We start from the raw sequence: 144,179 nt of genomic DNA, 5'->3' as shown, positions 1-144,179 counted from the left end.
CTGGCTATGTACAGCTGTATACAGGCACTACAATAGCACAGCTGGCTATGTACAGCTGCATACAGGCACTACAATAGCACAGCTGGCTATGTACAGCTGTATACAGGCACTACAATAGCACAGCTGGCTATGTACAGCTGTATACAGGCACTACAATAGCACAGCTGGCTATGTACAGCTGTATACAGGCACTACAGTAGCACAGCTGGCTATGTACAGCTGTATACAGGCACTACAGTAGCACAGCTGGCTCTATGTACAGCTGTATACAGGCACTACAATGGCACAGCTGGCTATGTACAGCTGCATACAGGCACTACAATGGCACAGCTGGCTATGTACAGCTGTATACAGGAAAAATAGCAATCCAATTAAGGTTAGGTTATAGAATCAGCATAAAAATTACCTTTATTCCTAAACTTGTAGGAGCAAATATTTCACTCCAATGGCACAAGTTAGGTACTGAAAGCCATCACTGTAAGTGGTGATAAACACCCTAGTCATAAGGGCTAGCCCAAATAGGCAAGCGCATACAGTGAGGCCACTAGAATAACAAACACATGAAAAAAACTAAACATACATAAAGGAAAGAGGTATTGCTTGTAAGCAAAGGACAATGGTCCAATTGGCAAAAAAACGCAATATACAAAATAATACCTAAAAAAGCAATAGCATTACAATGCACTCCATACGCTGACAATGGTCAGTCATATATATAGACGAAATGCAAACAATATTTAGGTATTAAAAAGGAATGGTCTCACCCAATCCTTTTGATGGAGGGACACGCAGTCTCTAGATCCTGAGTAGTGGATATGTCCGCCATACACTGCCCTACTACCTCCTGGATACAAAATAACAAAAGACTGCTGCCCCAGACTTCCGTCCTAACAAGGACGGACCACAACTAGGTCTCAAGCTGGACCCCTATGCTGACCCTGATGACATCCCGGCGTCCCGACGCGTTTCGTCACTAAGACTCCTCAGGGGACATGATCGTCTTCAGTCAGGTCCTTACTGCCAGCCCTCACCAAACCATAGTGTCAAAGGTTCTGGCATGGTCGAAAATGGGGTCATTTAAACCTGTGAGTGATGTCATTGCTCCAATCAGAAGCCACATTCCACCTGATGTTTAATTAATCACAATCAAGTGGATATCCTCATCTGGGTTGGATTAATCAGTGTAAAGCACACCCCTACCTGGGTGTATAGCTGCAACAGGTGTAGACTCAGGGGTCCTCCCCACATCTCCTCCAATCATACGTATATTTACATACTGCCATGAGGCACACCACATGTACGCCGGCATCATGGGGGAGGGGGGGGCCCTTCACAGGGCAGGTGTTACCTCACATCCGGCCAGGGACGCCTATCTAGTATGCATCAGCACCAGAGGGAGGAACTTCCTCTCTGTTCGGATGAGAGTCCACTTCCGGCCGGGAGGCACATGTCGTGTGCACCAGCATCAGAGAGGAACTACCTCTCTCCTCGAATGAAAATACATATTCGACCGGGGATGCACATCTCGTGTGCACCCTTCTCAGGAGGGAGGGACTTCCTATGGGCCGTAGTCACATGATCGGGAGATTCCCGCATCACTTCCGGTCCCCGATGTCAAACATTACAGTCCACTTCCGGCCGGGGATGCACATGTCGTGTGCACCAGCATCAGGGCGGAACTACCTCTCTCCTCGATGAAAATACATATCCGACCGGGGAAGCACATCTCGTGTGCGCCCTTCTCAGGAGGGAGGGACTTCCTGTGAGCAGTAGTCACATGATCGGGAGATTCCCGCATCACTTCCGGTCCCCGATGCCAATCATTACACCACACGGGGCAGCTCCGTATGCAAAGATAATAGGGGAGGTGCTTCATTATGCGTGAACACGTCATCAGTGAGGAGCGTAGGACTATATCACATATTCACACCCACTCTAAGGTCCGATATGGAGGTGAGAGGACCGCCCCCTCTCCATGGGGATACAGTCCAGTCGGCGTGTATGTGCCAAAACATGCAATACCTCCCACCCCCATACGGAACAACAACAGGGGGCAGGAATTGCACAGAGACATACAGCCAATAAGCTCATCAGACAAATCACCACACTTCATATAGGTATGTTTAGGGAGTTTCTCCGAAACCTGAAGCTCTTCACCATAACATTACACTAATAAAATCCATTCCATTAGGAAATCCGAATCCACAAGGTGTTGTTACATTATCACAAATACATGCAGCTGGTTTAACAGATACATATACAATACTTGTGATAATTTAAGATGAAAATTAAGGAAGGCAAGAATGGATTTCCTGCCCTAATTCCAATGTGAAGGTAAGAAAGAAATAGGTGGCAGCGAAAAACTCTCCATATGAAACTAAATAAAGCTGTTGAAAAGTAGCTGCTCATTTAGGCCTTTGGGGGAGAGGGTTTCTAGTTGGAAGATCCATTTTGTCTCCCTTTGCAGGATGAATCTATCCCAGTCCCCCCCTCTCTTAGGTCTCAGGATTTTGTCAATTCCAGTGAATCTCAGGACACTGGCATCTCCGCCGTGTTTTTCGATGACGTGTCTAGCCACCGCCGTGTCCCTACGATGTTCAACATCACCAAGGTGCTCGCCAATCCTACGTCTGAATTCACGGATGGTTTTTCCGATATATTCAAGACCACAGGTGCAATCAATCTTATAGACAACCCCCTGTGTACGGCAGTTGATAAAGTGCCGAATAACAAACTCTCTCTGGTTTACATTACTTCTGAATGTTTTGGTGGTCTGTATCACCGGGCATGCAATACAGCCCGAGCACTTAAAACATCCCTTAACTCCTCTTGTCAACCAATTCTCCTCGACTGATCGGGAAAAATGACTATGGACCAGCCGGTCCGAGAGGGATTTACCCCTCTTGTATGTAATTTGTGGTCTAGTCGGGAGAATTGGACACAGATCCTTGTCCATTTGTAAGATGGCCCAGTGTTTACCCAATATTCGGCGTACATTATCCGCCCCGTTGTTAAAGGTAGTTATAAATCTGGTGATGCCAAACTGAGACTCCTCCCTTTTTTTAGGGACCAGAAGTTCAGTTCTAGGCCTTTCCCTAGCAACATTATAGGCTCTTTTAATGATGGTATTAGGGTATCCCCTCTCCTGGAATTTAACTCCCAGGTCATTCGCCTGTGTGTGGAAATCACCGTCTCTGGAGCAGTTTCTTCTAACACGAAGAAACTGTCCCTTCGGTATACCCCTTTTTAAATGTTGTGGGTGGCTACTGTCCCATCGAAGAAGGGAGTTAGAGGCTGTTGGTTTGTAATAAGTGCATGTCTGCAGATTCCCCATTAGATCTTTCTGAATGAGAACATCCAAAAAGGGGAGGGAACCTCCCTCCTCAAAAGCTGATGTAAACCTTAGACCAATAGTGTTCCTATCCAGACCCGCCACATAGTCAGACAATTCATCCCTGGCGCCATTCCAGACCACCAGGATGTCGTCTATGTAGCGGGCCCAGATCTCAAAACATGATGTTACCTCCTCCGTTTCAGATGTAAAAATCATAGTCTCCTCCCACCAGCCCAGGAGCAAGTTGGCATAGGATAGGGCACAGGGGCTCCCCATCGCGGTGCCCCTGAGCTGGTGGTAGAAACGGCCATCAAAAAGGAAAACATTCTTGGTCAAGCAAAAGTCAAGGAGTCTCAACACAAAGTCATTATGTTGCTGATACTGAGTCCCCCTAGTCGAGAGAAAGTATCTCACTGCCTCCATCCCTTTATCATGTGGGATGGAGGAGTAGAGAGCCTCGACATCAATGCTGGCAAGAGTAGCACAAGGTCGAACACTGATACCCTCCAGTTTACGTAGAAGGTCAGGTGTATCCTGGACATGAGATTGCAGGGCCAGGACAAAAGGTCTCAGGATTTTGTCAAGATATATTCCACAGTTCTGTGTGAGACTGTTAATCCCCGAGACAATTGGTCTCCCTTTCAGGGGATTCAATCCCTTGTGGATTTTGGGGAGACAGTAGAAGGTAGCCACCACAGGATTTTTTTGGAGCAAGAATTCGTATTCCGTTCTGTCAATAACTCCTACCGACAGACCCTCATCCAAAATCCTTCTCAGCTCTTCCATATAAGTCCTAGTGGGGTTCCCTGGTAGAGTCTCGTACGTATCCTTGTCGCTCAACAACCCCAAGCAGAGATCAACATATTTGTCCTTATCCATGACGACCACATTGCCACCCTTGTCTGAGGGTTTGATGACAATGTGGTCGTCGCTCTCCAAACTTTTCAAAGCCTGAATCTCCAAGCTATCAAGATTGTACCTGGAGTAGGAGCCTGTCACTGAAAGACTCTTAAGCTCATCCGTTACCAACCGTTCAAATATATCAATTGCTGATAAATCCCCAGCAGTAGGCGGCATCTTTGAGCTCTTATTTTTGAGATTTGTGAAGGGGCCAAGGCCCCTCAAATTGGGGTCTTCTTCCCCCAGACTACTCAGGAGTCTTACATCTGGAAGCAAATCAGAGGGGATGTCAAGATCTTGGCAGACCCTGGCATCCTGCCTGAGAAAATGCTTCCTCCACCTTAATTTTCTCAGAAATAGGCTGAGATCTTTGATGGATTCAAAGTGATCAAAATTGGAGGTTGGTACAAATGATAATCCCTTTTTTAATAAACCTATTTCAATTGGGCTGAGTATTTTCTGGGACAAATTGATGATCTCAATGCTTGGTGTCATTTCCCTCTGTGGAACTGCCGGTTCCTCAGAAAATGGGGCTCAAAGGATTGGGTGGGGGAGGTGAAGTCCACCCTTTCCCCAGGTACAAATCCACCCCTGCCTCTCCCTCTGCCCTTGTTTTTATTTTTCCTGGATTTCCTGAAGTTTTCAGTATCAGAGGTTTCAGTGTCCGTAGAAGATGGCACTGTGTGTGGGATCTCTGGGCCTGGTTGATTATTCAGGACCTGATATGCTCGATTGTCCTTAAAGTCCAGAATATCCCTATTATACTGTTTGTGTTTTCGTTCCTTGAGATGGTACTGGAACCTTTCCAGACTATCCTGTAATTTCTTTTCTTTATTAATGAAATCCGGTTCACCAGAATATTTCTTAGTGACTTCAATAGATTCCCTAAGTTTGGCGTTCAGCTGTGAGAGAGTGGCCCTCTCCTCCTCCAGCATAATCTGCATCAATCTCAGAGAGCTATTAGTAGCCTCTTTTTCCCAATTGGCCACAAAAGGAGCACTCTTATATCGTGGCCCAACTGATAGATGAATTCTCAGTCCTCTTGGGACTATTCCAGCCTTAATGTAACTCTCCAGGGACTGGACTTCCCACCAAGAGGCGATCTGGTCCCTGTATACCTGAGTTAATTCATTAAAGGCCGCCCCATAAGATGGTACATATTTTTTCTGTGTGAACTCTTTATCAGAAAAGACGTTTCTGGCCTCAGCCAACCATTCCTCAGTATTTAGACCAGTGGAGAGAAATCCTGCCATCACCATGTAGTAAAAATAGCAATCCAATTAAGGTTAGGTTATAGAATCAGCATAAAAATTACCTTTATTCCTAAACTTGTAGGAGCAAATATTTCACTCCAATGGCACAAGTTAGGTACTGAAAGCCATCACTGTAAGTGGTGATAAACACCCTAGTCATAAGGGCTAGCCCAAATAGGCAAGCGCATACAGTGAGGCCACTAGAATAACAAACACATGAAAAAAACTAAACATACATAAAGGAAAGAGGTATTGCTTGTAAGCAAAGGACAATGGTCCAATTGGCAAAAAAACGCAATATACAAAATAATACCTAAAAAAGCAATAGCATTACAATGCACTCCATACGCTGACAATGGTCAGTCATATATATAGACGAAATGCAAACAATATTTAGGTATTAAAAAAGGAATGGTCTCACCCAATCCCTTTTGATGGAGGGACACGCAGTCTCTAGATCCTGAGTAGTGGATATGTCCGCCATACACTGGCCCTACTACCTCCTGGATACAAAATAACAAAAGACTGCTGCCCCAGACTTCCGTCCTAACAAGGACGGACCACAACTAGGTCTCAAGCTGGACCCCTATGCTGACCCTGATGACATCCCGGCGTCCCGACGCGTTTCGTCACTAAGACTCCTCAGGGGACATGATCGTCTTCAGTCAGGTCCTTACTGCCAGCCCTCACCAAACCATAGTGTCAAAGGTTCTGGCATGGTCGAAAATGGGGTCATTTAAACCTGTGAGTGATGTCATTGCTCCAATCAGAAGCCACATTCCACCTGATGTTTAATTAATCACAATCAAGTGGATATCCTCATCTGGGTTTGGATTAATCAGTGTAAAGCACACCCCTACCTGGGTGTATAGCTGCAACAGGTGTAGACTCAGGGGTCCTCCCCACATCTCCTCCAATCATACGTATATTTACATACTGCCATGAGGTACACCACATGTACGCCGGCATCATGGGGGAGGGGGGGGGCCCCTTCACAGGGCAGGTGTTACCTCACATCCGGCCAGGGACGCCTATCTAGTATGCATCAGCACCAGAGGGGAGGAACTTCCTCTCTGTTCGGATGAGAGTCCACTTCCGGCCGGGGAGGCACATGTCGTGTGCACCAGCATCAGAGAGGAACTACCTCTCTCCTCGAATGAAAATACATATTCGACCGGGGATGCACATCTCGTGTGCACCCTTCTCAGGAGGGAGGGACTTCCTATGGGCCGTAGTCACATGATCGGGAGATTCCCGCATCACTTCCGGTCCCCGATGTCAAACATTACAGTCCACTTCCGGCCGGGGATGCACATGTCGTGTGCACCAGCATCAGGGCGGAACTACCTCTCTCCTCGGATGAAAATACATATCCGACCGGGGAAGCACATCTCGTGTGCGCCCTTCTCAGGAGGGAGGGACTTCCTGTGAGCAGTAGTCACATGATCGGGAGATTCCCGCATCACTTCCGGTCCCCGATGCCAATCATTACACCACACGGGGCAGCTCCCGTATGCAAAGATAATAGGGGAGGTGCTTCATTATGCGTGAACACGTCATCAGTGAGGAGCGTAGGACTATATCACATATTCACACCCACTCTAAGGTCCGATATGGAGGTGAGAGGACCGCCCCCTCTCCATGGGGATACAGTCCAGTCGGCGTGTATGTGCCAAAACATGCAATACCTCCCACCCCCATACGGAACAACAACAGGGGGCAGGAAATTGCACAGAGACATACAGCCAATAAGCCTCATCAGACAAATCACCACACTTCATATAGGTATGTTTAGGGAGTTTCTCCGAAACCTGAAGCTCTTCACCATAACATTACACTAATAAAATCCATTCCATTAGGAAATCCGAATCCACAAGGTGTTGTTACATTATCACAAATACATGCAGCTGGTTTAACAGATATACAGGCACTACAATAGCACAGCTGGCTATGTACAGCTGTATACAGGCACTACAGTAGCACAGCTGGCTATGTACAGCTGTATACAGGCACTACAATAGCACAGCTGGCTATGTACAGCTGCATACAGGCACTACAATGGCACAGCTGGCTATGTACAGCTGCATACAGGCACTACAATGGCACAGCTGGCTATGTACAGCTGTATACAGGCACTACAATAACACAGCTGGCCATGTACAGCTGTATACAGGAACTACAACGGCACAGCTGGCCATGTACAGCTGTATACAGCCGGTTGTGCTGCTGTAACACACACACATACATACATACATACATACATACATACATACATACATACATACATACATACATACACACACACACACACACACACACACACACACACACACACACACACACATACACACATACACACATACACACACACACTACATCAGCACAGCCGGCTATGTACAGCTATAACCATGCCTCAGCTGTGAGCAGTATCGGTTTGGTATTCATCCTCTACCTTTCTTTCCTTACACAGCCTGAATGACAAGGTGAAGAAGAAGACTGTGACCTCATTTGAGCGGGACAGCATCATGAGTAACCTGACCGGGCAGCTGGATTACACAGGGTTTGGGGGCGCTGACATGGTGATAGAGGCCGTGTTCGAGGACTTGAAGATTAAACACAAAGTTCTGCAGGAGGTGGAAGCCGTGAGTGTCTTCTCCAATATCTGCCCTCACACTGCACATAATACTGCCACCGCCCTGACATGTGTAATACTGCCACGGCCCTGACATGTATAATACTGCCACAGCTCTGCTCCTCCTGTAATATGTATAATACTGACACAGCTCTTCTCCTCTAGGTCGTCCCCCCGCACTGTATATTCGCCAGTAACACGTCCGCACTCCCAATCTCTCAGATTGCTGCTGTCAGTAAGAGGCCAGACAAGGTAAGAGATTTATTTTACATATGTTCATGGTCATATTGAGCTGCTCTAAATTCCATCTACACTCCTCCATTTGTCAGCTATAATTGAAAGCCGGCTATGTGCAGGAGTTATACAGACTGCACAGCATCGCAGCCGGCTATGTGCAGGAGTTATACAGACTGCATAGCATCGCAGCTGGCTATGTGCAGGAGTTAAACAGACTGCACAGCATCGCAGCTGGCTATGTGCAGGAGTTATACAGACTGTACAGCATCGCAGCCGGCTATGTGCAGGAGTTATACAGACTGCACAGCATCGCAGCTGGCTATGTGCAGGAGTTATACAGACTGCACAGCATCGCAGCTGGCTATGTGCAGGAGCTATACAGACTGTACAGCATCGCAGCCGGCTATGTGCGGGAGCTATACAGACTGTACAGCATCGCAGCTGGCTATGTGCAGGAGCTATACAGACTGTACAGCATCGCAGCCGGCTATGTGCAGGAGCTATACAGCCTGTACAGCATCGCAGCCGGCTATGTGCAGGAGTTATCTAGACTGTACAGCATCGCAGCCAGCTATGTGCAGGAGTTATATAGACTGTACAGCATCGCAGCCGGCTATGTGCAGGAGTTATATAGACTGTACAGCATCGCAGCCAGCTATGTGCAGGAGTTATATAGACTGTACAGCATCGCAGCTGGCTATGTGCAGGAGTTATCTAGACTGTACAGCATCGCAGCCAGCTATGTGCAGGAGTTATATAGACTGTACAGCATCGCAGCCGGCTATGTGCAGGAGTTATATAGACTGTACAGCATCGCAGCCAGCTATGTGCAGGAGTTATACGTCAAGCAGTGTTTTGCCCATTTCTAGAGCTAGTATATAAATCCTATCCTCTCCTCCCAGGTGGTAGGAATGCACTACTTCTCTCCTGTGGATAAGATGCAGCTGCTGGAAATCATCACCACAGATAAGACGTCTCAGGACACTGCGGCCTCGGCTGTGGCGGTCGGGCTCAAGCAGGGGAAGGTCATTATTGTGGTCAAGGTAAATCTCCCTGAGGATGGATGTGAGCTGGGCCGTCTAGAGGTGACGGTGGCCGTGGAGTAGCCCGCTCCCTCACAATCATGTGGGCTCATCGGTCTCTCCTCTTACAGGACGGGCCGGGATTTTACACCACCCGCTGCTTGGCTCCGATGATGGCAGAGGTGGTGCGTGTCCTGCAGGTAAGTGACATCACTGTACCTTCTAGAATATCGCCTGTCTGGTGTGACCCGTGTCAGTGGGATCTCTGCTCTGTCTTCTAGGAAGGTGTAGCCCCCAAGAAGCTGGACGCCCTCACCACTGGCTTTGGGTTCCCTGTTGGCGCCTCCACGCTGGCTGATGAGGTGGGCATTGATGTGGCTGCCCATGTGGCAGAGGACCTGGGCAAGGCTTTCGGGGAGAGGTTCGGAGGAGGCAACGTGGACTTGCTGAAGGCCATGGTGCAGAAGGGATTTCTGGGTGAGTGACGGGTCCGGAAACCAGAGTCCATGTAGTGGCACTCGATTGTCCCTCCATAGCCATTTCTCTTTATGGAGCCCCTGTTCAGCTGCACAAATGGTGGATCTGCGCCAAATTTCCTCTGTTTTCTTCTCCTTTCAGGACGTAAATCTGGGAAGGGTTTCTACGTGTACCAGCAGGGGCAGAAGGAAAGATCTGTCAACTCTGGAACCGAGGAGATCCTGGAGAAATACAAGCTGCAGGCCAGACCTGACGTGTAAGTGCTCCAGATCGGACCTGGTGGAGCCAGGGCCGTCTGTCACATGTCCGTGGAGAGCCGCCACCGGGACTGCCCGTCACGTGTCTGTGATTAGCTGGGGCAGCCCATCCGTCCGTTACGTGTCCGTGGAGAGCCGCCACTGGGACTGTCCGTCGGGTGTCTGCCGAGAGCCGGCGCCCTCGTGCTTTAATTGTCACATTGCTGGGCGTTATGAAAGTTTCTATTGTCCAGATTTAGGAATATGTGGTCAGGGCCATAAATGCTGCAAACGGTGACCGACTCGTACACCATTGTTTGCATTCAATCCTCCAAACAGCGCCCCCAAGTGGACGTTCAGGGCGATGCCCATTAGAAGCTTATAACCGCAGTTCATTTTTGTCTGTGGCGGGTTTTAGTCCCGTGTTACATTACGTGGTGTAATTTTCCCGTTTCTGGTACGCAGCTCCTCCGATGAAGACGTCCAGATGCGTCTGATCACCCGCTTTGTGAATGAAGCCGTCCTGTGCCTGCAGGAGGGGATCCTCAGTAACCCGGTGGAGGGCGACATCGGAGCCGTGTTCGGGCTCGGCTTCCCGCCGTGTCTTGGAGGTGAGCGGATCACACGATGATAGGAGCGATTAATGGAGATTAGGTGCGAACTGCAGCACAATGGACTGCGTATCCTTGTAGAAACTGCAGCATAATGGGACGCGTATCCTTGTAGAAACTGCAGCACGATGGGACGCGTATCCTTGTAGAAACTGCAGCACGATGGGACGCGTATCCTTGTAGAAACTGCAGCATAATGGGACGCGTATCCTTGTAGAAACTGCAGCACAATGGGACGCGTATCCTTGTAGAAACTGCAGCACAATGGGCGCGTATCCTTGTAGAAACTGCAGCACGATGGGACGCGTATCCTTGTAGAAACTGCAGCATAATGGGACGCGTATCCTTGTAGATACTGCAGCACAATGGGACGCGTATCCTTGTAGAAACTGCAGCACAATGGGACGCGTATCCTTGTAGAAACTGCAGCACGATGGGACGCGTATCCTTGTAGAAACTGCAGCATAATGGGACGCGTATCCTTGTAGAAACTGCAGCATAATGGGACGCGTATCCTTGTAGAAACTGCAGCATAATGGGACGCGTATCCTTGTAGAAACTGCAGCACAATGGGACGCGTATCCTTGTAGAAACTGCAGCACAATGGACCGCGTATCCTTGTAGAAACAGCAGCATAATGGGCCGCGTATCCTTGTAGAAACTGCAGCACGATGGGCGCGTATCCTTGTAGAAACTGCAGCACAATGGGCGCGTATCCTTGTAGAAACTGCAGCACAATGGGCGCGTATCCTTGTAGAAACTGCAGCACAATGGGCGCGTATCCTTGTAGAAACTGCAGCATAATGGGACGCGTATCCTTGTAGAAACTGCAGCACAATGGGACGCGTATCCTTGTAGAAACTGCAGCACAATGGACCGCGTATCCTTGTAGAAACTGCAGCACAATGGGCGCGTATCCTTGTAGAAACTGCAGCACGATGGGACGCGTATCCTTGTAGAAACTGCAGCACAATGGGACGCGTATCCTTGTAGAAACTGCAGCACGATGGGCCGCGTATCCTTGTAGAAACTGCAGCACGATGGGACGCGTATCCTTGTAGAAACTGCAGCACGATGGGACGCGTATCCTTGTAGAAACTGCAGCACGATGGGACGCGTATCCTTGTAGAAACTGCAGCACGATGGGACGCGTATCCTTGTAGAAACTGCAGCACGATGGGACGCGTATCCTTGTAGAAACTGCAGCACGATGGGACGCGTATCCTTGTAGAAACTGCAGCACAATGGGACGCGTATCCTTGCAGAAACTGCAGCACGATGGGACGCGTATCCTTGTAGAAACTGCAGCACGATGGGGCGCGTATCCTTGTAGAAACTGCAGCACGATGGGGCGCGTATCCTTGTAGAAACTGCAGCGCTTCTTTATACCGGAGATTAGAGGACTCCTACGTTGCGTCTCGAGGTTTCTTGCTCGCTAACATCGCTCTCCTCGTTTCGCAGGTCCCTTCAGATACACCGACGCCTTCGGGGCAAATCGCATTGTGGAGAGGATGAGGAAGTACGAGAGCGTGTACGGGAGCCACTTCACCCCGTGCCAGCTGCTGCTGGACCACGCCAAGGACCCCAGCAAGAAGTTCCACCACTAGTCCCCGCCGCCGCCGCCCCCCGGCATGTTAGCCCCTAGGAGACCGGAGAATGTACGGAGGATGCAGCGGAGGTCTGTACAGCCTCGCGTGCCTTAGCTCTATGTTGGCACTCAGTTCCCGTCCTGTCGACGCTTTTTTGAAGGGTTAATTTTTTTCTTTTTTGCACTTAACATTCAGAGACTTTTTAACTCTTTAATATCCCCTGTGGGTGAGCAGACGACGCTGCAGCAGCGCATCCGTTCCATGTCACGTGGATGTCATCAGTAAACCGTTTTCAGAGATCCGCGTGGCCTCCTCTGAGTCTTTATTATCGCACGTGGGTTGTGATTGAGGCTTTATCTGGTTTAGGGGGGGGTCGGGGGTCACAGGAACGTTCCTCAACTAATGAGCATACAATCGCTGAAGCCTCCCCCCTCACAGCAGAGGCGGCCATGTCCCCCTTCACTTCATAATGAAGAAGCCTCATCTCCTCCGGGATCCTCTGCACATGCTGCATCCTCCTGATGGCGCTGCTTTCCCGGGGAAGTGCTCTGTCCAGCTTAACACTTTGCAAACTGGAATTTCCGGCAGAGCCCCAGACCCTTTAGTTATTCCTTCCGTGTACTGACCTTCTTCTTCTTTTTTTTTTTTTTTTTTTCTCCTGCCTGTGCTTTGTTTGCCTTGAACTCTTTCTTTCGTTGCTCCAGAGCTGTGCGTGCACTGACCCCTTACAGTCCGGGCTCCAGAGTTGTGCGCGCACTGACCCCTTACAGTCCGGGCTCCAGAGCTGTGCGTGCACTGACCCCTTACAGTCCGGGCTCTAGAGCTGTGCGTGCACTGACCCCTTACAGTCCGGGCTCTAGAGCTGTGCGTGCACTGACCCCTTACAGTCCGGGCTCCAGAGCTGTGCGCGCACTGACCCCTTACAGTCCGGGCTCCAGAGCTGTGCGCGCACTGACCCCTTACAGTCCGGGCTCCAGAGCTGTGCGCGCACTGACCCCTTACAGTCCGGGCTCCAGAGCTGTGCGCGCACTGACCCCTTACAGTCCGGGCTCCAGAGCTGTGCGCGCACTGACCCCTTACAGTCCGGGCTCCAGAGCTGTGCGCGCACTGACCCCTTACAGTCCGGGCTCCAGAGCTGTGCGCGCACTGACCCCTTACAGTCCGGGCTCCAGAGCTGTGCGCGCACTGACCCCTTACAGTCCGGGCTCCAGAGCTGTGCGCGCACTGACCCCTTACAGTCCGGGCTCCAGAGCTGTGCGCGCAGACATTCCCAAACTGGGGAGGTCTATGGTTATGAAGACTCCCAGCCTAGTAATAGCGGCCTCCAGGTCTGTCGAAATCCACACGAGGTTCCATTGCAATTCAGCCCTGCTATATCTCAGCCATGGTGTGCAGCCAGAGAGCATGACTGCCCCGTTGTGACTGCAGAGAATGTGCAGCACTGACACTGGAGGCTCCCACCTGTGCCCGCAAATAACCTGAGTGATGCCATCACGGTTCATTCGTTATCTGCACGCACAGGGGTAGTCATACTCTATGGCTATGCGCTGTGACTCGGATGGTGCAGAGTTGAATTGTTGCGGGACCTTGTGTGGATTACGTTGGACCTGCAGGAGTTAATAAGGTGGTGAAAGGGTGTTGTTTTTTTTGGTTTTTTTTGTAGTTTTATATCAAATAAAGGATTTTTAGCAATCACCATCATGGCACTATCATGAGTGGGGCTCTGCCCATCCTGAACAGGAGATTCACTTGAAAATAAAAGGGGTGGTACCTCTCCCCAGCTCCAGTTTAGGTTTCCTGTTCAGGAGAGGAGACCTTGGAAAAGGAGTTCCCCAGGTCCAAGGATGAAAGCAGGCTTACCGGTGCGAGCTGGGAGCTTCTGAGACCTGGCAGCGCTTTCCCTGGGGCTTCGGGCCTAGCATTGGCAGGGCCTGGAGGTCGGATGTGATTTCGGCCCTGCGGCGCTTGGTCAGGGAACATTGTAGGTCTGTGCGCACAAGCGAAGGAGGATGTGTTTGCCGGTGCGCGCATCACTTCCAGTTGCGGCGCCAATGACCTGGAAGTGACTGCCGGCGCACGGGCCCCATCCAAGATGGCGGCGCCCTGTCAAAGGAGCACTGGAGGAGATTTGCTTCCGGACCTGAGGAGGTAAGTGGCGGAGCTTTAAGAGCCACAGTGTGTGTCGCTTCCGCTGCCTGTTACTCTGCAGTTACGGATGTGGAGGATGAGGAGCAGCCCCAAAAAGCAGTGGCAGTGCCTGTCGTCAGAGAAGCAACAGCAGAGGCATGGGGACCATCGGCCACTTCAGCAGAGGCAAAAGGAGGATAGGCCTTCCACGAGTGAGTCCCGGGGGAAGGGGTCCCGGGAGATCATGCCAATCAGCCTCCAGATTTGGTATTTTCAATTTTGCATCACTGGGTGAGTGATCATCGTTGTGTATGTGGCTAAGGGGTTCGCTCTTGCTTCTATATTTTAGGTCCGTAGAAAGAAACTAGCCAAGCACAATGCACATTCCTTACGTAAAGAACCCTTGCCCGACCCTTATGAGACAGCTCTGTGTGGCTCATCTATCCAAAAACCATTTTGGAGGAGGCTCCTTCCTTTTCAGCCGGCATCAAGTCGCTAGTCCAATAGGAGATTGAACAGTTCCTCAAATCCCTTAAACCCCTAAAAGAAGAAAGCTAGGAGATCCTCTTCGCAGTCCAGTGTTTCCAAAGAGGCAGGCCAGGTTCGCTCAAGTTCGTCCAGTGCTTCTGATTCAGAGACCTCTTTGGGGGATGACCCTGTTTTCCGGTGTCGGACGCCTGGTACAGGCAGTCAGAGCGACCATGGGGCTTGTGGAAGACTAATCCACAGTCCTTAGAGGATCTGGAACAGAAGGAAAAAAAGTATTTCCACCAAGTGACAGAGTTGTTACCTTGATTAAAGGTCAATGGGAAAAACCTGAAAGGAGAGTGCCCCTGTCTTCGGCTCTTAAGAGAAAGTACCCCTTTTCGGAGGAGATTGTGGCTACTTGGGACAAGTGTCCTAAAATTGATGTCGCGGTTGACTGCCCTTTTGAGGATCTAGGGAGCCTACGTGACCAGCTAGACAGGCAGGCGCATAGCTTTCTGAGGGCTTCCTGGGAATCTGCTGCAGGAGCTTTCAGGCCTGCAGTGGTAGGGACCTATGTGGCTCGATCCTCAATCTCATCTGGCTCCAACGTCTGAGACCAGATTGGCCAAGATACCCCAAGTTAGGAGGTAGTGGCATCTCTGCCGTTGTTACAAGGGGCAGCGGCCTTTCTTGCTGATGCCTTGGAAGACTATTCGGCTAATGGCCAAATCAGCTGCTCAGTCAAATTCTGCCAGACGGGCCCTACAGTTAAAGGACTGGCCGAGAGATGGTCAGTCGAAATCAAAGTTGTGCTCTGTTCCCTGTGAAGGGGAATTCCTCTTTGGTAAGACGTTAGATGACAACCTGGAGAAGGCAGGGGACAAAAAGAAGGGGTTCCCTGCAATTCCTACTACTTCCTTTTGTTCTCGTCCCTTCCGTAGGAAGAGATTAGATCGAAGGAGAACCTGGGAAAACCAGGATGCATGGAAGGACAAGAAGAAAAAGTTGGGATTCTTCTTTCAACAACCCTCCTTTTGATAAGCGCAAGCCCCTCCAATAACTGTATATCCCAGGTAGGGGGGAGATTCTCCTCCTTCCTTCCAGCCTGGGAAAAGATAACCTCCAGTCTATGGATAAAGAGTATCATTGGAGAAGGCCTAAAGCTGGAATTCATCACGACCCCAAAGGGGTCCCTAAAGATAACATCAGTTGGGTTGCGGCAGAGGCAGCAGGCCTTGGAGGAAGAGGTACTGTCCCTGGTCGAGAAAGCTGGAAGTCCCCGAGGAGGAGCGGGTCATGATTCTATTCCACTCTTTTCCTCATAAAAACCCTGAAGGTTCATTCAGGACAATCATAAATCTGAAGGGACTGAACTAATTTTGTGTACTGTCGATTCAAGATGGAACCCATGGTATCCACAGTTAAGCTCCTCTTTCCCCGATGTTTCATGGCTGTCGTGGACTTAAAGGATGCTTATTACCATGTACTGATACATTGCCAATTACAGCAATATCTGAGGGTGGCAGTGTATATCAGGGGCCATCTCAGGAATTATCCGTTTTGGACCCTCCCCTTCGGTCTCTCTATGGCCCCAAGAGTTTTTACAAAAATAGTGTCAGAGATGAAGTCATGTGCGGATACAAAACACCCTCATCATTCCGTATCTGGACAACTTTCTCATTGTGGCCAAAACCCGGGAACAATGCAGACGGCACGTAGCGAGAGTGTTAACTATCCTCTTGGAGTTAGGGTGGATGGTGAACTTAACAAAATCAAGGCTGGTCCCTTCTCAGAGACAAAGATTTTTAGGTCTCACGATGGACTCCCTCTCGCAGAACTGTCTTCTGAATAAAATTCCTAGTGTCCAAAACCCTACACAATCCTCGTCTTTCACTAAGGGGCTCAATGTCCTTACTAGGCACCTTGACTTCAAGTATGCCTGCTGTTCTCTGAGCCAAGTTCCATTCCAGAACCTTACAGTGGGAGGTATTTCAAACCCAAAGGTGGTTAGGGCCCTATTTAGAGGGAACATTCAACCTATTCGTGGCCACTCTTCACTCTCTGGAGTGGTGGGGTCAGAGGTCACACCTGTCGAAAGGGGTTCCTTGGGTCCTTCCTTTCACAGACGTCATAGTCACAGATGCCAGTGGTACGGGTTGGGGAGCACATTTGAGGGACCATGTGGTTCAGGGGGTCTGGGATCCTCAGGAGATAGTATGTTCCTTGAACTACAGTGAGCTCCGGGCCATACAGAAGGCTTTGGGGAAGCTGCTTCCCTTTTTAGAGGGGTGGCATGTCAGGATCCTGTCAGACAATTGGGTAGTGGTCTCCTATGTCAACTGTCAGTGTGGAACAAGGTCTTCCCTGCAGATGTCCCCCTCCTCAGAGATTTCCCACCTAGCAGAGCTACATCTTCTGTCACTCACAGCGCTTCATTTGAAAGGGGAAGAGAATGTGGAGGCAGATTCTTTAAGCAGACACCAGTTCACGGAGGGGGAATGGTCTCTATGGCCCGAGGTTTTTGGGCAAATTGTAAGGAATTGGGGGGTCCCGGTTATGGACCTGTTCGCTACAAGAAAAAACAGGAAGGTGAGCAGGTTTTGGTCTTTGAGTTCACACGACAACCCTTACACAGTGGATGCCCTCCACATTCCTTGGGACCACGGTCTCCTGTATGCTTCTCCCCCCCCCTCCCTTGTGTTGCTCCCGTCTGTCCTCAGGAAAATACGGCAGGATCAGGCTCGAGATCTCCTTATAGCCCCATTTTGGCCCAGAATGGCTTGGTTATATTGGCTAAAGCAGATGTCGGTCTCAGATCCCTGGGTGTTGCCGGAGACTCCCGAGCTCCTGTTACAGGGCTCAATTCTCCACCCTAAAGTTCCAGGCCTGCACTTGATGGCCTGGAATTTGAGAGGAGCTTGCTGAGTGATAGAGGTTTCTCTAGTGGTATAATGTCTACGTCTACTTTATTAGCCAGTAGGAAACCGGTCACTACGAGAATTTATGGTAGGGAGTGGGATAAGTTTTTAGCCGCTTCGGGGGAAAGTCCAGGAGGGAAACCTCCGATCGCGCAATTTTGGAATTTCTTCAGCGCTCTATTGGGAGACCCAGACGATTGGGTATAGCTACTGCCCTCCGGAGGCCACACAAAGCACTACACTAAAAAGTGCAAGGCCCCTCCCCTTCTGGCTATACCCCCCCCGTGGTATCACGGGTTCTCCAGTTTTCAAGCTTTGTGCGAAGGAGGTCAGACATCCACGCATAGCTCCACAGATTTTAGTCAGCAGTAGCTGCTGACTATTTCGGATGGAAGAAAAGAGGGCCCATATAGGGCCCCCAGCATGCTCCCTTCTCACCCGTGGATGGTGTTGTAAGGTTGAGGTACCTATTGCTGGTACAGGGGCTGGAGCCCCACATGCTGTTTTCCTTCCACATCCCCTTGTAGGGCTCTGTGGAAGTGGGATCCTGCCGGCCTCTAAGCTCTGACGCCGGGCTCCATCCACAGACCCAGTTGAACCTGATGGATACGGAGCAGGAGTACAATCAGGGACATGGCCCTGCATCATACAGGTACTCTGTGTCCCCGGCAGGCACAGACACACTCCGGGCTGGCTGGGTGTTGTAGTGCGCCGGGGACCGTAACGTTGGAGTTAGTGTTCCTACAGTTTACTGGGGGACTTTGTGTTGTGGGAACGCAGCGCCGACCCCCACTGGACCGGGCGGCGCTGCTGTGACTTGTGGTGCGCCGGGGACACGCCGACCGCGCTTTTACGGCGGCGGCGTTTATAAATCCAGTCCCCGGCTTTTGCGGCCTAGCTCCGCTTCGTTCCCCGCCCCCACCCTGTCAATCAGGGTAGGGGAGAGACGCTGTTTCGCAGCAGCGACGAGGGCTGGAGCCTGATTTACATGCTCCAGCCCTCTCACTAGGCACAGAGGGAAGCAGGCTTCCCGCTCTTAGTCAGGAACGCCCAGGGCCCGCCCCCCCTCCTCTCCCAGGACGCCGGCAGCCATTACATGCAGTCTGGCTGGAGGAAGGACGCAAGGCTCTGGGAGACCTGGACTAGGGGGCTTTTGGAGAACACACACCCGCTCTTAAGCGGGCGGTAAGCGGCTTTTCAGCGGGCCCCTCTAGTGCCTCAGTGTGTATTGGTGTACTGTGTCACCAGATATATATATATTTAGCTATTTCTTGCACTGTGAGGTCGCTTCCTGGCTAGACCCCAGATCGCTCTGAGGAGGCAGCAACATGTCATCCACAAAACGCAAGGCTGCCAAGGCTAGGGCTGTGTACACTGCGTGTGCTGCATGTGGGGCTGCTCTACCAGCAGGTTCCAAAGACCCCCATTGTGTGCAATGCTCAGATCCGGTGCTGCTTCGCCAGCCGGAGTCCGGAGGGGTAGTGACCCAGGCTGAGACGCTTGTAAGTCCTGCCCCGGTGTCAGGGACAGACTTTGCAGTTTTTGCTGATGGAATGTCTGTGACTATGGCAAAAATCCTTGAAACTTTGCAATCCATGTCTGGGGCTCAGTCTATGGACACGGCGAGGTCTCTGTCCTCTAATCCCCCTCAGTTGGAATTAGTCCAGACTGCAAGGGGGTCCCCGGCTTCCCAGGCTGAGTATTATGACTCAGATGATAGCCCCAGCCACCCTAAGCGAGCTCGCTGGGAAAGACCCTCAACGTCATCACACTGCTCAGGGTCTCAGCGCAATCAGTCGCCCTGTGATGCGTCTGAAGAGAGTGATCAGGAGTCTTATCCTGGAACCCCTCTCAATCTGGATACCCCGGATGGGGACGCCATGGTAAACGAGCTTATCTCAGCCATCAATAGACTGTTGGATATTTCTCCCCCAGCTCCTTCTGCAGAGGAGGCAGCTGCAGAGCAGGAGAAGTTTCGTTTCCTCTATCCCAAGCGTAAATTGAGTGCTTTCTTGGATCACTCTGACTTCAGAGAATCAATCCAGAAACACGACGCTCATCCAGAAAGGCGTTTCGCTAAACGTTCTAAGGATACACGTTTTCCTTTCCCCCCTGATGTGGTCAAGCGCTGGACCCAGTGTCCAAAAGTAGACCCCCCGATTTCCAAACTTGCAGCTAGATCCATAGTTGCAGTGGAGGATGGCGCTTCACTTAAGGATGCCAATGACAGACAGATGGACCTTTGGTTAAAATCTGTCTATGAAGCTATCGGCGCGTCGTTTGCTCCAGCATTCGCAGCCGTATGGGCACTCCAAGCTATTTCAGCTGGTTTAGCAAAAGTGGATGCTATCATACATCCAGCGGCGCCGCAAGTGGCGTCCCTTACCTCGCAGATGTCTGCGTTTGCGTCTTACGCTATCAATGCGGTCCTAGAATCTACCAGCCGCACCTCAATGGCGTCCGCCAATTCGGTAGTTTTGCGCAGAGCCTTGTGGTTAAAGGACTGGAAAGCAGATGCTGGTTCCAAAAAATGTTTAACCAGCTTGCCTTTATCTAGAGATAGACTGTTTGGCGAGCCATTGGCTGACATCATTAAACAGTCCAAGGGTAAAGACTCTTCCTTACCCCAGCCCAGATCAAGCAAACCTCAGCAGAAAAAATGGCAGCAGAGGTTTCAGTCCTTTCGAGGTTCGGGCAAGACACAATTCTCCTCGTCCAAAGGGACTCAGAGGACGCAAAGAGTCTCAGATTCCTGGCGGGCTCACGCACGCCCCAAGAAAGCAAATGGAGGAACCGCTTCCAAAGCGGCTACCTCATGACTTCCAGCCCCCCCCCTCCGCATCTCCGGTTGGGGGCAGGCTCTCCCGCTTTTCCGACATTTGGACGTCACAGGTCAAAGACCGGTGGGTGACAAACATTTTGTCTCGCGGGTACAGAATCGAGTTCAGTTCTCGTCCTCCAGCTCGGTTCTTCAGAACCTCCCCACATCCAGACCGAGCAGATGCCCTGCTGCAGGCGGTGGACTCCCTAAGAGCGGAAGGAGTAGTGGTTCCTGTACCGCCTCAGGAACAAGGGCGAGGGTTTTACTCCAATCTCTTTGTGGTTCCAAAAAAGGACGGCTCGTTCCGTCCTGTTCTGGATCTAAAGCTGCTCAACAAACCTGTGCACGCCAGACGGTTCCGGATGGAAACCCTCCGCTCTGTCGTTGCCTCAATGTCTCAAGGAGACTTCCTTGCCTCAATAGACATCAAAGATGCTTATCTCCACGTGCCAATTGCTACAGAACATCAACGTTTTCTACGTTTTGTGATAGGAAACGACCATCTTCAGTTCGTAGCTCTGCCATTCGGTCTGGCGACAGCCCCCCGGGTCTTCACCAAGGTCATGGCGGCGGTGGTAGCAGTCTTGCACTCTCAGGGACACTCGGTGATCCCTTACCTAGACGATCTACTTGTCAAGGCACCCTCTCAAGAGGCATGCCAACTCAGTCTACATGCTACGCTGGAGACTCTACAGACGTTCGGATGGATCATCAACTTTCCAAAGTCGAATCTGTCACCGTCACAGTCGCTAACGTATCTTGGCATGGAGTTTCATACTCGAGCAGCGAGAGTGAAGCTTCCGCTGAACAAGCAGCGGTCCCTACAGACAGGGGTGCAATCCCTCCTTCAAGGCCAGTCGCACCCCTTACGGCGCCTCATGCACTTCCTCGGGAAGATGGTGGCAGCCATGGAAGCAGTTCCCTTTGCGCAGTTTCATCTGCGCCCACTTCAATGGGACATTCTCCGCCAATGGGACGGGAAGTCAACGTCCCTGGACAGGAAAGTCTCTCTTTCCCAGACGGCCAAGGACTCTCTACAATGGTGGCTCCTTCCCACCTCATTGTCTCAGGGAAGATCCTTCCTGCCTCCATCCTGGGCAGTGGTCACGACAGATGCGAGTCTGTCAGGGTGGGGAGCAGTGTTTCTCCACCACAGGGCCCAGGGGACGTGGACTCCGCAGGAGTCCACCCTTCAGATCAATGTTCTGGAAATCAGGGCAGTGTATCTTGCCCTACTGGCCTTCCAACAGTGGCTGGAAGGAAAGCAGATCCGAATCCAGTCGGACAACTCCACAGCGGTGGCATACATCAACCACCAAGGAGGGACGCGCAGTCGGCAAGCATTCCAAGAAGTCCGGCGCATTCTAATGTGGGTGGAGGACACAGCCTCCACCATATCCGCGGTTCACATCCCAGGCGTAGAAAATTGGGAAGCAGACTTCCTCAGTCGCCAGGGCATGGACGCAGGGGAGTGGTCCCTTCACCCGGACGTGTTTCAGGAAATCTGTCGCCGATGGGGAGTGCCGGACGTCGACCTAATGGCGTCCCGGCACAACAACAAGGTCCCGGCATTCATGGCGAGGTCGCGCGATCAAAGAGCTCTGGCGGCAGACGCATTAGTTCAAGATTGGTCGCAGTTCCGGCTCCCATACGTCTTCCCACCTCTGGCACTCTTGCCCAGAGTGTTACGCAAGATCAGATCCGATTGCAGCCGCGTCATACTCGTCGCCCCAGACTGGCCGAGGAGATCGTGGTATCCGGATCTGTGGCATCTCACGGTCGGTCGACCGTGGTCACTGCCAGACCGACCAGACTTACTGTCCCAAGGGCCGTTTTTCCATCAGAATTCTGCGGCCCTGAACCTGACTGTGTGGCCATTGAGTCCTGGATCCTAGCGTCCGCAGGATTATCTCAAGGAGTCGTAGCCACAATGAGACAAGCTAGGAAGTCAACGTCTGCTAAGATCTACCACAGAACGTGGAAGATTTTCTTATCCTGGTGCTCTGCACAGAGAGTATCCCCTTGGCCATTTGCATTGCCCACCTTTCTTTCCTTCCTGCAATCGGGGTTGGAAAAGGGCTTGTCGCTCAGCTCCCTTAAAGGGCAAGTCTCGGCACTATCCGTGTTTTTTCAGAAGCGTCTAGCACGTCTTCCTAAGGTGCGCACGTTTCTGCAGGGGGTCTGTCATATTGTGCCCCCGTACAGGCGGCCGTTAGATCCATGGGATCTGAACAGGGTACTAGTTGCTCTCCAGAAGCCGCCTTTCGAGCCTTTGAAGGAAGTTTCTTTTTCTCGCCTGTCACAGAAAGTGGCGTTTCTTGTTGCGATCACATCGCTTCGGCGAGTGTCGGAGCTGGCAGCTCTGTCATCCAAGGCTCCCTTCCTGGTGTTCCACCAGGACAAGGTGGTGCTGCGCCCCATTCCGGAGTTTCTCCCTAAGGTCGTATCCTCGTTTCATCTTAATCAGGATATATCCTTGCCTTCCTTTTGTCCTCATCCGGTTCACCGGTATGAAAAGGACTTACGTTTGCTAGATCTGGTGAGAGCACTCAGAATCTACATTTCCCGCACGGCGCCCATGCGTCGTTCCGATGCACTTTTTGTCCTTGTCGCTGGTCCGCGCAAGGGGTTGCAGGCTTCTAAAGCCACCCTGGCTCGATGGATCAAAGAACCAATTCTAGAGGCCTACCGTTCTGCGGGGCTTCCGGTTCCTTCAGGGCTAAAAGCCCACTCAACCAGAGCCGTGGGTGCGTCCTGGGCATTACGACACCAGGCTTCGGCTCAACAAGTGTGCCAGGCAGCTACCTGGTCGAGTCTGCACACTTTCACCAAGCATTATCAGGTGCATACCTATGCTTCGGCGGATGCCAGCTTAGGTAGAAGAGTCCTGCAGGCGGCAGTGACACCCCCGTAGGGGAGGGCTGTTTTGCAGCTCTAACATGAGGTATCTCTTTACCCACCCAGGGACAGCTTTTGGACGTCCCAATCGTCTGGGTCTCCCAATAGAGCGCTGAAGAAGAAGGGAATTTTGTTACTTACCGTAAATTCCTTTTCTTCTAGCTCTTATTGGGAGACCCAGCACCCGCCCTGTTGTCCTTCGGGATTTTTTTGTTGTTTGCGGGTACACATGTTGTTCATGTTGAACGGTTTTTCAGTTCTCCGACGTTATTCGGAGTTAATTTGTTTAAACCAGTTATTGGCTTCCTCCTTCTTGCTTTGGCACTAAAACTGGAGAACCCGTGATACCACGGGGGGGTATAGCCAGAAGGGGAGGGGCCTTGCACTTTTTAGTGTAGTGCTTTGTGTGGCCTCCGGAGGGCAGTAGCTATACCCAATCGTCTGGGTCTCCCAATAAGAGCTAGAAGAAAAGGAATTTACGGTAAGTAACAAAATTCCCTTCTTCTCCAAAGGGGCTGGGAGATGGGTCTGGCTGTCAGCACCCTTAAGGTGCATGTCTCCGCGCTTAGGGCATTATATCATTATAGTCTCACAGCTAACCCCTGGGTAGTCAGGTTTATAAAATTCTCTCACAGAGCCACACCAGTCCCCACTTCCAGGCTGCCACCTTGGGATTTGAATTTGGTCTTGGATGCTTTAACGAGGAGTCCTTCTGAACCCTTAGATTAGGCCTCAGTAAAGGTCGTCACCATGAAGGTTGTCCTGTTAGTGGCCCTCACCTCGGCTAGGAGAGTTGGTGATCTCCAGGCACTGTCTCTAGATGACCCTTACATGCAAATTTTTGATGATGGGGTCATCTTTCGTCTAGACCCAGCCTACCTGTCGAAGGTCGTAAAACTCTTACAGGGGTCTCAGGAGATAGTACTTCCTTCCTTTTAGGACTCCCCAGTGTCTCTGGAGGAGCGTTGTCTTCACACATTAGATGTCAGGAGGGCACTTTTACACTATATCCGTATCACGCAGGACTGGAGGAATTCTAGGTTTCTTTGTATCATACCAGGGGGTTAGCAAGGGCTGTCAGGTAAGTAAGCGTACGATGGCTAGATGGATTAGGGAGGCTATTTCTCTAGCATACTCCTCTAGCGGAGTTCCTGTTCCTGTGGGTTTCAAGGCACATTCTACCAGGGCGATGGCAGCGGTCCCGATTGACCTGATCTGTAAGGCGGCAACATGGTCTTCTCCATCTACTTTACAGGTTTGATCTCTCTTCCAATTTGGAGTTGTCTTTTGGAAGGCGTGTGCTTGACGCTGTGGCCCCCTGATTCTTCTATCTCTCTAATCTCTCACAGTGATTCTGTCATGTTGATGGGTAAAAATCTGTATTACTTACTGGTAATGGTTTTATGCAGAGCCCATGACAGCACCACTAGATACCCTCCCAATTCTTATTTGTTTATCCTTTCCTACACTTGAAATGTATTTGGTGGTGTGTACTAATCATGTCTGGAGGTCCTCTCATGCTCGATAACCAACTGGAGCTGGGGAGAGGTATCGCCCCTATTATTTTCAAGTGGGTTTCCAGTTCAGGATGGGTGGAGCCTCTCTCTCATGGGTGGTGCTGTTATGGGCTCCGGAAAAAAACATTACCGGTAAGTAATACGGATTTTTTCGATGTTTGTGCTTATTTGCTTTCACTTACAGATTAGTGATGGGGAAGGGGGTCTCAGAGATGCCTGCTATTACTAATCTAGGACTTAGTGGCTGCAATAACTTTGGCCCTCCCCAGTCTGAGAATAGAATACCAGCCCCAGCTGTCGGGCTTGATCTTGGCTAGGTATCAAAATAGGAGGGGGAGGGAAATGGGCGGCACACCGGTTTTTAAAAAATATTTAATTTACATAAAAAAAAAAGCCGCATGCAGTTTCTCTAAGGCTAGAAACACACATATGTGTGTAAAATCGGTCCGAGTTGCATGATAAAAACTCGTCCGATTTTAGTTCACGTTAGATCAGTGTGCAATGCAACTGCACTGTGATCCTGAGATTTTTCTCATGATTGCAGTGCGTGTGCAATGCGTGTGTGATCCTTTTTTTTTTTTCTTTCTTAGCAGCTGTCATCTGCCATTCAGCTCTGCTACTTGGCCACTGACAGCAGACAGACAGAGCCATGTAGCAGAGCTGAATGGCTGCTGACAGCAGACACAGCCGGAGCGATGTAGCAGAGCTGAATAGTCGCTGACAGCAGACACAGCCAGAGCGATGTAGCAGAGCTGAATAGTCGATGACAGCAGACACAGCGATGTAGCAGAGCTGAATAGCCGCTGACAGCAGACACAGACAGAGCCATGTAGCAGAGCTGAATAGTCGATGACAGCAGACACAGCCAGAGCCGCGCGATCAGAATGAAGTCTGATGCACGTCACCCGACTTCATTGTCATCCCGTGGCTCTGTCTGTGTGGCATGGCCTGATTTTCGGTCACCGGTGAAGGTCTCACCGGTGACCGCAAATCGCGAGTGAGCTGCGATATCAGCGGTGCCGTCACTGAGGTTACCCGTGGCCACAGCAGAAGTCCTCCTGCTAAGATCTGTGGCCTCGGGTAACCTGAGTGATGTCATCGCTGATAGCGCGACTCACTTCAGTCGCTGCCGGGAGCTCACAGAGAGCGGTCGTGGTCTGTGACTGCTCTCTGTCAGCTTCCGATGTAGCAGAGCTGACAGCGTCGAGGGACCTCTGTGGATTACGTCGGACATGGAAGGGTAGTTGGGGACTTTATTAAAGTGGTGAAAGAGGGTGTTTTTTTTTTGTTATTTATTTCAAATAAAGGATTTTTTTGGTGTATGTCTTCATTTTCTTACCTTCCATGATTAACCTGTAAGATTATCCCGGGAAGACGCCTGCCATGATTAATCTAGGACTTAGTGGCAGCTATGGGCTGCTGCCATTAACTCTTTATTACCTTGATTGTCACCGCACCAGGGCAATTCGGGATGGCCGGGTACAGTCCAGGGACAGTCTCATCTAATGGATGCGGCTATTCCGAGTGGCTGCTGGCTGATATTGTTAGGGTGTGGGGCTCCCCATCCTGAGAATACCAGCCTTCAGCCGTGTGGCTTTACCCTGGCTGGTATCAAAATTGGGGGGGACCGCACGCCGTTTTTTTTAAATTATTTATTTCTTTATTTTACTGCATGATATAGACCCGCCCACCGGCAGCTGTGATTGGTTGCAGTGAGACATCTGTCACTCATCGTGGGGGCGTGTCTGACTGAAACCAATCATAGGCGCCGGTGGGTGGGGAAAGCAGGGAATACGAGATTGAATGAGCTGCCGGCTTTTTCAAAAGAGGAGAAGCCACCGGAGCAGTGTGAATGCCGTGCAGCGCCACATCGGGGATCGGTGAGTATCAGAGAGGGGGGGGGGAGAGGGATAGACCGACATGGACAGAGAGAGAGACCGACCGACAGAGAGAGAATAGCGACCGAGAGTGAGAGACCGACTGACAGAGACAGATTGACCGACATTATGAGACTTCACTCATTTCCAGTGTTTTGAGAGACATGCGATTAATGTATTTAGAAAAACGAATGTCACTAGGATGGTGAGTGCCGGTCCGTGTGACATGTGGTTCCCCCCCCCCACCCCCCACGCTCCCATAGAGTTGCATTGGAGAGACTCGCGTGAGAAACTCTCCAAAATGCAGCATGCTCCGATTTTTTTTTTTCCCTCAGTCCGATTTGGAGTGAGAAAAAAATCGCAGATGAGAGCTGAATCATTCACTAACATGTGTCCGATTCCAATGCGAGATTTTCTCACATTGCTCTACTGCGAGAAACTCGTAAAAGGGAAGCCGGCCTTGGTTTGATATACAGCTAAGATACGTGCAGGACTGGGGGCTGCAGCCTGTAGTTGTATGCTTTATCTGGGCTGGTATCTTAATATAGGTGGGGGAGGTGGCAACGACAATTTTTTACGGGTGCAGTCACACTGACGTATGACTTGCATGAGTGCAGTGAGAAAATCTGGCATCGCAGGATCGGATCAGTCACGTGACACTCGCAGCAGAGTCGGAGCCAAGGGTCATACGCCAGTGTGAACCCAGACTATGATATAGATGGGCATAGTGCCTGTGAGTGGAAGCAGCCAGCTGCCACTCAGTGTGGGGGTGCGGTTGACTGCAACCAATCACAGGTGCCGGTGGGTGGGGAAAGCAGTGCATATGCAATGAAGGTTAATTAGCTGCACGACCTACAAGCAGCGTACCACCATGATATAGAATGGGTGAGTACAGCATACACTCTAAGTCCCCTATCCCTTACCATAGATTGTGAAGACCCTGCTGTTGTGGACGCTGTGCCCCAGCTCCCCCAGCCATCACTGTCTGGCCCTTGTCAGCAGCTCAGATGCTCACATTTTCTCATTTTTTCTGCTTCTAATGTCCTGTCTACACTGGCGACCTGTCTGCGCCCACCATCCCGGATCTAGGCATGTGTTCTTGTCTGAAGGTACCACTGCTCGAGGATAGCGCTGCCCGGCAGATATTCCTCCAACGCCCTCATATCAGAGGGATGGATGGAGGTGATAAATTGCAGAGGTAGGTCGGCCGGGGCCCCATGGGAGCTCGGAGCTGCTGCGGGGATCAGCCGTGACCATACAGAAGTGTAACGACACAAATCCTTAATAACAACAAGAAGAACGTTGACTCTACAATGTGAGTTTTTGCATTTATTACTCGGCTTCCGTATTAAACTTTGCAGCGGCTCACGTCACCTTTGTTCTATTTTTGTGCAAATTGTGCTATGTGAAGTGTGGACAGAAACTATTCACAGAGTCCAAAAAAAATGAGTTTACAGATTGATAAAAAATAACCCTGAAGTCTCCGGCCCGGGCTCCTGTTACTGGACCTCATAGTCACTAGATCTTCGGCCTCCAGCCTTTTATGAATTGCATAATCTTCTTGACTTGGAGCTTTGTCAGCTTGAAGTCGTCCGAAAGGATCTCCTCCGTCAACTGGACGAAGATGCTGCCGTCTATACGTTCCCTTACAAAGAAAGTCACTACGTCTTCTGAAAGGCCGATAAACCTGAGGCACCTTGAGACTTCTTCTACAGATAGAGCCGATAGATCGGGTGGGGGGTGCCATGCACTGGGGTCTCCTGTCAGCCCCCTGGGCCCTCCTGGTGTGTGAGGAGAAGAGGCATCTATGGTACTTCTGGATGAGATTGGTGGCACCTCAATGACCCCTTGCGTCAGGTACACTCTTGTGATGCCACCTTCTGCCCCCCGCACTATGGTGGGTGATAATGGCGTTGTGCTTCTAATGACAATATTCTCAGTCTCAAACCCTTTGGCCTGCCGGGGCGGAGGCGCAGGACCCGTTCCTGTTCCTCCTCCACTCTTGAATATGGACTCTGGCATGAACCGCAATTCAGACCCAATGGAGGAGGAATCTGGAGATGTACCTTGACTATTACAGACATCAAAAGGGTCAAGAACATCAGAGACGGAAGAAGATGAAGATTTTAGATGCTCCAGTGGGTCTAACCAATCCCCGGAGGATGAAGGAGTGGACGCAAAGGCCGGGTTGGCAAATGGATTCAAGGCTCCAAATGGGGCAAAACGTTTTTGGGTATGCGGAGGCTTCAACCTGGGACAACTGTAATAAGTCTTAATGGTGGTGTCTGTGCTTAGCAGAGGAGTGGAGCGTCCGCTGGCCACGCTTGGCCCCGTGTCTGCGTAGGCCCAAGAATCTGACCAAGAAGTCTGGGTGGGTTGAGCGGTGGAGGCCATGCTGTTAGACAACTGTCGATTTGATGCATCTCCAGACTTGCAGTCTCCCCACGTACAAGGATAGCAATATAAGGAGTAGGAGTCCGGGGAGGGGGAGCAGCTGCCACTGCGGGTCCCTGATCTGTAAGGAAGAGAAGAAGGTCAGAGTTGATTCGGAGTGATAGGTGGCGTCATGTCCAGTGGGTGCTGACCCATAGGAATTTCATATCGTGTTATTACTGGCCTCATCAAATGGGTGAACTTGATATTTAAGTTGTGATTCAACAACATGCACAATGAGCATTTTAGACCGCTCATCCAGCAGGACATCACCGCAAGAAGGTCTACAGCTTTCTGATGGCTGCTACGAAATGACACCCATTACTTACATGTCATGGAGTCCCGATGAGTAGTAGGACAAGCCTGGGCTCGGAGTGTGGGTCTGCGGGAGCTGGGACTTCGGAAGACGTGGTGGGACTGGTGGGCTGGAAGATGAAGAGAAGTATCTGCCCCCACGCGGAGGAACAGGAGGAGCATTGAGGAGACGACATTCCTCCCGCACCTGCAAAACATGAGCGCTTCCATTATCCAGATTGTTAGTCATGTAGACATTGACTTTATAGAGACCTGTTATTCCATGTTTCCAGCACTCCCAGGTCACATCAACGTTTCCCCCATGAAACAACACCCTCCGAGCACCCGGTCAGACTGGAATACCCAGGCTCTACAAATAGTATCATGGGCCCTGCTGTCCAGGAGGATTTGCTGGTAATGGATGAGCTCATCTACTTTTCAGAACTCTACTTCCTAACAATATGGACCTAAGATTGTAAGACATTTAATCTCCAACCCAACTCCACAAGGGAATGTCCACCAAGAAATACCAAATTTTCATCATCTGCACCCTCCTCTGAGGTCTCAAGTCATTTCAACGAACTTTGTGAAGACGTTTACTTTCATTCTCTAGAAGTTTCCAGACATTAACCAACCCTTGGAGCTAAAAAGTATCCACCCATCTCAAACATTTGGGGACTCCTGTACCCAAGCACCTGCGAGACCTCTGGACTGGATTGTCCTCTAGGAATGGAAGTTATAAGGACCAGCAGCTACAAATCCAGGTGAAGGTATAGACTTACCGCTTCTGACTTGGGCGGCACCGGTGGTGGTGTATCAGTCTTTTCTTCTTCAATAGTTAAGGCCGGAGGAGAAGGAGGAGAACATGACTTCCCCTCTAAGGGAGAAGGAGAGGAGGCGAAGCAGATAAGGTCTTGCTGAGTCTTGTTGCCGCTTTCTAAGCTGACGGGCTTACTGCTGGGCTCTGAATAGTTTTCAACATTCTGATTCGTCCAAAGCTCTTCATACGGTATCTCTAATTGTTCCTGAGTCCTAAAATCATGGTCCACCCAATCTGGGGTCATGTACTCTCTGTCTAAGTCTGAGGTATCTGAAGAGGATCCCAAGACTTGACTTGGAAGCTCATGAGGGCTCGTATCCCCCGAGATGGTTCCACTGTAAACACACAAGGAGAGGCACTGTAGACCTTGGCTCAGCTCCTCCCGGGTGTAGTTGATGGAGCCAGATGAGAAGCCTTGCAAGCAAACACGAATTTTCCGTGGACTGGCACATTCCTCTGCAAAATCTGTCTTGGTCTCCCGGACGGCCTTGGAGTAATCATCCGGGTTGAACCTTTGCTCTTGGCAATAATGGGCACAGTCTCTCACCAGTTTGTCAAAATGAGGGTCTCCACAGAGAAGACCCTCGGGGAGAGAGAATCGAGGCATGTCCGTCAACAGCAGGAAGTGGAAGGGGTTCACCTCCTCCTTACGTAGTAGACAACATAGAACCACAGTCTTTGAAATGATACTGACCAGCTTGTACCGATGTCCTTCACGAATAACATGGAGGTCATAGTGGTTGCGAGGAGGACGGGTGGGGACCACAACATTGACGGGCAGGCGCACCTTCTCAATGATGCTTCGAATGGTGTGTTCCCCCTCATGCATCTGTAGCTCCAGGGGGCTGCGGGTACTAAAGTTGCCCTTACACTGGAAAGGGAGGCTGAGGCTCTCGTTGGTGCGGTGGTTCATGCAGATGAGGCAGGGCATCTTACCCTTCACCTGTTTGCCCAAGGTGCCAGTTTTACCCAACTTTCTCAGGATGGTGTTAAATCGCGATTTCTCTTTGACTGTCTTCGCGCAGAGGATCTCTGCCTGTCCCATAAGGGTCAGTTCATCTCCCGTATGAAGGTTGAAGTTATAAACCTCGCTGTCCTCACTGAACTCCCCCGAGACCACCTAGAATGAAGAAAAGACAAGAAATATCAAACAGCTGTCATTAGTATAAAATAACATAAGATCCTATCTGCAGCCACCACTAGGGGGAGCTCCCTGTATACAGAGATACATGATAAGATCCTGTCTACAGTCACCACTAGGGGAAGATCCCTGTATACAGAGATACATGATAAGATCCTGTTTGCAGCCACCACTAGGGGGAGCGCCCTGTATACAGAGATACATGATAAGATCCTGTCTGCAGCCACCACTAGGGGGAGCTCCCTGTATACAGAAATACATGATAAGATTCTGTCTGCAGTCACCACTAGGGGAAGCTCCCTGTATACAGATATACATGATAAGATCCTGACTGCTGCCACCACTAGGGGGAACTCCCTGTATAGAGAGATACATGATAAGATCCTGTCTGCAGCCACCACTAGGGGGAGCTCCCTGTATACAGAGATACATGATAAGATCCTGTCTCCAGCAACCACTAGGGGGAGCTCCCTGTATACAGAGATACATGATAAGATCCTGTCTGCAGCCACCACTAGGGGGAGCTCCCTGTATACAGAGATACATGATAAGATTCTGTCTGCAGTCACCACTAGGGGGAGCTCCCTGTATACAGAGATACATGATAAGATCCTGTCTGCTGCCACCACTAGGGGGAGCTCCCTGTATACAGAGATACATGATAAGATCCTGTCTGCAGCCACCACTAGGAGGAGCTCCCTGTATACAGAGATACATGATAAGATCCTGTCTGCAGCCACCACTAGGGGGAGCTCCCTGTATACAGAGATACATGATAAGATCCTGTCTGCAGTCACCACTAGGGGGAGCTCCCTGTATACAGAGATACATGATAAGATCCTGTCTGCAGCCTCCACTAGGAGGAGCTCCCTGTATACAGAGATACATGATAAGATCCTGTCTGCAGCCACCACTAGGGGGAGCTCCCTGTATATAGAGATACATGATAAGATCCTGTCTGCAGCCACCACTAGGGGGAGCTCCCTGTATATAGAGATACATGATAAGATCCTGTCTGCAGCCACCATTAGGGGGAGCTCCCTGTATACAGAGATACATGATAAGATCCTGTCTGCAGTCACCACTAGGGGGAGCTCCCTGTATACAGAGATACATTATAAGATCCTGTCTGCAGCCACCACTAGGGGGAGCTCCCTGTATACAGAGATACATGATAAGATCCTGTCTGCAGCCACCACTAGGGGGAGCTCCCTGTATACAGAGATACATGATAAGATCCTGTCTGCAGTCACCACTAGGGGGAGCTCCCTGTATACAGAGATACATGATAAGATCCTGTCTGCAGACACCACTAGGGGGAGCTCCCTGTATACAGAGATACATGATAAGATCCTGTCTGCAGACACCACTAGGAGGAGATCCCTGTATACAGAGATACATGATAAGATCCTGCCTGCAGCCACCACTAGGGGGAGCTCCCTGTATACAGAGATATATGATAAGATTCTGTCTGCAGTCACCACTAAGGGGAGCTCCCTGTATACAGAGATACATGATAAGATCCTGTCTGCAGCAACCACTAGGGGGAGCTCCCTGTATACAGAGATACGTGATAAGATCCTGTCTGCAGCCACCACTAGGGGGAGCTCCCTGTATACAGAGATACATGATAAGAGCCTGTCTGCAGCCACCACTAGGGGGAGCTCCCTGTATACAGAGATACATGATAAGATCCTGTCTGCAGACACCACTAGGGGGAGCTCCTTGTATACAGAGATACATGATAAGATCCTGTCTGCAGTCACCACTAGAGGGAGCACCCTGTATACAGAGATACATGATAAGATTCTGTCTGCAGTCACGACTAGAGGGAGCTCCCTGTATACAGAGATACATGATAAGATTCTGTCTGCAGTCACCACTAGAGGGAGCTCCCTGTATACAGAGATACATGATAAGATTCTGTCTGCAGTCACGACTAGAGGGAGCTCCCTGTATACAGAGATACATGATAAGATTCTGTCTGCAGCCACCACTAGGGGGAGCTCCCTGTATACAGAGATACATGATAAGATTCTGTCTGCAGTCACCGCTAGAGGGAGCTCCCTGTATACAGAGATACATGATAAGATCCTGTCTGCAGCCACCACTGGGGGGAGCTCGTTGTATACAGAGATACATGATAAGATCCTGTCTGCAGTCACCACTAGGGGGAGCTCCCTGTATACAGAGATACATGATAAGATTCTGTCTGCAGTCACCGCTAGAGGGAGGTCCCTGTATACAGAGATACATGATAAGATCCTGTCTGCAGACACCACTAGAGGGAGCTCCCTGTATACAGAGATACATGATAAGGTCCTGTCTGCAGTCACCACTAGGGGGAGCTCCCTGTATACAGAGATACATGATAAGATTCTGTCTGCAGTCACCACTAGGGGGAGCTCCCTGTATACAGAGATACATGATAAGATCCTGTCTGCAGACACCACTAGGGGGAGCTCCCTGTATACAGAGATACATGATAAGGTCCTGTCTGCAGTCACCACTAGAGGGAGCCCCCTGTATACAGAGATACATGATAAGATCCTGTCTGCAGTCACCACTAGGGGGAGCTCCCTGTATACAGAGATACATGATGACATCCTGTCTGCAGTCACCACTAGGGGGAGCTCCCTGTATACAGAGATACATGATAAGATCCTGTCTGCAGTCACCACTAGGGGGAGCTCCCTGTATACAGAGATACATGATAAGATCCTGTCTGCAGCCACCACTAGGGGGAGCTCCCTGTATACAGAGATACATGATAAGCTCCTGTCTGCAGTCACCACTAGGGGGAGCTCCCTGTATACAGAGACACATTATAAGATCCTGTCTGCAGTCACCACTAGGGGGAGCTCCCTGTATACAGAGATACATGATAAGATCCTGTCTGCAGTCACCACTAGGGGGAGCTCCCTCTATACAGAGACACATTATAAGATCCTGTCTGCAGTCACCACTAGAGGGAGCTCCCTGTATAGAGAGATACATGATAAGATCCTGTCTGCAGCCACCACTAGGGGGAGCTCCCTGTATAGAGAGATACATGATAAGATCCTGTCTGCAGCCACCACTAGAGGGAGCTCCCTGTATAGAGAGATACATGATAAGATCCTGTCTGCAGCCACCACTAGGGGGAGCTCCCTGTATAGAGAGATACATGATAAGATTCTGTCTGCAGTCACCACTAGGGGGAGCTCCCTGTATACAGAGATACATGATAAGATCCTGTCTGCAGTCACCACTAGGAGGAGCTCCCTGTATACAGAGATACATGATAAGATCCTGTCTGCAGCCACCACTAGGGGGAGCTCCCTGTATACAGAGATACATGATAAGATCCTGTCTGCAGCCACCACTAGGGGGAGCTCCCTGTATACAGAGATACATGATAAGATCCTGTCTGCAGCCACCACTAGGAGGAGCTCCCTGTATACAGAGATACATGATAAGATCCTGTCTGCAGCCACCACTAGGGGGAGCTCCCTGTATACAGAGATACATGATAAGATCCTGTCTGCAGCCACCACTAGGGGGAGCTCCCTGTATACAGAGATACATGATAAGATCCTGTCTGCAGTCACCACTAGGGGGAGCTCCCTGTATACAGAGATACATGATAAGATCCGGTCTACAGCCACCACTAGGAGGAGCTCCCTGTATACAGAGATACATGATAAGATTCTGTCTGCAGCCACCACTAGGGGGAGTTCCCTGTATACAGAGATACATGATAAGACCCTGTCTGCAGCCACCACTAGGGGGAGCTCCCTGTATACAGAGATACATGATAAGATCCTGTCTGCAGCCACCACTAGGGGGAGCTCCCTGTATACAGAGATACATGATAAGATCCTGTCTGCAGCCACCACTAGGGGGAGCTCCCTGTATACAGAGATACATGATAAGATCCTGTCTGCAGTCACCACTAGGGGGAGCTCCCTGTATACAGAGATACATGATAAGATCCGGTCTGCAGCCACCACTAGGAGGAGCTCCCTGTATACAGAGATACATGATAAGATTCTGTCTGCAGCCACCACTAGGGGGAGCTCCCTGTATACAGAGATACATGATAAGATCCTGCCTGCAGCCACCACTAGGGGGAGCTCCCTGTATACAGAGATACATGATAAGATCCTGTCTGCAGTCACCACTAGGGGGAGCTCCCTGTATACAGAGATACATGATAAGATTCTGTCTGCAGCCACCACTAGGGGGAGCTCCCTGTATACAGAGATACATGATAAGATCCTGTCTGCAGTCACCACTAGGGGGAGCTCCCTGTATACAGAGATACATGATAAGATCCTGTCTGCAGCCACCACTAGGGGGAGCTCCCTGTATACAGAGATACATGATAATATCCTGTCTGCAGCCACCACTAGGGGGAGCTCCCTGTATACAGAGATACATGATAAGATTCTGTCTGCAGCCACCACTAGGGGGAGCTCCCTGTATACAGAGATACATGATAAGATTCTGTCTGCAGTCACCACTAGAGGGAGCTCCCTGGAAACAGAGATACATGATAAGATCCTGTCTGCAGTCACCACTAGGGGGAGCTCCCTGTATACAGAGATACATGATAAGATTCTGTCTGCAGCCACCACTAGGGGGAGCTCCCTGTATACAGAGATCCATGATAAGATCCTGTCTGCAGTCACCACTAGGGGGAGCTCCCTGTATACAGAGATACATGATAAGATTCTGTCTGCAGCCACCACTAGGGGGAGCTCCCTGTATACAGAGATACATGATAAGATTCTGTCTGCAGCCACTACTAGGGGGAGCTCCCTGTATACAGAGATACATGATAAGATTCTGTCTGCAGTCACCACTAGAGGGAGCTCCCTGGAAACAGAGATACATGATAAGATCCTGTCTGCAGTCACCACTAGGGGGAGCTCCCTGTATACAGAGATACATGATAAGATTCTGTCTGCAGCCACCACTAGGGGGAGCTCCCTGTATACAGAGATCCATGATAAGATCCTGTCTGCAGTCACCACTAGGGGGAGCTCCCTGTATACAGAGATACATGATAAGATTCTGTCTGCAGCCACCACTAGGGGGAGCTCCCTGTATACAGAGATACATGATAAGATTCTGTCTGCAGCCACCACTAGAGGGAGCTCCCTGTATACAGATACATGATAAGATCCTGTCTGCAGTCACCACTAGGGGGATCTCCCTATATACAGAGATCCATGATAAGATCCTGTCTGCAGCCACCACTAGGGGGAGCTCCCTGTATACAGAGATACATGATAAGATTCTGTCTGCAGCCACCACTAGGGGGAGCTCCCTGTATACAGAGATACATGATAAGATCCTGACTGCTGCCACCACTAGGGGGAACTCCCTGTATACAGAGATACATGATAAGATTCTGTCTGCAGTCACCACTAGGGGGAGCTCCCTGTATACAGAGATACATGATAAGATCCTGACTGCTGCCACCACTAGGGGGAACTCCCTGTATACAGAGATACATGATAAGATCCTGTCTGCAGTCACCACTAGGGGGAGCTCCCTGTATACAGAGATACATGATAAGATCCTGACTGCTGCCACCACTAGGGGGAACTCCCTGTATACAGAGATACATGATAAGATCCTGTCTGCAGTCACCACTAGGGGGAGCTCCCTGTATACAGAGATACATGATAAGATCCTGTCTGCAGTCACCACTAGAGGGAGCTCCCTGTATACAGAGATACATGATAAGATCCTGTCTGCAGTCACCACTAGGGGGAGCTCCCTGTATACAGAGATACATGATAAGGTCCTGTCTGCAGTCACCACTAGGGGGGCTCCCTGTATACAGAGATACATGATAAGGTCCTGTCTGCAGTCACCACTAGGGGGAGCTCCCTGTATACAGAGATACATGATAAGATTCTGTCTGCAGCCACCACTAGGGGGAGCTCCCTGTATACAGAGATCCATGATAAGATCCTGTCTGCAGTCACCACTAGGGGGAGCTCCCTGTATACAGAGATACATGATAAGATTCTGTCTGCAGCCACCACTAGGGGGAGCTCCCTGTATACAGAGATACATGATAAGATTCTGTCTGCAGCCACCACTAGAGGGAGCTCCCTGTATACAGATACATGATAAGATCCTGTCTGCAGTCACCACTAGGGGGATCTCCCTGTATACAGAGATCCATGATAAGATCCTGTCTGCAGCCACCACTAGGGGGAGCTCCCTGTATACAGAGATACATGATAAGATTCTGTCTGCAGCCACCACTAGGGGGAGCTCCCTGTATACAGAGATACATGATAAGATCCTGACTGCTGCCACCACTAGGGGGAACTCCCTGTATACAGAGATACATGATAAGATTCTGTCTGCAGTCACCACTAGGGGGAGCTCCCTGTATACAGAGATACATGATAAGATCCTGACTGCTGCCACCACTAGGGGGAACTCCCTGTATACAGAGATACATGATAAGATCCTGTCTGCAGTCACCACTAGGGGGAGCTCCCTGTATACAGAGATACATGATAAGATCCTGACTGCTGCCACCACTAGGGGGAACTCCCTGTATACAGAGATACATGATAAGATCCTGTCTGCAGTCACCACTAGGGGGAGCTCCCTGTATACAGAGATACATGATAAGATCCTGTCTGCAGTCACCACTAGAGGGAGCTCCCTGTATACAGAGATACATGATAAGATCCTGTCTGCAGTCACCACTAGGGGGAGCTCCCTGTATACAGAGATACATGATAAGATCCTGTCTGCAGTCACCACTAGAGGGAGCTCCCTGTATACAGAGATACATGATAAGATCCTGTCTGCAGTCACCACTAGGGGGAGCTCCCTGTATACAGAGATACATGATAAGATCCTGTCTGCAGTCACCACTAGAGGGAGCTCCCTGTATACAGAGATACATGATAAGACCCTGTCTGCAGTCACCACTAGGGGGATCTCCCTGTATACAGAGATACATGATAAGATCCTGTCTGCAGCCACCACTAGGGGGAACTCCCTGTATACAGAGATACATGATAAGATCCTGTCTGCAGTCACCACTAGGGGGAGCTCCCTGTATACAGAGATACATAATAAGGTCCTGTCTGCAGTCACCACTAGGGGGAGCTCCCTGTATACAGAGATACATGATAAGGTCCTGTCTGCAGTCACCACTAGGGGGGCTCCCTGTATACAGAGATACATGATAAGGTCCTGTCTGCAGTCACCACTAGGGGGAGCTCCCTGTATACAGAGATACATGATAAGATTCTGTCTGCAGCCACCACTAGGGGGAGCTCCCTGTATACAGAGATCCATGATAAGATCCTGTCTGCAGTCACCACTAGGGGGAGCTCCCTGTATACAGAGATACATGATAAGATTCTGTCTGCAGCCACCACTAGGGGGAGCTCCCTGTATACAGAGATACATGATAAGATTCTGTCTGCAGCCACCACTAGAGGGAGCTCCCTGTATACAGATACATGATAAGATCCTGTCTGCAGTCACCACTAGGGGGATCTCCCTGTATACAGAGATCCATGATAAGATCCTGTCTGCAGCCACCACTAGGGGGAGCTCCCTGTATACAGAGATACATGATAAGATTCTGTCTGCAGCCACCACTAGGGGGAGCTCCCTGTATACAGAGATACATGATAAGATCCTGACTGCTGCCACCACTAGGGGGAACTCCCTGTATACAGAGATACATGATAAGATTCTGTCTGCAGTCACCACTAGGGGGAGCTCCCTGTATACAGAGATACATGATAAGATCCTGACTGCTGCCACCACTAGGGGGAACTCCCTGTATACAGAGATACATGATAAGATCCTGTCTGCAGTCACCACTAGGGGGAGCTCCCTGTATACAGAGATACATGATAAGATCCTGACTGCTGCCACCACTAGGGGGAACTCCCTGTATACAGAGATACATGATAAGATCCTGTCTGCAGTCACCACTAGGGGGAGCTCCCTGTATACAGAGATACATGATAAGATCCTGTCTGCAGTCACCACTAGAGGGAGCTCCCTGTATACAGAGATACATGATAAGATCCTGTCTGCAGTCACCACTAGGGGGAGCTCCCTGTATACAGAGATACATGATAAGATCCTGTCTGCAGTCACCACTAGAGGGAGCTCCCTGTATACAGAGATACATGATAAGACCCTGTCTGCAGTCACCACTAGGGGGATCTCCCTGTATACAGAGATACATGATAAGATCCTGTCTGCAGCCACCACTAGGGGGAACTCCCTGTATACAGAGATACATGATAAGATCCTGTCTGCAGTCACCACTAGGGGGAGCTCCCTGTATACAGAGATACATGATAAGGTCCTGTCTGCAGTCACCACTAGGTGGAGCTCCCTGTATACAGAGATACATGATAAGATCCTGTCTGCAGCCACCACTAGGGGGAGCTCCCTGCATACAGAGATACATGATAAGATCCTGTCTGCAGCCACCACTAGGGGGAGCTCCCTGTATACAGAGATACATGATAAGGTCCTGTCTGCAGTCACCACTAGGGGGAGCTCCCTGTATACAGAGATACATGATAAGGTCCTGTCTGCAGTCACCACTAGGGGGGCTCCCTGTATACAGAGATACATGACAAATACGGTTTCCTAGACCTCATGTAACCGTCCCCCATTACAAACCCCATTTCTGACCTTGACGCTGAATGTGATGGATTCCATAACGAAGACCCGGTCCGGGAAGACGCTCGCCACCTCCTCAACGCTGCTGAAATACTGCACCGGCTCCCGCACGTCCCGGTCCTGATCCAGAAGCTTAAACTTCCCTGGAGAGAAGAGGAAAATAATGTCACTGACCATTGGGTCACACGGAGCCCGGTATACATCACCACTGAGCCCGGACCACCGCCAGTGATGAGAAGAAATGCAACTATTGCTCGTCCTTTACAAGATCACTGCCAGCTGTCAGCAGAGACATGCAAACTGTCCAAAGAAAAGCAGCCCTGCCCTCACAGCTGAGGGTTTGCTACAATGCATCAGGTAAGGAGTCGTAATGCCCATCCCCCACCACAGCGAGATTTTTCATACAGCAGAAACTATTGCGCACATGTTAGTAGTTGCACATGACTTTACTTCTTCAGGTCACTTTTAGGTCTACAGAAGGGGCGAAAAAGATGATATACAAAGAAAAAAATAGCATTTTTTATTTTGCACAATGAATCAGTGTCCATGTGAAGAATTTAGCAAATGCAATAGAGGACGGGATAATGCAGGGAATTCCCACACTGCAGCTGGAATTGCCAGTTCAGCACTGAACAGGGTAAGGATCTGTCTCGTCATACAGGGTCACGACGTGTAAGAGCGTTTGGACTGAAAGCCGACTCTGCAGTGACCAAACCTCTCATTAGCAAAAAGCATCACAAGGCTAGATCTTTGGTGAGGAGCATGTTGTGTGGACAGAGGAGAAGCCTCCACAGCTCATTTTAGTGATGAAAGCAAGTGTAATTTATTTGGGTCTGACCGGAAACATTATGTTCATCGACAAACTGGGGAAAGATTGAACCTAAAGTGTGTTAAGAAGTCGTGGAAAGGCGGTGGAGGAAGGGGCACGGTTTAGGGAATGTTTTCTGCAGGAGTTGGACGTCACATACAGCTACATGGCAGAGTGATACAAGTGTGGACCAGAACCTTCTCCACAACATGCGGCTCCTTACTTGTGTCTATTACTCAATCAGCAGCAATTATCATTCAGGACAAAGCCCCCTGTCACACAGCAAAATGGGGAAAGCAGCTCCTGGAAACAATGAAATGGCCACAGCCCAGAGTCCTGACCTTAACCCAATAGAAAACCTCTGGAAAATCCTTGGTGACAAAGTTATGGCCAAGAAACCCACAACAGTCACAGAACTGTGTTAGATACTGGAAGAAGAGTGGGCCAAAATCCCCCCAGAGCAGTGTGAGAGACCAGTGATGTCCTGTGGCCGCAGATGTGCTGACGTCATTCCCAGCAACGGCCGGTGCACGTCCTACTGATTGTGACTGTTGTTACCCGCAGAACATTTTCTAGTGGCATGGTGCACCCCTTACCCTGCTCTAGTGGCATGGTGCACCCCTTACCCTGCTCTAGTGGCATGGTGCACCTCCTACCCTGCTCTGATGGCATGGTGCCCCCCTTACCCTGCTCTGGTGGCATGGTGCGCCCCTTACCCTGCTCTAGTGGCATGGTGCACCCCCTACCCTGCTCTGGTGGCATGGTGCCCCCCTTACCCTGCTCTGGTGGCATGGTGCCCCCCTTACCCTGCTCTGGTGGCATGGTGCCCCCCTTACCCTGCTCTGGTGGCATGGTGCGCCCCCTACCCTGCTCTGGTGGCATGGTGCGCCCCTTACCCTGCTCTAGTGGCACGGTGCCCCCCTTACCCTGCTCTAGTGGCATGGTGCCCCCCTTACCCTGTTCTAGTGGTAGGTGCACCCCTTACCCTGCTCTAGTGGCATGGTGCGCCCCTTACCCTGCTCTAGTGGCACGGTGCGCCCCTTACCCTGCTCTAGTGGCATGGTGCACCCCCTACCCTGCTCTAGTGGCATGGTGCGCCCCTTACCCTGCTCTAGTGGCATGGTGCGACCCTTACCCTGTTCTAGTGGCATGGTGCACCCCTTACCCTGCTCTAGTGGCATGGTGCACCCCTTACCCTGCTCTAGTGGCATGGTGCCCCCTTACCCTGCTCTAGTGGCATTGTGCGCCCCTTACCCTGCTCTAGTGGCACGGTGCACCCCTTACCCTGCTCTAGTGGCATGGTGCACCCCTTACCCCGCTCTAGTGACATGGTGCACCCCTTACCCTGCTCTAGTGGCATGGTGCACCCCTTACCCTACTCTAGTGGCACGGTGCACCCCTTACCCTGCTTTAGTGGCACGGTGCGCCCCTTACCCTGCTCTAGTGGCATGGTGCGCCTCTTACCCTGCTCTAGTGGCATGGTGCGCCCCTTACCCTGCTCTAGTGGCATGGTGCGCCCCTTACCCTGCTCTAGTGGCATGGTGCGCCTCTTACCCTGCTCTAGTGGCATGGTGCGCCCCTTACCCTGCTCTAGTGGCATGGTGCACGCCTTACCCTGCTCTAGTGGCACGGTGCTCCCCTTACCCTGCTCTAGTGGCACGGTGCACCCCTTACCCTGCTCTAGTGGCACGGTGCCCCCCTTACCCTGCTCTAGTGGCATGGTGCCCCCCTTACCCTGCTCTAGTGGCATGGTGCGCCCCTTACCCTGCTCTAGTGGCATGGTGCCCCCCTTACCCTGCTCTAGTGGCATGGTGCACCCCTTACCCTGCTCTAGTGGCATGGTGCGCCCCTTACCCTGCTCTAGTGGCATGGTGCACCCCTTACCCTGCTCTAGTGGCACGGTGCACCTCTTACCCTGTTCTAGTGGCACGGTGCCCTCCTTACCCTGCTCTAGTGGCATGGTGCCCCCCTTACCCTGCTCCTTACACAACACCGGAGCGTGGTCATCAGTGGAGATTACATTATTTCTGAAATAGGATGTGATCGGACATTGCGTGTTAATTGGAAGCTGCAAAACTTCTCTATTCTCCTGTCACAAAACCTGGAGGAGCTGCAATCCCGGATATGACCACCTGAGGGCGCAGCGGTCCCAGAGCTCAGGTCGGAGCTGTCCTTCAGCACCAGTCACTGATATAGAGGGCTGAGTTTGGGGGAGAGGGGCGAATGTCTCTGGGGTGGAGGGGGGGCGATTGTCTCTGGGGTGGAAGGGGGGCGACCGTCTCTGGGGTGGAGGGGGGGCGATTGTCTCTGGGGTGGAGGGGGGGGCGACCGTCTCTGGGGTGGAGGGGGGGGCGACCGTCTCTGGGGTGGAGGGGGGGGCGACCGTCTCTGGGGTGGAGGGGGGGGCGACCGTCTCTGGGGTGGAGGGGGGGGCGACCGTCTCTGGGGTGGAGGGGGCGACCGTCTCTGGGGCGGAGGGGGGCGACCGTCTCTGGGGCGGAGGGGGGCGACCGTCTCTGGGGCGGAGGGGGGCGACCGTCTCTGGGGCGGAGGGGGGCGACCGTCTCTGGGGCGGAGGGGGGCGACCGTCTCTGGGGCGGAGGGGGGCGTCCGTCTCTGGGGCGGAGGGGGGCGACGGTCTCTGGGGTGGAGGGGTCTGACACATCCATCTTCCGAGAAGCCATTCAGCGCAGGACAAGGGGCCTCATTGTCGTTGCCCCTTTCTCGGACGCCCCTCTCCCCCCGCTGTCGCTGCGATGCTCTTGGAGCAGGTATTGAGCAAATCCCCCATTATATAATGGCTACAAAGCCCCCCTTCCCTCCACCACTGGAGACCACCACAGTCAGCACCGCTCATCCTGATCCTCCTGGTTCACCAGTGCAATGTGAGAATCAATAAAGACTGGCAGCCAGTAATTCCACAATCTCCTTCCAAGTGACGCACCACAAGTCCCAGCAGGAGACCGCGATCTCTCCAGAGGCGGGGGGTGATTACAGACCCCGGGAGTGTCTGGCAATATGTCCGGATGAGCCGGCAGCCTCCGGTCACTGCCGCCCTATAGTGCACAGATCTCACAGCCCCATTATCCCCCTTTCAGAATCTCTCCGTGAAGCAGGAGGCTCAGGATGAGCAGCGCTGGATGGGACGGACACAGGCTTCTCTCGGTCAGTCGCCCCTGTGTCCCCATATAACCATTATATCCCAGTATATAATCTGCACTGGGCACAGCGCTGCCCCCCTCAGCCCCAGGGAAGATAATTCCTCACCCTCAGGGGTCTCCGTGTGGTGGGGGCCGCGTCCCCTCATTCATGGGGGATAATTAGTCTCCGGTGACTTCTTCCTGAACTCAGGACCATAGAAATCAGCGCTGGCAAATAAAGGGCAGAAACCAATCTATGGCCCCTGTCTCCGCTCTGGCACACTCCAATCTATGGCCCCTGTCCCCGCTCTGGCACACACCAATCTATGGCCCCTGTCCCCGCTCTGGCATACCCCAATCTATGGCCCCTGTCCCCGCTCTGGCACACACCAATCTATGGCCCCTGTCCCCGCTCTAGGCACACACCAATCTATGGCCCCTGTCTCCGCTCTGGCACACACCAATCTATGGCCCCTGTCTCCGCTCTGGCACACACCAATCTATGGCCCCTGTCTCCGCTCTGGCACACACCAATCTATGACCCCTGTCCCCGCTCTGGCACACACCAATCTATGGCCCCTGTCCCCGCTCTGGCACACACCAATCTATGGCCCCTGTCCCCGCTCTGGCACACACCAATCTATGGCCCCTGTCCCCGCTCTGGCACACACCAATCTATGGCCCCTGTCTCCGCTCTGGCACACACCAATCTATGGCCCCTGTCTCCGCTCTGGCACACACCAATCTATGGCCCCTGTCCCCGCTCTGGCACACACCAATCTATGGCCCCTGTCCCCGCTCTGGCACACACCAATCTATGGCCCCTGTCTCCGCTCTGGCACACACCAATCTATGGCCCCTGTCTCCGCTCTGGCACACACCAATCTATGGCCCCTGTCCCCGCTCTGGCACACACCAATCTATGGCCCCTGTCTCCGCTCTGGCACACACCAATCTATGGCCCCTGTCCCCGCTCTGGCACACACCAATCTATGGCCCCTGTCCCCGCTCTGGCACACACCAATCTATGGCCCCTGTCTCCGCTCTGGCACACACCAATCTATGGCCCCTGTCTCCGCTCTGGCACACACCAATCTATGGCCCCTGTCCCCGCTCTGGCACACACCAATCTATGGCCCCTGTCCCCGCTCTGGCACACACCAATCTATGGCCCCTGTCTCCGCTCTGGCACACACCAATCTATGGCCCCTGTCTCCGCTCTGGCACACACCAATCTATGACCCCTGTCTCCGCTCTGGCACACACCAATCTATGGCCCATGTCCCCGCTCTGGCACACACCAATCTATGGCCCCTGTCTCCGCTCTGGCACACACCAATCTATGGCCCCTGTCCTCGCTCTGGCACACACCAATCTATGGCCCCTGTCCCCGCTCTGGAACACACCAATCTATGGCCCCTGTCCCCGCTCTGGAACACACCAATCTATGGCCCCTGTCTCCGCTCTGGCACACACCAATCTATGGCCCCTGTCCCCGCTCTGGCACACACCAATCTATGGCCCCTGTCTCCGCTCTGGCACACACCAATCTATGGCCCCTGTCTCCGCTCTGGCACACACCAATCTATGGCCCCTGTCCCCGCTCTGGCACACACCAATCTATGGCCCCTGTCCCCGCTCTGGCACACACCAATCTATGGCCCCTGTCTCCGCTCTGGCACACACCAATCTATGGCCCCTGTCTCCGCTCTGGCACACACCAATCTATGGCCCCTGTCCCCGCTCTGGCACACACCAATCTATGGCCCCTGTCTCCGCTCTGGCACACACCAATCTATGGCCCCTGTCTCCACTCTGGCACACACCAATCTATGGCCCCTGTCCCCGCTCTGGCACACACCAATCTATGGCCCCTGTCTCTGCTCTGGCACACACCAATCTATGGCCCCTGTCCCCGCTCTGGCACACACCAATCTATGGCCCCTGTCCCCGCTCTGGCACACACCAATCTATGGCCCCTGTCTCCGCTCTGGCACACACCAATCTATGGCCCCTGTCTCCGCTCTGGCACACACCAATCTATGGCCCCTGTCCCCGCTCTGGCACACACCAATCTATGGCCCCTGTCCCCGCTCTGGCACACACCAATCTATGGCCCCTGTCTCCGCTCTGGCACACACCAATCTATGGCCCCTGTCCCCGCTCTGGAACACACCAATCTATGGCCCCTGTCCCCGCTCTGGCACACACCAATCTATGACCCCTGTCTCCGCTCTGGCACACACCAATCTATGGCCCATGTCCCCGCTCTGGCACACACCAATCTATGGCCCCTGTCTCCGCTCTGGCACACACCAATCTATGGCCCCTGTCCTCGCTCTGGCACACACCAATCTATGGCCCCTGTCCCCGCTCTGGAACACACCAATCTATGGCCCCTATCCCCGCTCTGGAACACACCAATCTATGGCCCCTGTCTCCGCTCTGGCACACACCAATCTATGGCCCCTGTCCCCGCTCTGGCACACACCAATCTATGGCCCCTGTCCTCGCTCTGGAACACACCAATCTATGGCCCCTGTCTCCGCTCTGGCACACACCAATCTATGGCCCCTGTCCCCGCTCTGGCACACACCAATCTATGGCCCCTGTCCCCGCTCTGGCACACACCAATCTATGGCCCCTGTCCTCGCTCTGGAACACACCAATCTATGGCCCCTGTCCCCGCTCTGGCACACACCAATCTATGGCCCCTGTCTCCGCTCTGGCACACACCAATCTATGGCCCCTGTCCCCGCTCTGGCACACACCAATCTATGGCCCCTGTCTCCGCTCTGGCACACACCAATCTATGGCCCCTGTCTCCGCTCTGGCACACACCAATCTATGGCCCCTGTCCCCGCTCTGGCACACACCAATCTATGGCCCCTGTCCCCGCTCTGGCACACACCAATCTATGGCCCCTGTCCCCGCTCTGGCACACACCAATCTATGGCCCCTGTCCCCGCTCTGGCACACACCAATCTATGGCCCCTGTCTCCGCTCTGGCACACACCAATCTATGGCCCATGTCCCCGCTCTGGCACACACCAATCTATGGCCCCTGTCCCCGCTCTGGCACACACCAATCTATGGCCCCTGTCCCCGCTCTGCAAGAAACCAATCTATGGCCCCTGTCCCCGCTCTGGCACACACAAATCTATGGCCCCTGTCTCCGCTCTGGCACACACCAATCTATGGCCCCTGTCCCCGCTCTGCTAGAAACCAATCTATGGCCCCTGTCCCCGTTCTGGCACACACAAATCTATGGCCCCTGTCTCCGCTCTGGCACACACCAATCTATGGCCCCTGTCCCCGCTCTGGCACACACCAATCTATGGCCCCTGTCCCCGCTACGGCACACACCAATCTATGGCCCCTGTCCCCGCTCTAGCACACACCAATCTATGGCCCCTGTCCCCGCTCTGCAAGAAACCAATCTATGGCCCTTGTCCCCGCTCTGGCACACACCAATCTATGGCCCTTGTCCCCGCTCTGGCACACACCAATCTATGACCCCTGTCCCCGCTCTGGCACACACCAATCTATGACCCCTGTCTCCGCTCTGGCACACACCAATCTATGGCCCCTGTCTCCGCTCTGGCACACACCAATCTATGGCCCCTGTCTCCGCTCTGGCACACACCAATCTATGGCCCCTGTCCCCGCTCTGGCACACACCAATCTATGGCCCCTGTCCCCGCTCTGGCACACACCAATCTATGGCCCCTGTCTCCGCTCTGGCACACACCAATCTATGACCCCTGTCCCCGCTCTGGCACACACCAATCTATGGCCCCTGTCCCCGCTCTGGCACACACCAATCTATGGCCCCTGTCCCCGCTCTGGCACACACCAATCTATGGCCCCTGTCTCCGCTCTGGCACACACCAATCTATGGCCCCTGTCTCCGCTCTGGCACACACCAATCTATGGCCCCTGTCTCCGCTCTGGCACACACCAATCTATGACCCCTGTCCCCGCTCTGGCACACACCAATCTATGGCCCCTGTCCCCGCTCTGGCACACACCAATCTATGGCCCCTGTCTCCGCTCTGGTACAAACCAATCTATGGCTCCTGTCTCCGGTCTGGCACACACCAATCTATGGCCCCTGTCCCCGCTCTGGCACACACCAATCTATGGCCCCTGTCCCCGCTCTGGCACACACCAATCTATGGCCCCTGTCCCCGCTCTGGCACACATTAATCTATGGCCCCTGTCCCCGCTCTGGCACACACCAATCTATGGCCCCTGTCCCCGCTCTGGCACACACCAATCTATGACCCCTGTCTCCGCTCTGGCACACACCAATCTATGACCCCTGTCTCCGCTCTGGCACACACCAATCTATGGCCCATGTCCCCGCTCTGGCACACACCAATCTATGGCCCCTGTCCCCGCTCTGGCACACACCAATCTATGTCCCCTGTCCCCGCTCTGGCACACACCTATCTATGATCTCTGTGCCCGCTCTGGCACACTCCAATCTATGGCCCCTGTCCCCGCTCTGGCACACACCAATCTATGACCCCTGTCTCCGCTCTGGCACACACCAATCTATGGCCCCTGTCCCTGCTCTGGAACACACAAATCTATGGCCCCTGTCTCCGCTCTGGCACACACCAATCTATGGCCCCTGTCCCCGCTCTGGCACACACCAATCTATGGCCCCTGTCCTCGCTCTGGCACACACCAATCTATGGCCCCTGTCCCCGCTCTGGAACACACCAATCTATGGCCCCTATCCCCGCTCTGGAACACACCAATCTATGGCCCCTGTCTCCGCTCTGGTACAAACCAATCTATGGCTCCTGTCTCCGCTCTGGCACACACCAATCTATGGCCCCTGTCTCCGCTCTGGCACACACCAATCTATGGCCCCTGTCCCCGCTCTGGAACACACCAATCTATGGCCCCTGTCTCCGCTCTGGCACACACCAATCTATGGCTCCTGTCTCCGCTCTGGCACACACCAATCTATGGCCCCTGTCTCCGCTCTGGTACAAACCAATCTATGGCTCCTGTCTCCGCTCTGGCACACACCAATCTATGGCCCCTGTCTCCGCTCTGGCACACACCAATCTATGGCCCCTGTCTCCGCTCTGGCACACACCAATCTATGGCCCCTGTCTCCGCTCTGGCACACACCAATCTATGACCCCTGTCCCCGCTCTGGCACACACCAATCTATGGCCCCTGTCTCCGCTCTGGCACACACCAATCTATGGCCCCTGTCCCCGCTCTGGCACACACCAATCTATGGCCCCTGTCCCCGCTCTGGCACACACCAATTTATGGCCCCTGTCTCCGCTCTGGCACACACCAATCTATGGCCCCTGTCTCCGCTCTGGCACACGCCAATCTATGGCCCCTGTCTCCGCTCTGGCACACACCAATCTATGACCCCTGTCCCCGCTCTGGCACACACCAATCTATGGCCCCTGTCTCCGCTCTGGCACACACCAATCTATGGCCCCTGTCCCCGCTCTGGCACACACCAATCTATGGCCCCTGTCTCCGCTCTGGCACACACCAATCTATGGCCCCTGTCCCCGCTCTGGCACACACTAATCTATGGCCCCTGTCTCCGCTCTGGCACACACCAATTTATGGCCCCTGTCCCCGCTCTGGCGCACACCAATCTATGGCCCCTGTCCCCGCTCTGGCACACACCAATCTATGGCCCCTGTCCCCGCTCTGGCACACACCAATCTATGGCCCCTGTCTCCGCTCTGGCACACACCAATCTATGGCCCCTGTCTCCGCTCTGGCACACACCAATCTATGGCCCCTGTCCCCGCTCTGGCACACACCAATCTATGGCCCCTGTCTCCGCTCTGGCACACACCAATCTATGGCCCCTGTCCTCGCTCTGGCACACACCAATCTATGGCCCCTGTCCTCGCTCTGGCACACACCAATCTATGGCCCCTGTCCTCGCTCTGGCACACACCAATCTATGGCCCCTGTCCCCGCTCTGGCACACACCAATCTATGGCCCCTGTCCCCGCTCTGGCACACACCAATCTATGGCCCCTGTCCCCGCTCTGGCACACACCAATCTATGGCCCCTGTCCCCGCTCTGGCACACACCAATCTATGGCCCCTGTCCCCGCTCTGGCACACACCAATCTATGGCCCCTGTCTCCGCTCTGGCACACACAAATCTATGGCCCCTGTCCCCGCTCTGGCACACACCAATTTATGGCCCCTGTCCCCGCTCTGGCACACACCAATCTATGGCCCCTGTCCCCGCTCTGGCACACACCAATCTATGGCCCCTGTCTCCGCTCTGGCACACACCAATCTATGGCCCCTGTCCACGCTCTGGCACACACCAATCTATGGCCCCTGTCCCCGCTCTGGAACACACAAATCTATGGCCCCTGTCTCCGTTCTGGCACACACCAATCTATGGCCCCTGTCCCCGCTCTGGCACACACCAATCTATGGCCCCTGTCCACGCTCTGGCACACACCAATCTATGGCCCCTGTCCCCGCTCTGGAACACACAAATCTATGGCCCCTGTCTCCGTTCTGGCACACACCAATCTATGGCCCCTGTCCCCGCTCTGGAACACACACCAATCTATGGCCCCTGTCTCCGCTCTGGCACACACCAATCTATGGCCCCTGTCTCCGCTCTGGCACACACCAATCTATGGCCCCTGTCCCCGCTCTGGCACACACCAATCTATGGCCCCTGACCCCGCTCTGGCACACACCAATCTATGGCCCCTGTCTCCGCTCTGGCACACACCAATCTATGGCCCCTGTCCACGCTCTGGCACACACCAATCTATGGCCCCTGTCCCCGCTCTGGAACACACAAATCTATGGCCCTTGTCCCCGCTCTGGCACACACCAATCTATGGCCCCTGTCCCCGCTCTGGCACACACCAATCTATGGCCCCTGTCCCCGCTCTGGCACACTCCAATCTATGGCCCCTGTCCCCGCTCTGGCACACACCAATCTATGGCCCCTGTCCCTGCTCTGGCACACACCAATCTATGGCCCCTGTCCCCGCTCTGGCACACACCAATCTATGGCCCCTGTCCCTGCTCTGGCACACACCAATCTATGGCCCCTGTCCCCGCTCTGGCACACTCCAATCTATGGCCCCTGTCCCCGCTCTGGCACACACCAATCTATGGCCCCTGTCTCCGCTCTGGCACACACCAATCTATGGCCCCTGTCCCCGCTCTGGCACACACCAATCTATGGCCCCTGTCCTCGCTCTGGCACACACCAATCTATGGCCCCTGTCTCCGCTCTGGCACACACCAATCTATGGCCCCTGTCCCCGCTCTGGCACACACCAATCTATGGCCCCTGTCTCCGCTCTGGCACACACCAATCTATGGCCCCTGTCCCCGCTCTGGCACACACCAATCTATGGCCCCTGTCCCCGCTCTGGCACACACCAATCTATGGCCCCTGTCTCCGCTCTGGCACACACCAATCTATGGCCCCTGTCCCTGCTCTGGCACACACCAATCTATGGCCCCTGTCCCCGCTCTGGCACACACCAATCTATGGCCCCTGTCCCTGCTCTGGCACACACCAATCTATGGCCCCTGTCCCTGCTCTGGCACACACCAATCTATGGCCCCTGTCCCCGCTCTGGCACACACCAATCTATGGCCCCTGTCCCCGCTCTGGAACACACACCAATCTATGGCCCCTGTCTCCGCTCTGGCACACACCAATCTATGGCCCCTGTCCCCGCTCTGGCACACACCAATCTATGGCCCCTGTCTCCGCTCTGGCACACACCAATCTATGGCCCCTGTCTCCGCTCTGGCACACACCAATCTATGGCCCCTGTCCCTGCTCTGGCACACACCAATCTATGGCCCCTGTCCCTGCTCTGGCACACACCAATCTATGGCCCCTGTCCCCGCTCTGGCACACACCAATCTATGGCCCCTGTCCCCGCTCTGGAACACACCAATCTATGGCCCCTGTCTCCGCTCTGGCACACACCAATCTATGGCCCCTGTCCCCGCTCTGGCACACACCAATTTATGGCCCCTGTCTCCGCTCAGGCACACACCAATCTATGGCCCCTGTCTCTGCTCTGGCACACACCAATCTATGGCCCCTGTCCCCGCTCTGGCACACACCAATCTATGGCCCCTGTCTCCGCTCTGGTACAAACCAATCTATGGCTCCTGTCTCCGCTCTGGCACACACCAATCTATGGCCCCTGTCCCTGCTCTGGCACACACCAATCTATGGCCCCTGTCTCCGCTCTGGCACACACCAATCTATGGCCCCTGTCTCCGCTCTGGCACACACCAATCTATGGCCCCTGTCCCCGCTCTGGCACACACCAATCTATGGCCCCTGTCCCCTCTCTGGCCTTGTGCTCAGGAGAAATAACTAGAAATCTCCTGACACCCCCTGTATCCCCAGCGTGGGAAGAGAGTTTTCAGGTTTCCAATGAGTGGGGGCTACAATGTGGGGACCATCCCGTACTTCTTGAGAATTCTGTGGGGTCTCAGAGTGCATGAACCCTACAGTGAGTGACGGGGGGCACGCACAATGACGCCTCCGCAATATGGGGTCCCGGGGGGCCACTTACAGCCAGACAGCCGATGCCAGGAATTATCCCCCTCCCCCGCCGGGTGAATGAACACGAAGTGTCACAGACAATCCCAGCCGCTCAATCTGATTCCGATCAGCCGCGGGCTGGACCCCCGGGAGACCCTCGAGGCCAATGATAATGGAGTCTCCCGGCCTCAGCTCCATCAGGGAGCAGGAAGGAGAATCTCCAGAAACATTAATCCTGCGCCGATAGAAATGCATGATATTAACCCCATGTACACTGGGACGGCCGCCCAGCAACATTAGGGTTAATACACTGCTGGGACCGCCGCCATTCACCGGTCATTGCTGGAGACGGGAGATCTATAGGGGAAAATAGGGGTCCATCTACCACCCCAAAGTGATCCAACAGGGCAGAAGAGGAAAGGATGGTCCAAAAACATCACTCCATCAATAACACCCTACATCTGCACTGTCTACTGGAGGTGGCCTAAAAGCTCATCCCCATGCTTTACACTGCAGCTCCGCTCCCCCAGGACGCCGCCATCATCACTGACTACAGCTCAGCTGCATTGTCCATTGGAGGCTTTGGTTGTCAGAAATGTACAGACTGTTTGAGGCTGCCGTTCAGCTCGTCCTCCATGCTTTACACTGCAGCTCCGCTCCCCCAGGACGCCGCCATCATCACTGACTACAGCTCAGATGCATTGTCCATTGGAGACTTTGGTTGTCAGAAATGTACAGACTGTCTGAGGCTGCCGTTCAGCTCAGCCTCCATGCTTTACACTGCAGCTCCGCTCCCCCAGGACGCCGCCATCATCACTGTTTGTCTAAACTGGAGAATAAACACCAAAAGTCGCAACATATTAGTAAATTTGATTTATCCAAAAATACTGAAGGCGTTTTACTAAAATCTGGTAAGTGCGCCTCCATGTCTCAGGCCCGGGCCCCTCCCGGCAGACCTGTACCCCGACATCTCATAGACTGACACACTGTCACAAACTTCAGCTGTGGGAGGAAAACACAGGGCAGGCCAAAGCCACCAAATGTGTCCATCACATGACAGCAAGCACAGGTACTGAAAATGGTAAATATGGAAGAAGATAACGGATAAGACCCCGATACACAGAAAAAAAAGGCAGAAGCCGCTTCACCCCATCCCCCGCAGAGATCTATCAGGATTAACCCCCGAAACCCCGCAGTATCTAATCCTGAGAAAACGAATACTGGAGAATCCACCTCCTCCACCATCACCAATACCCACTAAATATCCGCACAGACCTATATATATCCCCAGCCCAGAATGCACAAGCGCTGGAGGACCGGCAGTCCCATGTAACACCACAGATAACACAGTGATATCTCTCTGAGTACAGATAATGTAGTAGAGGTCACCTGCAGTCCCATGTAACACCACAGATAACACAGTGATATCTCTGAGTACAGATAATGTAGTAGATGTCACCTGCAGTCCTATGTAACACCACAGATAACACAGTGATATCTCTGAGTACAGATAATGTAGTAGATGTCACCTGCAGTCCTATGTAACACCACAGATAACACAGTGATATCTCTCTGAGTACAGATAATGTAGTAGATGTCACCTGCAGTCCTATGTAACACCACAGATAACACAGTGATATCTCTGAGTACAGATAATGTAGTAGATGTCACCGGCAGTCCCATGTAACACCACAGATAACACAGTGATATCTCTCTGAGTACAGATAATGTAGTAGAGGTCACCTGCAGTCCCATGTAACACCACAGATAACACAGTGATATCTCTGAGTACAGATAATGTAGTAGATGTCACCTGCAGTCCTATGTAACACCACAGATAACACAGTGATATCTCTGAGTACAGATAATGTAGTAGATGTCACCTGCAGTCCTATGTAACACCACAGATAACACAGGGATATCTCTGAGTACAGATAATGTAGTAGATGTCACCTGCAGTCCTATGTAACACCACAGATAACACAGTGATATCTCTGAGTACAGATAATGTAGTAGATGTCACCTGCAGTCCTATGTAACACCACAGATAACACAGTGATATCTCTGAGTACAGATAATGTAGTAGATGTCACCTGCAGTCCTATGTAACACCACAGATAACACAGTGATATCTCTGAGTGCAGATAATGGAGTAGATGTCACCTGCAGTCCCATGTAACACCACAGATAACACAGTGATATCTCTCTGAGTACAGATAATGTAGTAGATGTCACCTGCAGTCCTATGTAACACCACAGATAACACAGTGATATCTCTGAGTACAGATAATGTAGTAGATGTCACCTGCAGTCCTATGTAACACCACAGATAACACAGTGATATCTCTGAGTACAGATAATGTAGTAGATGTCACCTGCAGTCCTATGTAACACCCCAGATGACACAGTGATATCTCTGAGTACAGATAATGTAGTAGATGTTACCTGCAGTCCTATGTAACACCACAGATAACACAGTGATATCTCTGAGTACAGATAATGTAGTAGATGTCACCTGCAGTCCTATGTAACACCACAGATAACACAGTGATATCTCTGAGTACAGATAATGTAGTAGATGTCACCTGCAGTCCTATGTAACACCACAGATAACACAGTGATATCTCTCTGAGTACAGATAATGTAGTAGATGTCACCTGCAGTCCTATGTAACACCACAGATAACACAGTGATATCTCTGAGTACAGATAATGTAGTAGATGTCACCTGCAGTCCTATGTAACACCACAGATAACACAGTGATATCTCTGAGTACAGATAATGTAGTAGATGTCACCTGCAGTCCTATGTAACACCACAGATAACACAGTGATATCTCTGAGTACAGATAATGTAGTAGATGTCACCTGCAGTCCTATGTAACACCACAGATAACACAGTGATATCTCTGAGTACAGATAATGTAACAGCTGTCACCTGCAGTCCTATGTAACACCACAGATAACACAGTGATATCTCTGAGTACAGATAATGTAGTAGATGTCACCTGCAGTCCTATGTAACACCACAGATAACACAGTGATATCTCTGAGTACAGATAATGTAGTAGATGTCACCTGCAGTCCTATGTAACACCACAGATAACACAGTGATATCTCTGAGTACAGATAATGCAGTAGATGTCACCTGCAGTCCTATGTAACACCACAGATAACACAGTGATATCTCTGAGTACAGAAAATGTAGTAGATGTCACCTGCAGTCCTATGTAACACCACAGATAACACAGTGATATCTCTGAGTACAGATAATGTAGTAGATGTCACCTGCAGTCCTATGTAACACCACAGATAACACAGTGATATCTCTCTGAGTACAGATAATGTAGTAGATGTCACCTGCAGTCCTATGTAACACCACAGATCACACAGTGATATCTCTCTGAGTACAGATAATGTAGTAGATGTCACCTGCAGTCCTATGTAACACCACACATAACACAGTGATATCTCTGAGTACAGATAATGTAGTAGATGTCACCTGCAGTCCTATGTAACACCACAGATAACACAGTGATATCTCTGAGTACAGATAATGTAGTAGATGTCACCTGCAGTCCTATGTAACACCACAGATCACACAGTGATATCTCTGAGTACAGATAATGTAGTAGATGTCACCTGCAGTCCTATGTAACACCACAGATCACACAGTGATATCTCTGAGTACAGATAATGTAGTAGATGTCACCTGCAGTCCTATGTAACACCACAGATAACACTATAGTTTAGGCCGGAGTCACACTTGTGAGTGACTTGCACGGCTGCTTGTACATTTGACACCAGAAGTCTCCTCCAGGTCATTAGTATTTGGTGGCGTTGCCCTTACACTGTGTGATTTGGGGGGGACACGTTTTGGATCCTTCCAGAAGCTTTTCACAATAGTTGGTGGAATTTGGGCCGATTCCTCCTGACAGATCTGGTGGAGCTGAGCCATGTTTGGAGGTCGCCGCTCGCTCCGGCCTTTTCAGCTCTGCCCTTAAATTTTCTATAGGATTGAGATCAGGGTTTTGTGATGGCCACTCCAAAACATTGATTATGTTCTCCTTATGCCACTTTGTCGCCAGTTTGGCAGTAGCTTCAGGTCATTGTCCATTTGTAAGATCCATTAACCCCAAGCTGTAAGTTCCTGGCTGATGTCTTGAGATGTTCTTCAGTATGGCCACATAATCTTCTCTCCTCATACCGCCATCTATTGTGTGAAGTCACCGGTCCCTCCTGCAGCAAAACAACCCCACAACATGATGCTGCCGCCCCCGTGTGTCACAGTTGGGATGGTGTTCTGAGGCTTCAAAGCTTCTCCCTTTTTCCTCCAAACGTAACGATGGTCATTATGCCCAAACTGTTGATTTTTAGTTTGGTCAGACCACAGGACGTCTCCAGAAATTAAGCTCTGTGTTCCTATTGCATTTCTAAACATTAATCTGGCTTTTTTCTGTTTCTTTTGGAGTGATGGCTTCTTCCTGGCAGAGTCACCTTTCACCCCATGTTGATACAGTGTTTGTGTCACTGTGGATAATGACACAATGTTACCAGCTTCCTCCAGCATCTTCACAAGGTCTTTTGCTTTTGTTCTTGGGTTGATCTGCACATGTCTGACCAAAGCACGTCCATCTCTGGTGCACAGAACCCGGCTCTTCCTGAGCGGTATGATGGCCGGACATTCCCATCTTGTGTGTACTTGTGTATAATTGTTTGTACAGATGAATGAGGCACCTTCAGGAATCTTGAAATTGCACCCAAGGTGGAACCAGACTTCATGGCTTGATCTTGGCTGATTTATTTTCACTTTCCCATGATGCTACACAAAGAAGCCGTGTGTTTCAGGTGTGCATTACACTACATCCACAGGTGTGTCTCTAACTCAGATGTTGCCAATAAACCTATCAGAAGCTTCCAAAGACATGACATCATCATATGGGCGGTCCCATATTGTTTAAAGGCACAGTGCTCTTAGTGTATAGAAACATTTGACTTTGCAGAAAGAAATAAAAAGCCTGAAAACATTCTCTCTCTCTCTCATTATTCTGGCATTTGCAAATAGAAATAATGTTGGTTCCTAATTGGCCTAAAAAGAGAAAGGTTTATTCTGATTTCATGTCAGATAGTGAGAAAACCTGCAGATGTGTCTTTATAGAGAGTGGAGGGAAAAACCTGCAGATCTGTCTTTACAGAGAGTGGAGGGAAAAACCTGCAGATGTGTCTTTATAGAGAGTGGAGGGAAAAACCTGCAGATGTGTCTTTATAGAAAGCGGAGGGAAAAACCTGCAGATGTGTCTGTACAGAGAGCGGAGGGAAAAACCTGCAGATGTGTCATTATAGAGCGCAGAGGGAAAAACCTGCAGAGGTGTCTGTATAGAGAGCGGAGTGAAAAACCTGCAGATGTGTCTGTATAGAGAGCGGAGTGAAAAACCTGCAGATGTGTCTGTATAGAGAGGAGGGAAAAACCTGCAGATGTGTCGGTATAGAGAGCGGAGGGAAAAACCTGCAGATGTGTATGTATAGAGAGCGGAGGGAAAAACCTGCAGATGTGTATGTATAGAGAGAGAAGGGAAAAACCTGCAGATGTGTCTGTATAGAGAGCAGAGGGAAAAACCTGCAGATGTGTCTGTATAGAGAGCGGAGGGAAAAACCTGCAGATGTGTCTGTATAGAGAGCGAAGGGAAAAACCTGCAGATGTGTCTGTATAGAGAGCGGAGGGGGAAAACGTGCAGATGTGTCTGTATAGAGAGCAGAGGGAAAAATCTGCAGATGTGTCTGTATAGAGAGCGGAGAGAAACTAAGGGTTTACTTGTGCATGCAGCTGAGACGCTCATGTGCAGAGAGCAGCAGGCTTTGCCGGGTGATGCAATGCAAGTCACTTGCAAGTGTGACTATGGCCTTATATTGTGTCCAGTGCATCTGCCATCACTTATTTGGGCCTTCATGCTAAAGACAACCGTCTGTCTAGAATGTTTGTGCAGAGCTGACACATCATCAGAGCGATTACAGCTGAATAGTGGTGTCAATCTAGAAAACATCAAAAAATGTTCACATGAAAAACATGACTTTTTGGCATTTTCACTCGTCTTTTTTTGTACATAGAAGGCAGTATTATAGCAGTTATATTCCTGTACATAGGAGGCAGTATTATAGCAGTTATATTCCTGTACATAGGAGGCAGTATTATAGCAGTTATATTCCTGTACATAGGAGGCAGTATTATAGCAGTTATATTCCTGTACATAGGAGGCAGTATTATAGCAGTTATATTCCTGTACATAGGAGGCAGTATTATAGCAGTTATATTCCTGTACATAGGAGGCAGTATTATAGCAGTTATATTCCTGTACATAGGAGGCAGTATTATAGTAGTTATATTCTTGTATATAGGAGCAGTATTATAGTAGTTATATTCTTGTACATAGGGGCAGTATTATAGTAGTTATATTCTTGTATGTAGGGGCAGTATTATAGCAGTTATATTCTTGTATATAGGGTCAGTATTATAGTAGTTATATTCTTGTACATAGGGGCAGTATTATAGTAGTTATATTCTTGTACATAGGGGCAGTATTATAGTAGTTATATTCTTGTATATAGGGGGCAGTATTATAGTAGTTCTATTCTTGTACATAGGAGCAGTGTTATAGTAATTATATTCTTGTACATAGGGGCAGTATTATAGTAGTTATATTCTTGTATGTAGGGGCAGTATTATAGTAGTTATATTCTTGTACATAGGGGCAGTATTATAGTAGTTATATTCTTGTACATAGGGGCAGTATTATAGTAGTTATATTCTTGTATGTAGGGGCAGTATTATAGTAGTTATATTCTTGTACATAGGAGCAGTATTATAGTAGTTATATTCTTGTACATAGGGGCAGTATTATAGTAGTTATATTCATGTATATAGGGGCAGTATTATAGTAGTTATATTCTTGTACATAGGAGGCAGTATTATAGTAGTTTTAGTCTTGTACATAGGAGCAGTATTATAGTAGTTATATTCTTGTACATAGGAGCAGTATTATAGTAGTTATATTCTTGTACATAGGAGCAGTATTATAGTAGTTATATTCTTGTACATAGAGGCAGTATTATAGTAGTTATATTCTTGTACATAGGAGCAGTATTATAGTAGTTATATTCTTGTACATAGAGGCAGTATTATAGCAGTTATATTCTTGTACATAGGGGCAGTATTGCAGTAGTTATTCTTGTACATAGGGGGCAGTATTATAGTAGTTATATTCTTGTTCATAGAGGGCAGTATTATAGTAGTTATATTCTTGTACATAGGGGCAGTATTATAGTACTTATATTCTTGTACATAGGGGCAGTATTATAGTAGTTATATTCTTGTATGTAGGGGCAGTATTATAGCAGTTATATTCTTGTATATAGGGTCAGTATTATAGTAGTTATATTCTTGTACATAGGGGCAGTATTATAGTAGTTATATTCTTGTACATAGGGGCAGTATTATAGTAGTTATATTCTTGTATGTAGGGGCAGTATTATAGTAGTTATATTCTTGTACATAGGGGCAGTATTATAGTAGTTATATTCTTGTACATAGGGGCAGTATTATAGTAGTTATATTCTTGTATGTAGGGGCAGTATTATAGTAGTTATATTCTTGTACATAGGAGCAGTATTATAGTAGTTATATTCTTGTACATAGGAGCAGTATTATAGTAGTTATATTCTTGTACATAGGAGCAGTATTATAGTAGTTATATTCTTGTACATAGAGGCAGTATTATAGTAGTTATATTCTTGTACATAGGAGCAGTATTATAGTAGTTATATTCTTGTACATAGAGGCAGTATTATAGCAGTTATATTCTTGTACATAGGGGCAGTATTGCAGTAGTTATTCTTGTACATAGGGGGCATTATTATAGTAGTTATATTCTTGTTCATAGGGGGCAGTATTATAGTAGTTATATTCTTGTACATAGGGGCAGTATTATAGTACTTATATTCTTGTACATAGGGGACAGTATTATAGTAGTTATATTCTTGTATATAGGGGCAGTACTATAGTAGTTATATTCTTGTACATAGGTGGCAGTATTATAGTAGTTATATTCTTGTACATAGGGGCAGTATTATAGTAGTTCTATTCTTGAACATAGGAGCAGTATTATAGTAGTTATATTCTTGTACATAGGGGCAGTATTATAGTAGTTATATTCTTGTATATAGGGGTAGTATTATAGTAGTTATATTCTTGTACATAGGAGCAGTATTATAGTAATTATATTCTTGTACATAGGACGCAGTATTATATTAGTTATATTCTTGTACATAGGGAGCAGTATTATAGTAGTTCTATTCTTGTACATAGGAGCAGTATTATAGTAGTTATATTCTTGTACATAGGAGGCAGTATTATAGTAATTATAGTCTTGTACATAGGGGGCAGTATTATAGTAGTTATATTCTTGTACATAGGAGCAGTGTTATAGTAGTTATATTCTTGTACATAGGGGGCAGTATTATAGTAGTTCTATTCTTGTACATAGGAGCAGTGTTATAGTAGTTATAGTCTTGTACATAGGGGGCAGTATTATAGTAGTTATATTCTTGTACATAGGAGCAGTGTTATAGTAGTTATATTCTTGTACATAGGGGGCAGTATTATAGTAGTTCTATTCTTGTACATAGGAGCAGTATTATAGTAGTTATAGTCTTGTACATAGGGGCAGTATTATAGTAGTTATATTCTTGTACATAGGAGCAGTGTTATAGTAGTTATATTCTTGTACATAGGGGGCAGTATTATAGTAGTTCTATTCTTGTACATAGGAGCAGTGTTATAGTAGTTATATTCTTGTATATAGGGAGCAGTGTTATAGTAGTTTTATTCTTGTACATAGGAGCAGTATTATAGTAGTTATATTCTTGTACATACGAGCAGTGTTATAGTAGTTATATTCTTGTATATAGGGGGCAGTATTATAGTAGTTATATTCTTGTACATAGGAGGCAGAATTATAGTAGTTATATTCTTATATACAGGGGCAGTATTATAGTAGTTATATTCTTGTACATAGGAGCTGTATTATATTAGTTATATTCTTGTACATAGGGAGCAGTATTATAGTAGTTCTATTCTTGTACATAGGAGCAGTATTATAGTACTTATATTCTTGTACATAGGGGCAGTATTATAGTAGTTATATTCTTGTACATAGGAGGCAGTATTATAGTAATTATAGTCTTGTACATAGGGGGCAGTATTATAGTAGTTATATTCTTGTACATAGGAGCTGTATTATATTAGTTATATTCTTGTACATAGGGAGCAGTATTATAGTAGTTCTATTCTTGTACATAGGAGCAGTATTATAGTACTTATATTCTTGTACATAGGGGCAGTATTATAGTAGTTATATTCTTGTACATAGGAGGCAGTATTATAGTAATTATAGTCTTGTACATAGGGGGCAGTATTATAGTAGTTATATTCTTGTACATAGGAGCAGTGTTATAGTAGTTATATTCTTGTACATAGGGGGCAGTATTATAGTAGTTCTATTCTTGTACATAGGAGCAGTGTTATAGTAGTTATAGTCTTGTACATAGGGGGCAGTATTATAGTAGTTATATTCTTGTACATAGGAGCAGTGTTATAGTAGTTATATTCTTGTACATAGGGGGCAGTATTATAGTAGTTCTATTCTTGTACATAGGAGCAGTATTATAGTAGTTATAGTCTTGTACATAGGGGCAGTATTATAGTAGTTATATTCTTGTACATAGGAGCAGTGTTATAGTAGTTATATTCTTGTACATAGGGGGCAGTATTATAGTAGTTCTATTCTTGTACATAGGAGCAGTGTTATAGTAGTTATATTCTTGTATATAGGGAGCAGTGTTATAGTAGTTTTATTCTTGTACATAGGAGCAGTATTATAGTAGTTATATTCTTGTACATAGGAGCAGTGTTATAGTAGTTATATTCTTGTATATAGGGGGCAGTATTATAGTAGTTATATTCTTGTACATAGGAGGCAGAATTATAGTAGTTATATTCTTATATACAGGGGCAGTATTATAGTAGTTATATTCTTGTATATAGGGGTAGTATTATAGTAGTTCTATTCTTGTACATAGGAGCAGTATTATAGTAGTTATATTCTTGTACATAGGGGCAGTATTATAGTAGTTATATTCTTTTATAGGGAGTAGTATTATAGTAGTTATAGTCTTGTACATAGGGGGCAGTATTATAGTAGTTATATTCTTGTACATAGGAGCAGTGTTATAGTAGTTATATTCTTGTACATAGGGGGCAGTATTATAGTAGTTCTATTCTTGTACATAGGAGCAGTGTTATAGTAGTTATATTCTTGTATATAGGGAGCAGTGTTATAGTAGTTATATTCTTGTACATAGGAGCAGTATTATAGTAGTTATATTCTTGTACATAGGAGCAGTATTATAGTAGTTATATTCTTGTATATAGGCGCAGTATTATAGTAGTTATATTCTTGTATATAGGGAGCAGTATTATAGTAGTTATATTCTTGTACATAGGGGGCAGTATTATAGTAGTTATATTCTTGTACATAGGAGCAGTGTTATAGTAGTTATATTCTTGTATATAGGGGGCAGTATTATAGTAGTTATATTCTTGTATATAGGGGGCAGTATTATAGTAGTTATATTCTTGTATATAGGGGGCAGTATTATAGTAGTTATATTCTTGTATATAGGAGCAGTAATATAGTAGTTATATTCTTGTATATAGGGGCAGTATTATAGTAGTTATATTCTTGTATATAGGGGCAGTATTATAGCAGTTATATTCTTGTATATAGGAGCAGTATTATAGTAGTTATATTCTTGTATATAGGGGCAGTATTATAGTAGTTATATTCTTGTACATAGGAGCAGTATTATAGTAGTTATATTCTTGTATATAGGAGCAGTATTATAGTAGTTATATTCTTGTATATAGGGGCAGTATTTAGCAGTTATATTCTTGTATATAGGGGCAGTATTAGGCTATGTGCACACGCTGCGTTTTTTTTGACGCTGCGTTTTTGTGCGTTTTTGGCCGCTAAAAACGCACAAAAACGCACATTTGGTGCGTTTTTTTGCTGCGTTTTGCTGCGTTCTTGCTCACTGCGTCCTTATGCGTTTTTTATCAGTGAACAAAAAAAAAAAAAGGTCTGATGTCATTTCCTTCTTCAATGTGTTCTTCATTCTCCACTAGTGTATGCAGAAGAGCAGACAGCTGCAGAACTACAAGGCTCAGCATCCTCGATCCAATAGTGTATGCAGGAGAGCAGACAGCAGCTGTCGAACTACAAGGCTCAGCATCCTCCTTCCAGGACTGTATGCAGGATTTCTTTGCCCCCCCCAAAAAAAAAATGACGTGGGCTCCGCCATATTTTTGTATGCTAGCCGGGTACAGCAGGCAGGTACGGGCTGCCCCCAACCCCCAGCTGCCTATTTGTACCCGGCTGGGAACCAAAAATATAGGGAAGCCCTTTTTTTTTTAAATTATTTCATGAATTTCATGAAATAATTTAAAAAAAAAAATGACGTGGGCTTCGCCCCATTTTTGAGTCCAGCCGGGTACAACTAGGCAGCTGGGGATTGGAATCCACAGTGCAGGGTGCCCATGCTTTCTGGGCACCCCCGCTGTGAATTGCAGTCCCGCAGCCACCCCAGAAAATGGCGCTTTCATAGAAGCGCCATCTTCTGGCGCTGTATCCAACTCTTCTGGCTGCCCTGATGCCGGGTGGCTAGCCGGGTAATAATGGAGTTAGGGCTAGCTGTATATTATCAGCTAGCCCTAAGCCCGAAATTCATGGTGTCACGCCAATATTAGACATGGCCACCATGAATTTCTAGTAAAGATAAAAAAAAAAACACAACACACAAAAATATTTTTATTAGAAATAAAACACAACACAATTAGTGACTCCATCTTTATTGAAATAAAGAAACCCCCCTCCGCAGTAATCCTGGGTTAGGGTCCCGCGCCGTCCAATCCGGATCCAATATCATCTGATCGGTTTGCTGGAAGGCAAAGCGATCAGATGATGTGTCAGGATCAAGTGCCTGAATCACATGACACATCAGCTGATTGTATAATCGGCTTTTATACAATCAGCAGATGCATCAGTAGAAAAAGAAAAACAAAAAATAATACTCACTTATGTGCTGATTACCGGCAGCTCCTGCAGCGATGGGGCAGGAGTCTGATCCCGTCCGATCGCTGCAGCAGCTGCCGGTAATCAGGGATGAAGTCTCCTGACGCATCCGCTGATACCGGCCGGGCGCCCGCGTCAGCCCGAGACTCGATCAGCTGATGCGTCAGGTGACTGCATCAGGTGATCCATCGCCAGGTCCTGCATCCATCGGAGCTTTCCCGGCCGTCTGCACACAGCCGGAGCGGGGGTGGCGATACCGTGAGAGGAGATGGGAGCGGGCATGGCACCGGGAGTCTGCAGACAGGTGAGTATAACTTTTTTTTTTTTTCTACTGTGAACTTTTGTTTTCGCAGCCGCTTCCACCTCCTGCCTGTACATGGCGCCGCACGGCAGCATACATGCACAGGACGGGAGGTGGACGCAGCGGTGACGGTACCGGGAGGATTCACGCTTCTGTATATACTGACAGAAGGAATCCTCTTCCTGTACACGTCACTTTACTACCCACCTCCTGCGTTTATAGCTGCGTTTTTGGTCTTCAAAATGCACCAAAACGCAGCTATTTGCGTTTCTCATTGCGTCTTTCAACATCCCATTGCACTCAATGGATGAAAAGCGCAGTGAAAAACGCGGGAATAATTGACATGCTGCGTTTTTGTGGTCACCACAAAAACGCAGCTGAAAAAAAACGCTGTGTGGGGACAGCAAAAATGAAAACTCATAGACTTTGCTGGGGAAGCAAAGTCATGCAGTTTTGAGGCCAAAAACGCACCCGAAAAACGCGCAAGAACGCCGAGAAAAACGCACCGTGTGCACATAGCCTTATAGCAGTTATATTCTTGTACATAGGGGCAGTATTATAGTAGTTATATTCTTGTATATAGGGGCAGTATTATAGTAGTTATATTCCTGTACATAGGGGCAGTATTATAGTAGTTATATTCCTGTACATAGGGGCAGTATTATAGTAGTTATATTCTTGTACATAGGGGGCAGTATTATAGTAGTTTTATTCTTGTATATAGGAGCAGTATTATAGTAGTTATATTCTTGTATATAGGGGCAGTATTATAGTAGTTATATTCTTGTACATAGGGGCAGTATTATAGTAGTTATATTCTTGTATATAGGAGCAGTATTATAGTAGTTATATTCTTGTACATAGGAGCAGTATTATAGTAGTTATATTCTTGTACATAGGAGCAGTATTATAGTAGTTATATTCTTGTACATAGGAGCAGTATTATAGTAGTTATATTCTTGTACATAGGGACAGTATTATAGTAGTTATATTCTTGTATATAGGGGGCGGTATTATAGTAGTTATATTCTTGTATATAGGGGGCGGTATTATAGTAGTTATATTCTTGTATATAGGGGCAGTATTATAGTAGTTATATTCTTGTATATAGGGGCAGTATTATAGTAGTTATATTATTGTACATAGGGGGCAGTATTATAGTAGTTATATTCTTGTATATAGGGGGCAGTATTATAGTAGTTAGATTCTTATATATAGGGGCTGTATTATAGTAGTTATATTCCTGTATATAGGGGCAGTATTAGTTATATTATTGTATATAAGCGCTGTGTACATTCTCGCTGTCAGACATTTGCTTTCCTCATTGCTGTGACGTATGATTTCGGTTTTTGTTATTGGCACCTCGTGTGCACAGCTGTGGCCCCATCTCACTATGGTCATGGTATTATATGACCCTCGCTGGATATTTGTCCAGATCGTCATTATATTCGCAGTTAGAGACCGCTTTCTCCTTGGTTACAGCGTCCCTGTCGTCTCCATTCTGTGCCTCTCCCTTCGCGGCATATCCCAGTCTTGTAAAGTCTTCACACCCATGATGGACCCCGGCTCATTACAACTTGTGTTGATTTAGATGTGAAATGTTTTCTTTCCTGACACAAAGACTGGGCTGATAATGGAAGATGAGATTTATCTGGAGGCCCAGAGTCTTGGCTCATGAAATATTGTGTTACCATGACAATGAGCCGGGGCCTAGCAAACAGGCCAAGACTTGAAAACAATCGGCTGGTATTGACCATAGCAACCAATCAGCACTCAGCTTTCATTTCTAAAACTGAGCTGGAAAAATAAAAGCTGAGCTCTGATTGGTTGCTATGGACAACAGTTGCAGTTTTAATAAACGAGGCCTAAATTTCTGTTTTCTTTGTGGGATCTCTGCTTTCTGTCATTGACTGGAATCATTATAGCTTACGTGTACAGGCGGGGAAGCAGTCAGCCATTACGCTGAGCCCTGATTTCTGCCGCTGAATCTTGGTGTTTTTAGGTTTTTGATTTTCTTCATTTTCTTCCTTCCGTCCTCAGCCGTATCAGAGGTTATAGTGCAGGACGGTTTGTAGTGTTAAATTACACCGTTTATTTTACCATACAATATACTGAGGAAAAAAACAGGATAAACTATTATGTAACAGCCATTAAACAGCAGCGATCGCTCAGGACAGCAATCACTGGTAGGGGCAGGCGCCGGCCATATAATGCAGCTCCTGAGCCGCCCCACACACCCACACATGATGAGGATACACTATTATGTGCTATACTGGGAAGGGGCTGCACAATCACAGCTGAAGGTCTGCTGCAATGTACAAGTGTAGACAATTCTGTGTATGGTCACAGCCCGGACTATCCTGCAGGAAGGCATGGCCGAGCCCTCAGAGCCGTGCATCCTGTGTATGGTCACAGCCTGGACTATCCTGCAGGGAGGCATGGCTGAGCCCTCAGAGCCGTGCATCCTGTGTATGGTCACAGCCTGGACTATCCTGCAGGGAGGCATGGCCGAGCCCTCAGAGCCGTGCATCCTGTGTATGGTCACAGCCCGGACTATCCTGCAGGGAGGCATGGCCGAGCCCTCAGAGCCGTGCATCCTGTGTATGGTCACAGCCCGGACTATCCTGCAGGGAGGCATGGCTGAGCCCTCAGAGCCGTGCATCCTGTGTATGGTCACAGCCCGGACTATCCTGCAGGAAGGCATGGCCGAGCCCTCAGAGCCGTGCATCCTGTGTATGGTCACAGCCCGGACTATCCTGCAGGGAGGCATGGCCGAGCCCTCAGAGCCGTGCATCCTGTGTATGGTCACAGCCTGGACTATCCTGCAGGGAGGCATGGCTGAGCCCTCAGAGCCGTGCATCCTGTGTATGGTCACAGCTCGGACTATCCTGCAGGGAGGCATGGCCGAGCCCTCAGAGCCGTGCATCCTGTGTATGGTCACAGTCCGGACTATCCTGCAGGGAGGCATGGCTGAGCCCTCAGAGCCGTGTATCCTGTGTATGGTCACAGCTCGGACTATCCTGCAGGGAGGCATGGCCGAGCCCTCAGAGCCGTGCATCCTGTGTATGGTCACAGTCCGGACTATCCTGCAGGGAGGCATGGCCGAGCCCTCAGAGCCGTGCATCCTGTGTATGGTCACAGCCCGGGCTATCCTGCAGGGAGGCATGGCCGAGCCCTCAGAGCCGTGCATCCTGTGTATGGTCACAGCCCGGGCTATCCTGCAGGGAGGCATGGCCGAGCCCTCAGAGCCGTGCATCCTGTGTATGGTCACAGCTCGGACTATCCTGCAGGAAGGCATGGCCGAGCCCTCAGAGCCGTGCATCCTGTGTATGGTCACAGTCCGGACTATCCTGCAGGGAGGCATGGCCGAGCCCTCAGAGCCGTGCATCCTGTGTATGGTCACAGCTCGGACTATCCTGCAGGGAGGCATGGCCGAGCCCTCAGAGCCGTGCATCCTGTGTATGGTCACAGTCCGGACTATCCTGCAGGAAGGCATGGCCGAGCCCTCAGGGCTGTGCATCCTGTGTATGGTCACAGCTCGGACTATCCTGCAGGGAGGCATGGCCGAGCCCTCAGAGCCGTGCATCCTGTGTATGGTCACAGCCTGGACTATCCTGCAGGGAGGCATGGCCGAGCCCTCAGAGCCGTGCATCCTGTGTATGGTCACAGCTCGGACTATCCTGCAGGGAGGCATGGCCGAGCCCTCAGAGCCGTGCATCCTGTATATGGTCACAGCCTGGACTATCCTGCAGGGAGGCATGGCCGAGCCCTCAGAGCCGTGCATCCTGTGTATGGTCACAGCCTGGACTATCCTGCAGGGAGGCATGGCCGAGCCCTCAGAGCCGTGCATCCTGTGTATGGTCACAGCTCGGACTATCCTGCAGGGAGGCATGGCCGAGCCCTCAGAGCCGTGCATCCAGTGTATGGTCACAGCCTGGACTATCCTGCAGGGAGGCATGGCCGAGCCCTCAGAGCCGTGCATCCTGTGTATGGTCACAGCTCGGACTATCCTGCAGGGAGGCATGGCCGAGCCCTCAGAGCCGTGCATCCTGTGTATGGTCACAGCCTGGACTATCCTGCAGGGAGGCATGGCCGAGCCCTCAGAGCCGTGCACCCTGTGTATGGTCACAGTCCGGACTATCCTGCAGGGAGGCATGGCCGAGCCCTCAGAGCCGTGCATCCTGTGTATGGTCACAGCTCGGACTATCCTGCAGGAAGGCATGGCCGAGCCCTCAGAGCCGTGCATCCTGTGTATGGTCACAGTCCGGACTATCCTGCAGGGAGGCATGGCCGAGCCCTCAGAGCCGTGCACCCTGTGTATGGTCACAGTCCGGACTATCCTGCAGGAAGGCATGGCCGAGCCCTCAGAGCCGTGCATCCTGTGTATGGTCACAGTCCGGACTATCCTGCAGGAAGGCATGGCTGAGCCCTCAGAGCCGTGCATCCTGTGTATGGTCACAGCTCGGACTATCCTGCAGGAAGGCATGGCCGAGCCCTCAGAGCCGTGCATCCTGTATATGGTCACATCCTGGACTATCCTGCAGGGAGGCATGGCCGAGCCCTCAGAGCCGTGCACCCTGTGTATGGTCACATCCTGGACTATCCTGCAGGGAGGCATGGCCGAGCCCTCAGAGCCGTGCATCCTGTGTATGGTCACAGCCCGGACTATCCTGCAGGGAGGCATGGCCGAGCCCTCAGGGCCGGACTATCTATCCCGTTGTATACAGTGATGGAGTCAATCAGGAAGGCCGACCTTTAGTATTTAGATTGGCCACCATCTGCCCCAGTTTAATCATTGACCTACCCTCTCAAGGCATCTAGAGGGCAAAACATATACTGAGTGTAAGTGGCGGGGTATGAGTAAAGGGGACCTCAATCCGCACATAGGGGTATGAGTAAAGGGGACCTCAATCCGCACATAGGGGAATGAGTAAAGGGGACCTCAATCCGCACATAGGGGTATGAGTATAAAAGGACCTCAATCCGCACATAGGGGTATGAGTAAAGGGGACCTCAATCCGCACATAGGGGTATGAGTAAAGGGGACCTCAATCCGTACATAGGGGTATGAGTAAAGGGGACCTCAATCCGCACATATGGGTATGAGTATAAAAGGACCTCAATCCGCACAGAGGGGTGTGAGTAAAGGGGACCTCAATCCGCACATAGGGGTATGAGTAAAGGGGACCTCAATCCGCACATAGGGGAATGAGTAAAGGGGACCTCAATCCGCACAGAGGGGTATGAGTAAAGGGGACCTCAATCCGTACATAGGGGTATGAGTAAAGGGGACCTCAATCCGCACATATGGGTATGAGTAAAGGGGACCTCAATCCGCACAGAGGGGTGTGAGTAAAGGGGACCTCAATCCGCACAGAGGGGTATGAGTAAAGGGGACCTCAATCCGTACATAGGGGTATGAGTAAAGGGGACCTCAATCCGCACATAGGGGTATGAGTAAAGGGGACCTCAATCCGCACAGAGGGGTGTGAGTAAAGGGGACCTCAATCCGCACAGAGGGGTGTGAGTAAAGGGGACCTCAATCCGCACATAGGGGTATGAGTAAAGGGGACCTCAATCCGTACATAGGGGTATGAGTAAAGGGGACCTCAATCCGCACAGAGGGGTGTGAGTAAAGGGGACCTCAATCCGCACAGAGGGGTATGAGTAAAGGGGACCTCAATCCGTACATAGGGGTATGAGTAAAGGGGACCTCAATCCGCACATAGGGGTATGAGTAAAGGGGACCTCAATCCGCACAGAGGGGTGTGAGTAAAGGGGACCTCAATCCGCACAGAGGGGTGTGAGTAAAGGGGACCTCAATCCGCACATAGGGGTGTGAGTAAAGGGGACCTCAATCCGCACAGAGGGGTATGAGTAAAGGGCACCTCAATCCGCACAGAGGGGTATGAGTAAAGGGGACCTCAATCCGCACATAGGGGTATGAGTAAAGGGCACCTCAATCCGCACATAGGGGTATGAGTAAAGGGGACCTCAATCCGCACAGAGGGGTGTGAGTAAAGGGGACCTCAATCCGCACATAGGGGTGTGAGTAAAGGGGACCTCAATCCGCACAGAGGGGTATGAGTAAAGGGGACCTCAATCCGCACATAGGGGTATGAGTAAAGGGGACCTCAATCCGCACAGAGGGGTATGAGTAAAGGGGACCTCAATCCGCACTTATCAATGAATATCCCCCAAAAACTCCAAGTAGAAGAAACCATTCGTTTCTAATTAGTTCATCTGAGGGACCATTACTATGGCCGCCATTACAGCCTCTGAATGGATTGTGGACAGTGCACCCCAAACCTAGAGCCCCAGTAGTGTGCAGTGCCATGATGTCCAGCAGGGGGCTCTTGTTGCCTCCATACAGTCAGCATGGTGCTTAGGGTCCGTATCCGCCCTTCCATTCCCAGGACCCCCTGTGTGGTGTGAGTCTATGGTGGTCTCCTGCAGGGGGCTTTACCTTCATATATTTGTATTGGGGTTGTTAGTGTTGCCTCATACTGCGGCCCCTTTACTGTGACAGTCTATGGTGGTCTCCAGCAGGGGGCTCCTCCTCCATATGTTTGGGCTCAGCTTCCGCAGCACGTTCCCCTCGTCATGACTTATTTATCAGCTCTTCATTCACTATTGATGACTTGGACGAGTAAAACCCCCCGGATCCCAGCTCTGAACAGATGGGGCCCCCGTAATAAAGGAAGAGGCTGAGGCACGCACAGAGAAAGTGGGGCCTAGGGCAACAAGCAAAACGCTCCCTGGTGGTGAAAGGGTTAACTACGGAGGATTTATTCTACAATAAGTAGTGGTCTTGTTGGGCGGTGAATTATTCTGGTTCCTCCTGACAGTCCTGGTCCTGGGAGATGTTAGAAGTAAACAGGGACCGGACGATTCCCAGCAAGTATCAGTCCAAGAAAGAAACGCTCAGCAGATGGAAACGCTCTGCAGATGGAAACGCTCTGCAGATGGAAAAGCTCTGCAGATGGAAACGCTCTGCAGATGGAAACGCTCTGCAGATGGAAACGCTCTGCAGATGGAAACGCTCTGCAGATGGAAACGCTCTGCAGATGGAAACGCTCTGCAGATAGAAACGCTCTGCAGATAGAAACGCTCTGCAGATAGAAACGCTCTGCAGATGGAAACGCTCTGCAGATAGAAACGCTCTGCAGATGGAAACGCTCTGCAGATGGAAACGCTCTGCAGATGGAAACGCTCTGCAGATGGAAACGCTCTGCAGATGGAAACGCTCTGCAGATAGAAAGGCTCTGCAGATGGAAACGCTCTGCAGATGGAAACGCTCTGCAGATGGAAACGCTCTGCAGATGGAAACGCTCTGCAGATGGAAACGCTCTGCAGATGGAAACGCTCTGCAGATGGAAACGCTCTGCAGATGGAAACGCTCTGCAGATGGAAACGCTCTGCAGATAGAAAGGCTCTACAGATAGAAAGGCTCTGCAGATGGAAACGCTCTGCAGATGGAAACGCTCTGCAGATGGAAACGCTCTGCAGATGGAAACGCTCTGCAGATGGAAACGCTCTGCAGATGGAAACGCTCTGCAGATAGAAACGCTCTGCAGATAGAAACGCTCTGCAGATAGAAACGCTCTGCAGATGGAAACGCTCTGCAGATAGAAACGCTCTGCAGATGGAAACGCTCTGCAGATAGAAACGCTCTGCAGATAGAAACGCTCTGCAGATAGAAACGCTCTGCAGATAGAAACGCTCTGCAGATGGAAACGCTCTGCAGATAGAAACGCTCTGCAGATGGAAACGCTCTGCAGATAGAAAGGCTCTACAGATGGAAACGCTCTGCAGATGGAAACGCTCTGCAGATAGAAAGGCTCTACAGATGAAAACGCTCTGCAGATGGAAACACTCTGCAGATGATGGAAACGCTCTGCAGATAGAAACGCTCTGCAGATGGAAACGCTCTACAGATGGAAACGCTCTGCAGATGGAAACGCTCTGCAGATAGAAAGGCTCTACAGATGGAAACGCTCTGCAGATGGAAACGCTCTGTAGATAGAAACGCTCTGCAGATAGAAACGCTCTGCAGATGGAAACGCTCTGCAGATAGAAACGCTCTGCAGATGAAAACGCTCTGCAGATGAAAATGCTCTGCAGATGGAAACACTCTGCAGATGATGGAAACGCTCTGCAGATAGAAACGCTCTGCAGATGAAAACGCTCTGCAGATGAAAATGCTCTGCAGATGGAAACGCTCTGCAGATAGAAACGCTCTGCAGATGAAAACGCTCTGCAGATGAAAATGCTCTGCAGATGGAAACGCTCTGCAGATGATGGAAACGCTCTGCAGATAGAAACGCTCTGCAGATGGAAACGCTCTGCAGATGGAAACGCTCTGCAGATGAAAACGCTCTGCAGATGGAAACGCTCTGCAGATGGAAACGCTCTGCAGATGAAAACGCTCTGCAGATGGAAACGCTCTGCGGATGGAAACGCTCTGCGGATAGAAACGCTCTGCAGATGGAAACGCTCTGCAGATAGAAACGCTCTGCAGATGGAAACGCTCTGCAGATTTCCAACAGACCTGATTTCTGGCCGGATTTTGTGCCAAATTTGTGTTTTGAGAATTTGGTGCAAATGCAGAGACGCTTATATTTTTTTGCATTTTTCCTATTTTTCTCTATTTTGGGTAAAATATTGGACATTTACATTCGCCCGGGCAGAAAACGAACATTTTCTTTTCCACGAGGGACCGAGAAAACAATGGAACAAAAATTTGCAACATTTTAAAAAGTCTTAAATAGAATAAAAAGTGAATTTGCGGAAAACAAACCTCGGCCACGTGATCTAGCGCAGAGCGAAAAAAAGAGCGAACTAAATAACCCGAAAATGGAGAAAAAGCCCCGAGCACAATTGTAAAGATGCCTAAAATGACGATGTGTACAGCAAAAAAAGCAGAAAAAGAAGGATGGAGGGGGACACATCTGACAATTTCAGGATTTCTCCTTACAGCCGGGGATCATTTCACACAGCTGAGGATTTGTTACAGTGTATCTTCCAAGTCCTGATTAGACAACAAGGTATAGGAGCAGATACAATTGTAGCAAACGCTCAGCTGTGAGGCAGATCTGACGACCAGGAGGGAGGAGTGCGGGTATCAGACTATGTGTACAGCAGGATAGCAGCTAACAGCACAGATTAAAACACATTTAGGGGTACATGTGTCTAAAGATGTCCCTCCTAAGACCCCCTGCCACATGAAATTACATGTGTCTGATCACTTTCTAGATGTGAGCCACAGCCTGTCCTCACCCCTGCTTACCTTAGCTTCACCCTAAACACACCCCTGCTTACCCTAGCCACACCCTAGTCCATCCCCTGATTACCTTGACTCCACCCCAAAGTCTGGCCACACACTAGGCCCACCCCTGCTTACTCTGGTCACAACTTCAAAGTCAATAATGATCCCCAAGGCCAAGACAATGTCTTGAAAATAGACTATGTAATCATTGGGGTCACTTAGTGGGCGCACAGCGGCCCCACAGGTCACCCAGTAATGAAGGCTTAATTGTAAAGTTGCAAGATTTGCCAACCACAGAGAGAAATAAAAGGAATGTGACGGCCACAGTGGTCTATAGGACAGTACTAATCACAGGTACGCGATGCCGCAGCACTAGTGATGCCCACAGTGATGTTTGAGCGCCATGTATGGCCGGTGAAGGTGCTGCGAGCACTGCTGCGATGCCGCAGCACTAGTGATGCCCACAGTGATGTTTGAGCGCCATGTATGGCCGGTGAAGCTGCTGCGAGCACTGGTGCGATGCCCGGAAGGCGCAGTACACCACTCGCTCCCGACTTCCATGGCATCGATTCGCTTCCACCCACAGATGAATTTTCACTAATTATATAACTCTTCCTGTGCTCAGTGGTTGACAAGCAACGAGGAGGCCCAGAGCTCGTAACTGGTGGAAGGTAATTAATAGGCAGCCATTGAGTCAGGCGCTGCTAAAGGAGCTGCGATTAATTACTGTGATTCGGACCATGTGGCGCTTTGTGCTGACTGTATCGGGGACACGGATATGGCAAAATCCGGTGCCAACTGACTCCGGGCCAGATGATGGTCGCCATCTGCTGGTGCACAGTGCACGGCATCATTTCAATGTGAGACCTGTAGAGGGCGCAATGTTCTAATGGGACATAAGCTGATGGGTGATGTACCACTGGAGGTGGTATAAGGGGCGCAATGGCTCCTCTGCCACATGAGAAGCCACCAATGTTGTAAATGCCACATGGTAGTTGGTTCTGGTATAGATCTTGCATTGGAGCCCAGGAACGTTGCACCATTGACTGGTTATAAGTGTCAATCAATCACGTGGAGGTCAGGGGTCACTCAGCTGAGAATGCTCCAAACCCTAATGGGAGTAATGACCCCGATTATACCCTGAATAAGCACATGGGTCCTGGATGACGGCCGGCGTCTCCCGCCATTGTATCAGTGGCTCCGGTCATCAGCACACACTGATGGAGAACGTCCGGAGCCTCCAGAATGTGGCGCAGCGATGGCAGGAGATGCCGGCCTTCATCCAGGGAGGGGGCACATTATATCAGTGCCACATTCTGGAGGCTCCGGACATTCTCCATCACTGTTTGCTGATGACCGGAGCCACTGATTTAATGTCCCCCCTCCCTGGATGACGGCTGGCGTCTCCCACCATCACTGTGCCCCATTCTGGAGGCTCCGGACATACTCTATCAGTGTGTGCCCCCTCCCTGGATTGCATTGATGCAATGTGCCCCCTCCCTGGATTGCAGTGATGTAATGTGCCCCCTCCCTGGATTGCAGTGATGTAATGTGCCCCCTCCCTGGATTGCATTGATGCAATGTGCCCCCTCCCTGGATTGCAGTGATGCAATGTGCCCCCTCTCTGGATTGCAGTGATGTAATGTGCCCCCTCCCTGGATTGCAGTGATGTAATGTGCCCCCTCCCTGGATTGCAGTGATGTAATGTGCCCCCTCCCTGGATTGCAGTGATGCAATGTGCCCCCTCCCTGGATTGCAGTGATGTAATGTGCCCCCTCCCTGGATTGCAGTGATGTAATGTGCCCCCTCCCTGGATTGCAGTGATGTAATGTGCCCCCTCCCTGGATTGCAGTGATGTAATGTGCCCCCTCCCTGGATTGCAGTGATGCAATGTGCCCCCTCCCTGGATTGCAGTGATGTAATGTGCCCCCTCCCAGGATTGCACTGATGCAATGTGCCCCCTCCCTGGATTGCAGTGATGTAATGTGCCCCCTCCCTGGATTGCAGTGATGTAATGTGCCCCCTCCCTGGATTGCAGTGATGTAATGTGCCCCCTCCCAGGATTGCACTGATGCAATGTGTCCCCTCCCTGGATTGCATGGGCTTCTTCTGCGACCCTTCCCCTCCCCCATGGCTTTACCTGCTCCAGCAATTATCCGGCGCCCTCCCCTGGGGATCCGGTTATAATCCCGGCTATCATCTGTCTTCCTTCCGGAGTAAATATTGGATTTTTCTGCGCTCACATCCTCTGAATGGCTGCACTTTGCCTTCCCGGAAGACCCGGGATCCTCCAGTGTAAGGGACACGTAAAGAGCCTCCGCTCTGCAGACTCAGGGACATCGGACCCCACAGGGACTGCCGCATCCAGGACGAGCACTACAACCCCCATTATAGAAAGCTTCAGCAATGGATGATAGATTGGAGATCTTATCACCGGCATCATGATCCATTCATCACTATGATCAAAACCTCTGAATGGACACAAACCGGTCCAGAGGCCGAAATCCACATCTGACAGATACAGAGCGAGTGACCATTGTATCCAATCCACACAGTCCCTGAGAGGCTAATAACACGGGGACTGATACATTGTAACAAACAAGGGCAGAAAGATGTGCTGGGGTCTATTGTTACCACTGGATCCTTGTAGTGGGGGCTGTTAATATTAGAGGATCTCTATGGTGGGTGCCAAGGACCTCAGAAGATCTCTATGGTGGGTGCAGATGACTCAGTGGATCTCTGTTGGGTGACAGTGACCTCAGGGGATCCCTGGTGGGTGTTGGTTACCTTGGTGGATCTTTATGGTGGGTGCCGGTGACCATGGTGGATCTCTATGGTGGGTGCCGGTGACCTCAGGGGATCCCTGTTGGGTGTTGGTGACCTTGGTAGATCTCTATTGTGGGTGCTGGTGTCCTATAGGGATCTTTATGGTTGGTACCGGGGACCTCAGGGGATTCGTGGTGGGTGTTCATGACCTTGGTGGATCTCTATAGTAGGTGCTGGTGACCTTGGGGGATTTCTGTGGTGGGTGCAGGTGACCTCAGGGGATCCCTGGAAGGAGTTGGTGACCTTTGTGCATGTCTATTGTAGCTGCTGGTGACCTGGGGATTTCTATGGTGGGTATCAGTGACCTCAGGGGATTCCTGTTGGGTGTTTGTGATCTTGGTGGATCTCTATGGTGGGTGCAGGTGACCTCAGGGAATCCCTGGTGAGTGATGGTGACCTCTGGGGATCTTTATGGTGTGTACCGGTGACCTCAGGGGATCCCTGGTGGGTGTTGGTGACCTTTGGGGATCTCTATGATGGGAGTTGGTGACCTTGGTGGATCTCTATGGTGGGTGCAGGTGACCTCAAGGAATCCCTGGTGAGTGATGGTGACCTCTGGGAATCTCTATGGGGGTTCCGGTGACCTCAGGGGATCTCGGGTGGGTGTTGATGACCTTGGTGACTCTCTATGGTAGCTGCTGTGATATCAGTGGATTTGGGGGACGGTGTATAATCCAGCACCAGAGCCTGGACCCCATGCTCCTCACTCCATGGGTCCCCGTTCTTGCAGTAGAGGTGCCTGCTCTCTGCAGCTCTGGATGTGACTGGAGTAGAAGGTTTGATGTTCTGTAGATTTTGGGCGGCGGGGGACATGTATACGGTATATATTTGTAGCTCTCGGGGTTCCAGATTCCATGTTGGCGCCGGGGTCTGTAGCGCAGGGCTGTGTGTGCGGCTGGAACTTTATGAATGGAGATGGGTGAGGTTAACACGTCCTCCTGGTCGCGGCCTCGCAGAGCACAGCACGTCCCGCTCAGGATACAATTCACATTAGTAATTCATGAGGGTGAATCAATGTCAGAATGAAATACTCTAAGAAGCCTCATTAAGTCCCCGCTCAATGGGATGATCTCAGAGCGGCCGCTGCGCAGACAGCGATACCGGCTAAGTAACCCTAATCCTCAGAAAGCGATGAGTCCACACAACGGAGGCCGGCAGCCTCACATCGCCTCTTCCTGGGGTTTTGCGGTTAATATCGGAGGCTACTGTTTTGCCGCTATAAAGGGAACTACTTCTTAAAGGGACCAGAGGACGTGATTCTCCCTACACATGGAGACACGGATAGCATCGCTCCTGCTCCCTGACTCATTGTGTAACCTTCCATTATTCCCTCTAATAATATACAGTAAGGAGCTCCCGAGGCTCAAATATTGATGACCCATCGGGCGGGGACAAACTGCAGAACGCGGCTACGGACACGTCAGTAATATGCGAGTCCCAGACATAATTCTTGTTTGTTTCCCTCCACTCGGTACCCCTCCCGTACTCTCCACTCAGGGCCTTTCCAATTCTCTTCGTCAAGGACCCCTAAGGTACCCTCTGCCCGAGGCCTCTCCCATCCCGGTGCCTGTCCCGTACCCTCTGCCCGAGGCCTCTCCCATCCCGGTGCCTGTCCCGTACCCTCTGCCCGAGGCCTCTCCCATCCCGGTGCCTGTCACGTACCCTCTGCCTGAGGCCTCTCCCATACCCTCTGCCCAGGACGTCTCCTCTACTTCCTGCCTGGCACCTCTCCTGTCACCTTTGCAAGGGACGTCTCCCATCCTCTTCGCCTGAGGCATCTCCCTCCCGTTCCTTTTGCCCGGGGCCTTCCAGTTCACTTTGCCCAGGGCCCCTTCAGTCCCCTTCACCAGAAGACTCGTGCCTTCACCAGAAGCCTCTCCCGTCCCTTCTCCAGAAGCCTCTCCCGCCCATTCGCCAAAAGCCTCTCCCGTCCCTTCGCCAAGAAGCCTCTCCCATCCGTTCGCCAAGAAGCCTCTCCCGTTCCTTCGGCAAGAAGCCTCTCCCGTCCCTTGGCAAGAAGCCTCTACCGTCCCTTGGCAAGAAGCCTCTCCCGTCCCTTCACCAAGAAGCCTCTCCCATCCCTTCGCCAAGAAGCCTCTCCCGTTCCTTCGGCAAGAAGCCTCTCCCGTTCCTTCGGCAAGAAGCCTCTCCCATCCCTTGGCAAGAAGCCTCTCCCATCCCTTGGCAAGAAGCCTCTCCCGTCCCTTCGCCAAAAGTCTCTCCCGTCCCTTTGCCAAAAGCCTCTCCCGTCCCTTCGCCAAAAGCCTCTCCCGTCCCTTCGCCAAAAGCCTCTCCCGCCCATTCGCCAAAAGCCTCTCCCGTCCCTTCGCCAAGAAGCCTCTCCCATCCGTTCGCCAAGAAGCCTCTCCCGTTCCTTCGGCAAGAAGCCTCTCCCGTCCCTTGGCAAGAAGCCTCTACCGTCCCTTGGCAAGAAGCCTCTCCCGTCCCTTCACCAAGAAGCCTCTCCCATCCCTTCGCCAAGAAGCCTCTCCCGTTCCTTCGGCAAGAAGCCTCTCCCGTTCCTTCGGCAAGAAGCCTCTCCCATCCCTTGGCAAGAAGCCTCTCCCATCCCTTGGCAAGAAGCCTCTCCCGTCCCTTCGCCAAAAGTCTCTCCCGTCCCTTCGCCAAAAGCCTCTCCCGTCCCTTCGCCAAAAGCCTCTCCCGTCCCTTCGCCAAAAGCCTCTTCCGTCCCTTCGCCAAAAGCCCCTGCCGTCCCTTCGGCAAGAAGCCTCTTCCGTCCCTTCGGCAAGAAGCCTCTCCCGTTCCTTCGGCAAGAAGCCTCTCCCGTCCCTTCGGCAAGAAGCCTCTCCCGTCCCTTCGGCAAGAAGTCTCTCACGTCCCTTCGGCAAGAAGCCTCTCCCGTCCCTTCGGCAAGAAGTCTCTCACGTCCCTTCGGCAAGAAGCCTCTCCCGTCCCTTCGGCAAGAAGTCTCTCACGTCCCTTCGGCAAGAAGCCTCTCCCGTCCCTTTGCCCGATGCCTCTCCCGCCCCCTTCGCCTGGGACCTTTCCCGCCACCTTCGCCAGATGCCTCTCCTGCCCCTTTGCCAGATACCTCTGCCATCCCATTTGCCTGGGACCTCTTCCACCCCCTAACTGAGATATAACCAGCCATGTTTGGACCTTCTCTATCCAATGGCTCCCTCATAACTGTAGTATGTACACTGAATTGAGAGGTCTGGATTTGTATATTAAATGATAAATACAGCAGGTGCCTCATAGGAAGGACAAAATGACAGACATACATCCTGTATGGCTGCTTCTTGAGCATGGGAGGGGCTGACCAGATGTCCACGCCTCATGCCCCGCCCCTGCTCATTCTCTGTTTCCTGTATTCACATATAAACACAAAAGCTGCAGGACAATGCTCAGGCCGTGGAGAGGGATGAGGACGGCACGGAGATGTGACAGAGAGGGGGGATATGCTGGATTCAGAGTAGTCACCGGGCCGGTATTGCGCTCAGTGAATGAGAATTATGGGGAACGTCACATTTATGGCCGCGGCGCCAACGACTCTTCCCGTTCTGTTTCTCCAACATAAACCCGTCTCCTGGGAAGAAGATTAACAGCAATAATCTGATTGTGATTATGTCACAGCTGGAAGGTGTAATTATGGGGGGCGTCTGTGCCGAGTGCCTGGCGGAGCCTGTGATTACTGTCACCGGAGCTGGCGCTGCTGTCACCGCGGCGCTTCCTGTGCCGAGAATCAGAACGTAAAGTGGCAGAGAGCAGGGAGCGGGGTCTACAGACCCTCAAAGCCAAGGACAAATGAGAGTAATGCAGAGGGTGAAGGTGCCTCACCGCATCAGTGCCCAAATGCCCCATAGCCAGATAAAGTGCCAGGACGAATAATGGTGGGACAGCCAGGGGGGCGGCAGTCACTACTCATCCTCCATAGTATATCTAAGAATGGGACCAGATGGACGCGGTACCTGGGTACTGCAGCGGTATGTCAATCTTCGGCCCGATGACGTAGTGCCCCTCCTCCAGGCTGTGCGCCGTCACCGTCGTCCATTGTCGGCAGGAGTGAATGAGGATGACATCCTGGTCGCTGACCCCGTCCACGTACTCCCCTGCGAGGAAACAGTCACAGAGTTAGGGTCTCATCTGCTATTCTTACACCATTAACATAAATTGCAAAAGTCTAAGCGCCGGTGTACAAAGGATCAGCCGGACAGGTGCCAGAACGCCACAGCCAACCAGGAGTCCCCATCAGATGCCAAGGTGCACTACTACTACCCCAGCATGAAGCAAGAGGACCCAGTCATAAAGATGGCAGATGCCACCCTCAGACTGTCCGTAACACAATGTCCATAGACAGCGGCAAACGATGGGTCATGTGCCAGTTACAGTACGGGCCCGAGTCCAGACGGAATCACCCGAGTGTGGGTCAATGGGTGCTCTCCTGTGGAGACATGGGGGTCAGTGGGTGCTCTCCTGTGGAGACACGGGGCTCAGTGGGTGCTCTCCTGTGGAGACACGGGGGTCAGTGGGCGCTCTCCTGTGGAGACACGGGGGTCAGTGGGTGCTCTCCTGTGGAGACACGGGGGTCAGTGGGTGCTCTCCTGTGGAGACACGGGGGTCAGTGGGTGCTCTCCTGCGGAGACACGGGGGTCAGTGGGCGCTCTCCTGTGGAGACACGGGGGTCAGTGGGTGCTCTCCTGTGGAGACACGGGGGTCAGTGGGTGCTCTCCTGTGGAGACACGGGGGTCAGTGGGTGCTCTCCTGTGGAAACACGGGGGGGTCAGTGGGTGCTCTCTGTGGAGACACGGGGATCAGTGGGTGCTCTCCTGTGGGGACACGGGGGTCAGTGGGTTCTCTCGTCTGCTGGCCCAGCTGCCTTTAGAAAGACAGCGTGGCTCAGGGCTCATCCCAACTGAACGCCGGCCTCCTTAACCGTGGGCGTAACACTACTCAGACAACACAGGGTGAGGGAACCACAATAATTAGACTTTATTGGATCCCCAAAATATTAACGGCACATAACACATAACCAGCAAAACCACAAAATGTAACAGGCAACAGAGTCTCACCCTTCCGCTGGCTGACCAGGGATTAGAATGTCCGTGCCTCAGAGGTTCCAGGGCCGCTTACTCCAATCCAGCAGCACCCCGCTTTTGGCGGGCACCCACCGATAATGGAATAACGCTAGATTTAGGAAGCTGTGTGAGGACCGCAAAGCCTGTACTCAGATGACTGGGTTGTCCCAAGCTGGATTCCTTCCTTAGGTAGTTCTTGATATCTCAGCCGAATCCTTGCATTCGATGCTGAAGTCCATGTAGAGTTATAATCCAGGTTTGGTTATGGCTTGCCAATCGGATCCGCAGATCCTAGATTGGTATCATGTAGCAAGAGCCTACCCGGGCAATGGACAGTCCTCCTTCTTATACCCCTGAACTATCCATTGGGGTCTTCACAATTGGTGGATAACACTGGGCTCTTATTGGCTAGATTTCAAGCCGTATACAAAATATCCCTAATAGTAATGGTCTCTGGCAGAGACGAGGGAGGGACAGATAAGTTACATCACATCTAGCAATACACATAGTAATGCAATGGGAGGTTTGCATAATTGATTTGTCTGGGTGTCTGACCTTCACTGGCCAAGGCAATTACATGAGTCAACAAGAACTTTAACACTAGACTCCTGGTAGAAACGATGAGGGGCTTATCCCCCGTTTATAAACAAACTATCATCATGTCTGGCTGAATTTTAAGAAACTTAACCCATGCTAGGCACTGATGGAGTCCATGTCGTCACACCGAGCCCCGACAACGGCACCCGAGCCCTGACAACAGCACCCGAGCCCAGACGGCGGCAACAGAGCAGGTAACAAAAGACTTTACCGAACCTGGAGGCTGAGAAGAATGTAATGCAGTAGATGTCCCCTGCAGTCCTATGTAACACCACTGATATTACAGTGATATATCTCTGTGAGTACAGATAATGTAGTAGATGTCCCCTGCAGTCCCATGTAAGACCAAAAATACCCCAGTGATTAGACAGCTGATGTTTCCCGTCTTTTCTCTATTCTCGGTGCGCTCGGTGGTTTACGCTCTGATCCTCGGATCACACGTCCGGCCGCTCTGTCTCTTCCTCCTTCCATTAGTCGCTGACTTCTTCTGGACTCAGATTTTCATTTTCTGTTTCCCATTAAAGATGTATCAGTCAATGTATAAAGAGAGGCGATAAATCTGCTGGAATGGCCTATCACCCGATCACCCGATCACCGGAGCCGAATCCAAAAAGGAACTAAACTCAGAGATCATAGAAGGAGCCGCGGGATGTGAGGAGTGTGTGCGGAAGAATGGGCCAAATCCACCCGAGCAATGCAGGCGACTAGTGTCTCCATACAGAAGGCGTCTGGAGGCTTCATCACCAACAGAGGACTAAGTATGAAATAAACTTCAGTAACGAGACAGTCATCACCATCATCTGACAGCCGCTCCACCCTCCATGATCAGAGACAGTCATCACCGTCATCTGACAGCCGCTCCATGCTCCATGATCAGAGACATCCATCACCATCATCTGACAGCCGCTCCACCCTCCATGATCAGAGACAGCCATCACCATCATCTGACAGCCGCTCCACCCTCCATGATCAGAGACAGCCATCACCATCATCTGACAGCCGCTCCATCCTCCATGATCAGAGACAGCCATAACCATCATCTGACAGCCGCTCCATCCTCCATGATCAGAGACAGTCATCACCATCATCTGACAGCCGCTCCACCCTCCATGATCAGAGACAGCAATCACCATCATCTGACAGCCGCTCCACCCTCCATGATCAGAGACAGTCATCACTATCATCTGACAGCCGCTCCACCCTCCATGATCAGAGACAGCCATCACCATCATCTGACAGCCGCTCCATCCTCCATGATCAGAGACAGTCATCACCGTCATCTGACAGCCGCTCCATGCTCCATGATCAGAGACATCCATCACCATCATCTGACAGCCGCTCCACCCTCCATGATCAGAGACAGCCATCACCATCATCTGACAGCCGCTCCACCCTCCATGATCAGAGACAGTCATCACAATCATATGACAGCCGCTCCACCCTCCATGATCAGAGACAGCCATCACCATCATCTGACAGCCGCTCCATCCTCCATGATCAGAGACAGTCATCACCGTCATCTGACAGCCGCTCCATGCTCCATGATCAGAGACATCCATCACCATCATCTGACAGCCCCTCCACCCTCCATGATCAGAGACAGCCATCACCATCATCTGACAGCCGCTCCACCCTCCATGATCAGAGACAGCCATCACCCATCATCTGACAGCCGCTCCACCCTCCATGATCAGAGACAGCCATCACCATCATCTGACAGCCGCTCCATCCTCCATGATCAGAGACAGCCATAACCATCATCTGACAGCCGCTCCACCCTCTTCGATCAGAGACAGCCATCGCCATCATCTGACAGCCGCTCCATCCTCCATGATCAGAGACAGTCATCACCATCATCTGACAGCCGCTCCACCCTCCATGATCAGAGACAGCAATCACCATCATCTGACAGCCGCTCCACCCTCCATGATCAGAGACAGTCATCACCATCATCTGACAGCCGCTCCATCCTCCATGATCAGAGACAGTCATCACCATCATCTGACAGCCGCTCCATCCTCCATGATCAGAGACAGTCATCACCATCAGCTGACAGCCGCTCCACCCTCCATGATCAGAGACAGTCATCACCATCATCTGACAGCCGCTCCATCCTCCATGATCAGAGACAGCCATCACATCATCTGACAATCGCTCCACCCTCCATGATCAGAGACAGCCATCACCATCATCTGATAGCCGCTCCACCCTCCATGATCAGAGACAGCCATCACCGTCATCTGACAGCCGCACCACCCTCCATGATCAGAGACAGTCATACCATCATCTGACAGCCGCTCCACCCTCCATGATCAGAGACAGTCATACCATCATCTGACAGCCGCTCCACCCTCCATGATCAGAGACAGCCATCACCATCATCTGACAGCCGATCCATCCTCCATGATCAGAGACAGTCATCACCATCATCTGACAGCCGATCCATCCTCCATGATCAGAGACAGTCATCACCATCATCTGACAGCCGCTCCACCCTCCATGATCAGAGACAGTCATCACCATCATCTGACAGCCGCTCCACCCTCCATGATCAGAGACAGTCATCACCATCATCTGACAGCCGATCCATCCTCCATGATCAGAGACAGTCATCACCATCATCTGACAGCCGCTCCACCCTCCATGATCAGAGACAGTCATCACCATCATCTGACAGCCGCTCCACCCTCCATGATCAGAGACAGTCATCACCGTCATCTGACAGGCGCTCCATCCTCCATGATCAGAGACATCCATCACCATCATCTGACAGCCGCTCCATCCTCTATGATCAGAGACAGCCATCGCCATCATCTGACAGCCGCTCCACCCTCTATGATCAGAGACAGCCATCGCCATCATCTGACAGCCGCTCCATCCTCCATGATCAGAGACAGCCATCACCCATCATCTGACAGCCGCTCCATCCTCCATGATCAGAGACAGTCATCACCATCATCTGACAGCCGCTCCACCCTCCATGATCAGAGACAGTCATCACCATCATCTGACAGCCGCTCCACCCTCCATGATCAGAGACAGTCATCACCATCATCTGACAGCCGCTCCACCCTCCATGATCAGAGACAGCCATCACCATCATCTTACAGCCGCTCCATCCTCCATGATCAGAGACAGCCATAACCATCATCTGACAGCCGCTCCACCCTCCATGATCAGAGACAGCCATCACCATCATCTGACAGCCGTTCCATCCTCCATGATCAGAGACAACCATCACCATCATCTGACAGCCGCTCCACCCTCCATGATCAGAGACAGTCATCACCATCATCTGACAGCCGCTCCACCCTCCATGATCAGAGACAGCCATCACCATCATCTGACAGCCGTTCCATCCTCCATGATCAGAGACAACCATCACCATCATCTGACAGCCGCTCCACCCTCCATGATCAGAGACAGTCATCACCGTCATCTGACAGCCGCTCCGTCCTCCATGATCAGAGACATCCATCACCATCATCTGACAGCCGCTCCACCCTCCATGATCAGAGACAGCCATCACCATCATCTGACAGCCGCTCCATTCTTCATGATCAGAGACAGTCATCACCATCATCTGACAGCCGCTCCACCCTCCATGATCAGAGACAGCCATCACATCATCTGACAGCCGCTCCACCCTCCATGATCAGAGACAGCCATCACCATCATCTGACAGCCGCTCCACCCTCCATGATCAGAGACAGTCATCACCATCATCTGACAGCCGCTCCACCCTCCATGATCAGAGACAGTCATCACCATCATCTGACAGCCGCTCCATCCTCCATGATCAGAGACAGCCATCACCATCATCTGACAGCCGCTCCACCCTCCATGATCAGAGACAGCCATCACCATCATCTGACAGCCGCTCCACCCTCCATGATCAGACACAGCCATCACCATCATCTGACAGCCGCTCCACCCTCCATGATCAGAGACAGTCATCACCATCATCTGACAGCCGCTCCACCCTCCATGATCAGAGACAGTCATCACCATCATCTGACAGCCGCTCCATCCTCCATGATCAGAGACAGCCATCACTATCATCTGACAGCCGCTCCATCCTCCATGATCAGAGACAGCCATCACTATCATCTGACAGCCGTTCCATCCTCCATGATCAGAGACAGCCATCACCATCATCTGACAGCCGCTCCATCCTCCATGATCAGAGACAGTCATCACCATCATCTGACAGCCGCTCCATCCTCCATGATCAGAGACAGTCATCACCATCATCTGACAGCCGCTCCACCCTCCATGATCAGAGACAGCCATCACCATCATCTGACAGCCGCTCCACCCTCCATGATCAGAGACAGCCATCACTATCATCTGACAGCCGCTCCATCCTCCATGATCAGAGACAGCCATCACCATCATCTGACAGTCGCTCCATCCTCCATGATCAGAGACAGCCATCACCATCATCTGACAGCCGCTCCATCCTCCATGATCAGAGACAGCCATCACCATCATCTGACAGCCGCTCCACCCTCCATGATCAGAGACAGCCATCACCATCATCTGACAGCCGTTCCATCCTCCATGATCAGAGATCACCATCATCTGACAGCCGCTCCACCCTCCATGATCAGAGACAGCCATCACCATCATCTGACAGTCGCTCCATCCTTCATGATCAGAGACAACCATCACCATCATCTGACAGCCGCTCCACCCTCCATGATCAGAGACAGTCATCACCATCATCTGACAGCCGCTCCATCCTTCATGATCAGAGACAACCATCACCATCATCTGACAGCCGCTCCACCCTCCATGATCAGAGACATCCATCACCATCATCTGACAGCCGCTCCACCCTCCATGATCAGAGACAGCCATCACATCATCTGACAGCCGCTCCACCCTCCATGATCAGAGACAGCCATCACCATCATCTGACAGCCGCTCCACCCTCCATGATCAGAGACAGCCATCACCATCATCTGACAGTCGCTCCATCCTCCATGATCAGAGACAACCATCACCATCATCTGACAGCCGCTCCACCCTCCATCATCAGAGACAGCCATCACCATCATCTGACAGCCGCTCCACCCTCCATGATCAGAGACAGCCATCACATCATCTGACAGCCGCTCCACCCTCCATGATCAGAGACAGTCATCACTGTCATCTGACAGCCGCTCCGTCCTCCATGATCAGAGACAGTCATCACCATCATCTGACAGCCGCTCCATCCTCCATGATCAGAGACAGCCATCACCATCATCTGACAGCCGCTCCACCCTCCATGATCAGAGACATCCATCACCATCATCTGACAGCCGCTCCACCCTCCATGATCAGAGACAGCCATCACCATCATCTGACAGCCGCTCCATCCTCCATGATCAGAGACAGCCATCACCATCATCTGACAGCCGCTCCATCCTCCATGATCAGAGACAGTCATCACCATCATCTGACAGCCACTCCATCCTCCATGATCAGAGACAGCCATCACCCATCATCTGACAGCCGCTCCGTCCTCCATGATCAGAGACATCCATCACCATCATCTGACAGCCGCTCCACCATCCATGATCAGAGACAGCCATCACCATCATCTGACAGCCGCTCCATCCTCCATGATCAGAGACAGCCATCACTATCATCTGACAGCCGCTCCACCCTCCATGATCAGAGACAGTCATCACCATCATCTGACAGCCGCTCCATCCTCCATGATCAGAGACAGCCATCACTATCATCTGACAGCCGTTCCATCCTCCATGATCAGAGACAGCCATCACCATCATCTGACAGCCGCTCCATCCTCCATGATCAGAGACAGTCATCACCATCATCTGACAGCCGCTCCATCCTCCATGATCAGAGACAGTCATCACCATCATCTGACAGCCGCTCCACCCTCCATGATCAGAGACAGTCATCACCGTCATCTGACAGCCGCTCCACCCTCCATGATCAGAGACAGTCATCACCGTCATCTGACAGGCGCTCCATCCTCCATGATCAGAGACATCCATCACCATCATCTGACAGCCGCTCCATCCTCTATGATCAGAGACAGCCATCGCCATCATCTGACAGCCGCTCCACCCTCTATGATCAGAGACAGCCATCGCCATCATCTGACAGCCGCTCCATCCTCCATGATCAGAGACAGCCATCACCCATCATCTGACAGCCGCTCCATCCTCCATGATCAGAGACAGTCATCACCATCATCTGACAGCCGCTCCACCCTCCATGATCAGAGACAGTCATCACCATCATCTGACAGCCGCTCCACCCTCCATGATCAGAGACAGTCATCACCGTCATCTGACAGCCGCTCCACCCTCCATGATCAGAGACAGTCATCACCGTCATCTGACAGGCGCTCCATCCTCCATGATCAGAGACATCCATCACCATCATCTGACAGCCGCTCCATCCTCTATGATCAGAGACAGCCATCGCCATCATCTGACAGCCGCTCCACCCTCTATGATCAGAGACAGCCATCGCCATCATCTGACAGCCGCTCCATCCTCCATGATCAGAGACAGCCATCACCCATCATCTGACAGCCGCTCCACCCTCCATGATCAGAGACAGCCATCACCATCATCTGACAGCCGCTCCACCCTCCATGATCAGAGACAGCCATCACCATCATCTGACAGCCGCTCCATCCTCCATGATCAGAGACAACCATCACCATCATCTGACAGCCGCTCCACCCTCCATGATCAGAGACAGCCATCACCATCATCTGACAGCCGCTCCACCCTCCATGATCAGAGACAGCCATCACATCATCTGACAGCCGCTCCACCCTCCATGATCAGAGACAGTCATCACTGTCATCTGACAGCTGCTCCGTCCTCCATGATTAGAGACAGTCATCACCGTCATCTGACAGCCGCTCCATCCTCCATGATCAGAGACAGCCATCACCATTATCTGACAGCCGTTCCATCCTCCATGATCAGAGACAGTCATCACCATCATCTGACAGCCGCTCCATCCTCCATGATCAGAGACAGCCATCACCATCATCTGACAGCCGCTCCATCCTCCATGATCAGAGACAGCCATCACCCATCATCTGACAGCCGCTCCGTCCTCCATGATCAGAGACATCCATCACCATCATCTGACAGCCGCTCCACCATCCATGATCAGAGACAGCCATCACCATCATCTGACAGCCGCTCCATCCTCCATGATCAGAGACAGCCATCACCATCATCTGACAGCCGCTCCATCCTCCATGATCAGAGACAGTCATCACCATCATCTGACAGCCGCTCCATCCTCCATGATCAGAGACAGTCATCACCATCATCTGACAGCTGCTCTATCCACCATGATCAGAGACAGCCATCACCATCATCTGACAGGCGCTCCACCCTCCATGATCAGAGACAGCCATCACCATCATCTGACAGCCGCTCCATCCTCCATGATCAGAGACAACCATCACCATCATCTGACAGCCGCTCCATCCTCCATGATCAGAGACAGTCATCACCATCATCTGACAGCCGCTCCATCCTCCATGATCAGAGACAGTCATCACCATCATCTGACAGCCGCTCCATCCTCCATGATCAGAGACAGTCATCACCATCATCTGACAGCCGCTCCATCCTCCATGATCAGACCCAGTCATCACCATCATCTGACAGCCGCTCCACCCTCCATGATCAGAGACAGCCATCACCATCATCTGACAGCCGCTCCATCCTCCATGATCAGAGTCAGTCATCACCATCATCTGACAGCCGCTCCATCCTCCATGATCAGAGACAGTCATCACCCATCATCTGACAGCCGCTCCATCCTCCATGATCAGAGTCAGTCATCACCATCATCTGACAGCCGCTCCATCCTCTATGATCAGAGACAGTCATCACCATCATCTGACAGCCGCTCCACCCTCCATGATCAGAGACAGTCATCACCCATCATCTGACAGCCGCTCCACCCTCCATGATCAGAGTCAGTCATCACCATCATCTGACAGCCGCTCCATCCTCTATGATCAGAGACAGTCATCACCATCATCTGACAGCCGCTCCACCCTCCATGATCAGAGACAGTCATCACCCATCATCTGACAGCCGCTCCATCCTCCATGATCAGAGACATCCATCATCATCATCTGACAGCCGCTCCACCATCCATGATCAGAGACAGTCATCACCATCATCTGACAGCCGCTCCATCCTCCATGATCAGAGACAGCCATCACCCATCATCTGACAGCCGCTCCACCCTCCATGATCAGAGACAGTCATCACCGTCATCTGACAGCCGCTCCATCCTCCATGATCAGAGACAGTCATCACCATCATCTGACAGCCGCTCCACCCTCCATGATCAGAGACAGTCATCACTATCATCTGACAGCCGCTCCATCCTCCATGATCAGAGACAGCCATCACCATCATCTGACAGCCGCTCCATCCTCCATGATCAGAGACAGCCATCACCATCATCTGACAGCCGCTCCACCCTCCATGATCAGAGACAGCCATCACCATCATCTGACAGCCGTTCCATCCTCCATGATCAGAGATCACCATCATCTGACAGCCGCTCCACCCTCCATGATCAGAGACAGCCATCACCATCATCTGACAGCCGCTCCATCCTCCATGATCAGAGACAGCCATCACCATCATCTGACAGCCGCTCCACCCTCCATGATCAGAGACAGCCATCACCATCATCTGACAGCCGCTCCACCCTCCATGATCAGAGACAGCCATCACCATCATCTGACAGCCGCTCCATCCTCCATGATCAGAGACAGCCATCACCATCATCTGACAGCTGCTCCATCCTCCATGATCAGAGACAGCCATCACCATCATCTGACAGCCGCTCCACCCTCCATGATCAGAGACAGCCATCACCATCATCTGACAGCCGCTCCACCCTCCATGATCAGAGACAGCCATCACCATCATCTGACAGCTGCTCCATCCTCCATGATCAGAGACAGCCATCACCATCATCTGACAGCCGCTCCACCCTCCATGATCAGAGACAGTCATCACCATCATCTGACAGCTGCTCCATCCTCCATGATCAGAGACAGCCATCACCATCATCTGACAGCCGCTCCACCCTCCATGATCAGAGACAGCCATCACCATCATCTGACAGCCGCTCCACCCTCCATGATCAGAGACAGCCATCACCATCATCTGACAGCTGCTCCATCCTCCATCCATATCTTGCATGCTTATATAGCGCCATCATATTCCATAGCGCTTTACAGACATGATCCCCGCTAATAAGTGATATTTGGAGGGTGACAGATGCACGGACAGACAGAAGCACGGACAGACGCACGGACAGACAAATGCTTGGACAGACGGACGCACGGACAGACAGACGCACAGACAGACGGACGGACAGACAGACGCACGGACAGACAGACGCACGGACAGACAGACGCACGGACAGACAGACGCACGGACAGACAGACGCACGGACAGACAGACGCACGGACAGACAGACGCACGGACAGACGGACGGACAGACGCACGGACAGACGCACGGCACGGACAGACAGACGCACGGACAGACAGACGCACGGACAGACAGACGCACGGACAGACAGACGCACGGACAGACAGACGCACGGACAGACAGACGCACGGACAGACAGACGCACGGACAGACAGACGCACGGACAGACAGACGCACGGACAGACAGACGCACGGACAGACAGACGCACGGACAGACAGACGGGCAGACGTTTGTACTTTGTAACTTTGAAGGGATCGATGACAATAATTCCTCACTTCCCGCAGATGCACCCAGCTTTCCCGCAGCCAGACCTCCTCTCCCGGTCGGATTTCTGCAGATTAACTCTCTGGCTTTTATTTCTATTGATTTTCTAGTTCTAAAAAGTCCCGAAGCCAACTCTGAAGCGTCTCCATGGGAACGATCTGAGCAAGTGGTACCCAGAGTCACCACGCCAGCCGACCACACGGAGGAGGGGCGCCGCGTAGATGAAACCATTGATATTTACATCCAAAGACTTCCAATCATCCCAAACCTACTCATATCAAAGCTGAGGGTTTGTTACAATGTATCCGGACCACACAATCCAGGCATTTTCCCTGCACCGACACATTGCAACAAAGTATCAGGGTCGCAGGGAGACTGCAAGGAGCAGCTCACAGAGGAATGGATACAATGTATCAGAGGATTATTACCTGCACTGATACAGTGTAGCAAACCCTCAGCTGTAAGTCATCATCACACCCATTAATGCGCTATATTCGGCATCACTACTGTCTGCTCTGAATGAAATGTTCCCCCTCCCATATAATACAGGGAAAAGGAACCGGATAGATTTACGCGGATGTCGTTACCCTGTAGTTACTCCACCGCCCGCTGTGACCGCGCCAAAAATAACACATCAATACGCAACAGCGGGAAGAACCAATAACCGCTGGCACACGATACACAGCAGCCATGGGCAAGAAGGAAGCCCACCCCCGACAGCGCCCACCACACAGACAATAATCACATCATCCATAATCACTATTCATAGTAATGCTACAAGGCTTATTCCACATTCTATGCTGATATTTACACTGGACAATGACTGGTCTGATACAGAGGTCCAAACCTCCTGCGAAGACAGGTACCAAACCACCACTAGGGGGAGCTCCCTGTATACAGAGATATATAAGATCCTGTCTGCAGCCACCACTAGGGGGAGCTCCCTGTATACAGAGATACATGATAAGATCCTGTCTACAGCCACCACTAGGGGGAGCTCCCTGTATACAGAGATACATGATAAGATCATGTCTGCAGCCACCACTAGGGGGAGCTCCCTGTATACAGAGATACATGATAAGATCATGTCTGCAGCCACCACTAGGGGGAGCTCCCTGTATACAGAGATACATGATAAGATCCTGTCTGCACTCACCACTAGGGGGAGCTCCCTGTATACAGAGATACATGATAAGATCCTGTCTGCAGTCACCACTAGGGGGAGCTCCCTGTATACAGAGATACATGATAAGATCCTGTCTGCAGCCACCACTAGGGGGAGCTCCCTGTATACAGAGATACATGATAAGATCCTGTCTGCAGTCACCACTAGGGGGAGCTCCCTGTATACAGAGATACATGATAAGATCCTGTCTGCAGCCACCACTAGGGGGAGCTCCCTGTATACAGAGATACATGATAAGATCCTGTCTGCAGCCACCACTAGGGGGAGCTCCCTGTATACAGAGATACATAAGATCCTGTCTGCAGCCACCACTAGGGGGAGCTCCCTGTATACAGAGATACATGATAAGATCCTGTCTGCAGCCACCACTAGGGGAAGCTCCCTGTATACAGAGATACATGATAAGACTCTGTCTGCAGCCACCACTAGGGGGAGCTCCCTGTATACAGAGATACATGATAAGATTCTGTCTGCAGCCACCACTAGGGGGAGCCTCCTGTATACAGAGATACATGATAAAACTCTGTCTGCAGCCACCACTAGGGGGAGCTCCCTGTATACAGAGATACATGATTAGATCCTGTCTGCAGCCACCACTAGGGGGAGCTCCCTGTATACAGAGATACATGATAAGACTGTCTGCAGCCACCACTAGAGGGAGCTCCCTGTATACAGAGATACATGATAAGATCCTGTCTGCAGTCACCACTAGGGGGAGCTCCCTGTATACAGAGATACATGATAAGATCCTGTCTGCAGCCACCACTAGGGGGAGCTCCCTGTATACAGAGATACATGATAAGATCCTGTCTGCAGCCACCACTAGGGGGAGCTCCCTGTATACAGAGATACATGATAAGATCCTGTCTGCAGTCACCACTAGGGGGAGCTCCCTGTATACAGAGATACATGATAAGATCCTGTCTGCAGCCACCACTAGGGGGAGCTCCCTGTATACAGAGATGCATGATAAGATCCTGTCTGCAGCCACCACTAGGGGGAGCTCCCTGTATACAGAGATACATGATAAGATCCTGTCTGCAGCCACCACTAGGGGGAGCTCCCTGTATACAGAGATACATGATAAGATCCTGTCTGCAGTCACCACTAGGGGGAGCTCCCTGTATACAGAGATACATGATAGGATCCTGTCTGCAGCCACCACTAGGGGGAGCTCCCTGTATACAGAGATACATGATAGGATCCTGTCTGCAGCCACCACTAGGGGGAGCTCCCTGTATACAGAGATACATGATAAGATCCTGTCTGCAGCCTCCACTAGGGGGAGTTCCCTGTATACATAGATACATGATAAGATCCTGTCTGCAGCCACCACTAGGGGGAGCTCCCTGTATACAGAGATACATGATAAGATGCTCTCTGCAGTCACCACTAGGGGGAGCTCCCTGTATACAGAGATACATGATAAGATCCTGTCTGCAGCCACCACTAGGGGGAGCTCCCTGTATACAGAGATACATGATAAGATCCTGTCTGCAGCCACCACTAGGGGGAGCTCCTTGTATACAGAGATACATGATAAGATCCTGTCTGCAGCCACCACTAGGGGGAGCTCCCTGTATACAGAGATACATGATAAGATTCTGTCTGCAGCCACCACTAGAGGGAGCTCCCTGTATACAGAGATACATGATAAGATCCTGTCTGCAGTCACCACTAGGGGGAGCTTCCTGTATACATGATACATGATAAGGTCATGTCTGCAGCCACCACTAGGCGGAGCTCCCTGTATACAGAGATACATGATTAAATCCTGTCTGCAGCCACCACTAGGGGGAGCTCCCTGTATACAGAGATACATGATAAGATCCTGTCTGCAGCCACCACTAGGGGAAGCTCCCTGTATACAGAGATACATGATAAGACCCTGTCTGCAGCCACCACTAGGGGGAGCTCCCTGTATATAGAGATACATGATAAGATCCTGTCTGCAGCCACCACTAGGGGGAGCTCCCTGTATACAGAGATACATGATAAGATCCTGTCTGCAGCCACCACTAGAGGGAGTTCCCTGTATACAGAAATACATGATAAGATTCTGTCTGCAGTCACCACTAGGGGGAGCTCCCTGTATACAGAGATACATGATAATATTCTGTCTGCAGCCACCACTAGGGGGAGCTCCCTGTATACAGAGATACATGATTAGATCCTGTCTGCAGCCACCACTAGGGGGAGCTCCCTGTATATAGAGATACATGATAAGATCCTGTCTGCAGCCACCACTAGAGGGAGCTCCCTGTATACAGAGATACATGATAAGATCCTGTCTGCAGTCACCACTAGGGGGAGCTCCCTGTATACAGAGATACATGATAAGATCCTGTTTGCAGCCACCACTAGGGGGAGCTCCCTGTATACAGAGATACATGATAATATTCTGTCTGCAGCCACCACTAGGGGGAGCTCCCTGTATATAGAGATAGATGATAAGATCCTGTCTGCAGTCACCACTAGGGGGAGCTCCCTGTATACAGAAATACATGATAAGATCCTGTCTGCAGCCACCACTAGGGGGAGCTCCCTGTATACAGAGATACATGATAAGATCCTGTCTGCAGCCTCCACTAGGGGAAGATCCCTGTATACAGAGATACATGATAAGATCCTGTCTGCAGCCACCACTAGGGGGAGCTCCCTGTATATCGAGATACATGATAAGATCCTGTCTGCAGCCACCACTAGGGGGAGCTCCCTGTATACAGAGATACATGATAAGATCCTGTCTGCAGCCAACACTAGGGGGAGCACCCTGTATACAGAGATACATGATAAGATCCTGTCTGCAGCCACCACTAGGGGGAGCTCCCTGTATATCGAGATACATGATAAGATCCTGTCTGCAGCCACCACTAGGGGGAGCTCCCTGTATACAGAGATACATGATAAGATCCTGTCTGCAGCCACCACTAGGGGGAGCTCCCTGTATACAGAGATACATGATAAGATCCTGTCTGCAGCCACCACTAGGGGGAGCTCCCTGTATACAGAGATACATGATAAGATCCTGTCTGCAGCCAACACTAGGGGGAGCTCCCTGTATACAGAGATAAATGATCAGATCCTATCTGCAGTCACCACTAGGGGGAGCACCCTGTATACAGAGATACATGATAAGACCCTGTCTGCAACCACCACTAGTGGGAGCTCCCTGTATACAGAGATACATGATAAGATCCTGTCTGCAGACACAACTAGGGGGAGCTCCCTGTATACAGAGATACATGATAAGATCCTGTCTGCAGCCACCACTAGGGGGAGCTCCCTGTATACAGAGATACATGATAAGACACTGTCTGCAGCCACCACTAGGGGGAGCTCCCTGTATACAGAGATACATGATTAGATCCTGTCTGCAGCCACCACTAGGGGGAGCTCCCTGTATACAGAGATACATGATAAGACCCTGTCTGCAGCCACCATTAGAGGGAGCTCCCTGTTTACAGAGATACATGATAAGATCCTGTCTGCAGTCACCACTAGGGGGAGCTCCCTGTATACAGAGATACATGATTAGATCCTGTCTGCAGCCACCACTAGGGGGAGCTCCCTGTATACAGAGATACATGATAAGACCCTGTCTGCAGCCACCACTAGAGGGAGCTCCCTGTTTACAGAGGTACATGATAAGATCCTGTCTGCAGTCACCACTAGGGGGAGCTCCCTGTATACAGAGATACATGATAAGATCCTGTCTGCAGCCACCACTAGGGGGAGCTCCCTGTATACAGAGATACATGATAAGATCCTGTCTGCAGCCACCACTAGGGGGAGCTCCCTGTATACAGATACATGATAAGATCCTGTCTGCAGCCACCACTAGGGGGAGCTCCCTGTATACAGAGATACATGATAAGATCCTGTCTGCAGCCACCACTAGGGGGAGCTCCCTGTATACAGAGACACATGATAAGATCCTGTCTGCAGCCACCACTAGGGGGAGCTCCCTGTATACAGAGATACATGATAAGCTCCTGTCTGCAACTACCACTAGGGGGAGCTCCCTGTATACAGAGATACATAATAAGATCCTGTCTGCAGCCACCACTAGGGGGAGCTCCCTGTATACAGAGATACATCATAAGACCCTGTCTGCAGCCACCACTAGGGGGAGCTCCCTGTATACAGAGACACATGATAAGATCCTGTCTGCAGCCACCACTAGGGGGAGCTCCCTGTATACAGAGATACATGATAAGATCCTGTCTGCAGCCACCACTAGGGGGAGCTCCCTGTATACAGAGATACATAAGATCCTGTCTGCAGTCACCACTAGGGGGAGCTCCCTGTATACAGAGATACATGATAAGATCCTGTCTGCAGTCACCACTAGGGGGAGCTCCCTGTATACAGAGATACATGATAAGATCCTGTCTGCAGCCACCACTAGGGGGAGCTCCCTGTATACAGAGATACATGATAAGATCCTGTCTGCAGCCACCACTAGGGGGAGCTCCCTGTATACAGAGACACATGATAAGATCCTGTCTGCAGCCACCACTAGAGGGAGCTCCCTGTATACAGAGATACATGATAAGATCCTGTCTGCAGTCACCACTAGGGGGAGCTCCCTGTATACAGAGATACATGATAAAATCCTGTCTGCAGCCACCACTAGGGGGAGCTCCCTGTATACAGAGATACATGATAAGATCCTGTCTGCAGCCACCACTAGGGGGAGCTCCCTGTATACAGAGATACATGATAAAATCCTGTCTGCAGCTACCACCATCAATTTTTTCAGGTTTCCTATATATATATATATATATATATATATATATATATATATATATATATTAAGTTTCTTGCGGAATGTTGCATCTAGGAGCTGTGTAGTTTGTAATGTAGTGCATGCTGCTTCTGGGACCAGGCCGGTTTGTGTTCGGTTCAGAGGGCAGGATATTTTCACTCACTGACAGCAAGTAGGGATCTTGAAAATAATAGTGAAAAATTGAAATACCAAGTGCAGACACAGGGGGCGCTCCACCTATTGGTGCCCCGATACTTCCTGGCATGTGGGTGGAGAAGCTGATATATACTGAGCAGCAGCAGGTTAGTGGGAGGCGGTAATTATAGAGTTAACGCTGGGATGTCAGGAAAGTGTCAGCCTGATGAGCTGTAATTACCACTGCAGAAGTAGGTCAGAGCTGTGATCAGCAGTGCACAGAAGAGTGTCAGCTCCTGGGAACACTGTGGATATCGCTGTTATTATGGAGGCACTGTGGATATCGCTGTTATTATGGGGGCACTGTGGATATTGCTGTTATTATGGGGGCACTGTGGATATCGCTGTTATTATGGGGGCACTGTGGATATCGCTGTTATTATGGGGGCACTGTGGACATCGCTGTTATTATGGGGGCACTGTGGATATCGCTGTTATTATGGGGGCACTGTGGACATCGCTGTTATTATGGGAGCACTGTGGATATCGCTGTTATTATGGGAGCACTGTGGATATCGCTGTTATTATGGGGGCACTGTGGATATCGCTGTTATTATGGGGGCACTGTGGACATCGCTGTTATTATGGGGGCACTGTGGATATCGCTGTTATTATGGGGGCACTGTGGATATCGCTGTTATTATGGGGGCACTGTGGATATCGCTGTTATTATGGGGGCACTGTGGATGTCGCTGTTATTATGGGGGCACTGTGGATATCGCTTTTATTATGGGGGCAGTGTGGATATCGCTGTTATTATGGGGGCACTGTGGATATCGCTGTTATTATGGGGGCACTGTGGATATCGCTGTTATTATGGGGGCACTGTGGATATCGCTGTTATTATGGGGGCACTGTGGATATCGCTGTTATTATGGGGGCACTGTGGATATCGCTGTTATTATGGGGGCACTGTGGATGTCGCTGTTATTATGGAGGCACTGTGGATATCGCTGTTATTATGGGACACTGTGGATATCGCTGTTATTATGGGGGCACTGTGGATATCGCTGTTATTATGGGGGCACTGTGGATATCGCTGTTATTATGGGGGCACTGTGGATATCGCTGTTATTATGGGGGCACTGTGGATATCGCTGTTATTATGGGGCACTGTGGATATCGCTGTTATTATGGGGCACTGTGGATATCGCTGTTATTATGGGAGCACTGTGGATATCGCTGTTATTATGGGGCACTGTGGATATCGCTGTTATTATGGGGCACTGTGGATATCGCTGTTATTATGGGGGCACTGTGGATATCGCTGTTATTATGGGGGCACTGTGGATATCGCTGTTATTATGGGGGCACTGTGGATATCGCTGTTATTATGGGGGCACTGTGGATATCGCTGTTATTATGGGGGCACTGTGGATGTCGCGGTTATTATGGGGGCACTGTGGATGTCGCTGTTATTATGGGGGCACTGTGGATGTCGCTGTTATTATGGGGCACTGTGGATGTCGCTGTTATTATGGGGGCACTGTGGATGTCGCTGTTATTATGGGGGCACTGTGGATGTCGCTGTTATTATGGGGGCACTGTGGATGTCGCTGTTATTATGGGGGCACTGTGGATGTCGCTGTTATTATGGGGGCACTGTGGATGTCGCTGTTATTATGGGGGCACTGTGGATGTCGCTGTTATTATGGGGGCACTGTGGATGTCGCTGTTATTATGGGGGCACTGTGGATGTCGCTGTTATTATGGGGCACTGTGGATATCACTGTTATTATGGGGGCACTGTGGATATCGCTGTTATTATGGGGGCACTGTGGATATCGCTGTTATTATGGGGGCACTGTGGATATCGCTGTTATTATGGGGGCACTGTGGATATCGCTGTTATTATGGGGGCACTGTGGATGTCGCTGTTATTATGGGATGTTCTGAGCCTCCGGTCTTGGATCACTACTATTAATAGTGTGACTGAGCCGTTACTCGGCCGTTGCTATGGTTACTGACAATTGTAAACATTCCATCAGGTGCTACATTGTATTGATAAACATGATTCTACCATCCTCTATGGCTGAGCATCTGACCTGCGCTGACACAATGTAACAAACCCTCAGCACAGATGGGATTTGTGCTGCTGATATAAATGGCGCATGGTACAGGATATCTCTATGCTCAGTTTCCAGTAATCGCCCCCCTGAGCTGTGCAGCCCCCTCCTCAGTGCCCGGATTTCTGTAACCAGTAACCTAATTAGAGCGCCCCCCAGTGACTGCCCAGTGATGGGGGGCACAGGCGTCCCGGGATCCACACAAACACAAGCATTTTCTGTTTCTCTATTGAACTGTCCCCGTGTGACCTGAGCGATGGCCTCCAGCACAGGGAAAATGGTGGAACAGGAGGCAAATAGCAGAATTGTGAGTGCAGCTCTGGAGGAGAGTGTGCACACTGTGCAGCCGTGCACTGAGGGTCCAGGTCAGAGAGTAAGAGGTTAATCTAGAGCAAGTGGTCCTGGGGGCTCCTTAATCTACGGCCGCTGGAGGACTACTACTCCCAGGATGCCTGGGGCAGGTGTGGACTATCCCAGGACACTCAGCACCCTGGAGAGCGAAGCGGCGACCCTCCCAGAAGAGAGAGGGGGGGAGCAGGGATCCATCAGCTCTGATCACTGACAGAGACTGAGAACCAGAGAGCAGAGCGAGAACTTCACAGCTGAGGGTTCGTTACAATTGTATCCAACATGCACAATCCTGAGTGACCACAAACACCAGAGGCGGAAATCATCACTTCACATAGTATACTTTTACTGAGCGGTGTATCTAATCCTGTCCTGTGTGATACTGTCTGCTGAGCCGTGTATCTAATCCTCTCCTGTTTGATACTGTCTGCTGAGCCGTGTATCTAATCCTCTCCTGTGTGATACTGTCTGCTGAGCTGTGTATCTAATCCTGTCCTGTGTGATACTGTCTGCTGAGCCGTGTATCTAATCCTCTCCTGTGTGATACTGTCTGCTAAGCCGTGTATCTAATCCTCTCCTGTGTGATACTGTCTGCTGAGCTGTGTATCTAATCCTCTCCTGTGTGATACTGTCTGCTGAGCCGTGTATCTAATCCTCTCCTGTGTGATACTGTCTGCTGAGCTGTGTATCTAATCCTCTCCTGTGTGATACTGTCTGCTGAGCTGTGTATCTAATCCTCTCCTGTGTGATACTGTCTGCTGAGCTGTGTATCTAATCCTCTCCTGTGTGATACTGTCTGCTGAGCTGTGTATCTAATCCTATCCTGTGTGATACTGTCTGCTGAGCTGTGTATCTAATCCTATCCTGTGTGATACTGTCTGCTGAGCTGTGTATCTAATCCTCTCCTGTGTGATACTGTCTGCTGAGCTGTGTATCTAATCCCTCCGTGTGTGATACTGTCTGCTGAGCTGTGTATCTAATCCTATCCTGTGTGATACGGTCTGCTGAGCTGTGTATCTAATCCTCTCCTGTGTGATACTGTCTGCTGAGCTGTGTATCTAATCCTCTCCTGTGTGATACTGTCTGCTGAGCTGTGTATCTAATCCTATCCTGTGTGATACTGTCTGCTGAGCTGTGTATCTAATCCTCTCCTGTGTGATACTGTCTGCTGAGCTGTGTATCTAATCCCTCCGTGTGTGATACTGTCTGCTGAGCTGTGTATCTAATCCTATCCTGTGTGATACGGTCTGCTGAGCTGTGTATCTAATCCTCTCCTGTGTGATACTGTCTGCTGAGCTGTGTATCTAATCCTCTCCTGTGTGATACTGTCTGCTGAGCTGTGTATCTAATCCTATCATGTGTGATACTGTCTGCTGAGCCTTGTATTTAATCCTCTCCTGTGTGATACTGTCTCCTGAGCTGTGTATCTAATCCTTTCCTGTGTGATACTGTCTGCTGAGCTGTGTATCTAATCCTCTCCTGTGTGATACTGTCTGCTGAGCCGTGTATCTAATCCTCTCCTGTGTGATACTGTCTGCTGAGCTGTGTATCTAATCCTGTCCTGTGATACTGTCTGCTGAGCCGTGTATCTAATCCTCTCTTGAGTGATACTGTCTGCTGAGCTGTGTATCTAATCCTCTCCTGTGTGATACTGTCTACTGAGCTGTGTATTTAATCCTCTCCTGTGTGATACTGTCTGCTGAGTTGTGTATCTAATCCTGTCCTGTGTGATACTGTCTGCTGAGCTATGTATCTAATCCTACCCTGTGTGATACTGTCTGCTGAGCTATGTATCTAATCCTCTCCTGTGTGATACTGTCTGCTGAGCTGTGTATCTAATCCGCTCCTGTGTGATACTGTCTGCTGAGCTGTGTATCTAATCCTATCCTGTGTGATACTGTCTGCTGAGCTGTGTATCTAATCCTATCCTGTGTGATACTGTCTGATGAGCTGTGTATCTAATCCTATCCTGTGTGATACTGTCTGCTGAGCTGTGTATCTAATCCTATCCTGTGTGATACTGTCTGCTGAGCTGTGTATCTAATCCTCTCCTGTGTGATACTGTCTGCTGAGCTGTGTATCTAATCCTCTGCTGTGTGATACTGTCTGCTGAGCTGTATCTAATCCTCTCCTGTGTGATACTGTCTGCTGAGCTGTGTATCTAATCCTATCCTGTGTGATACTGTCTGCTGAGCTGTGTATCTAATCCTATCCTGTGTGATACTGTCTGCTGAGCTGTGTATCTAATCCTATCCTGTGTGATACTGTCTGCTGAGCTGTGTATCTAATCCTCTCCTGTGATACTGTCTGCTGAGCTGTGTATCTAATCCCTCCGTGTGTGATACTGTCTGCTGAGCTGTGTATCTAATCCTATCCTGTGTGATACTGTCTGCTGAGCTGTATCTAATCCTCGCCTGTGTGATACTGTCTGCTGAGCTGTGTATCTAATCCCTCCGTGTGTGATACTGTCTGCTGAGCTGTGTATCTAATCCTCTCCTGTGTGATACTGTCTGCTGAGCTGTATCTAATCCTCTCCTGTGTGATACTGTCTGCTGAGCTGTGTATCTAATCCTATCCTGTGTGATACTGTCTGCTGAGCTGTGTATCTAATCCTCTCCTGTGATACTGTCTGCTGAGCTGTGTATCTAATCCCTCCGTGTGTGATACTGTCTGCTGAGCTGTGTATCTAATCCTCTCCTGTGTGATTCTGTCTGCTGAGCTGTATCTAATCCTCTCCTGTGTGATACTGTCTGCTGAGCTGTGTATCTAATGCTCTCCTGTGTGATACTGTCTGCTGAGCTGTGTATCTAATCCTCTCCTGTGTGATACTGTCTGCTGAGCTGTGTATCTAACCCTATCCTGTGTGATACTGTCTGCTGAGCTGTGTATCTAATCCTCTCCTGTGTGATACTGTCTGCTGAGCCGTGTATCTAATCCTCTCCTGTGTGATACTGTCTGCTGAGCTGTGTATCTAATCCTCTCCTGTGTGATACTGTCTGCTGAGCTGTGTATCTAATCCTCTCCTGTGTGATACTGTCTGCTGAGCTGTGTATCTAATCCTTTCCTGTGTGATACTGTCTGCTGAGCTGTGTATCTAACCCTATCCTGTGTGATACTGTCTGCTGAGCTGTGTATCTAATCCTCTCCTGTGTGATACTGTCTGCTGAGCTGTGTATCTAATCCTCTCTTGTGTGATACTGTCTGCTGAGCTGTGTATCTAATCCTCTCCTATGTTATACTGTCTGCTGAGCTGTGTATCTAATCCTCTCCTGTGTGATACTGTCTGCTGAGCCGTGTATCTAATCCTATCCTGTGTGATACTGTCTGCTGAGCTGTGTATCTAACCCTATCCTGTGTGATACTGTCTGCTGAGCTGTGTATCTAATCCTCTCCTGTGTGATACTGTCTGCTGAGCTGTGTATCTAATCCTCTCTTGTGTGATACTGTGCTGAGCTGTGTATCTAATCCTCTCCTATGTTATACTGTCTGCTGAGCTGTGTATCTAATCCTCTCCTGTGTGATACTGTCTGCTGAGCCGTGTATCTAATCCTATCCTGTGTGATACTGTCTGCTGAGCTGTGTATCTAACCCTATCCTGTGTGATACTGTCTGCTGAGCTGTGTATCTAATCCTCTCCTGTGTGATACTGTCTGCTGAGCTGTGTATCTAATCCTCTCTTGTGTGATACTGTGCTGAGCTGTGTATCTAATCCTCTCCTATGTTATACTGTCTGCTGAGCTGTGTATCTAATCCTCTCCTGTGTGATACTGTCTGCTGAGCCGTGTATCTAATCCTCTCTTGTGTGATACTGTCTGCTGAGCTGTGTATCTAATCCTCTCCTATGTTATACTGTCTGCTGAGCTGTGTATCTAATCCTCTCCTGTGTGATACTGTCTGCTGAGCTGTGTATCTAATCCTCTCCTGTGTGATACTGTCTGCTGAGCTGTGTATCTAATCCTCTCCTGTGTGATACTGTCTGCTGAGCTGTGTATCTAATCCTCTCCTATGTTATACTGTCTGCTGAGCTGTGTATCTAACCCTATCCTGTGTGATACTGTCTGCTGAGCTGTGTATCTAATCCTCTCCTATGTTATACTGTCTGCTGAGCTGTGTATCTAATCCTCTCCTGTGTGATACTGTCTGCTGAGCCGTGTATCTAATCCTCTCTTGTGTGATACTGTCTGCTGAGCTGTGTATCTAATCCTCTCCTATGTTATACTGTCTGCTGAGCTGTGTATCTAATCCTCTCGTGTGATACTGTCTGCTGAGCTGTGTATCTAACCCTATCCTGTGTGATACTGTCTGCTGAGCTGTGTATCTAATCCTCTCCTGTGTGATACTGTCTGCTGAGCTGTGTATCTAATCCTCTCTTGTGTGATACTGTCTGCTGAGCTGTGTATCTAACCCTATCCTGTGTGATACTGTCTGCTGAGCTGTGTATCTAATCCTCTCCTGTGTGATACTGTCTGCTGAGCTGTGTATCTAATCCTCTCCTGTGTGATACTGTCTGCTGAGCTGTGTATCTAATCCTCTCCTGTGTGATACTGTCTGCTGAGCTGTGTATCTAATCCTCTCCTATGTGATACTGTCTGCTGAGCTGTGTATCTAATCCTCTCCTGTGTGATACTGTCTGCTGAGCCGTGTATCTAATCCTCTTGTGTGATGTTTGGTGAAGATGTCGCCCCGGTGTTGGCCCCTTAGAGGTTAATATCCCCCTATTCTCAGGCTGAGGGGGGCCGGGGCAGAGGATAAAGCGTGTGGGGGAGGGGCGGTGGGGAACAGGGGTCCTGTGTGTGTGGATAATGCCCGTGATGCCAGCTGCTGCGGCTCCTGCATGTTAATGAGGCTGCACCAAAGAAGCGGGCACCGAGCACCAGCACAAGACCCCGGGGGTCCGCAGCCCCGATTCACCACCAGAGACCCCGCTCCGCCCCCCTGAGATGAACCAGCTTGGACAGGGGGGCACAGGAAACTATATAGTCTTTTTAAAGAGACCCTGCACCCTAAAATACATCCTACAGGGGGCAAAGATAATGTGGGGGAGGGGAAAACCCCACCAAAAGCAGCTGAGGCAAAAGACCCCCCCCCCCCCACACACCACCACGAGCAGCTCCAGCACAAGACCCCCCCCCCCCCAACACCACCACAAGCAGCTCCAGCACAAGACCCCCCCCCCCAACACTACCACGAGCAGCTCCAGCACAAGACCCCCCCCAACACCACCACAAGCAGCTCCAGCACAAGACCCCCCCACACCACACCACCACGAGCAGCTCCAGCACAAGACCCCCCACACCACACCACCACGAGCAGCTCCAGCACAAACCCCCCACACCACACCACCACGAGCAGCTCCAGCACACGACCCCCCCACACCACCACAAGCAGCTCCAGCACAAGACCCCCCCCCCCAACACCACCACAAGCAGCTCCAGCACAAGACCCCCCACACCACACCACCACGAGCAGCTCCAGCACACGACCCCCCCACACCACCACGAGCAGCTCCAGCACAAGACCCCCCCCCCAACAACACCACAAGCAGCTCCAGCACAAGACCCCCCCACACCACCACGAGCAGCTCCAGCACACGACCCCCCCCACACCACCACGAGCAGCTCCAGCACAAACCCCCCCCCCCAACACCACCACAAGCAGCTCCAGCACAAGACCCCCCCACACCACCACGAGCAGCTCCAGCACACGACCCCCCCACACCACCACGAGCAGCTCCAGCACAAGACCCCCCCCCCCAACACCACCACAAGCAGCTCCAGCACACGACCCCCCAACACCACCACGAGCAGCTCCAGCACACGACCCCCCAACACCACCACGAGCAGCTCCAGCACAGGTCCCTCACACCACCACGAGCAGCTCCAGCACACGACCCCCCCACACCACCACAAGCAGCTCCAGCACAAGACCCCCCCCACACCACCACAACGAGCACCTCCAGCACACGACCCCTCAACACCACCACGAGCAGCTCCAGCACAAGACCCCCCAACACCACCACGAGCAGCTCCAGCACAGGACCCCCCACACCACCACGAGCAGCTCTAGCACAGGACCCCCCACACCACCACGAGCAGCTCCAGCACAGGACCCCCCAACACCACCACGAGCAGCTCCAGCACAGGACCCCCCAACACCACCACAAGCAGCTCCAGCACAGGACCCCCCCACACCCCCACAAGCAGCTCCAGCACAGGACCCCCCACACCACCACGAGCAGCTCCAGCACAGGACCCTCCCAACACCACCACAAGCAGCTCCAGCACAGGACCCCCCCACACCACCACAAGCAGCTCCAGCACAGGACCCCCCAACACCACCACAAGCAGCTCCAGCACAGGACCCCCCCACACCCCCACAAGCAGCTCCAGCACAGGACCCCCCACACCACCACGAGCAGCTCCAGCACAAGACCCCCACACACCAGCACGAGCAGCTCCAGAACAGGTGACCCCCTCAGTCTAGCCTGCGGCCCCATCGTTAGTGCAGACTCCATACAGCCCGGCCCCATCATCAGTGCAGACCCCCATACAGCCCGGCCCCACAATCAGTGCAGACCCCATACAGCCTGGCTCCATCATCAGTGCAGACCCCATACAGCCCGGCCCCACAATCAGTGCAGACCCCATACAGCCTGGCTCCATCATCAGTGCAGACCCCATACAGCCCGGCCCCATCATCAGTGCAGACCCCATCATCAGTGCAGACCCCATCATCAGTGCAGACCCCATACAGCCTGGCCCCATCATCAGTGCAGACCCCATACAGCCCGGCCCCATCATCAGTGCAGACCCCATACAGCCTGGCCCCATCATCAGTGCAGACCCCATACAGCCCGGCCCCATCATCAGTGCAGACCCCATACAGCACGGCCCCATCATCAGTGCAGACCCCATCATCAGTGGAGACCCCATACAACCCGGCCCCATCATCAGTGCAGACCCCATCATCAGTGCAGACCCCATACAACCCGGCCCCATCATCAGTGCAGACCCCATACACCCTGCTCCCCATCATCAGTGCAGACCCCATACACCCTGGCCCCATCATCAGTGCAGACCCCATAAACCCTGGCCCCATCATCAGTGCAGACCCCATACACCCTGGCCCCATCATCAGTGCAGACCCCATACAGCACGGCCCCATCATCAGTGCAGACCCCATCATCAGTGGAGACCCCATACAACCCGGCTTCATCATCAGTGCAGATCCCTTACAGCCCGGCCCCAAAATCAATGCAGACCCCATACAGCCCGGCCCCATCATCAGTCTAGACCCCAAACAGCCTGGCTCCCATCATCAGTGCAGCCCCCCCATACAGCACAGCCCCATCATCAGTGCAGACCCCAATACAACCCGGTCTCATCATCAGTCTAGACCCCATACAGCCTGGCTCCATCATCAGTGCAGCCCCCCCATACAGCACAGCCCCCAATACAACCCGGTCTCATCATCAGTACAGACCCCATCATCAGTGCAGACCCCATCATCAGTGCAGACCCCATATAGCCCGGCTCCATCATCAGTGCAGACCCCAATATAACCCGGTCTCATCATCAGTGCAGACCCCATACAGCCTGGCCCCATCATCAGTGCAGACCCCATACAGCCTGACCCCATCATCAGTGCAGACCCCATCATCAGTGCAGACCCCATACAGCCCGGCCCCATCATCAGTGCAGACCCCATACAGCCCGGCCCCATCATCAGTGCAGACCCCATACAGCCTGGCCCCATCATCAGTGCAGACCCCATACAGCCTGGCCCCATTATCAGTGCAGACCCCATCATCAGTGCAGACCCCATACAGCCCGGCCCCATCATCAGTGCAGACCCCATCATCAGTGCAGACCCCATACAGTCCAGCTCCATCATCAGTGCAGACCCCATACAGCCTGGCCCCATCATCAGTGCAGACCCCCATACATCCCGGCCCCACAATCAGTGCAGACCCCATACAGCCCGGCCCCATCATCAGTGCAGACCCCATCATCAGTGCAGACCCCATACAGTCCAGCTCCATCATCAGTGCAGACCCCATACAGCCCGGCCCCATCATCAGTGCAGACCCCCATACATCCCGGCCCCACAATCAGTGCAGACCCCATACAGCCCGGCCCCATCATCAGTGCAGACCCCATCATCAGTGCAGACCCCATACAGTCCAGCTCCATCATCAGTGCAGACCCCATACAGCCCGGCCCCATCATCAGTGCAGACCCCCATACATCCCGGCCCCACAGTCAGTGCAGACCCCATACAGCCTGGCTCCATCATCAGTGCAGCCCCCAATACAACCCGGTCTCATCATCAAAGAAACAACAAAGAGCCAGCACCAATGTGCACTAAGGCATCAAATATTCCAAACTGCATTATAAAAATTTTTTTTGAGATTTTTGGCAAAAAATTGCAATTTCTTGAGCTGCTTCGCCACGTCACGGCAAATCTCATTTGAAGCAGTCCTACACTAAAATATTTTTATAAAATGTGCCATACGGCCTCACATATGAATAGCAGAACTGCTCTCAGCAGCACTCACCTGGTCTATTGCAGTCCCGTACCCATGACTGAGTCATGGTTGTGGGCGGGACAGGTCCAAGCGGTCTCATCATCAGTGCAGACCCCATACAGCCTGGCCCCATCATCAGTGCAGACCCCATACAGCCCGGCCCCATCATCAGTGCAGACCCCATCATCAGTGCAGACCCCATACAGCCTGGCCCCATCATCAGTGCAGACCCCATAAACCCTGGCCCCATCATCAGTGCAGACCCATAAACCCTGGCCCCATCATCAGTGCAGACCCCATACACCCTGGCCCCATCATCAGTGCAGACCCCATACAGCCCGGCCCCATCATCAGTGCAGACCCCATACAGCACGGCCACATCATCAGTGCAGACCCCATACAGCACGGCCCCATCATCAGTGCAGACCCCATACACCCTGGCCCCATCATCAGTGCAGACCCCATACAGCCCGGCCCCATCATCAGTGCAGACCCCATACAGCACGGCCCCATCATCAGTGCAGACCCCATACACCCTGGCCCCATCATCAGTGCAGACCCCATACACCCTGGCCACATCATCAGTGCAGACCCCATACAACCCGGCTTCATCATCAGTGCAGATCCCATACAGCCCGGCCCCAAAATCAATGCAGACCCCATACAGCCCGGCCCCATCATCAGTCTAGACCCCATACAGCCTGGCCCCATCATCAGTGCAGCCCCCCCATACAGCACGGCCCCATCATCAGTGCAGACCCCAATACAACCCGGTCTCATCATCAGTCTAGACCCCATACAGCCCGGCCCCATCATCAGTGCAGACCCCATACAGCCAGGCCCCATCATCAGTGCAGACCCCATACACCCTGGCCCCATCATCAGTGCAGACCCCATACACCCTGGCCCCATCATCAGTGCAAACCCCATACAGCCCGGCCCCATCATCAGTGCAGACCCCATACAGCCTGGCCCCATCATCATTGCAGACCCCATACACCCTGGCCCCATCATCAGTGCAAACCCCATACAGCCCGGCCCCATCATCAGTGCAGACCCCATACAGCCTGGCTCCATCATCAGTGCAGACCCCATACAGCCTGGCCCCATCACCAGTGCAGACCCCATACAGCCTGGCCCCATCATCAGTGCAGACCCCATACAGCCCGGCCCCATCATCAGTGCAGACCCCATACAGCCCGGCCCCATCATCAGTGCAGACCCCATACAGCCCGGCCCCATCATCAGTGCAGACCCCATACAGCCCGGCCCCATCATCAGTGCAGACCCCATACAGCCTGGCCCCATCATCAGTGCAGACCCCATACAGCCTGGCCCCATCATCAGTGCAGACCCCATACAGCCTGGCCCCATCATCAGTGCAGACCCCATACAGCCGGGCCCCATCATCAGTGCAGACCCCATACAGCCTGGCCCCATCATCAGTGCAGACCCCATACAGCCTGGCCCCATCATCAGTGCAGACCCCATACAGCCTGGCCCCATCATCAGTGCAGACCCCATACAGCCTGGCCCCATCATCAGTGCAGACCCCATACACCCTGGCCCCATCATCAGTGCAGACCCCATACAGCCTGGCCCCATCATCAGTGCAGACCCCATACAGCCTGGCCCCATCATCAGTGCAGACCCCATACAGCCTGGCCCCATCATCAGTGCAGACCCCATACACCCTGGCCCCATCATCAGTGCAGACCCCATACAGCCCGGCCCCATCATCAGTGCAGACCCCCATATGATGGACATAGTCGCCTCTTCCCATTCCTGTGGGGTCGGGTCGGGGGAGGATGAGTCCCAGTCTGACCAGTAATGTCCTGTTGGACCCTGGTGACCCTCACATAGAATTATCCACGAGGACCGGCACCTGTCGCGATTCTCCTTGTCACAGATCACGGGACGATCGCACGGATCTGATCGCGCCGCTCGTGTTTTACCTTTTCCCACTTTCACCAGTGTCGGGAGCCGGAATTTGCTGACGATCACGTCCAGGGGCAGCGCCGCCGCGCTCCACCCGAGCCCCGACACTGCCGGCGCCGCTCGCTCCATGTCCGCCCCGGCAGCTCCGCATATCCGTCCGCCCCGCGGAGCCTCAGGGGTCCCGATGTCCCAGGACGACCACCCCCATCATCCGCTGCAGCGAGGACGGGAGAGAGGCGAGCGGAGCTCCCGCGGTGTGAGGCGTCCTGCCGGTGCCGAGTCCCTCCCCCCATCCCCCGGAGCCGCCACCGGGAGCTGCACAGCGCCCCCTGCGGGACAGAGGGGAGAGGAGCAGAGCGCCCCCTGCGGGACAGAGGGGAGAGGAGCAGAGCGCCCCCTGCGGGACAGAGGGGAGAGGAGCCGAGCGCCCCCTGCGGGACAGAGGGGAGAGGAGCCGAGCGCCCCCTGCGGGACAGAGGGGAGAGGAGCAGAGCGCCCCCTGCGGGACAGAGGGGAGAGGAGCAGAGCGCCCCCTGCGGGACAGAGGGGAGAGGAGCCGAGCGCCCCCTGCGGGACAGAGGGGAAAAGAGCAGAGCGCCCCCTGCGGGACAGAGGGGAGAGGAGCAGAGCGCCCCCTGCGGGACAGAGGGGAGAGGAGCAGAGCGCCCCCTGCGGGACAGAGGGGAGAAGAGCAGAGCGCCCCCTGCGGGACAGAGGGGAGAGGAGCAGAGCGCCCCCTGCGGGACAGAGGGGAAAAGAGAAGAGCGCCCCCTGCGGGACAGAGGGGAGAAAACAGAGCGCCCCCTGCCGGACAGAGGGGAGAGGAGCCGAGCGCCCCCTGCGGGACAGAGGGGAGAGGAGCCGAGCGCCCCCTGCGGGACAGAGGGGAGAGGAGCCGAGCGCCCCCTGCGGGACAGAGGGGAGAAAACAGAGCGCCCCCTGCGGGACAGAGGGGAGAGGAGCCGAGCGCCCCCTGCGGGACAGAGGGGAGAGGAGCCGAGCGCCCCCTGCGGGACAGAGGGGAGAGGAGCCGAGCGCCCCCTGCGGGACAGAGGGGAGAAAACAGAGCGCCCCCTGCGGGACAGAGGGGAGAGGAGCCGAGCGCCCCCTGCGGGACAGAGGGGAGAAAACAGAGCGCCCCCTGCGGGACAGAGGGGAGAGGAGCAGAGCGCCCCCTGCGGGACAGAGGGGAGAGGAGCCGAGCGCCCCCTGCGGGACAGAGGGGAGGGGAGCCGAGCGCCCCCTGCGGGACAGAGGGGAGAGGAGCCGAGCGCCCCCTGCGGGACAGAGGGGAGAAAACAGAGCGCCCCTGCGGGACAGAGGGGAGAGGAGCAGAGCGCCCCCTGCGGGACAGAGGGGAGAGGAGCCGAGCGCCCCCTGCGGGACAGAGGGGAGGGGAGCCGAGCGCCCCCTGCGGGACAGAGGGAGAAGAGCAGAGCGCCCCCTGCGGGACAGAGGGGAGAGCAGCAGAGCGCCCCCTGCGGGACAGAGGGGAGAAAACAGAGCGCCCCCTGCGGGACAGAGGGGAGAGGAGCCGAGCGCCCCCTGCGGGACAGAGGGGAGAGGAGCCGAGCGCCCCCTGCGGGACAGAGGGGAGAGGAGCAGAGCGCCCCCTGCGAGACAGAGGGGAGAGGAGCAGAGCGCCCCCTGCGAGACAGAGGGGAGAGGAGCAGAGCGCCCCCTGCGGGACAGAGGGGAGAGGAGCCGAGCGCCCCCTGCGGGACAGAGGGGAGAGGAGCCGAGCGCCCCCTGCGGGACAGAGGGGAGAAGAGCAGAGCGCCCCCTGCGGGACAGAGGGGAGAGGAACCGAGCGCCCCCTGCGGGACAGAGGGGAGAAAACAGAGCGCCCCCTGCGGGACAGAGGGGAGAGGAGCAGAGCGCCCCCTGCGGGACAGAGGGGAGAAGAGCAGAGCGCCCCCTGCGGGACAGAGGGGAGAGGAGCCGAGCGCCTCCTGCGGGACAGAGGGGAGAAAACAGAGCGCCCCCTGCGGGACAGAGGGGAGAGGAGCAGAGCGCCCCCTGCGGGACAGAGGGGAGAAGAGCAGAGCGCCCCCTGCGGGACAGAGGGGAGGGGAGCCGAGCGCCCCCTGCGGGACAGAGGGGAGAGGAGCAGAGCGCCCCCTGCGGGACAGAGGGGAGAAGAGCCGAGCGCCCCATGCGGGACAGAGGGGAGAGGAGCAGAGCGCCCCCTGCGGGACAGAGGGGAGAGGAGCCGAGCGCCCCCTGCGGGACAGAGGGGAGAGGAGCCGAGCGCCCCCTGCGGGACAGAGGGGAGAAGAGTAGAGCGCCCCCTGCGGGACAGAGGAGAGAGGAGCCGAGCGCCCCCTGCGGGACAGAGGGGAGAAAACAGAGCGCCCCCTGCAGGACAGAGGGGAGAAAACAGAGCGCCCCCTGCGGGACAGAGGAGAGAGGAGCCGAGCGCCCCCTGCGGGACAGAGGAGAGAGGAGCAGAGCGCCCCCTGCGGGACAGAGGGGAGAAAACAGAGCGCCCCCTGCGGGACAGAGGGGAGAGGAGCCGAGCGCCCCCTGCGGGACAGAGGGGAGAAAACAGAGCGCCCCCTGCGGGACAGAGGGGAGAGGAGCCGAGCGCTCCCTGCGGGACAGAGGGGAGAGGAGCCGAGCGCCCCCTGCGGGACAGAGGGGAGAGGAGCCGAGCGCCCCCTGCGGGACAGAGGGGAGAGGAGCCGAGCGCCCCCTGCGGGACAGAGGGGAGAGGAGCCGAGCGCCCCCTGCGGGACAGAGGGGAGAGGAGCCGAGCGCCCCCTGCGGGACAGAGGGGAGAGGAGCCGAGCGCCCCCTGCGGGACAGAGGGGAGAGGAGCCGAGCGCCCCCTGCGGGACAGAGGGGAGAAGAGCAGAGCGCCCCCTGCGGGACAGAGGGGAGAGCAGCAGAGCACCCCCTGCAGGACAGAGGGGAGAGGAGCCGAGCGCCCCCTGCGGGACAGAGGGGAGAGGAGCCGAGCGCCCCCTGCGGGACAGAGGGGAGAGGAGCCGAGCGCCCCCTGCGGGACAGAGGGAAGAGGAGCCGAGCGCCCCCTGCGGGACAGAGGGGAGAGTAGCCGAGCGCCCCCTGCGGGACAGAGGGGAGAGTAGCCGAGCGCCCCCTGCGGGACAGAGGGGAGAGCAGCAGAGCGCCCCCTGCGGGACAGAGGGGAGAGGAGCCGAGCACCCCCATGCGGGACAGAGGGGAGAGGAGCCGAGCGCCCCTTGCGGGACAGAGGGAAGAGAAGCCGAGCGCCCCCTGCGGGACAGAGGGGAGAGGAGCAGAGCGCTCCCTGCGGGACAGAGGGGAGAGGAGCCGAGCGCCCCCTGCGGGACAGAGGGGAGAGCAGCAGAGCACCCCCTGCGGGACAGAGGGGAGAGGAGCCGAGCGCCCCCTGCGGGACAGAGGGGAGAGGAACCGAGCGCCCCCTGCGGGACAGAGGGGAGCAGAGCCAAGCGCCCCCTGCGGGACAGAGGGGAGAGGAGCCGAGCGCCCCCTGCGGGACAGAGGGGAGAGGAGCCGAGCGCCCCCTGCGGGACAGAGGGGAGAGGAGCAGGGCGCCCCCTGCGGGACAGAGGGGAGGGGGGCCGAGCGCCCCCTGCGGGACAGAGGGGAGAAGAGCAGAGCGCCCCCTGTGGGACAGAGGGGAGAGGAGCAGAGCGCCCCCTGCGGGACAGAGGGGAGAGGAGCCGAGCGCCCCCTGCGGGACAGAGGGGAGAAGAGCAGAGCGCCCCCTGCGGGACAGAGGGGAGAGGAGCAGAGCGCCCCCTGCGGGACAGAGGGGAGAGGAGCCGAGCGCCCCCTGCGGGACAGAGGGGAGAAAACAGAGCGCCCCCTGCAAGACAGAGGGGAGAGGAGCCGAGCGCCCCCTGCGGGACAGAGGGGAGAGGAGCCGAGCGCCCCCTGCGGGACAGAGGGGAGAGGAGCCGAGCGCCCCCTGCGGGACAGAGGGGAGAGGAGCAGAGCGCCCCCTGCGGGACAGAGGGGAGAGGAGCCGAGCGCCCCCTGCGGGACAGAGGGGAGAGGAGCAGAGCGCCCCCTGCGGGACAGAGGGGAGAGGAGCCGAGCGCCCCCTGCGGGACAGAGGGGAGAGGAGCCGAGCGCCCCCTGCGGGACAGAGGGGAGAGGAGCAGAGCGCCCCCTGCGGGAAAGAGGGGAGAAAACAGAGCGCCCCCTGCGGGACAGAGGGGAGAGGAGCAGAGCGCCCCCTGCGGGACAGAGGGGAGGGGAGCCGAGCGCCCCCTGCGGGACAGAGGGGAGAGGAGCAGAGCGCCCCCTGCGGGACAGAGGGGAGAGGAGCCGAGCGCCCCCTGCGGGACAGAGGGGAGAAAACAGAGCGCCCCCTGCGGGACAGAGGGGAGAGGAGCCGAGCGCCCCCTGCGGGACAGAGGGGAGAGGAGCCGAGCGCCCCCTGCGGGACAGAGGGGAGAAGAGCAGAGCGCCCCCTGCGGGACAGAGGGGAGAACAGCCGAGCACCCCCTGCGGGACAGAGGCGAGAGGAGCCGAGCGCCCCCTGCGGGACAGAGGGGAGAGGAGCCGAGCGCCCCCTGTGGGACAGAGGGGAGAGGAGCCGAGCGCCCCCTGCGGGACAGAGGGGAGAAAACAGAGCGCCCCCTGCGGGACAGAGGGGAGCCGAGCGCCCCCTGCGGGACAGAGGGGAGAAAACAGAGCGCCCCCTGCGGGACAGAGGGGAGAGGAGCAGAGCGCCCCCTGCGGGACAGAAGGGAGAGGAGCCGAGCGCCCCCTGCGGGACAGAGGGGAGAAGAGCAGAGCGCCCCTGCGGGACAGAGGGGAGAGGAGCCGAGCGCCCCCTGCGGGACAGAGGGGAGAGGAGCCGAGCGGCCCCTGCGGGACAGAGGGGAGAAGAGCAGAGCGCCCCCTGCGGGACAGAGGGGAGGGGAGCAGAGCGCCCCCTGCGGGACAGAGGGGAAAAGAGCAGAGCGCCCCCTGCGGGACAGAGGGGAGGGGAGCCGAGCGCCCCCTGCGGGACAGAGGGGAGAAGAGCAGAGCGCCCCCTGCGGGACAGAGGGGAGAGGAGCAGAGCGCCCCCTGCGGGACAGAGGGGAAAAGAGCAGAGCGCCCCCTGCGGGACAGAGGGGGGGGAGCCGAGCGCCCCCTGCGGGACAGAGGGGAGAGGAGCCGAGCGCCCCCTGCGGGACAGAGGGGAGGGGAGCCGAGCGCCCCCTGCGGGACAGAGGGGAGAAGAGCAGAGCGCCCCCTGCGGGACAGAGGGGAGGGGAGCAGAGCGCCCCCTGCGGGACAGAGGGGAAAAGAGCAGAGCGCCCCCTGCGGGACAGAGGGGAGGGGAGCCGAGCGCCCCCTGCGGGACAGAGGGGAGAAGAGCCGAGCGCCCCCTGCGGGACAGAGGGGAGAAGAGCAGAGCGCCCCCTGCGGGACAGAGGGGAAAAGAGCAGAGCGCCCCCTGCAGGACAGAGGGGAGAGGAGGCGAGCGCCCCCTGCGAGACAGAAGGGAGAGGAGCAGAGTGCCCCCTGCGGGACAGAGGGGAGAAGAGCCGAGCGCCCCCTGCGGGACAGAGGGGAGAGGAGCCGAGCGCCCCCTGCGGCACAGAGGGGAGAGGAGCAGAGCGCCCCCTGCGGGACAGAGGGGAGAAGAGCCGAGCGCCCCCTGCGGGACAGAGGGGAGAGGAGCCGAGCGCCCCCTCCGGGACAGAGGGGAGAAGAGCCGAGCGCCCCCTGCGGGACAGAGGGGAGAAGAGCCGAGCACCCCCTGCGGGACAGAGGGGAGAGGAGCCGAGCGCCCCCTGCGGGACAGAGGGGAGAGGAGCCGAGCGCCCCCTGCGGGACAGAGGGAAGAGGAGCCGAGCGCCTCCTGCGGGACAGAGGGGAGAGGAGCCGAGCGCCCCCTGCGGGACAGAGGGGAGAGGAGCAGAGCGCCCCCTGCGGGACAGAGGGGAGAGGAGCCGAGCGCCCCCTGCGGGACAGAGGGGAGAGGAGCCGAGCGCCCCCTGCGGGACAGAGGGGAGAGGAGCCGAGCGCCCCCTGCGGGACAGAGGGGAGAGGAGCCGAGCGCCCCTTGCGGGACAGAGGGGAGAGGAGCCGAGCGCCCCCTGCGGGACAGAGGGAAGAGGACCCGAGCGCCCCCTGCGGGACAGAGGGGAGAGGAGCCGAGCGCCCCCTGCGGGACAGAGGGGAGAGGAGCCGAGCGCCCCCTGCGGGACAGAGGGGAGAGGAGCCGAGCGCTCCCTGCGGGACAGAGGGGAGAGGAGCCGAGCGCCCCCTGCGGGACAGAGGGGAGAGGAGCCGAGCGCCCCCTGCGGGACAGAGGGGAGAGGAGCCGAGCGCCCCCTGCGGGACAGAGGGGAGAGGAGCCGAGCGCCCCCTGCGGGACAGAGGGGAGAGGAGCCGAGTGCCCCCTGCGGGACAGAGGGGAGAGGAGCCGAGCGCCCCCTGCGGGACAGAGGGGAGAGGAGCCGAGCGCCCCCTGCGGGACAGAGGGGAGAGCAGCAGAGCACCCCCTGCAGGACAGAGGGGAGAGGAGCCGAGCGCCCCCTGCGGGACAGAGGGGAGAGGAGCCGAGCGCCCCCTGCGGGACAGAGGGGAGAGGAGCCGAGCGCCCCCTGCGGGACAGAGGGAAGAGGAGCCGAGCGCCCCCTGCGGGACAGAGGGGAGAGTAGCCGAGCGCCCCCTGCGGGACAGATGGGAGAGGAGCAGAGCGCCCCCTGCGGGACAGAGGGGAGAGCAGCAGAGCGCCCCCTGCGGGACAGAGGGGAGAGGAGCCGAGCGCCCCCTGCGGGACAGAGGGGAGAGGAGCCGAGCGCCCCTTGCGGGACAGAGGGAAGAGGAGCCGAGCGCCCCCTGCGGGACAGAGGGGAGAGGAGCAGAGCGCCCCCTGCGGGACAGAGGGAAGAGGAGCCGAGCGCCCCCTGCGGGACAGAGGGGAGAGCAGCAGAGCACCCCCTGCGGGACAGAGGGGAGAGGAGCCGAGCGCCCCCTGCGGGACAGAGGGGAGAGGAGCCGAGCGCCCCCTGCGGGACAGAGGGGAGAGGAGCCGAGCGCCCCCTGCGGGACAGAGGGGAGAGGAGCCGAGCGCCCCCTGCGGGACAGAAGGGAAAGGAGCAGAGCGCCCCCTGCGGGACAGAGGGGAGAGCAGCAGAGCGCCCCCTGCGGGACAGAGGGGAGAGGAACCGAGCGCCCCCTGCGGGACAGAGGGGAGAAGAGCCAAGCGCCCCCTGCGGGACAGAGGGGAGAAGAGCCAAGCGCCCCCTGCGGGACAGAAGGGAGAAGAGCAGAGAGCCCCCTGCGGGACAGAGGGGAGAGGAGCCGAGCTCCCCCTGCGGGACACTGCAGAGAGGAGCAGAGCGCCCCCTGCAGGACACTGCAGAGAGGAGCCGAGCGTCCCCTGAATCTAATCCTTTCCTGTGTGATACTGTCTGCTGAGCTTAGTATCTAATCCTATCCTGTGTGATACTGTCTGCTGAGCTGTGTATCTAATCCTGTCCTGTGTGATACTGTCTGCTGAGTTGTATCTAATCCTCTCCTGTGTGATACTGTCTGCTGAGCTGTGTATCTAATCCTATCCTGTGTGATACTGTCTGCTGAGCTGTGTATCTAATCCTATCCTGTGTGATACTGTCTGCTGAGCTGTGTATCTAATCCTCTCCTGTGGGATACTGTCTGCTGAGCTGTGTATCTAATCCTCTCCTGTGTGATACTGTCTGCTGAGCTGTGTATCTAATCCTCTCCTGTGTGATACTGTCTGCTGAGCTCTGTATCTAATCCTATCCTGTGTGATACTGTCTGCTGAGCTGTGTATCTAATCCTATCCTGTGTGATACTGTCTGCTAAGCTCTGTATCTAATCCTCTCCTGTGTGATACTGTCTGCTGAGCTCTGTATCTAATCCTCTCCTGTGTGATACTGTCTGCTGAGCTGTGTATCTAATCCTATCCTGTGTGATACTGTCTGCTGAGCTCTGTATCTAATCCTGTCCTGTGTGATACTGTCTGCTGAGCTCTGTATCTAATCCTCTCCTGTGTGATACTGTCTGCTGAGCTGTGTATCTAATCCTCTCCTGTGTGATACTGTCTGCTGAGCTGTGTATCTAATCCTATCCTGTGTGATACTGTCTGCTGAGCTGTGTATGTAATCCTCTCCTGTGTGATACTGTCTGCTGAGCTCTGTATCTAATCCTTTCCTGTGTGATACTGTCTGCTGAGCTGTGTATCTAATCCTCTCCTGTGTGATACTGTCTGCTGAGCTGTGTATCTAACCCTATCCTGTGTGATACTGTCTGCTGAGCTGTGTATCTAATCCTATCATGTGTCGTACTGTCTGTAGGGCTGCTGTATCTAATCTTATCAGGTGTGATACATTCTTAGCACTATGCCCACAGTATAGATCCCTCATTGACATGTGAGTAGTTAACCCCTTCCCTACCTGACCCCTCTGGAGGGGGGACGTGGAATCATCTGATTGATCTGGTATAAGGGTCTTCTTGGGGGGTGTAAGTAACATAAGTGGTTGCTCTCAGGTTGAGCAGAACCTGTGTCAGCTAATTGCCTGAGTGTTCAGGATGCAGATGGCGGATGTCTACAGGGGGCTTCTCCAAGGGTGTAATCCACTTACAGGCACAATCTGAGAGTATGAAAGATTTATTAGTGCTCACCACGCTCTGTGTCTGCGTCTGCGCTCAGTGTCTGCGTCTGCGCTCAGTGTCTGCGTCTGCGCTCAGTGTCTGCGTGGTCTGCCGTGTGGGGAGGACACAGGCACGAACATCCTTAGCTAGTGAGGCATATGGGGGATAAGACCATCACCACCCCCATATAAACCATCCTGCTCCAAGGCTATCAGTGGAATAGAGGGAACTATTTACTCCTCCATTACCACAGACATCAAAGGGGTGATTGACACTTTCCCCCCTTGTGAACTTAAATATATTCATTAGCCAGTATACCATAACACAACATGTAACCTGCGAGGGGATCACATCAAGTGTGAGATTACACCCATAGTACCTCCCCACAGAAGGGGCTTGTTTTCATTGTCAACCATTTTCTACACAAGATGGGCACTGCCATGGGGTCCACTACAACCCCTGGGACAAAATATCTACTCTGTGATTCATGTTTTTAGTGATAATTCTAAGAACAGTAAAGACATACTCCACCTCTATAAGACACCTTCACTCCTCCTACTACAAGATGGGCACTGCCATGGGGTCCACTACAACCCCTGGGACAAAATATCTACTCTATGATTCATGTTTTTCGCGATAATTCTATGAACAGTAAAGATATACTCCACCTTTATAAAACAACTTCACTCCTCCTACTTCAAGATGGGCACCGCCATGGGGTCCACTACAACCCCTGGGACAAAATATCTACTCTGTGATTCATGTTTTTAGCGATAATTCTAAGAGCAGTACAAATTGTCTCTCCAGTAAAGGAGACAAACTCTAGCGCAGCGCCACCTATTGGAAGTAGCGATCCTTAAAGTCACAAGTGGATTTTTAACAATCCTTCGCAATATGACTCAGGATATAAAAGCCAGATCAGAATCCCAATTTGCAGACACGGTGTTTCGGGGTGCTTGCCCCTCATCAGTGCAAAGTATGGACATACTCCACCTCTATAAAACACCTTCACTGCTCCTACTACAAGATGGGCACCGCCATGGGGTCCACTACAACCCCTGGGACAAAATATGTCCTCTGTGATTCATGTTTTTAGCTGTAATTGTAAAGGTGCTTTCACATCAGCGGTATTTCGCCGCTCTGCTGTATCCTTCACAACTCCAGTACAGTGTAATACAGTTCAACGGCATCGCGGCACGCTTTGGTCACATGCTGTCATGTGACCGGAGCTTGCTGCATGCCATTGAACTGTATTGCACTCTACTGGAGTTGTGGCAGAGCGGCGAAATACCGCTGATGTGAAAGCACCCTAAGAGCAGTACAGACATACTCCACCCCTATTAAAACACCTTCACTCCTCCTACTACAACATGGGCACTGCCATGGGGACCACTGGCACCTCTGGCACAAAATATCTCCTCTGTGATTCATGCTTTTAGCAGTAATTCTTAGAGCAGAATAGACATACTCCACTTCGTTAAAAAAAAAAACACTTTAAATTCTCCTTCTACAACATGGGCACCGCCATGGGGTCCACTGCCACCCCTGGGCAAAATATCTCCTCTCTGACTCATGTTTTTAGCAATAATTCTAAGCAGTACAGACATATTTCACCCCTATGAAAACACCCTCACTCCTCCTTCTACAACATGGGCACCGCCATGGGGACCTCCCCCACTCTTAATTCTAAGGGTGTGTGCATGATGAGTATTTTTGTTAGTGGGCCGCACAGTAGTCCAACAGTCCAGTAGCTGTGAGGCCCAGAAACCTTAAAGGAGCCCACAAGACCAAGTGGCTGTGAGCGGTGGTAACCGAAATGTTTACCACAGCCACCGGGTCTCCCGGGAGCTGTTAGCCCCGGAAACCTTAAAAGAGCCTGTAGGGGTGAAGAAACTTTTCTGCCAGGGGCCATTTGGAATTTTCTACCAACCTTCGGGGGCCGCACAAAATTATCAACTTGAAAATTACCCTGCTGTATTGGGTTAAACAATTAATTAATGTACCCCGACTGTGGTGCCTGAAACTGCTTCTCTTTGGTGCGGCGGTGATGTTCGGTGATATCGATCATGTTGCGTGTCACAACTGCTTTTCCAGGTTTATCTCTGTCTGGAGCGCAGTCAACTCTTTGTGATAATAAGTTTTTTAAAGCATATACATCACATAGGAGGCACTGGGACAGCTGTATATACATCACATAGGAGACACTGGGACTGCTGTATATACATCACATAGGAGATGCTGGGGACTGCTATTTATACATCACATAGGAGATGCTGGGGACTGCTATTTATACATCACATAGGAGACACTGGAAATGCTGTATACATCACATAGGAGACGATGGGGACTGCTGTATGTACATCATATAGAGGACACTGGGATTGCTGTTTATACATCACATAGGAGACGCTGGGAACTGTGGAGGAGGGGCTTAAGGCATATACATCCCTGGAGTGAATGGGGCACAAACTTCACAGGATGGGCTGGGGCATATACATCACAGGAAGAGGGTGGGGCATATACATCACAGGAAGAGGGTGAGGCATATACATCACAAGAGGGGCTGTGGCACGTACATCACAGGAGGGGCTGGGGGCATAAACAGGATAGGAGGGGCTGGGGGCATATACAGCACAGGACGGGCAGGGGGCATATACATCACAAGAGGAGCGCATACATCACAGGATACGCTGGGGTATAGCCATCACAGGAGATGCTGGGGGAATGTATATCACAGGATTTGCCAGGGCACAACATCACTGGAGGGTATATACATCACTGGGAGGCATAGATATGGCTGTGGAGCACAGACAGCACTGTGGGGGCAAAGACAGCACTGGGAGCATGGACAAAAGCTGTGGGGGCACAGACAACACTAGAGAGCATAGACAGCACTAGGGAGGCACGAACAGCTATGAGGGGCACAGACAGCACTGGGGGGCACAGGCAGAACTGGGGGGCATGGACAGCACTAAGGGGTATGGACAGTAATGGGGCAACAGACAGCACTGTGGGCATGGACAGCACTGGGGGAAGAACAGAACTGGGGGGCACAGACATCACTGTGAGGCATAGGCATGGCTGTGAGGACCAGGTTCGGACGGGTGTCTGGGGCCCACCAGAGGAATTGACTCCAGGGGCCCACCCTACAGCGAGATGCAAATACCCGTTTGCCATTATCCCCGTTATAGTGGAGCGCTGACTGTAAAGCACAGCCGGCTCCTGCACATCTCCTGTGCAGCATAACTAATGTACAATTACAGTAGTTTGCAGTAAGGGGGATCTTTGGTCAAGTGATCACCGATCCACAGGTTAGGTAGGTGATCACTTATTGAATGAATGGATCAGGGAACGAGTCGGACATCAGCTCCACTTTCAAGGTGATAAAAGTTGCACAATCAGTGCTGGTCCCAGCAATCGGTCCCCACAGATGAATAAGTTATCACTGATCCTTAGGCCACGTTCACACGTTCAGTATTTGGTCAGTTTGTTACATCAGTATTTCTAAGCCAAAACTAGGAGTGGGTGATAAATGCAGAGGAGTTTCTATTAGACCTTTCCTCTGATTTTACCACTCCTGGTTTTGTCTACAAATACTGAGGTAAGATACTGACCAAATACCCAACATGGGCACATGGCTTTAGAATAGGTGATTACTTGGCATATTTGCAACAGCGTAATAGTCACAGAACAGGGAGGGGTTAAACATTCAAGTATTTAATCTGTACTGGAAATAATCTTCCCTTTATTGATAGAGAAAAAAAATGTCCTCAAGCCACAACAAAATCCACTATACCAAAACCAATAATACCACATACAAGGGAGAAATACCACCACACTGTGACCAGACCACATATTACCACCACATAGTAACCGAATACAACCACATACAAGAGAAAAATACCGCCACACCATAATCAGAGCACATAATAACCAAATATTACCACATACAAGGGAGAAATACCTCAACACTATGAACAGACTACATAAATGACCAAATTATACCACATACAACAAAGAAATACCACCACACTGTGGCCAGACCACATATTACCTCCACACAGTGCCCGAATAATACTACAATAATGATCATGAAAAAAAAACACAATACTAATAACACTAATATTACCATCAGTGCCATTATACACAGGAGCTCTGTATATAGTGTCAGTGTACAGGTAATACAGTGATCACCAATGACATTAATTAATGACATTATACACAGGAGCTCTGTATATAGTATACAGTGTGTGTGTACATATAATACACTGACTTACCAGTGACGTCTCTAGCTGAAGTTATTCATCTTCGCTTTTCCTCTTCATGTGGCACTGACCGTCATCACTTCTTCCTGCCATGACACGACTCTGCAGAAAATAACACACAGTCACCTATAGCTGATCACTCCCAGGGCACATTCCTCACTTTTCCCCCAATTTCTACACCACGGCAGACTTTTGTTCCCCTTTTTTTCCCCCCATGGAAGACAGTATCCTCAAAATTATATTACAGCAGTAATAATGTCCTCTAATTGGCCCCTACAGTAATTATCTCCACTATTTGCCATCATAAACCAATAATTCCATACTGTCCCCCCAAAACTTGCCCTTTCTACAATATCTCCCCCATACTACGTATTTGCATAAAGCCCCCCCCCCGCTTCTCATTATACTAATTATGCCATGCCGCCTTTCACAATCTCCTTCCTAATTGCCCCATCCTGTCCTACATTGCCCTATCCTGTCCCCCATTGCCCCATCCTGTCCCCGATTGCCCCATCCTGTTCCCCATTGCCCCATCCTGTCCCACATTGCCCCATTCTGTCCCACATTGCCCCATCCTGTCCCCCATTACCCAATCCTGTCCCCCATTGCCCCATCCTGTCTCCCATTGCCCAATCCTGTCCCCCATTGCCCTATCCTGTCCCACATTGCCCCATCCTGTCCCCCATTGCCCCATCCTGTCCCCCATTGCCCAATCCTGTCCCCCATTGCCCTATCCTGTCCCCCATTGCCCCATCCTGTCTCCCATTGCCCTATCCTGTCCCACATTGCCCCATCCTGTCCCCCATTGCCCAATCCTGTCCCCCATTGCCCTATCCTGTCCCATATTGCCCCATCCTGTCCCACATTGCCCCATCCTGTCCCCCATTGCCCCATCCTGTCCCCCATTGCCCCATCCTGTCCCACATTGCCCTATCCTGTCCCCCATTGCCCCATCCTGTCCCCCATTGCCCCATCCTGTCCCACATTGCCCCATCCTGTCCCCCATTGCCCCATCCTGTCCCCCATTGCCCCATCCTGTCCCCCATTACCCTATCATGTCCCCCATTGCTCCATCCTGTCCTCCATTTCCTATCCTGTCCCCCATTACCCTATCATGTCCCCCATTGCCCCATCCTGTCCTCCATTTCCTATTATGTCCCCCATTGCCCCATCCTGTCCCCATTGCCCCATCCTGTCCCCCATTGCTCCATCCTGTCCCCCATTGCCCCATCCTGTCCCACATTGCCCTATCCTGTCCCCCATTGCCCCATCCTGTCCCCCATTGCCTCATCCTGTCCCCCATTGCCCTACCCTGTCCCCCATTGCCCATCCTGTCCCACATTGCCCCATCCTGTCCCCCATTGCCCCATCTTGTCCCCCATTACCCTATCATGTCCCCCATTGCCCCATCCTGTCCTCCATTTCCTATCCTGTCCCCCATTGCCACATCCTGTCCCCCATTGCCCTATCCTGTCCCCCATTGCCCCATCCTGTCCCACATTGCCCAATCCTGTCCCCCATTGCCCCATCCTGTCCCCCATTGCCCCATCCTGTCCCACATTGCCCTATCCTGTCCCCCATTGCCCCATCCTGTCCCCCATTGCCCCATCCTGTTCCCTATTGCCCCATCCTGTCCCACATTGCCCCATCCTGTCCCCCATTGCCCCATCCTGTCCCCCATTGCCCCATCCTGTCCCACATTGCCCTATCCTGTCCCCCATTGCCCCATCCTGTCCCCCATTGCCCCATCCTGTCCCCCATTGCCCCATCCTGTCCCACATTGCCCCATCCTGTCCCCCATTGCCCCATCCTGTCCCCCATTGCCCCATCCTGTCCCCCATTACCCTATCATGTCCCCCATTGCTCCATCCTGTCCTCCATTTCCTATCCTGTCCCCCATTACCCTATCATGTCCCCCATTGCCCCATCCTGTCCTCCATTTCCTATTATGTCCCCCATTGCCCCATCCTGTCCCCATTGCCCCATCCTGTCCCCCATTGCTCCATCCTGTCCCCCATTGCCCCATCCTGTCCCACATTGCCCTATCCTGTCCCCCATTGCCCCATCCTGTCCCCCATTGCCTCATCCTGTCCCACATTGCCCTATCCTGTCCCCCATTGCCCATCCTGTCCCACATTGCCCCATCCTGTCCCCCATTGCCCCATCTTGTCCCCCATTGCCCCATCCTGTCCTCCATTTCCTATCCTGTCCCCCATTGCCCCATCCTGTCCTCCATTTCCTATCCTGTCCCCCATTGCCCCATCCTGTCCCCCATTGCCCCATCCTGTCCCCCATTGCCCCATCCTGTCCCCCATTGCCCTATCCTGTCCCCCATTGCCCCATCCTGTCACCCATTGCCCCATCCTGTCCCCCATTGCCCCATCCTATCCCACATTGCCCCATCCTGTCCCCCATTGCCCCATCCTGTCCCCCATTGCCCTATCCTGTCCCCCATTGCCCCATCCTATCCCACATTGCCCCGTCCTGTCCCCCATTGCCCCATCCTGTCCCCCATTACCCTATCATGTCCCCCATTGCCCCATCCTGTCTCCCATTGCCCTATCCTGTCCCCCATTGCCCCATCCTGTCCCCATTGCCCAATCCTGTTCCCCATTGCCCAATCCTGTCCCCCATTGCCCCATCCTGTCCCCCATTGCCCCATCGTGTCCCCCATTGCCCAATCCTGTCCACATTGCCCGATCCTATCCCCCATTTCCTATCCTGTCCCCTATTGCCCTATGCTGTTCCCCACTGCCCAGAGGGCGCTGTGTCTGTAATCACTGCTGCAGACTGCACTTCCACAGGTGAGCAGCAGAGGACGCTGTGTCTGTAATCACTGCTGCAGACTGCACTTCCACAGGTGAGCAGCAGAGGGCGCTGTGTCTGTATTCTCTGCTGCAGACTGCACTTCCACAGGTGAGCAGCAGAGGGCGCTGTGTCTGTAGTCTCTGCTGCAGACTGCACTTCTACAGGTGAGCAGCAGAGGGCGCTGTGTCTGTATTCTCTGCTGCAGACTGCACTTCCACAGGTGAGCAGCAGAGGGCGCTGTGTCTGTAATCACTGCTGCAGACTGCACTTCCACAGGTGAGCAGCAGAGGACGCTGTGTCTGTAATCACTGCTGCAGACTGCACTTCCACAGGTGAGCAGCAGAGGGCGCTGTGTCTGTATTCTCTGCTGCAGACTGCACTTCCACAGGTGAGCAGCAGAGGGCGCTGTGTCTGTATTCTCTGCTGCAGACTGCACTTCTACAGGTGAGCAGCAGAGGGCGCTGTGTCTGTATTCTCTGCTGTAGACTGCACTTCCACAGGTGAGCAGCAGAGGGAGCTGTGTCTGTATTCACTGCTGCAGACTGCACTTCCACAGGTGAGCAGCAGAGGGCGCTGTGTCTGTATTCACTGCTGTAGACTGCACTTCCACAGGGGAGCAGCAGAGGGCGCTGTGTCTGTAATCACTGCTGCAGACTGCACTTCCACAGGTGAGCAGCAGAGGGCGCTGTGTCTGTAATCACTGCTGCAGACTGCACTTCCACAGGTGAGCAGCAGAGGGCGCTGTGTCTGTAATCACTGCTGCAGACTGCACTTCCACAGGTGAGCAGCAGAGGGCGCTGTGTCTATACTCACTGCTACAAACTGCACTTCCACAGGTGAGCAGCAGAGGGCGCTGTGTCTGTAATCACTACTGCAGACTGCACTTCCACAGGTGAGCAGCAGAGGGCGCTGTGTCTGTAATCACTGCTGTAGACTGCACTTCCACAGGTGAGCAGCAGAGGGCGCTGTGTCTGTATTCTCTGCTGCAGACTACACTTCCACAGGTGAGCAGCAGAGGGCGCTGTGTCTGTATTCTCTGCTGCAGACTACACTTCCACAGGTGAGCAGCAGAGGGCGCTGTGTCTGTATTCACTGCTGTAGACTGCACTTCCACAGGTGAGCAGCAGAGGGCGCTGTGTCTGTATTCTCTGCTGCAGACTGCACTTCCACAGGTGAGCAGCAGAGGGCGCTGTGTCTGTATTCACTGCTGCAGATTGCACTTCCACAGGTGAGCAGCAGAGGGCGCTGTGTCTGTATTCTCTGCTGCAGACTGCACTTCCACAGGTGAGCAGCAGAGGGCGCTGTGTCTGTAATCACTGCTGCAGACTGCACTTCCACAGGTGAGCAGCAGAGGACGCTGTGTCTGTAATCACTGCTGCAGACTGCACTTCCACAGGTGAGCAGCAGAGGGCGCTGTGTCTGTATTCTCTGCTGCAGACTGCACTTCCACAGGTGAGCAGCAGAGGGCGCTGTGTCTGTAGTCTCTGCTGCAGACTGCACTTCTACAGGTGAGCAGCAGAGGGCGCTGTGTCTGTATTCTCTGCTGCAGACTGCACTTCCACAGGTGAGCAGCAGAGGGCGCTGTGTCTGTAATCACTGCTGCAGACTGCACTTCCACAGGTGAGCAGCAGAGGACGCTGTGTCTGTAATCACTGCTGCAGACTGCACTTCCACAGGTGAGCAGCAGAGGGCGCTGTGTCTGTATTCTCTGCTGCAGACTGCACTTCCACAGGTGAGCAGCAGAGGGCGCTGTGTCTGTAGTCTCTGCTGCAGACTGCACTTCTACAGGTGAGCAGCAGAGGGCGCTGTGTCTGTATTCTCTGCTGTAGACTGCACTTCCACAGGTGAGCAGCAGAGGGAGCTGTGTCTGTATTCACTGCTGCAGACTGCACTTCCACAGGTGAGCAGCAGAGGGCGCTGTGTCTGTATTCACTGCTGTAGACTGCACTTCCACAGGGGAGCAGCAGAGGGCGCTGTGTCTGTAATCACTGCTGCAGACTGCACTTCCACAGGTGAGCAGCAGAGGGCGCTGTGTCTGTATTCTCTGCTGCAGACTGCACTTCCACAGGTGAGCAGCAGAGGGCGCTGTGTCTGTAATCACTGCTGCAGACTGCACTTCCACAGGTGAGCAGCAGAGGGCGCTGTGTCTGTAATCACTGCTGCAGACTGCACTTCCACAGGTGAGCAGCAGAGGGCGCTGTGTCTATACTCACTGCTACAAACTGCACTTCCACAGGTGAGCAGCAGAGGGCGCTGTGTCTGTAATCACTACTGCAGACTGCACTTCCACAGGTGAGCAGCAGAGGGCGCTGTGTCTGTAATCACTGCTGTAGACTGCACTTCCACAGGTGAGCAGCAGAGGGCGCTGTGTCTGTATTCTCTGCTGCAGACTACACTTCCACAGGTGAGCAGCAGAGGGCGCTGTGTCTGTATTCACTGCTGTAGACTGCACTTCCACAGGTGAGCAGCAGAGGGCGCTGTGTCTGTATTCTCTGCTGCAGACTACACTTCCACAGGTGAGCAGCAGAGGGCGCTGTGTCTGTATTCTCTGCTGCAGACTACACTTCCACAGGTGAGCAGCAGAGGGCGCTGTGTCTGTATTCACTGCTGTAGACTGCACTTCCACAGGTGAGCAGCAGAGGGCGCTGTGTCTGTATTCTCTGCTGCAGACTGCACTTCCACAGGTGAGCAGCAGAGGGCGCTGTGTCTGTATTCACTGCTGCAGATTGCACTTCCACAGGTGAGCAGCAGAGGGCGCTGTGTCTGTATTCTCTGCTGCAGACTGCACTTCCACAGGTGAGCAGCAGAGGGCGCTGTGTCTGTAGTCACTGCTACAAACTAAACTTCCACAGGTGAGCAGCAGAGGGCGCTGTGTCTGTACTCACTGCTGCAGACTGCACTTCCACAGGTGAGCAGCAGAGGGCGCTGTGTCTGTAATCACTGCTGCAGACTGCACTTCCACAGGTGAACAGCAGAGGGCGCTGTGTCTGTATTCTCTGCTGCAGACTGCACTTCCACAGGTGAGCAGCAGAGGACGCTGTGTCTGTATTCTCTGCTGCAGACTGCACTTCCACAGGTGAGCAGCAGAGGGCGCTGTGTCTGTATTCACTGCTGCAGACTGCACTTCCACAGGTGAGCAGCAGAGGGCACTGTGTCTGTAATCACTGCTACAAACTTCACTTCCACAGGTGAGCAGCAGAGGGCGCTGTGTCTGTACTCACTGCTGCAGACTGCACTTCCACAGGTGAGCAGCAGAGGGCGCTGTGTCTGTATTCACTGCTGCAGACTGCACTTCCACAGGTGAGCAGCAGAGGGCGCTGTGTCTGTATTCTCTGCTGCAGACTGCACTTCCACAGGTGAGCAGCAGAGGGCGCTGTGTCTGTACTCACTGCTGCAGACTGCACTTCCACAGGTGAGCAGCAGAGGGCGCTGTGTCTGTATTCACTGCTGCAGACTGCACTTCCACAGGTGAGCAGCAGAGGGCGCTGTGTCTGTATTCACTGCTGCAGACTGCACTTCCACAGGTGAGCAGCAGAGGACGCTGTGTCTGTAGTCACTGCTGCAGACTGCACTTCTACAGGTGAGCAGCAGAGGGCGCTGTGTCTGTATTCACTGCTGTAGACTGCACTTCTACAGGTGAGCAGCAGAGGGCGCTGTGTCTGTATTCACTGCTGCAGACTGCACTTCCACAGGTGAGCAGCAGAGGGCGCTGTGTCTGTAATCACTGCTGCAGACTGCACTTCCACAGGTGAGCAGCAGAGGGTGCTGTGTCTGTATTCTCTGCTGCAGACTGCACTTCCACAGGTGAGCAGCAGAGGACGCTGTGTCTGTATTCACTGCTGCAGACTGCACTCCACAGGTGAGCAGCAGAGGGCGCTGTGTCTGTAATCACTGCTGCAGACTGCACTTCCACAGGTGAGCAGCAGAGGGCGCTGTGTCTGTAGTCACTGCTGCAGACTGCACTTCCACAGGTGAGCAGCAGAGGGCGCTGTGTCTGTAATCACTGCTGCAGACTGCACTTCCACAGGTGAGCAGCAGAGGGCGCTGTGTCTGTAATCACTACTGCAGACTGCACTTCCACAGGTGAGCAGCAGAGGGCGCTGTGTCTGTAATCACTACTGCAGACTGCACTTCCACAGGTGAGCAGCAGAGGGCGCTGTGTCTGTATTCACTGCTATAGACTGCACTTCCACAGGAGAGCAGCAGAGGGCGCTGTGTCTGTATTCTCTGCTGCAGACTGCACTTCCACAGGTGAGCAGCAGAGGGTGCTGTGTCTGTAATCACTGCTGCAGACTGCACTTCCACAGGTGAGCAGCAGAGGGCGCTGTGTCTGTATTCACTGCTGCAGACTGCACTTCCACAGGTGAGCAGCAGAGGGCGCTGTGTCTGTAATCACTGCTGTAGACTGCACTTCCACAGGTGAGCAGCAGAGGGCGCTGTGTCTGTAGTCACTGCTGCAGACTGCACTTCCACAGGTGAGCAGCAGAGGGCGCTGTGTCTGTAGTCACTGCTGCAGACTGCACTTCCACAGGTGAGCAGCAGAGGGGGCTGTGTCTGTACAGGTGAGCAGCAGAGGGCGCTGTGTCTGTATTCACTGCTGCAGACTGCACTTCCACAGGTGAGCAGCAGAGGGCGCTGTGTCTGTATTCACTGCTGCAGACTGCACTTCCACAGGTGAGCAGCAGAGGGCGCTGTGTCTGTATTCACTGCTGTAGACTGCACTTCCACAGGTGAGCAGCAGAGGGCGCTGTGTCTGTATTCACTGCTGCAGACTGCACTTCCACAGGTGAGCAGCAGAGGGCGCTGTGTCTGTAATCACTGCTGTAGACTGCACTTCCACAGGTGAGCAGCAGAGGGCGCTGTGTCTGTAATCACTGCTATAGACTGCACTTCCACAGGTGAGCAGCAGAGGGCGCTGTGTCTGTACTCTCTGCTGCAGACTGCACTTCCACAGGTGAGCAGCAGAGGGCGCTGTGTCTGTACTCACTGCTGCAGACTGCACTTCCACAGGTGAGCAGCAGAGGGCGCTGTGTCTGTAATCACTGCTGTAGACTGCGCTTCCACAGGTGAGCAGCAGAGGGCGCTGTGTCTGTAGTCACTGCTGCAGACTGCACTTCCACAGGTGAGCAGCAGAGGGCGCTGTGTCTGTAGTCACTGCTGCAGACTGCACTTCCACAGGTGAGCAGCAGAGGGCGCTGTGTCTGTATTCTCTGCTGCAGACTGCACTTCCACAGGTGAGCAGCAGAGGGCGCTGTGTCTGTATTCTCTGCTGCAGACTGCACTCCCACAGGTGAGCAGCAGAGGGCGCTGTGTCTGTATTCTCTGCTGCAGACTGCACTCCCACAGGTGAGCAGCAGAGGGCGCTGTGTCTGTATTCTCTGCTGCAGACTGCACTTCCACAGGTGAGCAGCAGAGGGCGCTGTGTCTTTTTTCTCTGCTGCAGACTGCACTCCCACAGGTGAGCAGCAGAGGGCGCTGTGTCTGTAATCACTGCTATAGACTGCACTTCCACAGGTGAGCAGCAGAGGGCGCTGTGTCTGTATTCACTGCTGTAGACTGCACTTCCACAGGTGAGCAGCAGAGGGCGCTGTGTCTGTAGTCACTGCTGCAGACTGCACTCCCACAGGTGAGCAGCAGAGGGCGCTGTGTCTGTAATCACTGCTATAGACTGCACTTCCACAGGTGAGCAGCAGAGGGCGCTGTGTCTGTATTCACTGCTGTAGACTGCACTTCCACAGGTGAGCAGCAGAGGGCGCTGTGTCTGTATTCACTGCTGTAGACTGCACTTCCACAGGTGAGCAGCAGAGGGCGCTGTGTCTGTAATCACTGCTGCAGACTGCACTTCCACAGGTGAGCAGCAGAGGGCGCTGTGTCTGTAGTCACTGCTGCAGACTGCACTTCCACAGGTGAGCAGCAGAGGGCGCTGTGTCTGTATTCACTGCTGCAGACTGCACTTCCACAGGTGAGCAGCAGAGGGCGCTGTGTCTGTAATCACTGCTGCAGACTGCACTTCCACAGGTGAGCAGCAGAGGGCGCTGTGTCTGTAGTCACTGCTGCAGACTGCACTTCCACAGGTGAGCAGCAGAGGGCGCTGTGTCTGTAGTCACTGCTGCAGACTGCACTTCCACAGGTGAGCAGCAGAGGGCGCTGTGTCTGTAATCATTGCTGTAGACTGCACTTCCACAGGTGAGCAGCAGAGGACGCTGTGTTTGTATTCTCTGCTGCAGACTGCACTTCCACAGGTGAGCAGCAGAGGGCGCTGTGTCTGTAATCACTGCTGCAGACTGCACTTCCACAGGTGAGCAGCAGAGGGCGCTGTGTCTGTAATCACTGCTGCAGACTGCACTTCCACAGGTGAGCAGCAGAGGGCGCTGTGTCTGTAATCACTGCTGCAGACTGCACTTCCACAGGTGAGCAGCAGAGGGTGCTGTGTCTGTATTCTCTGCTGCAGACTGCACTTCCACAGGTGAGCAGCAGAGGACGCTGTGTTTGTATTCTCTGCTGCAGACTGCACTTCCACAGGTGAGCAGCAGAGGGCGCTGTGTCTGTAATCACTGCTGCAGACTGCACTTCCACAGGTGAGCTGCAGAGGGCGCTGTGTCTGTATTCACTGCTGCAGACTGCACTACCACAGGTGAGCAGCAGAGGGCGCTGTGTCTGTAATCACTGCTGTAGACTGCACTTCCACAGGTGAGCAGCAGAGGGCGCTGTGTCTGTATTCTCTGCTGCAGACTGCACTTCCACAGGTGAGCAGCAGAGGGCGCTGTGTCTGTATTCTCTGCTGCAGACTGCACTTCCACAGGTGAGCAGCAGAGGGCGCTGTGTCTGTATTCACTGCTGTAGACTGCACTTCCACAGGTGAGCAGTAGAGGGCGCTGTGTCTGTATTCACTGCTGTAGACTGCACTTCCACAGGTGAGCAGTAGAGGGCGCTGTGTCTGTAATCACTGCTGCAGACTGCACTTCCACAGGTGAGCAGCAGAGGGCGCTGTGTCTGTATTCACTGCTGTAGACTGCACTTCCACAGGTGAGCAGTAGAGGGCGCTGTGTCTGTAATCACTGCTGCAGACTGCACTTCCACAGGTGAGCAGCAGAGGGCGCTGTGTCTGTATTCTCTGCTGCAGACTGCACTCCCACAGGTGAGCAGCAGAGGGCTCTGTGTCTGTATTCACTGCTGCAGACTGCACTTCCACAGGTGAGCAGCAGAGGGCGCTGTGTCTGTATTCTCTGCTGCAGACTGCACTTCCACAGGTGAGCAGCAGAGGGCGCTGTGTCTGTATTCACTGCTGTAGACTGCACTTCCACAGGTGAGCAGTAGAGGGCGCTGTGTCTGTAATCACTGCTGCAGACTGCACTTCCACAGGTGAGCAGCAGAGGGCGCTGTGTCTGTATTCTCTGCTGCAGACTGCACTCCCACAGGTGAGCAGCAGAGGGCGCTGTGTCTGTAATCACTGCTGCAGACTGCACTTCCACAGGTGAGCAGCAGAGGGCGCTGTGTCTGTATTCTCTGCTGCAGACTGCACTTCCACAGGTGAGCAGCAGAGGGCGCTGTGTCTGTAATCACTGCTGCAGACTGCACTTCCACAGGTGAGCAGCAGAGGGCGCTGTGTCTTTTTTCTCTGCTGCAGACTGCACTTCCACAGGTGAGCAGCAGAGGGCGCTGTGTCTGTAATCACTGCTATAGACTGCACTTCCACAGGTGAGCAGCAGAGGGCGCTGTGTCTGTATTCACTGCTGCAGACTGCACTTCCACAGGTGAGTAGCAGAGGGCGCTGTGTCTGTATTCACTGCTGCAGACTGCACTTCCACAGGTGAGCAGCAGAGGGCGATGTGTCTGTACTCACTGCTGCAGACTGCACTTCCACAGGTGAGCAGCAGAGGGCGCTGTATCTGTAGTCACTGCTGCAGACTGCACTTCCACACGTGAGCAGCAGAGGGCGCTGTGTCTGTAATCACTGCTGTAGACTGCACTTCCACAGGTGAGCAGCAGAGGGCGCTGTGTCTGTAGTCACTGCTGCAGACTGCACTTCCACACGTGAGCAGCAGAGGGCGCTGTGTCTGTAGTCACTGCTGCAGACTGCACTTCCACACGTGAGCAGCAGAGGGCGCTGTGTCTGTATTCTCTGCTGCAGACTGCACTCCCACAGGTGAGCAGCAGAGGGCGCTGTGTCTGTATTCACTGCTGCAGACTGTACTTCCACAGGTGAGCAGCAGAGGGCGCTGTGTCTGTAGTCACTGCTGCAGACTGCACTTCCACAGGTGAGCAGCAGAGGGCGCTGTGTCTGTATTCTCTGCTGCAGACTGTACTTCCACAGGTGAGCAGCAGAGGGCGCTGTGTCTGTAATCACTGCTGTAGACTGCACTTCCACAGGTGAGCAGCAGAGGGCGCTGTGTCTGTATTCTCTGCTGCAGACTGTACTTCCACAGGTGAGCAGCAGAGGGCGCTGTGTCTGTATTCCCTGCTACAAACTACACTTCCACAGGTGAGCAGCAGAAGGCGCTGTGTCTGTAGTCACTGCTGCAGACTGCACTTCCACAGGTGAGCAGCAGAGGGAGCTGTGTCTGTAATCACTGCTGCAGACTGCACTTCCACAGGTGAGCAGCAGAGGGCGCTGTGTCTGTATTCTCTGCTGCAGACTGCACTTCCACAGGTGAGCAGCAGAGGGCGCTGTGTCTGTAGTCACTGCTGCAGACTGCACTTCCACAGGTGAGCAGCAGAGGGCGCTGTGTCTGTATTCACTGCTGTAGACTGCACTTCCACAGGTGAGCAGCAGAGGGCGCTGTGTCTGTAGTCACTGCTGCAGACTGCACTTCCACAGGTGAGCAGCAGAGGGCGCTGTGTCTGTAGTCACTGCTGCAGACTGCACTTCCACAGGTGAGCAGCAGAGGGCGCTGTGTCTGTAGTCACTGCTGCAGACTGCACTTCCACAGGTGAGCAGCAGAGGGCGCTGTGTCTGTATTCTCTGCTGCAGACTGCACTTCCACAGGTGAGCAGCAGAGGGCGCTGTGTCTGTATTCTCTGCTGCAGACTGTACTTCCACAGGTGAGCAGCAGAGGGCGCTGTGTCTGTAATCACTGCTGTAGACTGCACTTCCACAGGTGAGCAGCAGAGGGCGCTGTGTCTGTATTCACTGCTGCAGACTGCACTTCCACAGGTGAGCAGCAGAGGGCGCTGTGTCTGTATTCTCTGCTGCAGACTGCACTTCCACAGGTGAGCAGCAGAGGGCGCTGTGTCTGTAGTCACTGCTGCAGACTGCACTTCCACAGGTGAGCAGCAGAGGGCGCTGTGTCTGTAATCACTGCTGTAGACTGCACTTCCACAGGTGAGCAGCAGAGGGCGCTGTGTCTGTAGTCACTGCTGCAGACTGCACTTCCACAGGTGAGCAGCAGAGGGCGCTGTGTCTGTATTCTCTGCTGCAGACTGTACTTCCACAGGTGAGCAGCAGAGGGCGCTGTGTCTGTAATCACTGCTGTAGACTGCACTTCCACAGGTGAGCAGCAGAGGGCGCTGTGTCTGTATTCTCTGCTGCAGACTGTACTTCCACAGGTGAGCAGCAGGGGGCGCTGTGTCTGTAGTCACTGCTGCAGACTGCACTTCCACAGGTGAGCAGCAGAGGGCGCTGTGTCTGTAGTCACTGCTACAAACTACACTTCCACAGGTGAGCAGCAGAGGGCGCTGTGTCTGTAATCACTGCTGTAGACTGCACTTCCACAGGTGAGCAGCAGAGGGCGCTGTGTCTGTAGTCACTGCTACAAACTACACTTCCACAGGTGAGCAGCAGAGGGTGCTGTGTCTGTAATCACTGCTGCAGACTGCACTTCCACAGGTGAGCAGCAGAGGGCGCTGTGTCTGTAATCACTGCTGCAGACTGCACTTCCACAGGTGAGCAGCAGAGGGCGCTGTGTCTGTATTCTCTGCTGCAGACTGTACTTCCACAGGTGAGCAGCAGGGGGCGCTGTGTCTGTAGTCACTGCTGCAGACTGCACTTCCACAGGTGAGCAGCAGAGGGCGCTGTGTCTGTAATCACTGCTGCAGACTGCACTTCCACAGGTGAGCAGCAGAGGGCGCTGTGTCTGTATTCTCTGCTGCAGACTGCACTTCCACAGGTGAGCAGCAGAGGGCGCTGTGTCTGTATTCACTGCCGCAGACTGCACTTCCACAGGTGAGCAGCAGAGGGCGCTGTGTCTGTATTCTCTGCTGCAGACTGCACTTCCACAGGTGAGCAGCAGAGGGCGCTGTGTCTGTAATCACTGCTGCAGACTGCACTTCCACAGGTGAGCAGCAGAGGGCGCTGTGTCTGTATTCTCTGCTGCAGACTGCACTTCCACAGGTGAGCAGCAGAGGGCGCTGTGTCTTTTTTCTCTGCTGCAGACTGCACTTCCACAGGTGAGCAGCAGAGGGCGCTGTGTCTGTAATCACTGCTATAGACTGCACTTCCACAGGTGAGCAGCAGAGGGCGCTGTGTCTGTATTCTCTGCTGCAAACTGCACTTCCACAGGTGAGCTGCAGAGGGCGATGTGTCTGTACTCACTGCTGCAGACTGCACTTCCACAGGTGAGCAGCAGAGGGCGCTGTGTCTGTAGTCACTGCTGCAGACTGCACTTCCACAGGTGAGCAGCAGAGGGCGCTGTGTCTGTAGTCACTGCTGCAGACTGCACTTCCACACGTGAGCAGCAGAGGGCGCTGTGTCTGTATTCTCTGCTGCAGACTGCACTCCCACAGGTGAGCAGCAGAGGGCGCTGTGTCTGTATTCTCTGCTGCAGACTGCACTCCCACAGGTGAGCAGCAGAGGGAGCTGTGTCTGTATTCACTGCTGCAGACTGTACTTCCACAGGTGAGCAGCAGAGGGCGCTGTGTCTGTAGTCACTGCTGCAGACTGCACTTCCACAGGTGAGCAGCAGAGGGAGCTGTGTCTGTATTCACTGCTGCAGACTGTACTTCCACAGGTGAGCAGCAGAGGGCGCTGTGTCTGTAGTCACTGCTGCAGACTGCACTTCCACAGGTGAGCAGCAGAGGGCGCTGTGTCTGTATTCTCTGCTGCAGACTGTACTTCCACAGGTGAGCAGCAGAGGGCGCTGTGTCTGTAATCACTGCTGCAGACTGCACTTCCACAGGTGAGCAGCAGAGGGCGCTGTGTCTGTAATCACTGCTGTAGACTGCACTTCCACAGGTGAGCAGCAGAGGGCGCTGTGTCTGTAGTCACTGCTGCAGACTGCACTTCCACAGGTGAGCAGCAGAGGGCACTGTGTCTGTAATCACTGCTGTAGACTGCACTTCCACAGGTGAGCAGCAGAGGGCGCTGTGTCTGTATTCACTGCTGCAGACTGCACTTCCACAGGTGAGCAGCAGAGGGCGCTGTGTCTGTATTCTCTGCTGCAGACTGCACTTCCACAGGTGAGCAGCAGAGGGCGCTGTGTCTGTATTCCCTGCTACAAACTACACTTCCACAAGTGAGCAGCAGAGGGCGCTGTGTCTGTATTCCCTGCTACAAACTACACTTCCACAGGTGAGCAGCAGAGGGCGCTGTGTCTGTATTCTCTGCTGCAGACTGCAGTTCCACACGTGAGCAGCAGAGGACGCTGTGTCTGTAATCACTGCTGCAGACTACACTTCCACAGGTGAGCAGCAGAGGACGCTGTGTCTGTAATCACTGCTGCAGACTGCAGTTCCACAGGTGAGCAGCAGAGGGCGCTGTGTCTGTAATCACTGCTGCAGACTGCAGTTCCACAGGTGAGCAGCAGAGGACGCTGTGTCTGTAATCACTGCTGCAGACTGCACTTCCACAGGTGAGCAGCAGAGGGCGCTGTGTCTGTATTCTCTGCTGCAGACTGTACTTCCACAGGTGAGCAGCAGAGGGCGCTGTGTCTGTAATCACTGCTGTAGACTGCACTTCCACAGGTGAGCAGCAGAGGGCGCTGTGTCTGTATTCACTGCTGCAGACTGCACTTCCACAGGTGAGCAGCAGAGGGCGCTGTGTCTGTATTCTCTGCTGCAGACTGCACTTCCACAGGTGAGCAGCAGAGGGCGCTGTGTCTGTAATCACTGCTGTAGACTGCACTTCCACAGGTGAGCAGCAGAGGGCGCTGTGTCTGTAGTCACTGCTGCAGACTGCACTTCCACAGGTGAGCAGCAGAGGGCGCTGTGTCTGTATTCTCTGCTGCAGACTGTACTTCCACAGGTGAGCAGCAGAGGGCGCTGTGTCTGTAATCACTGCTGTAGACTGCACTTCCACAGGTGAGCAGCAGAGGGCGCTGTGTCTGTATTCTCTGCTGCAGACTGTACTTCCACAGGTGAGCAGCAGGGGGCGCTGTGTCTGTAGTCACTGCTGCAGACTGCACTTCCACAGGTGAGCAGCAGAGGACGCTGTGTCTGTAGTCACTGCTGCAGACTGCACTTCCACAGGTGAGCAGCAGAGGGCGCTGTGTCTTTACTCACTGCTGCAGACTGCACTTCCACAGGTGAGCAGCAGAGAGCGCTGTGTCTGTAGTCTCTGCTGCAGACGGCACTTCCACAGGTGAGCAGCAGAGGGCGCTGTGTCTGTAATCACTGCTGCAGACTGCACTTCCACAGGTGAGCAGCAGAGGGCGCTGTGTCTGTAATCACTGCTGCAGACTGCACTTCCACAGGTGAGCAGCAGAGGGCGCTGTGTCTGTAGTCTCTGCTGCAGACGGCACTTCCACAGGTGAGCAGCAGAGGGCGCTGTGTCTGTAATCACTGCTGCAGACTGCACTTCCACAGGTGAGCAGCAGAGGGCGCTGTGTCTGTAATCACTGCTGCAGACTGCACTTCCACAGGTGAACAGCAGAGGGCACTGTGTCTGTATTCTCTGCTGCAGACTGCACTTCCACAGGTGAGCAGCAGAGGGCGCTGTGTCTGTATTCACTGCTGTAGACTGCACTTCCACAGGTGAGCAGCAGAGGGCGCTGTGTCTGTAGTCTCTGCTGCAGACTGCACTTCCACAGGTGAGCAGCAGAGGGCGATGTGTCTGTATTCCCTGCAACAAACTGCACTTCCACAGGTGAGCAGCAGAGGGCGCTGTGTCTGTATTCACTGCTGCAGACTGCACTTCCACAGGTGAGCAGCAGAGGGTGCTGTGTCTGTAATCACTGCTGTAGACTGCACTTCCACAGGTGAGCAGCAGAGGGCGCTGTGTCTGTATTCTCTGCTGTAGACTGCACTTCCACAGGTGAGCAGCAGAGGGCGCTGTGTCTGTAATCACTGCTGCAGACTGCACTTCCACAGGTGAGCAGCAGAGGGCGCTGTGTCTGTATTCACTGCTGTAGACTGCACTTCCACAGGTGAGCAGCAGAGGGCGCTGTGTCTGTAATCACTGCTGCAGACTGCACTTCCACAGGTGAGCAGCAGAGGGCGCTGTGTCTGTAATCACTGCTGTAGACTGCACTTCCACAGGTGAGCAGCAGAGGGCGCTGTGTCTGTAATCACTGCTACAAACTGCACTTCCACAGGTGAGCAGCAGAGGGCGCTGTGTCTGTATTCACTGCTGCAGACTGCACTTCCACAGGTGAGCAGCAGAGGGCGCTGTGTCTGTAATCACTGCTGTAGACTGCACTTCCACAGGTGAGCAGCAGAGGGCGCTGTGTCTGTAATCACTGCTGCAGACTGCACTTCCACAGGTGAGCAGCAGAGGGCGCTGTTTCTGTAGTCACTGCTGCAGACTGCATTTCCACAGGTGAGCAGCAGAGGGCGCTGTGTCTGTAGTCACTGCTGCAGACTGCACTTCCACAGGTGAGCAGCAGAGGGCGCTGTGTCTGTAGTCACTGCTGCAGACTGCATTTCCACAGGTGAGCAGCAGAGGGCGCTGTGTCTGTAATCACTGCTGTAGACTGCACTTCCACAGGTGAGCAGCAGAGGGCGCTGTGTCTGTAATCACTGCTGTAGACTGCACTTCCACAGGTGAGCAGCAGAGGGCGCTGTGTCTGTATTCACTGCTGCAGACTGCACTTCCACAGGTGAGCAGCAGAGGGCGCTGTGTCTGTAGTCACTGCTACAAACTTCACTTCCACAGGTGAGCAGCAGAGGGCGCTGTGTCTGTACTCACTGCTGCAGACTGCACTTCCACAGGTGAGCAGCAGAGGGCGCTGTGTCTGTATTCACTGCTGCAGACTGCACTTCCACAGGTGAGCAGCAGAGGGCGCTGTGTCTGTATTCTCTGCTGCAGACTGCACTTCCACAGGTGAGCAGCAGAGGGCGCTGTGTCTGTAGTCACTGCTGCAGACTGCACTTCCACAGGTGAGCAGCAGAGGGCGCTGTGTCTGTACTCACTGCTGCAGACTGCACTTCCACAGGTGAGCAGCAGAGGGCGCTGTGTCTGTAATCACTGCTGTAGACTGCGCTTCCACAGGTGAGCAGCAGACGGTGCTGTGTCTGTAGTCACTGCTGCAGACTGCACTTCCACAGGTGAGCAGCAGAGGGCGCTGTGTCTGTAGTCACTGCTGCAGACGGCACTTCCACAGGTGAGCAGCAGAGGGCGCTGTGTCTGTAATCACTGCTGTAGACTGCACTTCCACAGGTGAGCTGCAGAGGGCGATGTGTCTGTACTCACTGCTGCAGACTGCACTTCCACAGGTGAGCAGCAGAGGGCGCTGTGTCTGTAATCACTGCTGTAGACTGCACTTCCACAGGTGAGCAGCAGAGGGCGCTGTGTCTCTATTCACTGCTGCAGACTACACTTCCACAGGTGAGCAGCAGAGGGCGCTGTGTCTGTATTCTCTGCTGCAGACTGCACTTCCACAGGTGAGCAGCAGAGGGCGCTGTGTCTCTATTCACTGCTGCAGACTGCACTTCCACAGGTGAGCAGCAGAGGGCGCTGTGTCTGTATTCTCTGCTGTAGACTGCACTTCCACAGGTGAGCAGCAGAGGGCGCTGTGTCTCTATTCACTGCTGCAGACTACACTTCCACAGGTGAGCAGCAGAGGGCGCTGTGTCTGTATTCTCTGCTGCAGACTACACTTCCACAGGTGAGCAGCAGAGGGCGCTGTGTCTGTATTCTCTGCTGCAGACTGCACTTCCACAGGTGAGCAGCAGAGGGCGCTGTGTCTGTAATCACTGCTGTAGACTGCACTTCCACAGGTGAGCAGCAGAGGGCGCTGTGTCTGTATTCACTGCTGCAGACTGCACTTCCACAGGTGAGCAGCAGAGGGCGCTGTGTCTGTAGTCACTGCTGCAGACTGCACTTCCACAGGTGAGCAGCAGAGGGCGCTGTGTCTGTAATCACTGCTGCAGACTGCACTTCCACAGGTGAGCAGCAGAGGGCGCTGTGTCTGTAATCACTGCTGCAGACTGCACTTCCACAGGTGAGCAGCAGAGGGCGCTGTGTCTGTAATCACTGCTGCAGACTGCACTTCCACAGGTGAGCAGCAGAGGGCGCTGTGTCTGTATTCTCTGCTGTAGACTGCACTTCCACAGGTGAGCAGCAGAGGGCGCTGTGTCTGTAATCACTGCTGTAGACTGCACTTCCACAGGTGAGCAGCAGAGGGCGCTGTGTCTGTATTCACTGCTGCAGACTGCACTTCCACAGGTGAGCAGCAGAGGGCGCTGTGTCTGTATTCTCTGCTGCAGACTGCATTTCCACAGGTGAGCAGCAGAGGGCGCTGTGTCTGTATTCTCTGCTGCAGACTGCACTTCCACAGGTGAGCAGCAGAGGGCGATGTGTCTGTATTCCCTGCTGCAGACTGCACTTCCACAGGTGAGCAGCAGAGGGCGCTGTGTCTGTAGTCACTGCTACAAACTACACTTCCACAGGTGAGCAGCAGAGGGCGCTGTGTCTGTAATCACTGCTGCAGACTGCACTTCTACAGGTGAGCAGCAGAGGGCGCTGTGTCTGTACTCACTGCTGTAGACTGCACTTCCACAGGTGAGCAGCAGAGGGCGCTGTGTCTGTATTCACTGCTGCAGACTGCACTTCCACAGGTGAACAGCAGAGGGCGCTGTGTCTGTAATCACTGCTGTAGACTGCACTTCCACAGGTAAGCAGCAGAGGGCGCTGTGTCTGTATTCTCTGCTGCAGACTGCACTTCCACAGGTGAGCAGCAGAGGGCGATGTGTCTGTATTCCCTGCTGCAGACTGCACTTCCACAGGTGAGCAGCAGAGGGCGCTGTGTCTGTAGTCACTGCTGCAGACTGCACTTCCACAGGTGAGCAGCAGAGGGTGCTGTGTCTGTAGTCACTGCTACAAACTACACTTCCACAGGTGAGCAGCAGAGGGCGCTGTGTCTGTACTCACTGCTGTAGACTGCACTTCCACAGGTGAGCAGCAGAGGGCGCTGTGTCTGTATTCACTGCTGCAGACTGCACTTCCACAGGTGAACAGCAGAGGGCGCTGTGTCTGTATTCTCTGCTGCAGACTGCATTTCCACAGGAGAGCAGCAGAGGGCGCTGTGTCTGTAATCACTGCTGTAGACTGCACTTCCACAGGTGAGCAGCAGAGGGCGCTGTGTCTGTATTCACTGCTATAGACTGCACTTCCACAGGTGAGCAGCAGAGGGCGCTGTGTCTGTAATCACTGCTGTAGACTGCACTTCCACAGGTGAGCAGCAGAGGGCGCTGTGTCTGTAATCACTGCTGTAGACTGCACTTCCACAGGTAAGCAGCAGAGGGCGCTGTGTCTGTAATCACTGCTACAAACTACACTTCCACAGGTGAGCAGCAGAGGGCGCTGTGTCTGTAGTCACTGCTGCAGACTGCACTTCCACA

General features: G+C 52.7%; 2 protein-coding genes across 2 annotated transcripts in view; one reads left to right on the top strand and one right to left on the bottom strand.

Annotated features, from left to right (window-relative positions):
• Window positions 1–12,592, top strand: part of LOC142297450 (trifunctional enzyme subunit alpha, mitochondrial-like) — a gene marked incomplete at its 5' end in the record, with an annotated part of 14,683 nt that extends 2,091 nt beyond the window's left edge. Inside the window, 8 exon segments of the mRNA XM_075341677.1 lie at window positions 7,958–8,129; window positions 8,285–8,371; window positions 9,259–9,399; window positions 9,510–9,578; window positions 9,660–9,855; window positions 9,997–10,111; window positions 10,557–10,702; window positions 12,164–12,592. Of these exon segments, the coding sequence (XP_075197792.1) occupies window positions 7,958–8,129; window positions 8,285–8,371; window positions 9,259–9,399; window positions 9,510–9,578; window positions 9,660–9,855; window positions 9,997–10,111; window positions 10,557–10,702; window positions 12,164–12,309 (1,072 nt within the window).
• A 15,627-nt stretch (window positions 12,593–28,219) lies between these two features.
• On the bottom strand, window positions 28,220–112,101 carry LOC142295780 (GRB2-associated and regulator of MAPK protein 2-like). Its single transcript, XM_075338869.1, has 6 exons — window positions 111,834–112,101; window positions 81,298–81,438; window positions 40,297–40,427; window positions 30,427–31,584; window positions 29,680–29,852; window positions 28,220–29,432 (listed from the first exon to the last, which is right to left on the bottom strand). The coding sequence occupies exons 1-6, from the start codon at window positions 111,943–111,945 to the stop codon at window positions 28,436–28,438; spliced, it is 2,712 nt and encodes a 903-aa protein (XP_075194984.1). The 5' UTR covers window positions 111,946–112,101; the 3' UTR covers window positions 28,220–28,435.
• Window positions 112,102–144,179: the final 32,078 nt, after the last annotated feature.

Source organism: Anomaloglossus baeobatrachus, chromosome 3 (genome assembly GCF_048569485.1).
Source record: "Anomaloglossus baeobatrachus isolate aAnoBae1 chromosome 3, aAnoBae1.hap1, whole genome shotgun sequence".
NCBI classification, from domain to species: domain Eukaryota; kingdom Metazoa; phylum Chordata; class Amphibia; order Anura; family Aromobatidae; genus Anomaloglossus; species Anomaloglossus baeobatrachus.
Note: the sequence above shows the minus strand (reverse complement) of the source record. Positions and strands in the feature narration are given on the sequence as shown.

What these genes read in the sequence shown, in the direction of transcription:
- LOC142295780 (XM_075338869.1), bottom strand. Translation starts at nt 111,945, where the DNA reads ATGGAGCGAGCGGCGCCGGCAGTGTCGGGGCTCGGGTGGAGCGCGGCG. An exon ending in TGCCGCCCAAGTCAGAAGCG is followed by an intron (nt 29,853 to 30,426) that starts GTAAGTCTATAC and finishes CATGTTTTGCAG; the next exon opens with GTGCGGGAGGAATGTCGTCT. An exon ending in TCATCGGGACTCCATGACAT is followed by an intron (nt 29,433 to 29,679) that starts GTAAGTAATGGG and finishes TCTTCCTTACAG; the next exon opens with ATCAGGGACCCGCAGTGGCA.